Raw genomic sequence first — 144,179 nt, 5'->3', positions numbered from 1 at the left:
ACGAATCGCTCGATTTCAGATCATGAATCCAAAATTGGAACGAGAAATTGACGCATACCTATGGAAACAATTAACGATCAATATTTTTGGTTCGACGAGCGTCGAAAAAGAACGAGAACGGCAATCTTCGAAAGTGACGGATCTAATACTACTACAAGACGGCTCTTGGAAATGCATTTTCCAAACATTGAAAAAAAGACGACTCGATGCGATCGCGAGAATACGATCTGCAATGCTTTCAAAAAAATTAACGAAAGTGATTCCGATTGCTGTTGTCGCATCGCAAAATGACGAAAGAGGGAAGAAACATAAAAAGAAGAGTAAAAAGGTCTGCGAAAAAAAAACCGACAAAAAACGAAAAGTTGTTTCGAAAAAAAAGGAAAGTAAAAAACCTAAACCGAAATATGATTTGACATCTTTGAGATCGAAATTGAGCAAAAAATGGAGAGGTAGACTAAACTAATATGATCGGTGAGTTGCCGATACAGAATGAAAAAAAAAATATTGTTCACGATGAATAAATATATTGATTCATAAACAAATGTATTGTGTTTATCATTTTTTTTAAAAAAAATACTTTTTAAACCAATATTGGATAAGGATATCTGTTTAAAACTTGTGAAAAATGAAAGTTAAATGTCTCTAAATGATGATTAATCGGTAAATAATATGTGAAGTTTTGTTGAAAAAATCTGAGTAGTTTTTAAAATACAGTGGATTTTGTATTTTTAAAGCGTAAATATTAGAACAACAAAAAACGCTCCTTGCGGACCAATTTTATTTTTAACTCAAATTTTTCTTTTTTTCTAGATGCATATTTCATATTTAAAGAAAACTTGGGGAGCAAAATTTCATTAACCACATTATTTTATTTAAAATGTGTCAAAAACTGAGTTTTTGTTAAAATTTTGAATTTTTTTGAAAAAATGTTGATAAAATTAGGATTTAAGCTTGATTTAAAAAAAAAAGAAATGAACATTTTGAACATTTTCTAACCAGTTTTCTTTTTTTTGTATCTCATGATCAGTCTGAAAAAAACTCGAAGTAATTAAACAAATTCTATTGCGCAAGGAGCGTTTGAAAGACACACATGAATTGAAATTTTACAATTTTGAGATATTTGCATTTAAAGGAAACATTTGTTTACAATACATAAACTATTACAAAAAGTGGTACAAAGAAATTAAAAAGGTAAAAGTAAAAGTGTTTAGCAACTTTGTTAGGTGTGACTAAGAATATTTAGCACTATGATAATTTAAAAACAATTGATTAAGTATGAGTAAGATAACGAGTACCAGAGCTGACTTAGACTCGAAAAATACCAAGTGCAAATCAATAAATTCATCAAGCTATTATAATCACTGAAATGATTTTTTTTTTTGATAAATGCATTATTCTAATTAAATCTACAAATATAAATATAGATATTTCATTATATTTCGCAATTTTGTTATAAAAATCCATGGAATATATAAACAAATATGTCATCGCTGGTTCAAAAAAGTACTCTTACTATGAAAAGTAACAAAAAATATAGGGTCTGGTGGGGTAAAGTGGTCATAAAATCGTAGGTTTTCAACTTAGGTGGATAATAAATACAATAAATTCTTTAAATACTTCAACTTTTTTTGTTATTATTTTACATTGCATTATTAAAGAACATGTACATTGAATTTCAGAAAAAAAAATATTGATTTAAGTAGTTTTATAACACTTTCATTTCCCTTTGTATTTACGACCACTTTACCCCATGGGGTGGGGGAAAGTGGTCATAGCATGGGGTAAAGTGGTCATAGTTAAAAACAGCTGCAAAACTGTTACAAATAACCCTATTATTTGTATATTTCGGTTATTTTTATAGTTACAAGTATATGTATGAGTATATGCGGGTATGCACGAGTATATACGTGTCGTGTAAACAAGAGTAAACATGTTCATATATGAATAAATACATTTATACATCAGATACATGCATGCATGTGCCTACTCAAGTATATTCGTGTATACACGAGCATATAAGCATGTATACGTGATTGCCCACAGGAGTGTATACGTGTCTTCACGAGTATATACGAGTTACGTGTATATGCGAATACGCGCAAAACGAACATCATTTGCGTGTTTGCACATGCATCTCGAGTATATGCGTGCATACCTGAGTTTCTGAGTATATACGTGTATAGTCGACGTATATACGCATATATAAGTGTACATAGATACACTACTGGCCATTAAAATTGATACAACAAGAAGAAATTGCCAGAATGAAGCTAAATTTTACACACGTGATAATAAGATTGACATTAGAAAGTGATTACAAAATTCAAGCAAATTGATCATTTATGGTTGGAAAAATCTCGAATAAATGGAGGTTTAAGTACGCTGTTAAGCCACCTCTAGCGTAAATGTACGATGTACTTGAAGCGAAACAATCGGGCATTGAGATATGACAGTCTCCTACGATATCCTGCGTCATCTCGTACCACAGTTGCTGTAAACGTGCCACTCATTCGATCAAACTCATACGTGTTAGCACTCACGACGGGGCTCCCAGGAACCATTTTTTAACATGACAATGCTCGATTCAACACAGCAAAGGTTTAAAAGGATTTCCTCTTCCACATTATCACTTTCTCTGGTCTGCGTGATGCTCTGTTCTGCGATTTGTGACTTGTCACAAATTGAGCATATCTGGGATCACTTGAGACGGTAAATAGGACAACCTGTAAGTTTGATCAAATTAGTGGCGCGTTTATAGCAACTGTGGTACGAGAAGACGTAAGACATCGTACGAAACTGCTGTACCTCAATGCTCGACCGTTTCGGTTCTTAAATTCCAACTAGAGGTGGCGCAACAGGGTACTTAAACCTCCATTCATGTGAGATTTTTCCAGTAATAAATGATCATTTTGCTTTCATTTTGTAATCGTTTTCTAGTGTCAATGTTGCCATCACGTGCTCATTCGATCAAACTCATACGTGTTAGCACTCACGACGGGGCTCCCAGGAACCATTTTTTAACATGACAATGCTCGATTCAACACAGCAAAGGTTTAAAAGGATTTCCTCTTCCACATTATCACTTTCTCTGGTCTGCGTGATGCTCTGTTCTGCGATTTGTGACTTGTCACAAATTGAGCATATCTGGGATCACTTGAGACGGTAAATAGGACAACCTGTAAGTTTGATCAAATTAGTGGCGCGTTTATAGCAACTGTGGTACGAGAAGACGTAAGACATCGTACGAAACTGCTGTACCTCAATGCTCGACCGTTTCGGTTCTTAAATTCCAACTAGAGGTGGCGCAACAGGGTACTTAAACCTCCATTCATGTGAGATTTTTCCAGTAATAAATGATCATTTTGCTTTCATTTTGTAATCGTTTTCTAGTGTCAATGTTGCCATCACGTGCTCATTCGATCAAACTCATACGTGTTAGCACTCACGACGGGGCTCCCAGGAACCATTTTTTAACATGACAATGCTCGATTCAACACAGCAAAGGTTTAAAAGGATTTCCTCTTCCACATTATCACTTTCTCTGGTCTGCGTGATGCTCTGTTCTGCGATTTGTGACTTGTCACAAATTGAGCATATCTGGGATCACTTGAGACGGTAAATAGGACAACCTGTAAGTTTGATCAAATTAGTGGCGCGTTTATAGCAACTGTGGTACGAGAAGACGTAAGACATCGTACGAAACTGCTGTACCTCAATGCTCGACCGTTTCGGTTCTTAAATTCCAACTAGAGGTGGCGCAACAGGGTACTTAAACCTCTATTCATGTGAGATTTTTCCAGTAATAAATGATCATTTTGCTTTCATTTTGTAATCGTTTTCTAGTGTCAATGTTGCCATCACGTGCTCATTCGATCAAACTCATACGTGTTAGCACTCACGACGGGGCTCCCAGGAACCATTTTTTAACATGACAATGCTCGATTCAACACAGCAAAGGTTTAAAAGGATTTCCTCTTCCACATTATCACTTTCTCTGGTCTGCGTGATGCTCTGTTCTGCGATTTGTGACTTGTCACAAATTGAGCATATCTGGGATCACTTGAGACGGTAAATAGGACAACAAAACAATACATATTAAGTGAAATTAATATTTAATTTATATCTGCCTTATACTTAAAGATTAAGTGATTTTAAAGGAACAATATTCGTTAAGCCTAATATTATGACCACTTTACCCCATCTTACTAAAATTGTTCTAAAAAATTATTCAAAATAGATTCAGCTAACTGATAATGAGTATGAGTTCTTGAGACATGTAGGAAACTTCCTGCGCAGTCAATCTGTTCATAATTCTAACAAACAAAATTTCCCAAGGAAGTTAAAAAAGGTGTTCATATTTTAAAAAAATTCATAATCACACAAAATATTTTTTTTTACCAAATAAAATTTTGCCAGTTGTAAAATTTTGTATTCAAAATGTAGTTTCTAAGTGCACTACTCTAAAATAAAATTTTCACATTCATTCGAACATTTATTTCTAAGGTATAGCCATTTATTTGAATTATGACCACTTTACCCCATTGACCACTTTCCCCCACCAGACCCTACTATTTTTTTAATTCTAGAAATTAACATGGAGATATGAACACAATTAATTAAAAATTGACATGTTCTACAAATGATTTATTAACACATACTGCAATTCTCGAGAATTCTCATTAACCTTACTACATGCACATACTTGCTGTTATAAATGTAGTTGAACATTTTGTTCCATATGCAATTAGTACTAACACATAAAAATATTAGGAATATTTAGGAATAATACATTAAAATAATCAAGCATGAAACATTATAGAAAACAGAAAAAATATTTCACACTAACTATATTTAGGCAGTAAATCAGGGTTTCAAAATATAAATCCACTTAAAATAAACTCAAAAAGCTCCTGCAGCATAAGTTACGCCTTCTTTATTTTTCTGGGATTTATTTGTTGCCTGTTTTTTGAATTTTTTGAATTTCGTTTTTGCTTGAACGCGTCAGATGAAATTTTTCTTTGCTGAAGGCATCTCCAATCATCTCGCTTTACAGCTATCTTGTTTGCCATCCTAGTGTTTGATTCGCCTTACTTATGTTCAATCGCAAGCGTGTTCACATAACCAAGATTGTATTCTTTGATTGCTGAAGTGGCCGCAATTTCCAGCCTCTTTTTGGATACAAACACTTCTTTAGGGCATTTCCTCCAAATAAGGCTGTGCAGGCTTTCATTTGCATTTTGTGTTGCTACAGATAGACATCTTTGCAACAAATCATCAGAAGCAAGTCGTTGATAAACTGGTAAGATTTTTTCTACAACTTGCTCTGATAATTGTGTTTTCATTGAATTATGGCTCTTGGGTTTTCTTTTATTCGCAATAGCTCTTTGGTAAAAACACCATGATTTTGGGCCTGTGGGACACTTACTGTGCTGCGGTTTCTTATCAGTAGATTTGCAATGATATAAAGTGGCATATATGGCCTTTTTCATAGCGGACATATCAGGTGCATTATCTTTTATTGCTTTTCTATAGAAATTTTGTAGCTTAACAATTTTTTCCTGTGTTAAGCTCCCCGGCCTTTGACCGCCAAGAGTGAGCTTTTTCGTTTTCCACTCGCTTACTTTGTTTCGCAGTGCAGTTCCTAACCGTTTAGCGACGTGGTTCACACACTCTTCTTTGGAAATTTCAACCGAGTCATATATTTTCTGTTCATTCAAATACGAATGGGTTTTTGAATCTCCATCGCATAAAATTGATGTGTAGCGCATCTTGTTGTGAGACACAGATCGTGTCCACATTCGATATGCATGCAGCATATCCATGCTGCCAGAGGTTCCTGTGAAGTTTTTTTGGCATTCGCTTTTGTGACCTTCTCGCCACACATCATATTCGGCAGAGTCCTCTCCTAGATCACGAGCTGCAATTGTGCATGTGTGGCAATATTTTTTGAGAGCACCTCGAAATCAATTACTATGCCAGTCAATATATCGATCACAGCAAAAACACCCAAGTTTGACGTGTGGCCTCTCTTTTGCCAGGTGCCGTCATATGAGACGCCAATATCAATCAACTCGGCATTCACATTTTGTGGGACAGCATCGCTGTGTACCATCCAAACAGCTTCATGCGAAATGCGCAGCATCTCGGCTTTGATGGATTTGTTTTCGTGGTAAGCATTATCCAGGCATTTTGAAAATGTTTTTTGAATCCATTGCTGGCATGTTCATCAACATAGAAAATGTTTCCATAGCACCAAACCCATGGAGCTAGTATCGAGGGGAGATGGCATCGTACGGCGGGAGGACCTGCCAACCGGCAACCCTACAGAGGCTTGTTTGTGCTTATGAGGCCGATGTGACAAGCTGACAAGCGCTTCTGCTGACTGTTTGATACGAGCTCTTTCGCATATCTTCTGGAAAATTAAATTAATTCATCATTTAATATGGCAATTTGCTGCGTTGTAGGTTGTCACAAAAGATCGGATGTTGCTGGATCAAAGATAGTTTTCATGCATTATTAATGCAGAAATCTACATTCTGAATGTTTTTGCCATCAAATCATGAATGTAATTTTGAATAATAGACTTAAAAGATTAAAGGCTCTCTGCAGGTGATAATTGCTGAAAAATTAGCTTAACAAACCTAATTTATTCTTTAAATTTTTGTTATGCTTTTGACCAGTATAGTTTTTATCATTCACTATTGATGTATGTACATATTATAGTCCATTGTCCAAATGTATAAATATATTTGATTGGTTATTATTTCTTGAAATGTATTTATTTATGAATAAAAAATTTTTTTAGTGCGTTTCTTTATTGCAAAACAGAAAAAAAAATGTATGTATTGAAACATTTTTTTAAATTTTATATCCACGCAGGCCGGTCATTTCAAAGTTTTCTGGCGCTTGGGCCAAAACACAGCAAATCCCCCTCTTACATTGAATGCTGTAATATTCGAAAAGTTGCCCCCCCCCCCCCCCTAATTGACGGGCCTATATTCACAAGATTCTTTTATTTGAAAGGAACAATGTTATACTGATCATAATTTTCATACACCCCCACACATAAAAATTTCAATGAAATTTAGTAAAATAATAATTTTGATGCTGACACATTTTTTATTTTAGCTATAAAGTAAGCTACAGTGGTTCTCAAAAGTGTTCGTACACTTTGAAATTTTTTAGTAAAACCAAAATAACTCGAAACTGAATTCGAATATGAAGTATAATATTTTTTCACATGATTCCTATATCATTCTAAATACAACCCATTGGTTTTTTCAAAATATTGACGGATTTTTTTTCGAAATGGGTCAGAAAACGAAGAGACAGAGAAATAACACGCCACAAAAGTCATCGTACACTCAAATATTTTCGAATAAATTCATGATTAAAATTATCATATGTCGTTTTATTAATATTTTTGCATTGTGTTGACCCTTATAAGTCATTAGGCTTTAATTTTTTGTTTATTTATTCCTTAATATTGTGCTTATTACTGTAAAAAGACTGGTATTCGTAAAAAAGAGCAAACACCATTCAAAGTTTGAATTTTTTTCCCACAGTAGTGGTAAATTGGTTTGAAATGTCTCTAAATTAGTTAATTTATTTGGTTGTATAGTAAAGTGCTCGATAAAATGCATTAAAGAAAGGAATCGGACCGAAAACAAGGTAAGAAAAGGTCAACCGGCAAAGTTGACAAAACGTGGTCGGAGATTTAAAGTTAAAAAAATTATGAAAAAATACACATTTGAGTGTTGTAAAAGTTTCTGCAGAGTTAAATGAAACATTTTACATTTAATTTTCACCTAAAATTGATCGCCAAGTTCTCTGATTAGCTGGAATAAATGGGACCTCTTCCCGCAGAAATTTTCTTTGTCGTGCGTAAAACAGAAAGCTTACGCTTTTCGTCGCAAAATCAATGATAAATAAGCTAAAATCATTTTAGATTCATGTCTTACTTACAGATAAACATTAATTTAACATTTTTGGTTAAATTGTTGTATAATTGTAAGTAGAAGAAAAAAATTAGGAACTTAATCTTAAGAACTTATTTGGATCAGTTTATCAGGACGGTGGAGGTGTTCTAGCGTGAGGGTGCATATCAGCATCAGGACTTGGTAGTTTGTAATTTTTTGATGAAATAATGAATCATGCTGTTCCTTTAAATATTTTAAAAACCAATTTTGAACTCTTAGCCAAAAATTTGGTTATTGGAAACAACTTCGTTTTTTATCAAGATAACGATAAGAAGCACACGGTTTTCAACGTTTGCGTCTAGTGCCTCGAAAATTGTCCTTAAGTTTAGAAAATACTCTCTTATTCTCCAGATTTTAACTTAATGTAACGTATTTAGAGATATCTGGAGGCTAGATTACGAAAATAGGGCTTTAAGACAAAAATAGAGTTAGAAACAGTGAGACTCGAAGTGTGGTTGAACACTTACTCAGAAATTACGCAAAAAAAAAGAAAGAAAAAGAATGAAATCTGTTCCCAGACGTTTAAAAGGTGTTATGAATACTGTATGATATTCTACTAATTAATAACTTAATCAAAAGTTAGATTATTCAATAGTATATAGACATTTTATAAAGTGTACGAAGACTTTTGTGAGATAAAATTTCCGGCACTTTTTGGTTTTTGATTTTTAAAAAATTAAGTTTTAATATTTTTTAAAAACTTTTCATGTAGTTTTGTTAAAAATTGATCATAGATTTTATAATTAAATACCTATTCCGAAATATTAATTCTAACCAATGGATTGGGGCCTATTTCGTTGAAAGTCGTAGGTGTACGAAGACTTTTGGGAGCCACTGTATATACATAGTACTATATGAATTGTTGTTGAAAGATTTAAAAAGTAAAAAAAAACTTGTAAAAAGTCAGAAAATCATTGATCGGGAGCTCTCAGATCAAATAAGTATGCTCTGTGAAAATACTCAATTTTAATAATTAAATAGCCTCCAATGTTGGTCATTTTTAAATGAGGCCATTTGGATATTATGGTAAAATGATTTTTCCCATCAGTTGGAAAATTAAAATAAATTTAGAAAAGATACAAGCTAGGAAAGTTTGACAAATTCTCGTAGAAAAGCATTGAGCACCCGATTTGCCTGTGCCGATGAGAAAGAGCGAGGCATGGCAGGAAAAGGCAACCCGGATTCATTTGATCTTCGCCGCCGCGCCATCTCCCCTCGATATTAGCTCCATGCACCAAACCCTTTGTCAATGTCCAGAAATGCACGAACAAGGCGATTGTTGATACAGAATGTGCTGCTTGTCAATTCACGGGGGTTTGAAAACACAGAACCAAAACTTTTGTTGCAACTTTTGCAAATAAGTTCAATTTTCTGAGCGTATCCATAGGATTGATGCTGAAGGACATCCAAAGAATTTTCACCACAGTCATTGCAAGGTATATTTTGCAACAGAGTAGCAAACATACTGCTGCACATAAAAAAGTAATCACAGTTGAATGATTGTTCTGCGTTCATGTCTTCAGGAACATGAGTTGAAACAAGAGGTTCTGATTCAACAGAAATATCCAGTCCTTCATTGATGGTATTTTGTTCCTTTTTAGAAAACTTCTTTTTTTGCAGATTAGCAATAGATGCAGCTCGTCGTTTAGATGGTCGACATTTGGGTTTTCTGTAGCGAGAACTCAATAGATCCATATCTTATTGTAAAAAAACTAATTAATAACAAATAAAGTGAAGCAAAACTTCCTTACTTAAATAAATAAATGATAAATTAGCTCTGAAAAGAGCTGCTTTTGTGTTCAAAAGAAACGTAAACGCTAAATTTGAAAATGGATGTGATGTAGCAAGAAACGCTAAGATTCGAATCAAAACAAAGATTAAAACTCTGAACACAGTTACAGTTAACTTAATAATGACAGAAGAAGTAGAAAGTAAATTATCAATGGCTTCACCACTAGCATTGAACAAAAAAAAATCTGATAATTAGTACTGAGAAGCGATTCACGTAGCTGGCAAGTGGCCAACTGTCAAAATCAGCTGTTTAAATCGGTAAACAAAAGCGCAGAGTTAAAAGTGACCCTGACAGAACAGCTTATAACTTCAGTAAAAAATAGTCCGAATTGAAAAAATTTTTTTGCTATGAATAACACACAGTTTAGAGATTAATATTAAGAGAAAAATGAAAAATCAAAATTTTGGTCAATTTTTCGCTTTTTAAGACTCCATTGTAGCCTTAACTCCTTAAGACCGAAGCCGGCCCTATACGGCTTTGTAACTTAGATCCGAGTCCGCCCGTACCCGGCCGAGTTCTGCGAATTCAGGGGTGGTGGGTAGAAGAAGACACCCTACTGCGAGACCTCCCCGAAGAAGACCCTTTCTTCTAGCCGATAGCTATTTAGCAAGTGATAGCGACAACTGCATGAATGGGGAGCTGCTAATGACTTGATGTCGCTTGGCTTCCTCAAAAAATGAGAAAAGATGAATGCGTTGTACGATTTCGTTTCAATTTCCTCCACTTCTAATCCTCACTTTTTTGTACCACTTTTTTAAAAATAAATTATATTCTAGGATTTATAAATTAATGTTTTGTATAATTTTTATGATAATTCGTACAACATTAAAGCACAAACTTTGCAAATAACTGCATATACATGCTTCAGGTTTACAAGGAACCTCGAAACACGGGTGTGCAATTACTACTTGCAATATTTCGCCATCTATTAACCTTTTCTATTTTCATTATTTTTATTTTCAACCCAAATGTAATTATTTCTTTCCAGTTTTAGAAACTTAAAAGTATTACTCAGCAAATCAGAGCTTGGAAGGCATCTAAACAAAACAAATCTGCCCAGAGCTTTAACTTGCTCGTGAAAATATACTGCACCCCACCACACAACTGTTACCCAAACAGTAGCGCCCCACAAAAAGTGAGATAGGAGGTCATAATTCCATAAGGACTTAAAACACACATAACATGTAAAAATGTATGCATGGGTCAACCAACTCCAGTATTCAGGTCGCACGGGTGACTAAAGAAGATGCCTTAGATACTAGTTCTCTCAGAATGGTCAAAAGAAAAGAATTTTGTTACGATATTATACAATTTACAAACTTCCGTATTATCCACTTTACCTTTAGAGTTCAAAATTTTGAGTAAAGTGATACTTGCTAGCAATATAATATATATTTGCACTTATAAAAATTTAATCACAAAATAGCAGTTTCTAGTTTTCTTCTGAACAACATGTTATTCATTAATTTGGGAAATTCAGTCAGTTTGTCAACATGTAAATTCAGAACCATGATTTACAAAAAAAAAAAAAAAAAAAGTGAAAAATGACAATCTGCTTAAATCTTCAAAAACAGTTGTCTCTGAAGTGAGATAAACAGAAATTTCTAATGGCGCTAAGTCACATTGTAATATTCCTTTAACGATTGTAGTGAAACAAACACCAAAAAATCGGATTTAATTCTTTCCTAAATTCATTTAATCAATTTAAAAAGACATTATCTCTTGCTTTCAGTAGCACATCCCACAACTTTGTTTCCTTGAAAATTTAAATTAATTGTTAAATTCTTCAAACAAATTAAAGTACATATTTACTTCTGTATAAATGGCATTATTCAGGAAAACATCATCAGAATAAATTTTAGGGAATATTTTTTTAAATCATGTCATACAGCATTTTACTTACTGAAAAATATAAAGAAAATCTAAATCTGTGCTTCTACATCTGTTGCATTTACTTTTTTAGCACTAATTTAGAATTAATTGATTTTTTAAGAGAAAACAAATGTCACCTCCTTCCCCCAATATGAAATTGTTGTCAATAATAATTAAGCGATTTCAGAGTTGCATCAAAACAAGAAAACTTTCGTTCAGTACAGATTTATCTGTCTTGCATTTCTATGTTAAAAAGTTGTATGCTCTCATCTTTATCATATTCGATTAGCTAGTTATATACGATAACCATGGCAACTTGTGTGTTTGTGGGTTGGAGGGGCGGGGGGCAATTTTACCTTACTTTCAAAAGTAAAGGGGCCTTGCCCTCTCACTTTTCAGAGTTAAAAATTAACAATCGACTGAAAAATTATTTCTACTCGGATTGATTTTACGTATTAATTTATTTTGCGGGAATAAAACCAAAAAACTCCAAAAAAAAAAACTGAATTTTTCTTATGTTATTTCATTGGAATGAAGATTATAATTGGAAGAGTTCATGGCCGGATTTGGAAGTGTGGAGGCCCCGGGGCAAACGAAGGAGTGGAGGCCCCTAATCAGGGTTCGAAAAGATTATCATATTTTCGAAAATATCCGATACTTTGATATACAGTAGAAGACCATTATAACGCCGACCTATATAACGCAATTTTCTATAAACCGTACAACCTTCCAGAAGTAAACAATAGGTTTTGAAGTTAAAAAAATACCTCTTTTTTGTTATGCAAACATAAAAATTGTTATTTTGAAACAGTTTTTCATCTTTCCATCTTAATCCAAAGCTTTTAAATGGAAATTAGTACCCCCCTTACAGTAAACAGAAAATACCAGATGGCTCTTGCAAATGCAGCTGTTATGCAAACCAAGAAGCTAGCAGAAGTGCAGGATAATGCACTTTCGTTTGATTGTGAAACATATTTATTTGTGAATAACTAATTGTAATGTTGGTGCTTTAATACTCATTGCAGATAAAACTCATTCTGAAGTGCTAATATAAAGACATATTCTGAACTTTAGTTTCAAAATTTGTGAAATGACCTATATAACGCAAAAGCTCTGGTCCCAAGGAGTCCGTTATAATGGTCTTCTACTGTATATCCGAATATTTTGATATATATGCACATATCCGATATTTTCGACCCGTGAAAGCTAGGATATTTTGTAAAAATTTTATAGTGGAGGCCCCGGGGCAGTGGCCCCGCCTGCCCTCCACTAAATCCGGCTCTGGAAGAGTTAGTCTACGGTGGCTATTCATCCCATATTTTGACGCCAAACTCCATTTTTATCTGTCATTTAATAAGTAATGTCAAAATCCAATTACATAGACTAGTTTTATTTTAAAAAAGAAAAAAAGGGGGGAAATAAATAAGATTTCGTGGCTTCCCCACTAAGCATTCTCTTAACCCCCGTTTTTTGAGGAAACGATTTTTTTTTTTTTTCATTATTACTCTTGAAAAATTATCTTTCTATTATTTTCTTTTAAATTTCCTTTTTTTTTTCTCCTGACTGGGATAGCTTTTATTACTTGTCCGTAGTATACTCAGAAATGGAAAAGAGATAGGGGTGCAATTTCTTCCAAATGTTTGAAAATAGTTTCAGAAACATTCTTTCAGTAATTATTCTCATCAGTTTGTGCAAATGGAATTGATTGAAATTGGAAAATTTAAATTATTGCATAATAAATCTTAAGCTTGTGCTTGAACTGTAATGTTCTTATTTATGATTAATATCATCTACGCGTTGAAGGCGGCTAATATATGTGTATAAGATATATTAAGATTTACAATCAATATGCGAAAGTTAAGGGATTTGGGAATCAACCCGGCAAACCTTCTCTCGCCATGCCCCTGTTACATATATTTTTTTCTGATTTTCTGTAACTCTAAAATATGTCTCTTAAAAATCTAAAAAATATTTATATTTCTGAAAAAAGAATGTTTTATAATTTTATTATAGCCTCTTTCAATAACTTTATAAAAAAGGAAAACATGTATTAAAAAGAACTATATGTTTTATAATTTATGATTCTGCAGAAGAATAAAAGTTATTGGCTGTGCTCAAACTTTTTTAATCAATCGAAATCGGAAGAAATGTTTCCAAAAACTAAAAAACCGAACTTATTAGCAATATGGTTAGGAACTGATGGAAAGTCACGCTGTGAGACCACCTCAAAGATCCTTTCTTCCGACCGAAGTATTTTCAACTGATGGGACAAGTGACAGTGATGTACAATTCCCAATGGCAATACAACTACAAGGATTGATAGCTAATAACTTGTGAAGATGCCCGCATTTCGGGAGGAAGGGGGAAATGAAGAAACTTTTATATTCATTCTTTTTCATTCACGCGACTTGTTCTATTTTTTCCCTTTGAAATTCTTCATTCCGAAGTTGCTTTTGATTTTTGAATATTTTTTTTGCAATTCAGATGTTTTATTCCTAATTTTAAAACATCCCATGTGTCTATAGATCGCAGACAGCTGAACCAACATACGCGATAAACACTAGCCTAGGGAAATAGCGAAAAAGGCTGCACGCCTGAAGCGCGACAGCGATTAAGGTGACAGTTTACCACGCCTACTGCAATTAGTGCACACAAGAACTGACGAGATGCTGCCGATGGGGGGTCTCAGAGTGGACGATTCCATTTCCAAAATAGCTTGGTAGAAAAAGTCAGGACCTAACTATAGTAAAAAATTCCCCCCTTCCCGGTCTTAAAGAGTTAAACCAATATTGGATAAGGATATCTGTTTAAAACTTGTGGAAAATGAAAGTTAAATGTCTCTAAATGATGATTAATCGGTAAATAATAGCTGATATTTGTTTTATAAACTGTTTACATGTTTTTACACATGTCAAACCTTGAGGTAATGGATTATTATCTTGAGAACTTGAGGAAAATGAAAGTTAAATATATCTAAATGATAATTAATCGGTAAATAATAGCTGTTTCCGCTACGAGTTGTATGTTTTACACATGCCAAACCTTGAAGTAATGGATTATTATCTTGGGAACTTGGAGGAAAATGAAAGTGAAATATATCTAAATGATGATTAATTGGAAAATAATAGCCGTCATTTATTTTTTGTATAATAACAAGATTACATGTTTCGCGCGAGTCAATTATTATTATTGGTATTCTGTTTGAACGTTGCTATTTATCTCAATTAGAAAAAAAAGTAGCCGTTTCTGCTACGGGTTTTACACATGTCAAAGCTCTAACAAGATTATCTTTAAAAAAAAAAAGTTAGAAACCTTGAGGTAATGGATTATTATCTTGGGAACTTGAGGAAAATGAAAGTTAAATAGATCTAAATGATGATTAATTGGAAAATAATAGCTGTCATTTTGGTTTTTTTCGCTACGGGTTACATGTTTCGCGCAAATCCATTATTGTAATTGGTATTCTGTTGAAAGCTGCTATCAAGTTGAGGTAATGGATGATCTTGGGAACTTGTGAAAAATGAAAGTGAAATAGATCTAAATGATGATTAATTGGAAAATAATAGCTGTTTTTTTCGCTACGGGTTACATGTTTCGCGCAAATCAATTATTATAATTGGTATTCTGTTGAAAAAGCTGCTATCAAGTTGAGGTAATGGAAGATCTTGGGAACTTGTGTTGAAAATGAAAGTTCAATATATATCTAAATGATGATTAATTGGAAAATAATAGCTGTTTTTTTCGCTACGGGATTTGGAAATGGAAACTTTGAACAGAGGAAAGAGATTTAAAGGTTGCAGACCTTGACGAATGTATCAATTTTTTTTATAGACCTCGACAAATGTATCATTTCGCGACCTCGAGAAAATGTTAAAAAATATCGATAAACACTCGTGGACGGGAGATTCGCACTATGCATTACAAATCTTAGCTGGTCGCATTTCCAATATTGCCTTTGAAATTATCACTAAATTAATTGTAATTTGAAAATTATATTTATAAAAATAAATACTCAAATTTTTATCTTTGAATTCGATCCGATATGAAGTTTCAATTCAATGCTGTGAAATCACATTTCAAAAAAAAAAAAAAAAAAAAAAAAAAAAAAAAAAAAAAAAATATATATATATATATATATATATATATATATATTTTTTTTTTTTTTTTTTTTTTTTTTTAATGTAGTTGCACGTTTCTGAAGGCTAAGAACGACACAAAGTATAAAGATCGTTAGTTTTTGAAAAAATACGGTCATATTATTCAACAGATTGATTCTATCGGGCAATATGGCCGATCAATGTGTGAAAAACAATTGCAAAACGATTCCGAAAATAAAACCGATTATCATGCCCCAATCGCAGTGTTCATCTTGCTGCGAAAACTTGGGAAATTACTATCATGTATTAGATTGCGAACACGAGTTTCATTACAAATGTTTGTCTAGAAAAAAACAATGTCCTACATGCAAACGTAAGATAAGAGACAGAGATCAAAATTTAATTCGAAGCAAAAATTGCAAATACTAATTTAGAAAAAAAAAAAAAAAAAAAAAAAAAATATATATATATATATATATATATATATATATATATATATATATATATATATATATATATATATTTTTTTTTTTTTTTTTTTTTTTTTTGAAGGTTGTATGTCTCGTTCCGTTTTTCATTTTGCTGACCCTGGTTATATCTCGGGTATATATAAAAACTTTCGTTTCGTGTTTTTATATATATTTCAAATCGTTCTCTTATCGGTTTTTGTTGCATGCTCGCAATCTATTTGTTTCTATTATAAAACATTTAAAAAATAAAAAGAATCAATCGTCATGTCATTATTATCTCCTCCTCGACAACAAGACGAACAAAAAAAAGAGACTGTTACGTGTAATTTTTTGAAATCTATCCTGCTCGGCAAAGACGATGATGATAATAATTATCGAACGACGATGGATCCTTTCGTGAATCAAAATCAACCGATGGAAAGTGATGCTTCGCTAGAACAACAATACGAGAGGTTCGGCGGACTCTTTTCACCGGTTCAACAGAACAACAACAACAACAAAGATAACGTTGCAAATGCAACGGTTTTACTAGAAAAAAAAGATGTTTTAAAAAATGACAACGACAATGATTTAAAATACCATCGTTATTCGCGATACGAATCTTTTAAAAAAAGACGCAATACGATCGTCTTGGATTGTGAGAGGTGCTGCGAAAAAATACCAGTCAGAAATTTCGAAAATCATTACAAGAGACGACACGGAGATGACGCGAATCCTCTACTCTGTTGCGTTTGGTGCGACGGACGATACTCTTGGAATCGAAATATGAAAATGAAACACGCGCTTCATCTCTTGAACTGTTTCAAACGAAAAGTATCGGATCATTCTTCATCATCTCTATCACCATCATCATCAGAACACGATTGTCGTTATCGGAATTTGTTGATGCGATACGTGGAAAAGAGAACGGCGGAATATGTCAACGATATCAATTCGTTGACGACTTTAGCAGAATACATCGATTCGATGAAAATGAAAAAAATTGAAACGATGCACGGAATGATTACGAACAACAATATCGAATCGAAAGATGAATAACGATTTTTTTTACAATCCAATATAAGATGGAGATGTAAAAGTTGTACCACTTTACAATTTTGCGTAAAACACATTGAAAAAAAAAAAAAAAAAAAAAAAAAAAAAAAATATATATATATATATATATATATATATATATATATATATATATATATATATATATATATATATATATATATATATATATATATATATATATATATATATATATATATATTTTTTTTTTTTTTTTTTTTTTTAAGCATAAATCTTAATATTTTATTGCGATCTATCGATTTTCCAATGAAACATTTTAACAACATACTGTTGTTTTCTTTACATCCTGTTTGACAAAAGTTATCTCGTCATCTTTCAAATAAACGCAGTTACACCTCACGTTTGACCTCGATTATTCATTCTCGCACTCCTATCTCGTCATATTTCAAATGAACGCAGTAACGCTTCATGTTCGACCTCGATTATTCATTCCTACATTCTTATCACGTCATCTCTCAAAAAAAAAAACGCATTTGCTTCGTGTTTGACCTCGACATTTCCTTAGCACGTGTACTCGCCGTGATCGATTGCAATCTTATCACGTCATCTCTCAAATTACGCATTTGCTTCGCGTTTGACCTCGACATTTCCTTAGCACGTGATCTCTTTCTTAGGTCATGTGATCGTTATCGGTACGGTATATATACACGCAGGAGATACAAGAGTTTCATTCAGTCGAATATCTTTCGTTGCACCAAATGTCTTTGTCACGGTATATGCCCCTCACCATGTTGGTCAGAAGAAATGTCGATTTTCACCGAGAGAAAGCCGTGCATTTTTTTCAGTCTCTCAAGAATCGTGATGTTTCGAAAATGTGTCGAGCTACACGCGGATTGTATACGTCGACGTATTTGTTGAATCATCTCGACATATGCGTGTTTGACAGTGATGAATTCCGAGATTTTGACCATAAAATGAAAGAGTGGCGTGAAGAAGTGATATTTGTGCCTACGAAAGAAGACGGCGTAAAAGATTGCTGCATTTGTATCGACTCGCTGGACGACGACGACGGAGGAAAGGAATTCGTTCGTCTGATGTGCAAGCACGAATATCACGAGAAGTGTTTGTACAAATTGTGCTCGAAGGGGAACCGAACCTGCCCGCAGTGTCAAAGTCTTATCGAACCAACTTTTTTGATTTACGAGAACACTTCTACATGGTATAGAGAACTTTGTATACTTCGCAATGTGATGACGACTCTTAAAGAAAAGTTTTTATATTTTATTGAAAAAGAAGGATGTATTCAGATGAGCGGTGAAGCTGACGACGAAATCGAGTGGATAGTAAAGGAAACCCTGACAACATTGATGTGAAGTTTTTTGTATGTATGTATGTATGTATATATATATAAATATATATGAAAATAATAAAAATAATTGAAAACAAATTATTTAGAGTTTATATTTCGTTATATTATAGAGATGAAAAAAGTACGCTTTGATAATTGTATTGTCATATTTCATATTACACGTGAAAATCCTATAAACGAAAGAGAACTTGATAAAATTCGATTTAAGATGAGAATTTTAAACTTTGAAAAATATGGGTTGTAAAAAAACAGTAACTTTTTATTCAATTACGTTTATATAATACAAAAATTTTGCGTAAGACACATTTTTTTTTTTTTTTTTTTTTTTTTTTTTTTTCGCAAATTTCTGTATTATATATAGACGTGTCTTTTGAAATTCGTAAAAATTTAAAAATTGTTTTCTTAACCATGGAAACAATTCACGATACAACGGTTAAATGTGACGAAATGACCGAAGAATGCAAAAATACAACGGTTAAAGGTGACGATACGAGTGAAGAACGTAAAGATATGAGCGAAGAACGTAAAGATATGAGCGAAGAACGTAAAGATATGAGCGAAGAACGTAAAGATATGAGCAAAGAAACGGAAATTATTTTTTTGGACAATACAATTGATGCATTGACAGAGCTAATTGAATCGGATAAAGAAAAACAAATACGAAAATGTACGACGAAACAAAAACGACGATTTACGATTTGAAAAAAATATGCTGAAAAAAATATGTTGAAAATATATCTACAACATTGAAAAAAAAAAAAAAAAAAAAAAAAAAAAAAATATATATATATATATATATATATATATATATATATATATATATATATATATATCTATATATATATTTTTTTTTTTTTTTTTTTTTCAATGTTGTGATCCTTGATATTTATAATGAAACGTATCGTTACGTTAAAAAAATATTGTTACCCACAAAAAGGTTTGAAGGAGAGAGGATTAAAAAAAAACCAATATCATGATTACTTCGGGGATATGTTATTTTTTGCAAATATTTCTCGCAATTTTATTAATTTTTAATCGTCCTCTCATTTACGATTTAATCGACGATTTTAATACCATTCATCTTTTTATGAGAGGAATCACTAAAATAGCTGTCATTTCGTGTTTCGTCCTTTTATGTATCATGATAAATCGTCCCGAAAAATTTCAGTTGCAAATTTATTTGTCTTCCAATATTCCGTATTTCGAAGAAGGAAAAAACTGATTGATTAGGACGTTGTGTAATGTAATTTATCGAAAAAATATATTACAGAATCTTTGTTGGATTTGGACGTTGGAGCCTATGTATTCGTATTGAAATTTTTACTATTACTTAAATAACAAAAAAAAAAAAAAAAAAATATATATATATATATATATATATATATATATATATATATATATTTTTTTTTTTTTTTTTTTTTTTTTTTTTTTTTTTTTTTACTCTGATCAAAACCCGAAGAAGAGAGTGTGTATGTATTTTGTTATATTATTAAAGTCGGAAATATATATATGTACGATATGGAAAATAATGATATTTTCAATTCACGTTCATCTTATCGACAACCTTTGCAATTTTTAGATAGCGTTCCAGGAATCGTAGCTATGAATGCCGACGGACCCAGAGGATATACCATGACTAATGGATCTGCGTACATTTCTAGAGATATTTTTATAGATCAGGCTCTTTTTTTCAAAGATTTATCGCGATTGAAAATCAAAAATGTTTACGCAGTCGATTCGTACACGTACGAATTTTTTTTTTTAAATCCTGTATCCGAGAAACGTACCTGTTACCGTTAAATTTAATAAAAAATGTCAGTTGTCCGTTGTGTATGCGATCCGATTGTCATCGATTCATGGCGGTTCGAGGATTACAGACGCTCGTGTCTTATCGCGTGTCGAATATCCCCCATTTCAGTACGGTAGTTTTACGAAATAATATGAAAGAAACGCGGGACGTGGAGAATCTCTTGGAACGAATGAATATCGGTTAAATATCCAATATTGGCTCCAAAAATGTTTTTTTTTTAAAACGAAAAATATACATATATAATTGATACGATACATATAAATGATACAATACAATTTTTTGTTTTTTTTTTTTGTTAAATTAACGAAGGCATCAGTTCATGACAGTCTAAAAAAATTCCATACTTTCCAAAATCTTGGAATAAATCGTCCACGTCAAAATCATATTTTTCGATTTCTAACGCTTTGATACATTTTTGGATATCGTTCGTGGTCGTCATCAGAGTATTAGTAGTGGACCAATTTTTCCCGAGTTTAGTCCACATCCAAAAATGCATCGCCGTTATATTTTCCATAGAGCAAACAAAAGGTTCTTTTTCTTCTTCGCGCTGATGAAATTCACATTGCGGTAATCCATACAGTTCAGAGTGATTCAAAAGAGAAAGTTCACCATACCTTCTGTTTATTTCACCGATGGAATCTGGATATTCGTAGTCTTTTAAATCTATGAAAGGAATGTTTAACCGTTTTAAAATGTTTTGGATTCCGGATGAAGAACGGCACGCAATCACACTGTTGGATGTCGATAAATCATTTTCCATCGGGAACCATTTTTTGATGACACGATCGACATCTTCCGGTCCGATGGGTTTCTCTCCTTTCGAAGGTAATATCGACAATCCTTCGATATTTAACGTGGACAACAACAACTCCGAGCAGCCGCCGAGAAGAAGAAGAGGTTCGACGATCGATTTCAAGTCGACGAGATGATGACAAGATGCGAAATAGCCTTTACATTTCATCAATGAAAGTTCTCGAGGAACGAAATTGTTCTCGGAATCAAAAACTCCATTCGCATCGATAATTCCAACCACATTATGAAAATTTTGGAACATGTCGACGTTGGTATACATGGTGCTGTGAGAGAGAGAAAAAGAATCTATTCCATGATATACGCAAACATTTATATCAATCAACCGATCGTGGGAACGAGATGGCCATCATCACGAAATGCCGCAAGGGCTAGCGCGTGATCGAGTGAAATGCGTGTCGGGAAAAAAAACGAATCACGAGATCAGCGCGTGATGAAATCAACCGATCGTGGGAACGAGAAGGTCATCATCACGAGACGACCACGAAATGCCGCAAGGGCTAGCGCGTGATGAAACAATGGCAGGGATAGCGCGTGATCGAGTGAAGTGCGTGTCGGGAGAAAAAAAAAACGGATCACGAGATCAGCGCGTGATGAAATCAACCGATCGTGGGAACGAGAAGGCAGGCCACGAGATAGACCACGAGGATACCACGAGGTCAACGCGTGATCGACGCGATATAAAAGAGCAGCTTGAATTGGAAAGGAACACACATCTCTTCTTCTTTGACTGTTGCTGTTGCTGTTGCGTGTACTACTGCAAAAAAAAAACGATATGTCTGATTACGGCGTATTTGCTTTCATTGATGCTAAAGGATTCTATTGTGCTGGAAAATACCGATTTCGCGAAATAGCTATGATTTCGATTGACGGAGAAGTCGTTGAACATTTCACCATCGATCTGGAGAAAGAAATGAGGTTCGAATGGCTGACGCACGGTGATTTCCGTACGGTGTACCATCAGCTGGACCCTGAAGACGAGATGACGTTCTATGCCGACCGGAAGAAGGAAGGAGATATCCTGGTGCCTTACGCGGACATCAGGTACATCATCTCCCTCTTTTTCATAAGGAACTCGTCTGAAGGGAAGATACATTGGGCCTGCGGGAATAACGAGTTGAAAGTACTCTTGGAGGACATGAACCAGCGGTTTGTCGACGTAAAAGTTCTGCAGATGCCGACCATAGAAGTGATACTGCAATTGTTTTCGAGGCATCTCGTTATAGACAGTCAGTATCAAAAAATTGACGTACAAAAGTGCATAATACATAAAAAAAATACCGGTATTTACTCTCGGTGTGCTCTAGAGCATGTGCTGGCCTATAACTTTTTTTATAAAGCAGTATTAAAGAACATTGGACCGTGTAACGGTGACAGGAGAATGTAATAATAATTGTATGTATATATTTTATGTTATTCATTTATATATTTTTTGAAATTTTATGTATATATTCATCTATTCATCTCTATTTTTTTTTGGAAATTTATGTATATATTCATCTATATCTCTATTTTTTTTTGAAATTTATGTTATTCATTTATATTTGATATTATTCATTTATATTGTATGTTATGTATCTATATATTGTATATTATTCATTTATAATGTATGTTATTCATTTATATTTTATATTATTCATTTATATTGTATGTTATGCATATATATATTGTTTTTTTTAAAAAAAAAACTATAACCATTATTGGACTTGTATGTGATGATAACAACCTACTGTGATCTTTCGAGTTTGAAATGTAACATTTTAACAACTTAGTGTGATCTATCGATTTTTTAAACATAACTTATATATATATATATATAAAAAAACATACTGCAATATATTGAGTTTGAAATGTAACATTTTAACAACTTAGTGTGATCTATCGATTTTTAAACATAACTTTTATATATAAACATACTGGAATATATTGAGTTTGAAATGTAACATTTTAACAACTTAGTATGATCTATCGATAATAATACTTTTATAAAAGTATGATATAAATAAAAAAATTGACATGATATGATGTTTAATCTAACATTAACCTTATAATGTATGTATAAATATTAGGTTTAGGTGGTCTAAAAAAAAAATTCATTTCATTTTGTGCAGCTGCAATTTTTGTTTTGTTTTGTTTTGTGTAAATTTGACCTTCACGCTTACGCTCTTATCTCGTCACACACGTAACATCTTCCTTGCACGTGCACTAGTCGTGATCGATTAGATTAAATGCGTTTTGTTTCCTCCTTTTGCGAGTATAAAAGAAGCTCATCTCGTCTCGACTAATTCACTTTTCGTTCCGAGATTGAACAACTGTGACTCCAGAGCCTATAGAGAAAGAGAGAGAAAATGTCTTACAAGAGCTATAGAAATTTTATTAGCAGGCATTCTTGTAGAAAAACTGTGTGTACGCTATGCGAAAGCGTTGTTTCTTTCGGAGATTTTGAAAATCATCATAAATACAAGCATCGTTTGAATCCCTTGCAGAGATGTATGTATTGCAGGAGCTTTTGTTGGAATATCGGAAAAAAAATGCTTCAAGGGGAGCATTTGTTAAAATGCAGTCAACGCTACTTTAGACTGTACGAAAATGATTGGCGAGTCTTGCAGTTGATGGCTATAGACTATCCTTCTTCTTCTTCTTCTTCTTCTTCTACTGCTGCTGCTGCTATTACTGATACTACTACTACTACTACTACTACTTGTGATGCAGTCGTCGTTAAACCTGCTGCTCCCGTCATGGTATCTGCCGAACATCGTAAAAAAACGTTTCCGAATGAAATCCAAGTCTTGGAACGATCTCCGCCGTACGATGAGGAGGAATTTCAACACAGATTGATCATAGATAGCGATGTATTCTCGGCATCTTCTTCTCCTTCTCCTTCTTTCAAAGAGCGTGGTGTCGTCCCCGGAGTGATTGAATTTCCACCGACGCCATGCTGCAGTGTACAACCGGCAAAAAGTGACATCGAAGTCAACATTGAGCAGATCGAAATACGCGGTGACGAGAAAGAAGAAAGTTTACTAGAAACTTTACCTTCGACTCTTGTGCCACCAGCATCATCATCGGATCCGATGGATATTTCGACGCCGGGTGACGTGTTCAATAGCTACACGATGAAAATCAATTCGTCCAATCCGCTGAAAGCGACATTCTTTAAAGAATGTACGGACGGAACTTTGATGAAAGGACTGAAATTAAAACTGTCTAATGGTTTGAAATTTCATTTTAGTGTAGCTGATGACTATTTATATGTGTATTACTAATTGTTTTATATGTGTTTTACGAATTGTTTTATATGTGTTTTACGAATTGTTTTATATGTGTTTTACGAATTGTTTTATATGTGTTTTACGAATTGTTTTATATGTGTATTTTTTTAAAGAAAAAATGAAATGATTGTATGAATAAAATGAATGAATAAAAATATTTTTTTTTTAAAAATAAAGTGTCCAATATTGGTTCTTTAAATGAATATGTTCCAAAATATCTAGTATAGTTTCAGATTGATAGATGAATTACAGTGAATATGTTCCAAAATATCTAGTATAGTTTCAGATTGATAGATGAATTACAGTGAATATGTTCCAAAATATCTAGTATAGTTTCAGATAGATGAATTACAGTGAATATGTTCCAAAATATCTAGTATAGTTTCAGATTAATAGATGAATTACAGTGAATATATTCCAAACTATTTAGTTTAAATTAGATAATACAATTACCATGATCGAGACACTTCGGTTTTTGTTTACAATTACTTTTTTTAAACGGATATTTACAATAACCATAAATGTCTTTTTTTTTTTTAAAAAAAAACTGATCGTAAAAAAATATTCCATTCCTGCACAAGTCCGGTACTTTTTCATCGCAATATTTACATCCGAAATACGTTGGATCGCTACAGTAGCAAAGCGTTTTCGGAAATTCTTCAATGTTGGTTAAAATTTGTATCCCTCCGTGCTCTATATGCTGCACTGTTTCTTCTCTTTCGGTTCCATGATGCACTTTCCGCTGATACATATACATGTCCAATAATGGTTAGAGGTTATTTTTTTAGGGTCCCCTTTAAATTGCAATATCTCGAAATGGTATTTTTTAAACTAAATGTTTCCTTTTTTCTCAGAAACTAAATGTTCCTTTTTTCTCAGAAACTAAATGTTCCTTTTTTCTCAGAAACTAAATTGTGTTAGGCTTTGAAATTTTTACCACCTATTCCATACATCTAACTAATTTGAAACAATCGTATAATAAAGGATACGACGGTTCCATTTTAATTTAGACGATTTGCAATCCAAAATCATCAATGTTAAGCATCATTTAATTTGAAACAATCGTATAATAAAGGATACGACGGTTCCATTTTAATTTAGACGATTTGCAATCCGAAATCATCAATGCTAAGCATCATTTAATTTGAAACAATCGTATAATAAAGGATACGACGGTTCCATTTTAATTTAGACGATTTGAAATCCGAAATCATCAATGCTAAGCATCATTTAATTTGAAACAATCGTATAATAAAGGATATGACGCTTCCATTTTAATTTAGACGGTTTGCAATTCAAAATCATCGATGCTAAGTATCATTTAATTTGAAACGGTTCCATTTTAGTGTAAACAATTTTTACTATTGCTGAGAATCATCTCATTTAATCTGAAACAATCGTATAATAAAGGATACGACGGTTCCATTTTAATTTAAACGATTTGCAATCCAAAATTATCATTTAATTTCAAACACTCGTATAATAAAGGATACGACAGTTCCATTTTACTGTATCCAAGATCAATGCTGAGAATCATCTCATTTAATCTGAAACGATCGTATAATAAAGGATACGAGGGTTCTCTTTTTAATTTAACGATTTGCTATCCAAAGTAAATGTTAAAAAGGAATAATAACACTTGAAGAAATAAAACATATTATAATAAAGGATACTCCCCATTCGAATTCAATGTGATTTGATTTATTTCAATATTCATGTTTAAAAATACGACCATGTAATCCAATAATAAAAGGATGTAATGTAAAATGATGAAAAAAATACCATCTAATTTAATAATAAAGCATGTGATAAATTCTAAGTTAAAAATGTAATGCAAAATACCATCTAATTTAATAATAAAGGATGTGATAAATTCCAACTAAATTTCTCAAATTTTAGTCGAAAATCGACTAGTTTTAAAGTCTAAAATTATAAGAATATAATGAAAATTACGGTAATTCCTTAAAGCAAAAAAAAAAAAAAAAAAAAAAAAAAAAAAAAAAAATATATATATATATATATATATATATATATATATATATATATATATATATATATATAAATATCATCTAATTTAATAATAAAGCATGTGATAAATTCTAAGTTAAAAATGTAATGCAAAATACCATCTAATTTAATAATAAAGGATGTGATAAATTCCAACTAAATTTCTCAAATTTTAGTCGAAAATCGACTAGTTTTAAAGTCTAAAATTATAAAAATATAATGAAAATTACGGTAATTCCTTAAAGCAAAAAAAAAAAAAAAAAAAAAAAAAAAAAAAAAATATATATATATATATATATATATATATATATATTTTTTTTTTTTTTTTTTTTTTTTTTTTTTAAATGTAATTTTGTAATGTTTGCGTTTTAAAACTGAGAATCTTTGGATTGAAATCATCTTTTCAATTTTGTGTGCAAAAAAAAAAACAGTTAAATGTTCATCATGGATCAGTTTAACGCAAATTTTTTCCAAGTGCTTCGTTTAGTGGATAATTATTTCATTTTGTACGACTTATTCAACGCTTCATATGAGGGTGGAATCTCACATCGAATCATACATTTTTGTACGGTAGAAGTTATAAAAGTACTCGTCATATCGTTTCTCATTACAATTTTATTTTCCATACTTCCTTGGGGACTTCAAGCGAAAATCGGTTTCGAACCTGCTACCGAATAACTAGTCAAAATTTGAACCGAAATCAAGACTCGAGAGAAATTAATTATATTATATGGTAATGGCAGGATCTTTGCGTTTTTTAGATACCGTACCCGGGATAGTCGCGATCGGTGAAGGATATACCATCACCAACGGTTCCGCGTACATTTCGAGGGATCATTTCATCGATTGGATTGTTTTTGCTGAAGATTTATCGAGATTGAGAATCAAAATTATTTACGCAGTCGATTCGTACACTTACGATACCCTCTGTTCCAATTCGTTTATTATTATCTCCGTCCGAGAAATGATTCGATGGTTTTTATCTGCCGATGATTTTCTCAACATCCCTTGCGAATTGTGTCGGAAATCCAACTGTCATCGGTTTTTGGCGATTACGGGATTACGCGCGCTCGTACGATATAACGTCAGTCCCATTCCTCATTTCAGTACCCCCGTTTTGCGAAAAAGTAAAAATGAAACATGCGACGTGACGAATCTCATGGAACGAATGAATATCGAATAAATTCTTTTTTTTTCTCCAATATTGGCTCTCGAAAACATTTAAAAAAAAATTTTTTTATTGTAATAATAAAAAAGTTTACATGATGATACAAATTTGATTATAGATGACAAAAACAAAAACACATTTCAAAATTCTGGAAACAAATCGTCAAAATCAAAGTCATATTTTTTTCCAATTCAAAATCAGTCATTAAAAAAATATGATTCGTCGGTGGGTTCCCATCGTGACGACGATAACCAAAAAATGCATGGCCGCGATATATTCATTGGAACAGAAATGGATGGAGAATTCTTCGCCTTCTTCGTGAAAATCACAAGACGATGGAATGTTATTTATTTCCGCATGACGACGGACGGGTGATCGTCGAACGATATCGAGAATCGAACTCGGGAAAACCATAAATATTCCAAATTGATCAACGGAATGTTTAAACGTTTTTAAAATCACTTCGATGCCCGACGAAGCCCGACACGCGCCACCATTTTTCCCGGCGGGTGGTGATAGGAACGGAAAAGCGTCGAAAAATCTGCCACCATTTGGAGATGATATCTTCCACGTCTTCAAAGAGAACTGTTTTTTTGTTTTCTTGTTTGGAAGGTAATAGTGAGAGTCCTTCTATAGTGAAATTAGTCAAGTCTCCTGTATACTGTGTAAAAAACAGATGTCAAGTCCACCAAATAATGTATGAAATCAAACAATAATCCATCACATCTCATAATGGGGAAAACTCACGGGGATAGAAATTGAGTTTTGAATCGTATACTCCATGAGCGTCGATAATTCCTACAACGTTAGTCAAAGCGTGCATCGTGTGACGGTAGAGCTGCAAGATACAGAGAGAGAATGACGCTCGCGAAAGCTTGACCAAGTCGCGAGTCAAGGAAGAAGGAAGAAAAAAAAAACAGGACGTGAAATAACGATAGTGAAACATGTGATTGCGAGCGCGCGAGCGCGTGACAGGATGAATGGAGGAAACAGGAAGTGAGATAATGATAGTGAAACATGTGATTGCACGTGCGCGTGACAGGACGAATGAGGTGAGGTTGATTAGATAGGGGGAAAAAAAACGAGGTCGAATCGGAGTATAAATAGGGGAGCACGAAACATGATTTTTCATTCCAATCTCTCTCTCGCTCTCAAGTCTAGTTGTTGGTGCTCTCTCTCTCTCTGGTTGAGAAATGGAAGATTCGAGGATATTTGCATTGATCGATGGTAAAGGATTCCGTATTGGTGGAAAACTTTACTTTAGAGAGATAGCAATGACCACCATTGACGATATCGAGTACGACTATGACCATTTCACATTGGATTTGACAACGGCGTTGAAGACCACTCGACTGCTGAGAAAGGACTGCGCCTCCATTTTTTATTTACAAAATTACAGGGATGGCTTGTCACTCTACCCGCCAAAAAGAAAACCTGAAGAAAATGACCTCATGTTGCCAGAGTGGATTAATTACCGCTTAGCGTGCTTTCAGAGGAACGCCAAAGGAGTCAAGACTGTGTGGGGGTACAAAGGCCATAACAACGCCGTAAAAGACCTGTTGGATGCGATGGGATTTGAAAGTGTGAATATCGAAACGGTGGGGATGCCTCGAATCGACACTATCCACCAAATTTTTACAAAAAAATTAAGTGTGGAAAACGAACGAAAAAAATTGTGCATCAAAAAATGTGAGCTGCACAAGACTGTGTGTGGGTCGTACCGCTGTGCACTGGAGGATGTTTTAGCGTACCGCTTTTTTTTAAAATCTGTCATTTTGAAAAAAGGTAACTGTAATGGAGAGAGTACATATTATTATTTTTAAATGTACTTTTTTGACCATCATCTATCTGCAAAAACTCTACTACCCCGGAAAGGATTATCACTCTATTCCGGGAACAAAAAAAAACTGACCTCATACCGTTGTGGATCAAACTACTGCCTATCCTGCTTTCGGAGGAAAAAAGACTATGTGTGCGGTATAAAGGACAGAACTTTGCCGTCAAAACAAAGACCTGTTGGATGTGCAAAATGGGATTTGATAAAAAGTGTGAATATCGCACATCAAAGACTTGTAAGCTGCACAAGATTGTTTGTGTGGTTCATACCGTTGTGGATCAAACTACTGCCTATCCCGCTTTCGGAGAAGAAAAGACTATGTGTACTTTTGACCATCATCTATCTGCAAAAACTCTACTACCCCGGAAAGGATTATCACTCTATTCCGGGAACAAAAAAAAAAACTGACCTCATACCGTTGTGGATCAAACTACTGCCTATCCCGCTTTCGGAGAAGAAAAGACTATGTGTGCGGTATAAAGGACAGAACTTTGCCGTCAAAACAAAGACCTGTTGGATGTGCAAGATTGTTTGTGTGTGTGGATCAAACTACTGCCTATCCCGCTTTCGGAGAAGAAAAGACTATGTGTGCGGTATAAAGGACAGAACTTTGCCGTCAAAACAAAGAGCTGTTGGATGTGCAAAATGGGATTTGATAAAAAAGTGTGAATATCGAACAATGTGCGTCAAAGACTTGTAAGCTGCGCAAGATTGTTTGTGTGGTTCATACCGTTGTGGATCAAACTACTGCCTATCCCGCTTTCGGAGAAGAAAAGACTATGTGTGCGGTATAAAGGACAGAACTTTGCCGTCAAAACAAAGACCTGTTGGATGTGCAAGATTGTTTGTGTGAATATCGCACATCAAAGACTTGTAAGTTGCACAATATTGTTTGTGTGTTTCATACCGTTGTGGATCAAACTACTGCCTATCCCGCTTTCGGAGAAGAAAAGACTATGTGTGGGGGTACAAAGGCCATAACAACGCCGTAAAAGACCTGTTGGATGCGATGGGATTTGAAAGTGTGAATATCGAAATGGTGGGGATGCCTCGAATCGACACTATCCATCAAATTTTTACAAAAAAATTAAGTGTGGAAAACGAACGAAAAAAATTGTGCATCAAAAAATGTGAGCTGCACAAGACTGTGTGTGGGTCGCACCGCTGTGCACTGGAGGATGTTTTAGCGTACCGCTTTTTTTTAAAAAAATCTGTCATTTTGAAAAAAGGTAACTGTAATGGAGAGAGTACATATTATTATTTTTAAATGTACTTTTGACCATCATCTATCTGCAAAAAACTCTACTACCTCGGAAAGGATTATCACTCTATTCCGGGAACAAAAAAAAACTGACCTCATACCGTTGCCAGAGTGGATCAAACTACTACCTATCCTGCTTTCGGAGGAAAAAAGACTATGTGTGCGGTATAAAGGACAGAACTTTGCCGTCAAAACAAAGACCTGTTGGATGTGCAAAATGGGATTTGATAAAAAGTGTGAATATCGAACAATGTGCGTCAAAGACTTGTAAGCTGCACGAGATTGTTTGTGTGTGTGGATCAAACTACTGCCTATCCCGCTTTCGGAGAAGAAAAGACTATGTGTGGGGGTACAAAGGCCATAACAACGCCGTAAAAGACCTGTTGATTGCGATGGGATTTGATAAAAAGTGTGAATATCGAACAATGTGCGTCAAAGACTTGTAAGCTGCACAAGATTGTTTGTGTGGTTCATACCGTTGTGCACCTAGAACGTATTAACGTATCCGCTTTTTTTTTTTAAACTCTGTATTTTTAGATAATTGAATTGTATTCATGATTGTGTAATCATAATATGTAAATATTTCATATACATATGTATATATATTTTTTGTTTGCAAATATGTATTGTTAAAAAATAAATGCCAAAAAAAAACGAAACGAGGAGATTGAGAGATTGTTTCTCTCAATCTCCTCGTTTTGTAAAAAAAAAAACCTAGCCATTATTGGACGTAGTAAAATGTATAATTGCGCAAAGATTTAATTTTTAATCAAAAATTTTCAATGATTTGTTTTTTTTTATTCAATTTGTTGTAATAAGCAAATACATTGATGAACCACCACAAATTCATTTTGATTTTGTTGACGCCATAAAGGTAACGTGATATGTCATAAAGGTAACGTGATATGTCATAAAGGTCACGTGATACATCACTTGGGATTTGGATCGATGCATCCGGATACCGGTAATGGATCGGTACGATTTTGATGTAGACGATATACTCTATTCTATTGTTTAACTTTTCGTATTTACATGATTTATATTCTGTTTGAGTTTCTTGTTGTTGTTGCTGTTTTAGCATACTTGTCATAGTGTTAAATGTTATTGAAACTTGAATGTAACTGTTTGTGTATCGTTATTAGTGTCATTAAAAAAAAAAAAAAAAAAAAAAAAAAAAATATATATATATATATATATATATATATATATATATATATATATATATATATATTTTTTTTTTTTTTTTTTTTTTTTTTTTAATGACACTAATAACGATACACAACCTCTTTATCAAAAATAAATTTCAAATCCTTTATTTTTTTGTGTATCGGTAACCATGTCTACATTGATTGCTGAAAAACATCTTGCAACAACAAAAGTAACGGAACATGTTTCAAACTTTCCGAAAAACATTAAAAAATGTCCTCATTTTATCGAAATGGCTCGCGAATGGAAAGCCATTTACGATATCGTCAATATTCAGTTTAATTTTGCCGTCATGAAATTGGAACGTTTTCTGGAAAGCTGGAATGACTCTGCGATCGACGATGATCTACGTAAAAAACAAATTTTTTCGATTCTCGAAGCTTATTTGGATCCGGTTTTTGAAACTGCCGAAAAATATCTGAATATTCTCGTGACTTTTAACCCCATGATTAAAAATGGATATTTTTTTCTCAAAGAAGCTCAAAATTTACACAAATTCGTCTATTGCTGTGATCCGCAATGTATCGTCACCACGGAAAAGGAAAAAATTAAAGACGACAACGACGTTTGCATTCGCTATAAATCGAGCAAAGATGAATTGAAAGCTCAAAAATACGAATGGCAATTATTAATGGAAAGAATGAAAGCGTTCCGAAAACGAGCGCACGAATGTACCGATATTTCTAACGGCATTTCTATAAACGATTTAAAGGAATGTGCATTTGGATATGGTTTTATGAATACGATTGGCGATTGATTAACACCCTTTTCGGGGGAAAAAAAAAATCATGTAAAACAAGCGACACAGATACGAAACACTCACACACATGAAAAAAAAAAAAAAAAAAAAAAAAAAAAAAAAAATATATATATATATATATTTTTTTTTTTTTTTTTTTTTTTTTTTTTTTTTTTTTTTCATGTGTGTATGTGTTTCGTATCTCTTTGTCGGAGTTGTATAAATTGAAAAACATTTTTTTACACTTTGAATAATCTATTTTTCTAACAAAGACAACGAATTGTAACGAAGAATAATAATATGGTAGATACCGTCCGCCCCATGTCATCATCGTCGAGGGTCGATATAAATTTGAAATATGTTCTGGAACGTTTATTATTACAAGAATATCGTCATCGACATGATGATGACGATAATAATACTAATAATAATGAAAATAGAGTCGGAAAAAACGAATATGTTTCTCTCCATACGATTCATTTACGAATTTTGGAAAAAATTGCCCATATTTTAAACGGACCTCATTTTTGGAACGGATTGACAGAGTTTTTTATTTTACAACAACAAAATAACGGTCAAAGTTTCATCAAAGTTCATCGGGAATGTCAATTGCGATTGTACGAGATTTATAAATTGAACGCGATACTTTTCACAAATGAGGAAAAGAGTATCATCGAATCGGTGCTGAGTAAAGATTACGTGCCGAAAATCGAATTGACGAAATGTGCGGGTATCATGAATAAAAAATATAAATTCGTCAATCGTTCGGCATTAGAAATTCTTTTCGCTTCGGATCGCCAACAACAAAAACCGGCGAAACGAAAATATCGTCGTGGTCAGAATCAATTCGAAACCAAAAACGATGAAGAAGAAGCAACAACAACAACAACAGAAGAGCAAAAAGACGACAAAATAGAAGAAGGAAAAAAAACGGTCGTCGACTTTAGAAAATATATTGAAAATTTACGTTATCCTCTGACACCCGACGAATCGTGTGTACACGATCCCATGGCGTGTCAAGTATTTTACGTCAGATATTTACACGAGCAAATACGGGATCCGAATCGCGTTTATAAAATTATCGATCGAGCATTGACGGTAACGAACGAAAGCGATGACAATCGACGAAAAGTCTTGCGTCAAGAAGATCAAGATTGGTCTGAATATTATTTATTTAATATCAGTGCACATCTGGAGTTTATTAAAAAGAAATGGAACGAGAATAACGAACAACCACAACAAAAACAACGCAAGAGACAACACAAAGAAACACAAAAAAAACCCAAAGATGGAAAAAAAATGAAACTCGACGAAGAAAAAAATGAACGAAAAGATGTCGTCGTCGAACCAGAAGAAGAAGAAGAAGAAGAAGAAAATGGCGATGAAAATGTTGATCTTGTTTCGGAACAACAACAACAACAACAACAACAACAAGAAAATGAAGAGGAAGAGATGAATGATAACGATTCTGATTATGAATCTGACACCTAAAAAATTTTCAACGTGGCAAAAAGTTTGACAACTCACAAAAAAAAAAAAAAAAAAAAAAAAAAAAACTTAGGCGATGGGCGATGGGCCCTTCGGGCCCTTTTCATTTGAATGCTGGCAAGGTGGCATTCAAAAGAGTTTTTTCGCAATTTGAATTGCCTTTTTTTTTTTTTTTTTTTTTTTTTTTTTTTTTTTTTTTTTTTTTTTTTTTTAAATGAACATGCAATGGCAGGTAGGCAAACCATTTTTATTCTAAAAGTTAGCGTACAATGGCACATGATCACTGTAAGAGCTGTCGTACACACCACATCTCATCTCAATGTCGGGACTTGAGAAGATTGCGTCGATCGTGGTGTTTTTTCTCGTCGTCGCTTCTTTTGGATTTGTGCGTAACTGCAACTTGCAGCGTCTTTCCATGAGCTCACGAAAGTATTTTCCGCGTTCTCTCCCTCGCACGGGATCCATTTCGATGTTGAAGTCTCCTAGAAGAACGATCTTTTTGTCATCATACGTCGCCACGAAACTCTTGAGGGCTTTGAGGACGTTCTTGGCTTTGGCTTTCGGTTTTGCGTAAATCGCGGCGATACACCAATCGTTGCTCAACGTGATTCCGGCAACATGTATGCCGAGTTGGTAGTCTGCGATGACGAATGGAGCTCGCACTTGTGATCGTAAGCGTTGATTCACGTACACGCAAATTCCCGTCGGTTTCCGAACTTCTAACTGGTTGGGCACATGCGCTGCCAGAAAGAAATTGGGAAACTCGTAATGATCGCTCACGATCGTTCGTGTTTCTACGAAAAGCAGCAGATCACTGCTCATGAAGCAGTAATCGGAACGGATGACGTCCTGATACTTGGGAAGGGATCTTACGTTGTGATACATGACTTGGTACTGATACGCGTCTCCCCTTTCGTGTAAGAATTGGAACTTTGGCTCCAGGATTTGGCTCTGCAAACGTTTCAGTTCCAGAAACACATGGTCGTTTTTCGAGGGCGGGATCGGCGGGTTGTACTTGCCGACAATGTAGAGTCCAGACGCTTTCGTGACGCGAGAAAGGGCTACGTATTGCAATGCTCTCGGCATGGTTTCTTTCATTCCGACGCAAACTTCTGAGAAAGTGGCACCCTGAGATTTATGGATCGTCATGGCTTCAGAGACAATGACCGGCAATTGGTTTCTCGTGACCGATAACGGCCCTTTCCTATGAATGGATTTGGTCACGCGCTCGATCGGAGTCCACTTCGGGTTGATTCTTCGTTCGATCATGTGTTTCATGTAGTACTCTCTTCGAAACTTTCCGATTTTCTCATTCTCCTCGAATTCCAGCCAAATTCGTTTTACTGCCCTTTCGTCCGATTCTCCGTTCGGTCCGTACTTTTTGGCGCGACACGTTTCGATGAACCGCAAAACTCCGATAGCTCCGTTCACTAAACCGTCCGAGGTATCCAAGTTGTATGTCAGCATGTAATGAATGCCCACTTTCAACTGCAGCATCTTTTCTAGGTTGGACGTTTCGGTACGTTTCTTCCTCTTCGCTTTCTCCAAGGTCTTCAGTTTTGCTTCACGCGAACCGCATCCCGTCACGACATCCACGGCCGCACACTCCATGGAAAACTCGAAGGTGTTCTTTAATTTCTGAGCGTTGGCTGCATCCACGCTCTTGTTTGAGTGAAAGAGTAAGACTGCCGTTTGAGGGACTTCTTCGAACGGCGTTTCCCTCGACTTGAGAAATTTTATTTCGTCTTCCGACAAGTATCCGGACGCTAAATGATTCAGCAGCTCTGCGTAGACTTTGTCGTCTTTTTGTCTCATGATCTCATCCAAGACGTAGTATTTCGTTCTCATCCAGAGATTGTCCCCCAAGTGATCTATCACGTTCGATGTGCGTGGCATCAGATAAATGGCGCTTCCGTGTACAGGAGCTAATTGTCGTAGATCTCCGAATTTCAAGAGATGAATGCCACCGAAAGGAATATTTTGGTCCGCGATGACTCTCAACCGTTGGTCCACACAGTTGTACATGCCGTAACTAACCATGGAAATTTCATCGATGATCAGGCATTTCATGTTTCGGTACTTGGTTCGGTATTCGTTCCTTTTCGAGTCACTCAACTCTTCCAGTTTCCCTCCGAATGGTAGATTAAATGCCGAGTGTAACGTCACGCCACCGATGTTCGAAGCCGCTTTCCCCGTCGGAGCCGTTTTCAAGACCGTGGGTAACGACGGGTCTTCGTCAACGTCTTCGAATATTCGAATCATCGTCTCCGTCAACACGTTTATCAGGAATGATTTTCCCGTGCCAGCAGCTCCTTGGATGAACATATCCAACGGTTCCTTCTCGTATCGCAAATGGTGACTAATTTCTTTCAGTATATGGAACTGTTTCTTGTTGCACTGGCGGATCATGGTCTGGTACTCCTCTTCCGAACATTTCAGGTTGGATTTGAAGATGGCGTAATCTTTTCCACGCGCGGCCTCCATGTCACGCTCAATGTCTGGCTCATCCTCGTCGTCCATTAAACGGACTTCGGGGCAGAGTTCTTCATCCTTTTCCTTGGAACCGTTTTCCGAATCGTCTTCGCATGATTTGTAAACTTCCATCAATTCATCTTCCAAGCCCTCTTTGAAGACGTACTTCTGGCGATTGTTTTTAATGAATTCCTCACGGTTTTCGTAAACGGCCTTGTAGTTCTGATCCAAGATTTCTGACTGTTCGTCTCTCCAATTCGTAAAGAGCATGAGTTGCTCGCGGTAGTATTCCGTCTCGTCGACCGATTTGCTGTAATTCCTGTACCGAATGATTTTTGCTTTCCTGCGTCGTCTTACGTAACCACTTCCATCCAGGAACTTAAGGTCCGCTTTTCCCGTTCTCGCGTTTTCGTACCACGCTGCGAAATCCGCGAGGCATAGATCTTCCAAACACTGCGGTCGGTTCGCGTAGCGGTCTAAAATATTCTTCTCGAACACATCTTCCGACGACAAATCCATGGAACGAAGATGTTCCTGCGATTTAACGACACGCGATCGTTGAGTGGGGGGAAACGTCGCAATGAAAATGTCCGCTTCTGACATTTCGCTCATCGGGAGTTCGAGGAGAGACCATGCCGCTTCTTGTGCAGTGATTTCGACCGTGTTAATGAAAGTGTTTGTCACTGTCTTTAACTTGTTACGCAGGGAGGAATTGCCTTCCTTCGTCTGTTCGATGCATAATCTCAAGCTCTTCGACAAACCGCGATTGGCTTTGTTCACGTAATCTACCAAGTATGCTCCGACCGCGTACCCGTTTAGAATGAATTGAATGTCCATGTTGGACTGCATCAAGTCCATGATCTTGGGGTTGTAGTTATTGATCAAAATTTCGTCCACGTTTCTTTTCAGCATGATCGTCGGGCGATTGATCCCCGAACGCACCGCGAAAATGTAATCTTTGCGGGAGAGGTCCAATTTTTTCAGAAACTTTTGGAACGACATGGACGGCGTTTTATGGTAGAGTTTCTCCAAGTACGATCGAATCTTCGAATGGTTTTCTTTGCTGTAATTCGGGTCCTCTTTCTCCAAAGGTTCCAGCAATCGAGTTCGATCCATCGGGAAGAACGGAATATTGAACCTGCAGAAATCGTCCTCGTCGTTCTTGGCGCTCTTCTGGTTTTTCTTCTTGCACGTGTACGTATGATGATGCGTCTGATTCCTCGCGAACGCTGATTTTTTCGAACACGTCATGATCGTATCAACGAAACTTTCGATCTCCTCCACGTCGTCTTCTTTGTATTGAGGAGCGTTCCCCAGCCAAATCAAGACATGAAAATGAGGACTCCCACGCTGCTGAAATTCCGTTCGCTTGAAGAAATGCGTCACCTTCAGGGTTCCAAATGGGCCTTGCTTACACGAAAACGTCTTCCAGAGTTGTTTGACTTTGTAATCGAAGTACAACGCGCAAATCGCGGGATCCTTTTTGATCAAGTCGTTTTTGTCTTTCACGCGCATTTCATTGAATTCTTCCAACGTGAGATCGTGGTTGCAGTGAATTTTCTTTAAATGTTTGATCAAATCGTACCATCGGTTTTCCGCCGCAGAAAGTGTCAAGAAGATGGTCGGCAAGCCGTACTGACGCATCATCGCAAAGACTCGAGCGCGTTCGTTTTTCCAATGAGCTGGACTGGATTTTATGTTCTTCGTGAACGTGTAAGCCAGGTTTTTGTACATGAGCGAACGAACGAATTCGGGATCCTGCATGCTACTGGCTGTGATTGGTCCATCTTTCTGCAACGCATTCGTGCGCAAGCAAATGGAAATGGAACTCAGTAATTTTTCGTGAAGGAGTTTCTGATGATTGTAGAGAACTTTCTTTGGTGTGGCTCCACGCCGATCAAAACGACGGACTTCTGATCTCGAAATTTCAGCGAACGAAGGCTGCTTGGGTCGAGAAAATTTTCTCATCTCTCCGCAATAGATTCGCGGAAAAGACAACTCTTCTCCCACTTCGTCGAAGACCAAAGAAATGGGTCGTTGGTCTTGACCAGGAGCTATGGCCAAACCATCGAACTTATAAAATCCGCCATCGATGACTGTCTCGGCAGGGTCAGGATTCAAGCCATCCTCTTCATCTTCGAAATCAGTCTCCTCTTCGCTTTGAGGCTGATCTGCATCGGGTGGTTTCGCGTCATCTTCCGTATCGGTATCGCTGTCATCTTCTAAGTTATCCTCTTCAATCGCATCCACTGGATCTAGATGCTCGGCATCCTCTTCTGGATCAGGTTCAATTTCTTTGGTTTTGGAAAGATCTGCCGAAGGAAAGTCTGTTCCTTCAAGGGACTCGAGCCAACTCTCATTGAATGTGATGGATTCACTAGCGTACAGAGGTTTCTGTACCAAATATTTCGCGGCTCTGATGACACGATCCTTGTCGATGTTTGCTTCCAAGTAGGATGATTTGAGTTTCATGTGTTTTTTCACGCGGACGAAGCAAATGTTACTTTCAGTGGGAAGTCGAGGCAACTGAGTAATGGTTTTCTGCCATTTAATGGGAACATTCACGATGGATCCGACAACACCCAGCTGTCCGTCTCTACCCAGTACGCGAATCTGGTAGTACGGGATTCGTTTAGCCACGAGGGTTTCTTCTACGTCGTTCAGATACCTGAGACAATTGGGTAACTTGGGATAGTAAAATCCGTAGTTGGCAGACAACGCTGGCATCTTTCGAAGTTTAAAGGACGCAACGCACGTGTAACAAAAGTATCCGTCGTTTCCACGGTCAACATAGAAAATGAACTTCATCTGATCATTCGTAAATGATTTGAAGATCAAATCGGTTTTTGCCAACTTTCTCAATGAATCCATGAACCATAACCGATCACAACAGTAACAGCGATGAACGGGTCCATCCGATACAGATTCGAAAAATTTAGTCTGTTTTTTCATCCATTCAGTGTGGTTCTGGTAATCGTTTAAATCGAGGTCCGGTTGAGCGTTCGACGAAGAATCAAGGGGAGAATGATTTTCGTTCGAAGATTCATCAAAGTCCGAAATTTCCATCAACTCCAGCACATTCGAGCAATGCGGGATAAGTGAAAGGTCTTTACGAGGCTTTTTATTTTCCGAAGAAGATGTTGATGGCTGGTCCCCACCAACATCTTCTGATTTGCGCTTCCTTTCACGGCGATCACGACGCAATTGATTTTGGCGTTCACGAGATTTAGGGTCTGATCGCTTTTTACGCTGTCTTTCAGCATCTTTTTCACGATATTTATCAGATTTATTACGCAGCTTACACTTTTCCAAGTGTCGTTTTTTCGCAGCTAAACGCTCTTCCTCGGTCAGTTTTCGTCGCGGCATGACAAAACGGTTACTGTCTTTATTCTGAAAAATGATAGGACGCCAACAGCGGTTAAGTGAGGACAATAAGCAATTCAAATTGCTCAAAAAAAAAAAAAAAAAAAAAAAAAAATTATATATATATATATATTTTTTTTTTTTTTTTTTTTTTTTTTTTTTTTTTTTCCAAGATGTGTTTTTGACACGTTGAATTGTAAAAGCATAATACTAATATTTCAAACGACATACTGCGATCTATTGATTTCGAAATGAAACCTTTTTTCCAAACAGCATAAGCTTCTCCGAATTTCAAATCACAATCTTGAAATTCGGAGAGGCTTACGTTGATGCTGCTGTCTAACAAGAATCGGACGATTGTTGCAGCTCGGGAGGTGAGAAGTTTAACGAACTAAATATAGATTTTGTTAGATCTGATACACTATCCGATATTGAATCTTTTAATAAATCACTCGTATCAGATCTAACAAAACCTATAACGTATGCCTCTCCGAATTTCAAATCACAGTCTTGAAATTCGGAGAGGCATACGTTATAGGTTTTGTTAGATCTGATACACTATCCGATATTGAATCTTCTAATAAATCATTCGTGCTCGCTAATATGATTACAACATTGCTGTAACCGAAGAAGCATAAGCTTTTCCGAATTTCAAATCACAATCTTGAAATTCGGAGAGGCTTACGTTGACGCTTGCTGTCTCACAAGAATCGTACGATTGTTGTAGCTCGGGAGGTGAGAATTGTAACGAACTTGATATAGATTTTGTTAGATCTGATACACTATCCGATATTGAATCTTCTAATAAATTACTCGTATCCTTGTTCAGTAAGCTAATATGATTGCAACATTGCTGTAATCGAAGAAGCGTTACCTCTAGTTCCTTTGCTGGAGTTTTTTTTGAAACTGTTTGTTCACTTTTTCGTTCAATTTCTCATATACCCTTTTTTCTTCAGCGGTATTTATTATACTATAGAATCTCTCCTTGTTGAATTTGTCAAGAATGCATTAAATTGTCAAATTTATCCTAATGATTTATATTGGCATCGTACAACTGATGGAACATTCTTTCTCCACTGTGAGCATAAAAAAATTTAATACCCGTTAAAACACAAACTAATCTTTTTTAATCCATTCAGTCAATTTTTCGATATGTACAAATTCACCCGAGATAGTGGTATTTACTATATTATAGGATCTCTCCTTGTTGAATTATTCAAGAATGCATTAAATTGTCAAATTTATCCTAATGATTTATAATTCAAACTAATCTTTTTTAATCCATTTAGTCAATGTGCAAATTCACCCAGTATTTTCTATACTATAGAATATCCCCCCCCCCTTGTCAAAAATTTTTTAATCCATTTAGTCAAATTTTTTTCAGATATGGAAAAAAAAAAAAAAAAAAAAAAAAAAAAAAGTAACTGCGCATGCGTAAACAAATGTAACTGCGCATGCGTAAACAAGATTATCGCGCGAGATAGGTTGTTTTCTGATTATAAAAGCGCGGTATTTCGACGTTTTCATTCATTGTAACTCGTGTCTCTCGAGAGATTTGCAAAGAACAACAACAACAACACCAAAAAAATATATATATATAAAATGGATTTTATTGAACTCAACCCGACAGACGATGAACACGAACAATTTTTCGTGGAGCAACAAAATGATGAAAATGATGGACGACAATCTACCACCACCACCACCACCAACCCTACAGACGACCAATTTTTCGTGGAGCAACAAAATGATGGACGACAATCTACTAGCACCGGAAAAAGGCAATTTATTGACGGGAAAAAAAATTACAAGAAACGAAAAGTGGAAAAAAAAGTTTGTACACCGAGTCGATCGGTATGCGTTTCCGAAACGGCACAAGAATCTAGAAGAATTTTATTTGCCGACGAATTGAAATCGGAGAAAAAAAATAGACCCATTTCGTTTTTTTCACACGTTCCGGCTATCGTGGCAGCTCATCCTCAAAAAGGATACTCTGTGAGTAACGGAATAGCTTTCCTGAGTCGCGATGGACCGTTCGAAATGAAATATTTAGTGTTTGACTTGGGAAGATTGCATTGTTCCGAAATGTTATTTGCCGCGAATGGTCCGACTTATAATTTATTAAAGAAATACGCGATGGAAAATGGTATACCCATGACTCAAATGTATATGGAAGGTATGATTGAAAAGAGAAATGAATACTATCGCGATAATGTATGTCCCAGTTGCTTTGATCCGGATTGCCATCGTTTCGAAATGATGTTGGCATCACGACTCTTGGTGGATGTTTGGAGAATGCCGATTGTTCATTGATTTTTTTTTTTATTTGTCGTAGCCTCGATGCCACAATCGATAACAGAAAAACTTACATAACGTGTCGACGTCATCAATTGATGACGTTTATGGACGTCATCGCTGCTGCTGCTGTATATAAAAGCTCGTTCTCTGGAGCAAATAAAAGACTCATTCTATACCACCGTAAAAGGTTAGACATGGAAAAAAATTTGGATGTGTTTCCCGACGTATCTGTCGTGGACAATGTTTTGGACTTGAACGAATTGGATCTCGAGATGCTATGTAAAAAGACGCATCCATCTGAATTTATTCAACGGTTTCGCTCGCTATCGATTCCGTTCATTTTTTACATAGAAATGGATTCGCACAGAGTTCGATTTGCGAGGATAGACAAAAAGACTGCTCTGGTCGAAGAAAATTTCCAGCGGAGTTTATTCGAGGGATTGTCGTCCAACGAATTGCGTGCGTTGGAATGGTTCAAAGTACACAGAAAATTAAAAAGACCGATTCTTTTCGATGACTGCTGCGAACAACAACAACAACAACAAAAAAAGACTACTACAAAAATCAAAAAACAAAACACGGATCGGCGGTTGAGTTTTTTGTACAGAAACATTTTTCTGGTGAAATATGGTTTTACGTTTGGATACAGGAGCGTGGCGGCTGAAGAACATCACGTGATCCAAACGAAAAACGTGCCGATATTCTATTACGAATTAAAAAGAACCTATTCGGTGCGAGAACGAAATTTCTCGGACGTGGATTTTGGTCATTTTAGGGGTTACGTGTTGCGTCCGGACAGAATTTTTGCGATAGCTCCGGAAACGACGTATGTGATCGTGACCCCTCAAAAATGTTTGTTTTCCTTTTTTAGAATTAAATCGTCGAGTTTATCCGATTTGAAACTGAAATTTAAAATTGCAAGGTTCAACGATGAAAGAAAATGTTCCGTGAAAAGTCTTTATCATTGTGCCACATATTGTCCTCAGCAGCAGCAGCAGCAGCAACAACAACAACAACAACAACAACAAATGATATTCGTCGAATTTGTCGTACAACCACCACCAGAACAAGGAGAGCAAATCGAATCTTTGAGTGCTACCAATGACGTTCTTTCATCATCATCATCTTTCACCATGTATGATCAGATATCTCCTGTCACGAATGACGTTCCTTTAACATCAACATCGGTCACCATGTACGAACCGATATCTCCTGCTAACATCACGGAAGACGTTCCTTCAACATCATCTTCGATCTCCATGTACGAACCGATATCACCTGCTAATAATAATAATAATAATAATACTAATAATGCTACGGAATACGGATCAAGTCTAGAATTTCAACCCAAAACACCACTAATAGATTTGTCTATATTTTCGGAAGACTGGTTGAATGGTGATGACATCGATTTTAACAATCTTGATATTATTAATTTTTGAATGTACAAATTGAATGTTTTTATCTTTGTATTGTATGATATGTAAATAAATATGATTTGTTTTGTTTTTTAAAAAAAAAAATATATGTGTTGTGTATCTTTTGTGTTTATCATTTTTTTGTTGGAAATGGAAACCTTGAAAAAAAACATTATCTATAAAAAATAAAATTAGAAACATTGAGGTATAATCTTGGGAAGAAAATGAAAGTTAAATATATCTAAATGATGATTAATTGTAAAAAAATAATAGCTGTTTTATATTAACAAGATTATATGTTTTGCGAAAGTCAATTATTATAATTGGTATTCTGTTGAACGCAGTCCTAATTGGAAAATAATAGCTGTTTTCGCGCAATGGGTTACAAGTTTCGCGCAAGTCAATTAATATAATTGGTAGCTGTTTTATATCAACAAGATTACATGTTTTTTGCGAGAGTCAATTATTATAATTGTTATTCTGTTGAACGCTGTCTTAATTAGAAAATAATAGCTGTTTTCGCTATGGGTTACATGTTTTACACACGTCAATTATTATAATTGATAGCTGTTATTAGGTTGTTCTCACTAAATCGTACGTGACCCGTTTCTGAAAATAGTTTTTGATTTTTTTTTTTTTTTTTTTTTTTTTTTTTTTTTTTTTTTTGCCTTTTTTACAATCCAATATTGGCTCGAAATATAAGGAGAAAAAAAAATTATTTTTATATAAATTGAATGATCAAATAATTGCAAATCCAATATTTAATCATCAAATTTATATATATATAAAATAATTTTTTTCCTTATATTTCGAGCCAATATTGGCTTTTCAACTGCTTCATCATCGATACCCAAAAAAATCGATACCGTATAGTGTAAATCGATGAAAATTTAATTTTAACCATCATCCACACGAATCTATTATCGATTTTTTCTCTGGGGTCCCGTCGCTCTAAAAATTTTTTGAGCGACTGTACTTGTTCTATTCTCCAACTTTTAATGAAGATATAACCAGGCCCTGATCTATAAATTTTGGGCACACCTGCAACAAAATCTGTCAGGCACTTCCAACGGGCCAGGGGTGTATGCAAGGTTAATACATAAGTCTTTGTGCTAGTATTTTTTTCCATATGTTTTGAAAAAAATTTCTTCGGCCCTTTAAGGACGTGCACCTCTCCCGCACTGTACGCTGATTCTGGCCTGTGGAAAAAAAATGAATCCCGTGTTTAAATTGATTCAAGGTTTTTTTCCAATAAGAAAAGAAAGAAAATGAAATTTTATAATCTTGTTTACGATCTAGAATGAACAATAACCATTTTTCTGTATGAAAAAAAAAATTTGTTTTCGTAATTTTTTAAAATGATTCTTTATTGCGAGTTTATGTTATCTATCACTTTTATTATACACCATCATCAATAAAATTTTTACAAGTTTTTCATTTTTTCCTTCCTTGCGTTCTTTAAGGTCTCATATTTTGACATTTTTACCTTTACCTTTAAACAAACATCAAACATTACCTTTTTATTTAAAAAACTAGCTCTATTTTACTTCTTGTCAACCATACGAAAAATTCGTGAAGGAAATTCGGCATTTCCCGCACTTTTCGCCGCACAGTAGTTAAAGCTTTTAATTAGCGGGTATATAATATTTAATTGTATCAGACAGTGTCGGTATATATTTCTTTATTGTTTGTTCAAATAATTGGACAAACATCGGGGCGATAAAAGAAAAGCTAGATCGTAAACGCCGCATCGGCAGAAAGGCCGCACTTCCGAAAATTTAACTTTTAAACATACCGTGCCGCGGCGTTCCTTTCACACACATGCTGCACGGAATTCTGTGTTAGTGATCGAATCTAACTTTATTCTCTGTTTATATGGTATATACGTAGCAGAAACGTCATTAGAAAATGTCTACAACCCTTTTAGGTTACTTCTGCTTTCTACTGTTTTTTACTAGGTATTTTGCGAGATTATAAAATGAGGAATAACTTGGGGAACCCATCCTAATAAATGCGATCCATCTCCCCCCCCCCCCCCCTCTCCTGACGCAATTTACCGGGTACCCTCCTTATGCATTAATTTTTACATTACATTTTCTGTTAAAATTCTGTTTTCTTTCTTTTAACCAATGTAAATTTTGTTTATTGAGCACATATTCTTCTATAGCTTTCTTTTGAAAAAAAAATTGAAAAATAAAGCCTTTTGAGAAGAAATAAATATATTTTTTATCCTAAATAGAACTGAGAAATGTATCCTGTCTTTTGCTGCACAACGAACACTATTAAACGGTCTAGGAAGATTGGGTGCTGTAGATTTTGCGCCGGGTACATTGGGAGCCGGAAACATTGGGCGCTGGGATTGGACACAGTTTTTGGGCACCGAAAATGCTGAACAGTGCCCAAAACATGGCCGACATATGTTCCAGGTGTCCAATGTTCCCGGCGCCCAATCTTCCCATTTCGCTGTAAAGATTCATAATAAATGCAGGGCCGGATTTAGGGGAGGGCAGGTAGGGCTACTGCCCCGGGGCCTCTACAACAAAGGGGCCCCCACAATAAAATTTTTACAAAATATCCTAACTTTCACGGGTCGAAAATATCGGATTCATACATATACGTATATCAAAATATTCGAATATATATATCAAAGTATCGGATATTTTTGAAAATATGATAATCTTTTCGAACCCTGATTAGGGGGACCGCCTCCACTCCTTCGTTGCTCCGGTGCCTCCACACTTCCAAATCTGGCCCTGAATAAATGTCCTTTATTTCATTGAATTTTGATAAAATGGAGTGGGGGGGGGGGGAGCAATAGGCCCAATGTACTCGCGAAATGGGAATTTTGGGCTCTCTGGGGAAATTTTGGGGAAATGAGTTTTGAGGGGAATTCTTTGGGAAAACCTGGGGAAAGAAAAAACTTCGGGGAAAAAGGAATTCTTTTCGTATTTAGATTCATGACAAGAAGTAGTAGTTACATTGTTTGTATCAAACAGCGTTAGTTTAGCTTTGCTAAACTTTATGGAATTCGCATTTCGCATTATGTAGAATATTATGCTACGGAATTCGCATTAATGTTCTGCGTATGTGAAACAGGTAAAAATAAGTGTGATGAAGAATTTTCTTGGATAAATATATACAAAAATCGTAGTTTAAATATACATACAGAAGCAGAGTAGTAAATGCAAGTAGAAAAACAAACATTTGGCTATTTCTTATCTCTCGGTCAGGCGCTTGTATTTATGACTAGTGGCACCTGCACGGCTTTGCCCGCAGTAAAAAATTAAAAGGTGTTTTGGTTCCCCTTCCCCTGTATATTTACAAATAATGCATGATGAATTTACGTAAATTAAGATTCAGAAGAAACCCTACGAAAACGGAAATATTTCACAACCCAAAAAATAAGTAAATAGTGAAATTAAAACGAACTAAAACTTAAACAGCAATATTTCGCACCTGTTACCGTATTAAGCTGTTGATTAGTTGATTGAAGCACGTGATCATTAGATGTTACGTAATCGGTTGATCGGTAGCTACCGGTTAAGCTCGTCGAACGCAAGCATTGAGAGCGTTTCAAAATTCGCCGCCGGGAACATTCGGCGCCGAGCATTTTGGACGCCGGAAACATTGGGCGCCGAGCATTTTGGGCCCCGGGAATATTTGGCACAATATGCTCGGCGCCCAAAGTTGCCGGCGCCCAAAGTTCCCGGCGCCTAAAGTGCTCGGCGCCCAAAGTTCCTAGCGCCCAATATGCGGCGCCCAATTGAGTGCATCGTAACTTTTTTTTTAAAGTTGAATAAACAGCCTTATTATTATTTTTTTAGATACAGTTAAAATTCGGTTCTTTATGTAAGAAAAACGGTAATGTATAGCAAAAAAATGGTTCAAAAGAGTTTGAGGTGGTGTTTACAAGTGTCTAAAATAATTGGGTATGTTAATAAAAATTCATATACACACCCTTTTTTTTCACTACGTGAAATTTCGACAACGTGAACGTGAGGAGATCTTGGAACGCATACTCTTGCAATCATGACGCAAGTTTTAATTAAAATGAAAACTTTTGCATGCTTCATTAAAAACTAGTTCAAATTTTTTTAACACCCGTGATGCGGTAAGTTGTCCTCTTGCCCCTCTTCTGTCACGTGATACTTCTTGAAAACTAATTTCTAACGCTTTGGCAATCGTAAATAAGTGCTCTATTTTGTCTAATATCTATACTTGTTATGGTCTATGATGAAAAATTCACGTTCGGTTAGGGACCGAAAGATTCTGAAAGCGTCATCAGGGTGAAATAGTGCAATATCTTCGCTTCTCTGCTTGATTTTCTTATCGTTCATGCTGCCATCTAGCGAACAGATGTATGACTATTAATCAATATTAATTATAAAATAAGGTTGCAAAGCCCTCTTAATGAAGGTTGTCTGTTTCTTTTTTTTTCCGTATTCACTTATTCTTTATAATTAGCCAAAATATGAATATTTGAAGAATTAAAAAGGTTCATTTACCGTTTATGGTGGAAAAAAATGAAAAATAGACTTTTTCATTCACATACATAATTATTTACTTTAGTGCAATCTTATAAAGAAAAGAGAAGAAGAATGTATTATTTTTGGTTACACTTGGTGTAAATGGGTGAATAAATAAATTTTCAAATTTAGTAATATATAACCATGATAAAATTCAAATTGCCTATAATTGTTAGTAGTAATAAAATTATTCAAAGAGAAAGGAATAAAGTAGCATTATTAAACGTTTTTTTATTTGGGTTGTTCTGAATAAATACATTGCGCATTTGCACGAAATAGACGTAGGATGTGTAAGAGCTACGATTCATAAAAAGAGATTAAATTCAAAATTGGACGACAAACATTGGACGTTCTTGGGAATTGGCATTTTGTTGCATTTGGAGGATGTAAAATTAATCCTCTGAACAAAAAAATAATGTCACCTCAACTGATGAAAGTACTCAATAAACTTCGGTAAAAAATATTTTAGAAATGAATAAAAAAAAGTTTTGATGGAATTATTTTCTACCTTTTCATTTACTTTTTACAATTAGTATTCATTATTAATTAATGCCAGGGGAAAAAACCTATGTACAATAGAATAAAAGTTATTAAACTAGTTTGTTGATAATCATATCTTTAAAAAGTGAAAAAGGTGCTGAAAAAATGTCAGTTAATTAAAAGTGAGCAACAAAAATTATTAATTGGAAAAAAAATCAAATTCGTTTACAACAAATTTCATTTGATGAATAACATATCCGTTAAAAATATGAGTTTCAGTTTTACATCAAATACAAAAAAAAAAAAAAATCAATCAAACATTTTAGTCTGCAAGACGCTCATATGTGAAACACATTTTAAACGTTAAAATTCTATATGAAAATAGTTTTATTGTAATAATGCTAAAGGTTATTAGAAATGACTACGTGACATCATTTAACATTTTTTAATTTTCTTTTTGAACCAAAAAACTCGGATTTTTTCATTCAGATTTTTTTTAAACCTTGAAACATTCGTATATTTGGGTTGGTTGGGGGTAGTGGGTCACTACGGTAAGTGGATCAACCCCCTAAAACTGAAATAGGGATAAACAACTCTTCAAACTCTCTTCAACTCTTTCAAACTCTTTTGCACAGATCATGTTAAATTTCATCACAGTAATTGGTTTAACACATATTTGGGATTCATGAAATTTTTCTAAATCATAGAACTTAGTCAAAAAAAAAAAAAAATCTGATTTTTTTTTTTTTTTTTTTTTTTTTTTTTTTTGCGAGTTCAAGCAACATTTTTCAAAAAAGTGTTTCCAGGTTAGTTTTTATTATTTTTTATGATAATTAATTTTTTACCTATAGTATAACTTAAAGTTCATACAGCAACAAGAATTTTTGAATAAAATATTATTAATAAGTGTTTAAGAGGAGGGGTCCCACTTACTCCGTACATTTTTGCTATACGTGGTAAAAGTGGGTATTATACCCATCTATTAAGTAAGTGGGTATTATACCTACCCCCTCACAATGGGGTAATTGGGGGCCCCTATAATAATGGGGATTTCAAAATAAAGGGTAATTCTGATTAAGTATTTGTATTGGTGAAATACAAGACAACTATGACGAGTTAGTATAGGAATTGATAGTTGAGCTAAAAACTGCTAAAGCTGGTGATTATGTATTTGTGAAACGAACATGACAGAAAATCATTTTGATTTAAGTAGGTCTAATGTTGGAAGTTGATAATACAAATTAAAAAAAAGTGATGAATTTTCAAGAACGAATAGAAATAGTGACACTTTTTATTGGCATTGTGCAGATGATGTTGGGATAATTACTGAGGATGAAACGATGATGGTTCTTTTTTTCCTTAGCCCCAACTTTACAAAGACGCAGTCACTTAGTGTTTCCATTTTTTTTTTTTTTTAAACTTATAGTTTTGGCAATTTACTCAAATTGATCTTAATCAACTGTATTCCTTTCATAAACACACCTTTATTTGTAAAAGTAAAATGTATGTCCCGATAGACTTTCAATAGAATTCACAAATGAAATTGCTTTGTTTTTCGTTTTAAACTTTTCCGTGGTACAGATTTAAAAGACAGTAAATATCTTAAATAAATGGATGCATCAAAAAAAAAAAAAAAAGATTCACACTAAAAATGTACATACTTTATCATGTAAGACCGCATTTTTAGATATGCTTTATTTAAATTTAAATTAAAGGGGGTGACCCACTTACCCCTTACTCACGCCCGGCTCCGGGGGTAGGCGGCCGCCTAGGGTGGCAGATTTTAGGGGCGGCAAATTTCGAAATATGAAAATCTGTTTCAGTGCCATAAGATTCACTGCTTCAAGGCTAAAAGTACAAATAATTTAGAGTGTGTATCAGTGCTTGGACATGCAAAGCATAGTTCGGAATATAACTAAAAATTCAATTTAGTTTTAGGGGCGGCAAATTGCGTGGTTTAAAAGTCTTTTACAAATACAAATACAAAAGTGACGACCAGCAACAGGCTCTGGGCCCAGCTAGACTGGTTCCTGGTCAATTTACAATCCCCAGTGAAGATCAATGGCCCTCTTAAAAACTATCTACTCCCTTGCTCATTACCACCTCTTCCGGTAAGCTGTTCCAAGGTTCCACTACCCTGCTAAAATAATAATTTTTCCTAATATCCATGTTAGCCTGAGATTTAAATAGCTTAAAACAATGACCCCTTGTCCTGTTTTCAGTGCTAAACTTCAGCCCCGTAACATCTTTCATTTTAATAAATTTAAACAACTGAATCATGTCCCCTCGGTCTCTTCTTTGCTCAAGACTGTACATTTTTAGCCTTCTAAGCCTGGAATCATAATCTAAGTAGGAAAGTCCATTTATTAGCCTTGTCTCCCGCCCCCCCCCCCCCCCCCCCCCCCAAAAAAAAAGAAGGTCACTTTTTAAAAAGAAATAAGGCAAAAAAGGGAGCAAGCAGGCAAAAAAGGGAGCATTTTGAAAATATTAACATCAGTTTCAGTGATATAAGATGCACTACTTTATTAAAGACAACTTAAAGTGTGTACCACAGCTTGGATATGCAAAACCCATGTTATTATTTTATATTATGATTATTATTATTCAATGGGGGTGATTGGGGTGCGGCACCAGTCAATATCTCCTAGGGCGGAAGAACTACTAGAGCCGGCCCAGCCCTTACTATGGGGTAAGTGGGAGCCCCATCCGATATTTTAAAAAATATAATCGTTAAGAATATTTAAAGCATTATTTTAGAAAATAATGAAGAATTTTGGTTTATTAATAATATGTAAGATAAAATAAGACAATAAGTTTAAAATTTTTTGCTTCGAAACTTTATGCATAAGGTTTCAAAAACGAACTATTCTCAAAAGGGATCCCACTTACCCCAACCAACCATACTTTACATTTAAAAACATAATATTGTTACAAATTCTGTAAATAGTAATTGTTGTAGTAACGTAACCTGTAAATAGTTTCCCGTAATGAATATACAACCCCTTTTCATTCGGCTGAAGTATACGATCCCCTATTTCCTTTTCTTTTCATTGATAAAATTTGATAACGGTCTACGCATTTCGGGAAGCAGTAAGAATGTTGTGGAAACTTCTTCGATGTTTATAAAGGCGTCCCGCGTGATTAAAAGTTTAGTTTCGATTGAGATTTCGAACTGAGAGCGTATTTGCTCTGTTTATTGCGAGGCATTTCGCTGTGTTGTTTTCGTATTTGGAAGTAAATACGTGTGTAAACGTTGAGTTTACGGTGTTGTGTGATAATTGCTTAATTGCTGATGAATAATTTAGCAGTTGTTGACGATCTTTCCTGTACATAGTGCAAATAAATTTCCTGTGTTTTTATCAAGAACTGTGTCTTCATTTCAAGAAAGTGGAAGTCTCGCCGGATCCGTTACAATATATTTCCCACACAATAGGTGAAACAGCAACTTTTTAGCTATTTTCATTTCATGGCAGTAGCTGTGTTTGAATAATAGGCATAAGTAGACTAGTTTTAACACAAATAATGTATGATTCAAAATAAATTTAGCGTTTAAAATTTAAAAAAAGGTTCATAGAATTTTAATTTTGATCTTTTGGTGCAAGTCCAGAGGAATAGCCCACAATAAATTTTTATCATAAAATGTCTGTACATGTACATTGTGCATAGTAATCTATAATTTTTCCTCCAGTCTCTTCACCCCTTTTTTCAAGCAGTTTTCAAGAAAAATTTTCTCTTTTTTTTTTAAACTGAAAACTGTCACACATGATGATAGAAGTTTTACAGCGACAATTAGAAATCCTTCAGAACAAATTTTGATTCAACCATTACGTTTCAACTCTAGCTGCGCTGCCCCCCCCCCCTCCCTTCCCCCAGCTACTACCACCAATCCTACAACTATACTTCTAAGAAACAGTGGTATCACTATTTCCTATTATTATATATTTCATACCTTTTGGAAGAAAAAAATCTTAAAATTTGCCAGTTTTCTATGTTTATCAGCTTAGACAGAGCCGTGTCCAAGGGAAGGGTTTTAGGGGTTAAACCCCTCCCATTGAGGAAAAAATTATAAAAAACCAAATGAAGAAAAGTGAACATTTAGCTTAAAATTAACTTGAATGTTGAAGTTTGTGCACAGCAATTTTTTTTTTTTAAACATTCCCAGCAATTTAGAAATGCCCTCCCTCTCTTTATGAACTAAAATCATATTTTGGAAAAACTGATGGAGGAAACGTTTAATAGGCTGTCAATACAAAGCATTCACTGCATTTAATATTGCTTCTCAGAGGGAGGTTACGATGACTTGAGCGTTTCACAAAAAGAGACAAGTGTTGCCATTATGAAGATTCATAGTAGTTGTGTTAGGTAATGTAATTTGCATCAGCAGCAAACCCATTCCTATTTAGTTTGCCAAGCGTTTTCTTAGAATATAAAGTCAGAAAACTTGGTTAAATATTTTTAGTAATTGTTTGTTGCAATAACCTGCACACTAAGCATAATGTTTGAAATATAAACAAGCAGTAAAATGAATAAATACTGAGGTTATTAACACAATCAAAATTCACTTTCTGGGAGGGGAGGGGGGTCATAACGGTCCTTATATGTGCAATACAACCTTAGAGTAGCAATAGAACTGGTAATATTACTTAAAGTCAAATTTTCTGGAAATTCAAACCATCTCCCCCCCCCCCACTATGTTCCTCATTGTGACCATCTATCAGAAATGAATTATTTGATACACTGGCGTTTTCCTGTAATACAGAAAAAATGAGAAAACATTGAAACCAGAACCCCTCCCTTGATGAAATCCTGGACACGGGCCTGAGCTTAGAGTCGACAAAAGTTCTGAAAAATTGGGGTAAATAAGGCTATTGTTAAAACTTGATTATAAAACAGTCTGAACTGATGAACCTTTCACCTTACTCTTAAAATTAGCATTAGTTCACTAAATATTTAATAAATTCTGAAGATTCATAAAAACGTTATAACGTTTAGACAAGATGCGATTTTGTTTTACGCTTTGCTTAATAAGGGGTTAATCCTAAAGGGAAAGAGCACACCCCCCTAAATGTCACAAAGTCTCCCCCCCCTGATCAAGAGCTCCCCAAAATTGAGAAAAATACTCCTAAAAACAACCCCCCTAAAAATTTCAATGGATTAGTCTGCGGCATGACCCCTTCCCTTTCCTTGGTGGGCACCCCTGGCTAAATGATAAGGTTTCCATCATTTTGTACATTTTTAGTGTAAAATAATGTGTTAAACAATTACTTTACTTAATAAGTTTACTTAATTACTTTACTTAAAGCCATGGTGTAATAAGAAAAAATGCAATTTTTTATATACACTTTTTTCCGAAGTGTAATTTTGGAATAAAAGCAATATTGCAAGAGATGTAGTTTAGCAAGTTGAAGTTAATATTGTATAATGTAGTGCAATTACATTGAGAGCAATACATTCTAAAAATTAATTTAATTAATAAAAATAAAATCAACTGATTTTAATCAATGATTTTGTTTAAAAAAATTTCTTGATTCAAATCAACGGTTTTTTTTTCCCCCCTAAATTACTTAATTTAAATCCTGATTTTAATCATAACTTAAATCAAGCTGCTTTAAATCAATGAACACTGCTTAACATTAAGTAAGATCGTCAAGCAGTTAACAATAAGTATTAACAAAATTGAAAGCGTGTACGGTTCCAAATTATGAACACATTGAGTATTAAAAAATGATAACAATTATGATTTAAAAAAATGTTGCTCATATTTTAACATTTTGTTGTCAGTCACGAACTTTTTTTTTAAAACGTTTTCTTAAAATAGTCAAGTGCGTGCTGGACAAAGTGACATAGTTCATTTCGCTTACTTATTCAACCATTTTAAGTATTAATTTCCTAATTAATTAACAATTGCCTTATTCACCCCCAATTGATTTTATTTCAGAACTTTAGTCGACTCTGAACTGATAAACATAGAAAATTGCCAAATTTTAAGAATTTATCTTGAAAAAGTATAAAAGTTATAATTCTAGGAAATATAGTAGTACCAATGTTTCCTAGAAGTATAGTTGAATGATTGGTGGTAGTAGCTGGGGAAAAGGGGGGGGGGGACCAGCTAGACTTGAAGCCTAGTGGTGACGAAATTTGTACGCAAGGATTTCTAATTGTAATTGTAAAACTTCTATCATATGTATCATATGTATGAAAATCATGTGTGACAGTTTTCTTTTAATAAAAAGAGAAAATTCTGTTTGAAAACTGCGTGAAAAAAAGGGAGAGAAGGGACTGGGGGAAAAGTTCTAGATTGCTATGAACAAATATGTATAATATGATAAAAGTTTGCTATGAACTATACCTCTGAACTTGCACTGAAAGATCAATAATGGTAATTGATATCTACAAATGTTTCAAGACTAAAAAAAAAAAAATGAATAAAAAAAATTCGAATTTTTTGACTAAAAAAATTAAAAAATCACATTCCCTGATGTTAAGTAGTCATTTCTAACCTTTATCATTATTACAATAAAACTATTTTCATATAGAATCTTATCATAGGAAATGTGTTTAACATATGAGAGTCTTGTAGAGTAAAATATTTGAGGGTTTTTGTCTGTGTTGATGTAAAACTGAAACTCATATTTTTAACTGATATGATCATCATCAAATTTGTTGTAAACGAATTTGAATTTTTTTTTTTTTTTTTGAGCAATCACGACTGCTTATTGCTTTTATTTAACTGTTTTTTTGGTGTTCCTATGATTTTATTTTCCCACCAGCACCCTCTGCAGCACGACCACCGTCGACCGGAGGTCGCCTCACGATGCTGCTCCTCTAGCGAAAAACGTCTCCAGGTTGCTTCAATATCCTACACTTACACGCATGCATACACGCACATACACACACACAAACATATACACACAACACACACATACCTACACCTACACACACATACACACACTCAAACACATACACACACGCATATATACAGACACGTACACATACATTACAGATACCTACACATACACACATGCTTACACACACATACACATACCCCTACACACAAACACACATACCCCCCCCCACATACACATAAACACACACGCCTACATACACACACACACACGCATATATACAGACACGTACACATACATTACAGATACCTACACATACACACATGCTTACATACACATACACATACCCCCTACACACAACCACACATACCCCCCCCCACATACACATAAACACACACGCCTACATACACACACACTCGTGACTGCGAAAAACATAATTTGAATTCAAGAGGTCAAAATTCAAATTAATTTTATTTTTATTTATTTATTTTTTCCATTCAAAAATTTTCGTTGTTCACTTTTAATTAACAGACATTTTTCAGCACCATTTTTATTTTTTAAAAATATGATTATCAACAAACTAGTTTAATAACTTTTATTCTATTGTAAATAGTTATTTTCCACCTGGCATTAATTCATATGTATGCTAATTGTAAAAAGTAAATGAATGGAAAGTAAATAATTCTATTTTAATGCTTTTTTTTCCATTTCTAAAATTCTTTTTTGCGAAGTTGACTGAATACTTTCATCAGTTGAGGTTACATGAACTTTTTTGTTCAGAGGATTAATTTTACATCCTCCAAATGTAACAAATACCATAATTCCCAAGAACGTTCAATGTTTGTAATTTTTTTCGTCCAACTTTAAATTACTGTTTTCATGAATCGTAGCTGTTAAATATATTAAGTCTATTTCATGTGAATGCGCAATGTACTTATTCAGAATAACACAAATGAAAAAAACCTTTAATAATGCTATCTTGTCTATTTATTTGAATATTTTTACTATTACTAACAATTGCAGGCAATTTGAATTTTATCATGTTAAAATATTACTGAATTTGAAAATTTATTTATTCACCCATTTATACCAAGAGTAACCAAAAATAATGCATTCTTCTTCTCTTTCCTTTATAAGATTGCACTATCTTATTTAAATAATCTTGCACGTAAATGGAAAAGTATTTTTTCATTTTTTTTCCACCGTAAACAAAATTATTAGCCATTTTAATTATTCGAATATTTATATTTTTGCTAATTATAAAGAACAAATGAATACTAAAAAAAAGAAAGAAGGAGAACCTCCATTAATAGGGCTTTGCAACCTTATTTTTATAATAATTTTTTATCGATACTCGTACATTTATCCACTAGATGGCAGCATAAACGATAAGAAAATAAAATCGTGCAGAAAAGCGATGATATTGCACTATTTCACCCTGACGCTCTCAGAATCTTTCGGTCTCTAACCGAACGTAAAAATTCCGCTCGCGGGAAATGTAGTAAATTTTTGATGAGATAAAAGAAGAGTATTTTTTAATTTATGTTGTTTTATTATGATGGTTTTAGTTCTATTTTTAAGTGAAGAGCATTCAATTGTGTGATCGTCTTCTAAATTATTTTTGCATGTTGTAGTTTTTTAGTTAATATGCCTCTCCCGGAGTCATTTAACCATATTTACAGCCTGAATATAGAATTTAGAGAGTAATGTATGTGTTATTCAAAACAAAATTATTATATTTCTTTCTGTTTTTGAATTTTACCCATTTTTCCATGAATTGTTTTTCTTTTAGCAACTCATGAAATGTTTTTTCCCCCCAAATCAGTGAAACTAATGTTGTAGTTGTATTATACTAACCTCAACTTAGCCTTCAATTATTGTGATTGCTTTTCAAAGTTCATTTTTAACAAATTTGATCGTAATCCTTGAATTATTTATTGCTACCCCCAAATTTGAGCGATTTATTATTGTCGTGTTAATTGATTTGACATTTCATCACCTTGAATTTATGAGTTACTGTCACACCTACACCTTACAGAAATGTCTTAGTATTATTAAAAGAAAGAGTGATCTAAAAGAGGATCTTTAAGGAGTATTGTTAATTATTGTTGTCGCATTTGTTTTGATGTGTACACAACTGTCAAGTTGAGAGCTATGCAACCAAAGGGTTACACTGGGTCCTCAGCGCCCATGTACAATTGAAGATTTTACACTCTCCTATTTGGCAATGTGAAGAAAGATTTTTTAAAAATTGTATTTCTTCAATGATGTTTGTAGGGCGGTTTCAGGGGCGCTTCCCTGAACCTTTTCGGAATTAAAGTCCTAGAAGTGCAATTGTTCATCCTTTTTGACTGCATGTGGGGAACTCTCTGGGGAACGTTTGCAAAGATGAAGTCCTTAAAGGAAAACTATAGGAAAATAAACTATTTTAAAAAGAAAAAAAAAATAGCACAGTGAACCTGAACATGTTTGACAAATGATCAGAAAAATACAAAATTTTCTTGCTAGTGTGTGTAAGGGTTTCTTTTTGCAATTTTTAATTTTTAAATTGGTTCAATTTTACAATTAATTTTTCAAGTTAATTCTTGCTTTTAATATGAATTAATGTTAATAAAGTTTTTATTTTTCCTTTCTTGTTATTTTTTCTTTAAAAACCTTTGCAAAAAAATAGACAAAACAAGAATTTGCGGATTCTTACATATTTAAGACTTTCACATAATTTAGCTATTGAGGGACAGTACAATCTTCAACATCTCAATGATTTGAAATTTATATCTGGTGTAACCTTCTATGTGTTTACAAATAAAATGCTTGTAATCAACTGTAACAAGATTTAAAGTAATGATTTTCGATTTTTGCTTTTAGTTCTGCTTTGCAAATAGGAAAACTTTCTAGTAGTAATTATTTACAATTCTCGGGCTTTAATATGCCACCTTTCAGTGATTTAAGAAATTAGCCGAAGAGGAAAAACATTTCAATTTTGTACGGGCAGTTGGTCATACCCTCAATACATGAACTGGATAGGTTTTACTTCTTTCAACAGCCATTAGCCAGAGACTGCAGCTCCTCCTATAGTTTATTTGAATTATGACCCTCCCCCCCCCTGGATAATAGATGTAATTATGAATTTTTGTGTGTATTTTGTTTGTTTTTCTCCTAAACATTGTTACGAAAGGAGGTAAATTATTTTCCAAAAGTGTTGGAAACCTTAATTTGCATTAGTTTTTTCTCATTCATTCCTTCCTTCTTGCAACAAGATCGCGTCAGCAGAATGTGCAAATTGCCAGCAGCATTTAAGCTCCCGGCACTTTGCCTCATTCTCTTCCCTTTCAATTTCAACCCAAGTCAAACTTGGTTTTTTTTCTCGGCAGCTCAGTTGAGTCTGTCTGTTTTTGCCGATAGCTTTGGCTTACTGCTCTGGCCATGACTATCATAGCTCAATATATTTAACGTTTCATACTTTGACTTAGAATGTTGGCTCCAGAAGTCATTTAACAGGGGTCTGGCCAGAGGAAATATGGGTCCGTTAACGGACCCTTCACAAAAATCTGATCAACCAAAACGGACCTTTCACAAAATCCCGACCAACCAAAACGGACCCTTCACAAAATTCTGATAAACAAAAACGGATCTTTCACAAATTGTTTATTGGAAGAGCAAATCTCAAATCAAAATAACGTAGCATGTTTGGAACCTTTTTTAAAGTTATATTAGAGGCGTCAACTTATACAAAATCTGCTAATTTTGCAAAAGAAAAAAAAGGCGTTCTTGTGATGCTCCTGCAAGCGATAAATAACTACTAAGGCCTAATAATTGCTGATTGTTGGTTTCTATAAAAGAAATTAACAGCTGAAAGTCAGTTTAGTTTATAATTTTGCTTGTTTGTTTTATGCAGCGGTGTTGTTGCAAACTTCTCTGAAAAAGTCGGTCGTAAGCACTTTTCTCCCAGCTCATGATTTAATAAACAATAACATACAGCATGATTTAATAAACAATAACATACAGCAGCGAAATGAACTGAGGACTGCAAAGGATAGTAGGGATGGGGGGGAGGGGGATGAATGTGATCGCTTTAGATAGGGTTACCAACTTTAAACTTATCGCCTACTTAGCATCTGGCGGGTATGATGTTTAACTAGTGATGTAAAATACCTGGGTATTTATTTTTAGGGGTAAATACCCAGGGTATATACCTGGGTAAATACCCAAAATGGGTATTTACCCGGGTATTTATTTCAAAATTTTATATTCAACTAAAATACTTTTCTGTATGTATTCCACTATGTATATATAACCAACCATATACAAAACAACAAATTTTTTCCCAAAAATTGTATTTTGATATGCAATCTTTTTAAAGAACATATTTAAAGAATTATATTTTATATATTTTAGATATTTAAAGAATTATTGTGTGAAACAACTAAGCAATCTAATGTGATATTCACATTAAATGTGTTGGATATGCCTACTCAATGTTGATAGTCAAATTTCAGATATAAAAAGCTATTATATAAAAAAAGAAAAGCTTAACTTGTTACAAAAAAAATCAAACATCCCATTTAAGTTTTAGAATAGTTCATTCTAAATTCTGACAGTTTTTTTTTTTATAAGATTTCATTAAGCCTTTAATTAAAAAAATTATAATACATTAATTTTTATATTTTTAATCTTTCATTTTACGGTTTATGTTTTAAAAAGAAAATCATCATTTTTTGATACCTCCCAATTTTTTTTTGCAAAATGCGCAATTACTAGGGGATTTACCCTGCTTTCGGATGAATACCCCAAAAAATATTTACCTTCCCACCCTACGTCACTAATTGCGTGTATTAAAAATAGTTTGAATAAATCTTCATCGTGAAGTACTGGGGAGCAAATGAGCAAGGCAACAGAAAACAATATTTTGATTTTTTTTCTTATTAATGTGAAAACTTCCAATAAAATAATTTAATAACATCACAGTCTTAATAACTTCTCAGCTTATTCTTCCAAACATCCCTCATGCTTCTTTTTTTTTTTTTCATTTTCGATATGACTAACCTAGATTGTGATTTTGAAATTCTGAAGTTCATCATTGAATTGCTTATACTTCTCCAATTATGACATTGAAAAGAAAGATTCCTTGTTTCAGGATATGTTTCTTTCATAATTTCATCAAGTCTTTCAATAAAAAATATTATAAACTGTGTAATACATATGTTTGTATCAGTTTTACCAATTATTTCATATTTTGATTTTTTTAAAAAAAATCCCATTCACTTTTTGCATTTTTTTGTAAAATACCCAGTTTTTGAGTATTTACCCAGGCCTTGGGTAAATACCCGGGTAAATACCCAAAAAATATTTACCTACCCGCTGGGTATTTACCCAATCCACATCACTATGTTTAACTGTTATTTTGGGAGAAAGTTATATGGGTTTGATTTTTCGATGTTAAAAAGGATAATTAATTTTAAATAAGCTCTTTTATTTATTGTTTTTTTCTTTAGATGCCTACATTTTGAAAAGCGCAATCTTTTTACATTCGATATGAGAATCATACTTTATTCTTTTTTTCAAGCTAACTTCGCTTTATTAGGATGCAAATAAATGAAAAGCCTTTTTTATTTTTGTAACAAGGCTTATTTAAGTTTTAAAGAGAAATTCCATTTTCGTTTATGAGTCAAAAAATTAAATGCTGAATCGATGGTTTATTTTTTATTTAGTTATTTATTTTGATTCAACTGTGTCCAGACATTAATGAAACGTTTATCATAGAACTCTAAAGTGCAATTCTAAAATAATTTTACCAGAAATATTTATTTTACAAGCCGTTTTTATACTTTTGATGCTTTCACTTTGAGGATTGCGGTCTCTTTGCATCCGCTTTGGAATCTGATTTTTCGAATTTTCGATGTTTAGTACGCTTTATTAAGAGGTAAACAATTAAAATATTTTTTATTTTTGTAAAAATCTTGGAGTTTATAAGTTTTAAACGAAATTCTATGCTTTTTAACAATGTCTTGGTTCAAAAAGTTAAATGCTGAACCCCTGCCTGAATTTCTTTTTTACAATTATTTTAAATACTATACATATAACATTTCTAGGATAATTTAACATAATGTAGAATGGTAAATAAGTATTGATACTTGAGGGGTGCCCATCTCCCAGAGTGTATGCCGCCCTCCCCTACTCCAATACTCGAAACACACTCAAGAATGATATTCTCAGCAGAAAAGAGGGAAAACACTCAACATTAAATGTCAATGATGCAGTTTGCGCCACCTCAAGATTCAAAAATTTTGTTTTTACAAAAAAAAAAAAAAAAAAAAAATTGCAAAATTTGATTTTTCCCAAAATTAATTGATTTTTCACAAAAATAATTGATTATTCACAAAAAACGGACCCTGTGAAAAATCCTGGACAGACCCCTGTTTAAAGTATAATGAGCTACTTAATATTGTAAAGAGTGTATTCTCAATATTTCGTTTAACATGTCATTGTATATATCATAGCCATAATAAACAAGTTACTTTTAACTTTGGCTCTTCTTGATGTTGCACAAGATAAATATGTTTTTTCAAGAACTATCACACATCCTGGTTGAGCTTCCTCTAAAAGTTAATGAGCTGAGCACTTTTAAAAGCTCACAGTTTAACAAACATTTACTTTGAAGGCATTACCTTTTTACCCCAAATATTACATGACTGGCCTGCTTGATGGTCTGCTTATTAACTTTTTACATTGTGATCCTTCACAAGCTTTTGATATGTCATAACATAGAAATTCCTACATTGCCCAGCCGTAATATGTACCATCTATGAAATAGGGAAATATTTTTTTATAAGAATATAATTTCCGACCTTGTTTGTAGCTTAGGATTGGGTATTTTATTCTGTCTTTTCATTTCAAAGAAATAATAAAAATTATATATGGTATAAATATTTGTATTGCATATCTGCTTAAATTCTTGATGATTGTATACTTTTAAAAGTTATTTATTTTTAATATAGGCTCCTCTTTTTATTATTCAAACAGTAACAGTTGTGTCTAACAGAAAATTGAATATAATTTTTCCCCGTTAGAGTTCAACAAGGAAAAGGGAATAATGGCGGAGTTTCCTAGTACTGTTGCACCTGAACTTTTTAAAGGGTTGAAGTTTTGTGTCATTGATGATGGTGATTTTGTTGATAAGGTAAGTATTTTTCTTTTTTCCTTAGTTGTTTGTGTATATATAAGGTTTGTCCAAATGAAAAGTGGACACGTGCGATAACGTCAGAATGAATGATTTGATAGAAGCACCACTGCACAAGTATATAAAGGGTGGTGTGAGGTATGTATCGCAGATGCCGTTCAGCAAAGAAACCTGTTTGCAGTAGAAAAAATTGTACAAAAGGAAAGTCGTGCTATCCATGGATGCATCCAGATCGGAACAACGCTGGCAAATGACATCAGATCTGTCGAGACCAGGCCAAGCAAACATTGCGTTGACCAATGATTCCATTACCTTTGTTAATGAAATGATTCGAGCTAATCAAAAGATTAACACTAGAAAGACGGAAAACCCCCGTATACCTAGAACGACGGAAGGGGCCAGTGTGGCCCTTCCCAGAGTTTTGGAGTGTAGTGCACTTATACGTTTAAATTCAAGAAATCAGATAAAATATATTTGAGAGGTGTGTTCTAGATTTAATTTAGTAACATTTAGCAGAATTTTTAGTATATTTACAATTAAAATCTTAGACGAAAATGTACATGTAAAAATTTTCAATCGTATTCTTTTTTTCCTTTTTTAGATACTCATGTTTATACGCTTAATAATAGTAATAAACAGTAATAACAAACTTAATTTACTTTCAAAAATTAATAAAACTGAAAATACTCATGTACTAACCTTATTTATTTTCATTTTGTACAATTAATGCAAAGCACTTTTCTCGAAGCACATTTCCCACAGACTGCCTTCATGCATTCTGGACATGTGTTCCATGTATGATTTCCATTGCAGGATGTTTTAACCAGGGCTGCGGAGTCGGAAGGAAAATGGCCGACTCCGACCCCGACTCCGACTCCTGGATTTTGAAACCTCCGACTCCAACTCCGACTCCGACTCCGGATTTTTTTTAAATTTTTTTAATTGTATTTTTTAAACTCCCTCTCTCCATTCAAGGGAAGGGGGAAAACCTCTTAACAGAGATTGAAATATTAATTCCTTTTTATGAAAATTTAGCATTTTGTTTTTTATTGTAAACCCAAGACGTCATACAACGTTAGAAATTCAATTTAAAAATCAAACTTTCCAATAGTTACGAGTTAAAAAGTGAGATGACTTAAAAATCGCTTTTAAAAATTTTGAAAATGATTATCTGTAATTTGCCCCCCTTTAATGTTTAACAAATATATATATATTGAACAAATCGTGTGCTTTCAATTTTTGAAAGCTGTAACTTGAGAGAAAAAAAACTTTTTTTCTAAATCCAAGTTTTTGAGAGGGAGTGGTTTGCCCCTGGTGACATCCATCTAGTAGATGACACCCAAAGTTAATTTCAGAGTTTATAAAAAATATAAATACTTTAATTCTGAAAATTTTCACGAATATATTTTAAATTATGGGTCATTCCATGTCAGTTCAACCACACCCCAACACCCACCATCTCAGATTTCAATGAAACTTTGTATACTTCTACTTTTCATAGTCCTAAGTAATCTCCTAAAATATTTCTTCTCTATTAAAAATAGTTTTTATTTTTTGACCCTTCAAAGTTTTGCGATTTTGCGTTAGTTGTCATTTATAGTTCTCTGAGAATGAACAGCAGCTGTTTGCAAAAAAAATTATTTCTCAATAACTAAAGATAAAAAATTTTTGAAAATTTTAATATTATATATTAAGATTTCAAATATTTCAGAAAAAAATATGTCAAAATTCTAAATTTATATTCAGCAACTAAAAAAAATTAATGAACTGAAAAATTTTAAATTTTTTCAATAAAAAAATGATAATCAAAATTTAAAAAATTTGGCAAGAGGGTCTAAATTAAAATACTTTATATATTTTTTTTAATGATCATTAACATGTGTGCTGACATATAAAATGAAAATCTTTAGGGGACTTTGAGGGATTTCCTCCCCCCCCGGGTGCCCCCTGTTTTGATAAATGAAAAAATGTTGATTGCAATATTACAAACTAAGTTAATAATTGCATTAAAGAAAATTTAAATATTGAAATACATTGGTGTTTGAACTTAAATTTAAACATTAAAATACTCAAGGTTTCTTTAAATTGAAAATAATTAATTAATAATAAATAATAGAAATAAGATATCGCGAAATTCGAAATTTTCCTACAGCAGTTTATGCATACTAAAAATTATTGTTGAACTTAGGGCAACATAGAAATTAAAACTTTTCATCTAATTCTGATTTATAATTAGGCAATTTATGCAAAGTATTAAAAATCCTATAAATACCAGCTCAGAGCTTTTAACTTGTTTCATTAATCTAATGCAATATCAAACTGAAACTTGAATTTGTTTATCTCTATCTAATGGTCCCAGAAAAGTTTTGGTTTAACATAGCAATTTATTGGGTATGAATTTAAAATGGTTACCATTGGCCAAAATATTTACAATTAAGGCTTTGCAACAATCTCATTTGACCCTAAATGGATTCTAATAACCTGGCATTTGTACAAATAACAGGTATTTTTATTTTACACTTCACTAGTAATTTTTTTAGATGTTTTGTTTTCTTTTTAATGTATTTGCCTGCACCTCCCCAACTTTATGGTTGCTTTACTAGCTCCCTTAAAGGGACAGCTGGTATTAGATGACAGCTGATCAGCAAGCTGTATGGTTCACATTAAGTTAGTTGCTTATATTATGACTGTGAGATTGTTAATTACTTTCTGATTGTAAGACCCTTTCTTTTTCTTGATTCTTCTTTCAACTGCTGCATTAGTTTTATCAAGGGCAGTATGTTCTTTTAAATTACTTTTTATTTTGAACAAATGATTTATAAACCTTACATATATTCCAGTTTAAATACAGTGAAACTTCAGTAACTGGACACACTGATAATCCAGGTGACTCAACATATATTTTTCTTAGGGATGGCCTAATACTAACTTCAATGGCAGAAAACCTTTCTAACTTGAAACACATTTTGCTAGAACACCTATAAGTCAACATTCAATTGCTATTCTAGTTCAATTCATTCTTTCATATTCACCTTTTCTCAAAATTTTTGAAAAGCACTTTTAGAGAATTCTATCTTTTATCCAGAAGAGTCAGCAACCACTCTGTGTTGTTAGTGCAATTCTGATAGGGTAGGATAAAATGTACCCTATGGGAGGCATGTAGCGAAAGAAGGCACCATTACTTATTTTCTGAACAAGTGTGAGCAGAACTTGTTATCTTTTCAGACCTGACTAACAAGAAGCTTTTATCTCTTTTCAACAATTATATATTTATTCTCACAAGATGTTCAAAACTATTATTGATTTTATTATGTTTTTTCAAAGAAAGAAAACAAAAAGAATAGAAAATTCATTTACTGGAATTAATTTTCATAATGTGAATCTTAAGCATTAATAAGTATAAGTGATACAGAGAGAAAATTTTTAGGAATTGAAATTTTAGAACACCAGTGAGTTGAGGAAAAGTTTCGAGTTATGTCATTAAGCTGGGGGGGGGGGGGGGAGAATCTGGACAAAAAAAAAAAAAAAATTCCATGCAAATAATAATGTTTTCCAATTCTCATTTAAAAAATACCTAAATCCATTGAATACAAGAGGTGCATATATGAGGGGAGGGGGAAAAGTAATTTACTTTATTTAGAACATTTTATTACTAAACAATCAAACCATTGATTTTTAAGAGGTGTTAAATGTAATTTTAAGAAGTTAAAAGGATGAAGTTGTTGTTGTATAGCAGTAAAACTATAATGGAAAAGCAGTTCCAAGATAGCAATTTTTCTCAAACATAGGGGGGGGGGGCGGATCCTGAAAGTACTAGAAAATGCATGATCATGAATTGGTGTTAAGACTTTACTTTTGTTTTAAGTTGTATGGACTAAAATGCGGCAATCCGTATGCAGATATTGTTGTCTGCAACTTTTGAATTTCATATTTTATTTTCAGAATGTCTATAATTTAAACAATTTTTAACTATTTCAAATCAAAAAAAAAAAAAAAAAAAAAAGCTTGAATATTAAATTAATACTTTATATTTACATTTTTTAAATAATTGCTGAAAACTCTTGTTTCAAATACATGTAAGAACTTTTCTCTATGATGCTTCGTTGTTTCTAGGGGGAGGGGACAGAATCCCTAAAAGACCCATATCTTTTTTCATAGGAAAAGTTAGGGCACATACTCATGATCATTTTTTCTTTAAATCATGATTTTTAAAACTGACCCTGATGTTTAAAATTTCAACAATGGTTTTTTTGACCAAAAAAAAATCAAAATGTTTAATTTTCTAATTTAAAAAAAAAATTTAGTATAAATTAAGATTATTATAATATTTTTTATAAAAATATTCAAAGTCCTAACATTTTTTATGAAAATTTTCAAAAAGGTAATATTATTAGTTGCTGAGAAACATTTTTCCCATTAACAACAGCTCAGTTAGTGTCTTTGAAAATGACAAAAAAAATGCAAAATCGAAAAATTTCAGAAGTTTATAAAATCAAAATACATTTAGATTGAAACAAAAGAAACTAAGTGGTTGCTTTTAACCACAAAATAAAGAAGTATACCAAGTTTCATCAAAATCCGAGATGGTAGGTGTTAAAATCCCATTTTTGTGGTTGATTTGATATTTTGAACTATTTCAAATAAAATAGAAGCTTTAATATTAATTTTTTACATTTGAGTTCCATATTCAACACACTGTATATTTGAATTTTTGTCATAACTGTTTACAATTCTGTTTTTAAGAATATGGAAGAGATTGTATGATGTTTTACGCTTTTTTTCCAGAATGTGGAAAGGGGGGGGGGGGCATAATCCCTTAAAGTTCCCTAATATTTTTCATTGGATAAGTTAGAGTACATATTCATGAACATTTTTTAAAAAAATCATAATTTTTAAAGCTGACCCTCTTGTTAAAATTCAGGTTTTTGCCAACACCTTTTTTTTTAAAAAGAAATTTCAAAATTTTCAATTTTCTAATTTTTTAAAAAATTTTAATGCAAACTAAGATTTTTAAGATATTTTTTATCAACATGTTCAAAGTCTTTCTATTTTGTGTAAAAATTTTCAAAAAGATTATAGCATTAGTTACCAAGAAATAATTTTTTTCATAAACAACAACATCTTGGTTTGAGTGTCTCGAAAATGATAAAAAATGTAAAATCGGCAAATTTCAAAAGACTGTAAAATCAAAACGCATTGATACTAAAAAAAAAAATTAGAGGGTTGCTTGTAACCATAAAGGGATGAAGTATACCAAGTTTGATCAGATTCTGAGATGGTGGGTGTTAAAATCCCATTTTTGTGGTTGATTTCACGTGGAATGACCCTTATATTTCATCAATAAAATTTCAACGAAAATAGGGCACATATGCGTCAGGAGCTAATTTTACACAAAACGCGGCGGTATACAAATTTGTACGAATAGCTTTTACTATACCTATATTTCTTCTTCGCTAAATTTTTAATTTAAATTTTATTGGCTGCTTTAGAATTAACCTAAATATGAAGATTTTAAGATTAACTGCAATTCTTGAGTGTTGTAATCAAGAAATTTTTTACGCTTATTTTGTTACATACTTTTTAGTGAGAACCAAGCTTACAGAAATAGTCTTAATAAAGAAAAAAACATTAGATTATTTCATCGAATCTTTTGGATTCGTGCTTTCGAGCCAGAACGTCTTTGAATTTGCCGATCACACTTAAACGTTTCAACCTTAGCTACAGGCGTCGACTTACTAATTTGTTACGTTTCTTTTACTATTTTAAACTGAGATAGAACAAAACACTATATTTCTATTTTTATTTGAAAGTGATTACTTGAAAATGTTATTCAACAAAACCGTTTGCTGACAGTTGCTATTAGTTAAGTTAAAAAGCAAACAAACTAGGGGACGGCTACAGAAAGTTCGGTAAGCATTCAAGCTAGCTGATTGCCATAATGGCAGTTATTTTCTCATTAGTATCTTTTTATACATGTAATCGAACCAATTGGTAATCAATTTTTAAAAAATGCAAGGAGAGTCAGTGAAAAGGAAAGAAAAAAAGAAGCCCGGAGTCGGAGTCGGCATGTTTTCCAACGACTCCGACTCCGACTCCTTTATTCCAAAATAAGTCCGACTCCGACTCTTCGACTCCGACTCCGACTCCACAGCCCTGGTTTTAACCCTACATTTGACTCTTGTTTCTAAACCTTTGTCTATTCGATCATTACATTTATCAATCGGTTTTTTCAAATCAGTAGTTTGTGGAACTTTTGATTCTACGTATGGAGCACGAAGCTCTTCACATAGCTGCCAAATCAAATTTCTACGACTAAGTTTTTTTCTGGTCATCTCTTTATAAAGAATCCAAGCATTTATCGCAGATATATCCAAAACATTGTATGCAGTTAACGTTATGTCCTTATCCATTTTGAATAACATAGTGGAATGAAGATTTTGCTTCCCTAATTTTGCTATTGGTGGCACCTCTCTACGATCTCTTCTAAGTGTTCCAACCAGACTTGTTGAATGAGACTTCAATTTTTCGCCTAGTTTTAGGCTTGTAAAATAATTGTCGGTAGTTATGTTTCTACCTTTCCCCAAGTATGGTTTAGACAGTTCTAAAATAACATGCTCGTGAACAGCTTGGTCTTTTGATCTCTCACTATCTGCTCCAGTAAAAGGAAATCCATTTAGAACATATTTGGAATCCACGCAAACAAGAAGCCAAAACTTTATTCCAAATTTATCCGGTTTATTCGGAATATATTGGGTAAAAGGACATCTAGCTTTAGATGGAAGAAGTTGCTCATCTACAGTAATGTTCTCTCCTGGTTTGTAGCATGATGCGCTGTTTTCAATTAAAGGGTACCATAAATCAGAAACCAGAGCAAATTTATCAGACTTCAAACGCTCTGATCTTTCAGTTTCATGATCAAACGATGGAAACATATGATTTCCTTGAAACGATCCCTGGTCATAGTTTGTGAAAAATAGGGGGGACCCCAGACGCTGGACCATAATGTGCTCAAAGGAGAGATTTTCGCTCCGTACACTCCTCGTGCGTACATAATTGCAAAAACAGCTTCGAGTTCGCTGACAGAAACAGTCCAAATGTTTTTGCTGAGACGACGGCGAGCTTCTTCTTCAGTACATTCTTTTATGTGTCGAATCATTTGATTACTAAAAATCAATCTCCAAGCACTAAGCACACTTTCTTCAGAAATATTTCTCTTAGCATATGATGTAGGACCTCTTGCTTCTTTTACAACATTTTGAGCTGCACTTCGACCTATGATACCAGAAGGTGGAATTATTTTCCATACAGTTCCATCCGTAGAAATGTCTTCCATTCCAACTGAGGGTAAAATATTTCTAGCAGGACTTTTTTGGCGACGTTTTCTACTAATACCGCTAGACTCACCCCTGGTACGCCCACGTCCACGTTTTTGCACAGAATTCGTAAACTCTTGGAAATTAGCTTCTGGAAATTCATTATCTGAAGTTTCAATGCATTCATTATCATACTGTACACTACTTTCAGAATCGCTCGATTCAACATCAGAGTTTTTCCTTTTGGTGGGGGCCAGTTCATCGTCACTTTCTAAATCACTATTTTTACTATCGCCGGAATCAAGCTCATCTAAACGCTGCAATTCTCTCAAAATTTCCTCCTGTGTGAGTCCACGTGTGCGACGCATTTTCTCTAATAGCTAAATAAAAACGGAACGAAAGCTAGTATACCACGACATTATCTTTGCAAGGTAAATTGTAAAGTGTATTTCTTTTCTCTATAGAAGAGCAACCCCAATTGTTAGTCGTCCAGTTGTTCCCAGTAGGGGGTGAGGGGTGGGAGAATTCCAACCACCTCTGAATAAAGGAAGAAGTAACTAGAATCTTACCATAGGGGCCACTGTGGCCCCTTTCGTCGTTCTAGGTATACGGTTCAATATCTACTCTCCTATGAGGCTGATACTTAAATGCTTACATATACACAAAGAAACGCTCAAATTATGAAAAGTCTGAAAGGTACAGTATGTTAAGTTAATTATTATTCGAGTTATTGAGAAACAAAAAGCGAGCGGGGCCACATAGGCCCCTCCGTCGTTCTAGTGTTAAGACCCGTGAAATCAGTGATGAACTCAACGTGAGTAAAGGAGCGGTTCACGCTATCATCCATAAACCCGCCCACATGTCTCTCAGGTCATCCGGACGACCCTAAAAGTATTCCGTTGGGTTTCCGAACTTGGCACCCTGCGATTTCCCCATCTTTGGGCCACTTAAGAGAGCATTACAGGGGAAACGTTTCCATTCAGACGATGAAGTGGAGGAAGCTGTGCAGGACTTCCTCAGGAATCAGCCCTATCTTTCTGTAGCAAAGGCATCGACCTGCTGCCACAATGCTGGGACCTGTGTTTCAAAGCCCATGGTGATTTGTTTTGATTTACATTAAAAATACTGTAGACCCTCGTTTTACGTGGTTTCGATTATACGCAGTTTAAAATTTGACACCTTTATTTTATTTTACACCAGGGACCACGTTAAGCATTTGCCAATGCACCAAATGTGATAAAATCGTACATTCAGAGAAAAAAATTCTAATTTGGCTAACAGAAAATTCTCCGAAATTTCCATAAAAAAAAATATCTTCCTTCAGGCATCAATCTAGACAAAAATTAGGTCCATTTACAAAATTCAGCCACCTGAAGACGAACCCTTCACAAAATTATGACAATACTCCCAGACTCTAGTAGTCACTGAAAGTTATTTTATCCTCCTACCATCTACCCACTCCGAGCAGAATGAGGTGTGCGCACGCGCGTTAACATCGGATCAGAGGAAGAATGACATTTGCCTCTTGACTTGCGCCTCTCGCTGATTGGAGGGATATTGAGTACGCAGCGTGGCTACACCAAATAGAAACATAGATTCATTGTGTTCGATGTCTTAAACATCGGACCACGATAGGCATCTTCGAGCAATAGTCTTTACTATATTAAAAGCTTTTATTTCTAGTCTCAAATTTATTGAAGAATGATAAATCACTTTTAGTTGTTTTAGCCATTTTTTTCCTTTTTACTCTATTAGTCTAAATAATCATGTTTCTTGGCCATTTTATAACTTTCGAACAGAAATCGCATGCAGATGTGTTGCTCGATTAAATCCTTTCTTCTTACCTAACTAGTTTAAAGTATCATTATTATTTTTCTAAAGGGAAAAAAGTTTAGTTTTTTTTGAAAAATTACGTATGATTTGTCAAAAAACTACTTATTCCATTTTTTTTCACAAATTTCTGAAAACGGAAAAAATTTCCTGGATTGATCTCTGCCCTTACCCTCAAAAAATCGTCAAAAATTAAGCGATACTTCACTCTCTGATTAAATATTTCTACAGACAAAAATCAGTAAAAGTCAGTCTTTGGCTAAGACTTTTGAAATTTGGCTAACACTTTTAAAATTTCGCTAATTTACTGGCTAGCAATTCGAAACCCTTAGCCAACGAGGATATTGACGTCAGTGACGCACAACCAAAAACGTTCACAATGAAAATTTTGAGCCATTCCTAGACAATAGAAATGATCTTTCTGATTTATTAGGGAAGTAAGACTCTATCATGGAAATGACGCAGGTGATCATATATGCGTTAATGCTCTGCAAAGAATTACAGAGAAAAATTCTTAATGGCTGCCAAAACGATTATCATAGCCAGCTCCTCTTTATTGAGAGAACTCGAAATTAATTTGTTTTCTTTATGAATGTTATGCATAAAAGTCAATGTAAATCTACATTGAACTTATTATACAATTAGTCATCACTAGAATGAAGTATTTTGTTACCTATGGAGCCACACCCCTGTTTTAGCACTGGTATTAGGTCTCAATTTATGCTGCATTTCCGTAGAACGTAGCCCCCGCTTAAAATGAGAGTCTACTGTATTATTTTTATTCAACTTGTCCACTTTTGAATTGGGCAACTCTTAAGTGGCCCTCAAAAATGTTCGTATACACTTTAAAATTTTTAGTAAAGTCAAAGTCCCATGAAACTGAAATCGAATATGAGGTTCATTATTTTTTCACGTCATCTTTGTGTCATTCTAAAAATAACGAAGAATTAAAAAAAAATATATATTGACTAATTTTCTTTTTGAAATGAATCAAAAAGCAAAAGAGACAGAGAAATAACATACCGCAAAAGTCATTGTGCGCTTAAATATTACTACAATTTAGTTGAAAAGTTTTTAGCACATTTGCATCCAAGGCAATGAGGATAAAATTAAGTTATAAACATAAAATTTTTCTTTTCTCAAGAAAATTATTTAAAGCACCCCCCCCAACCCCCCTCTGCAAAACTTTTTCTGATGTTTTCATCATTTTGCAATGAAATAAAACATCCAGTTCTGCTTTGTCTTTGGAAACTTAGGCTAAGCACCTTAAGCAGTCTTGTCTACTTCTATCTTGTGGATGACCAAATATGGCGACTATGTTTTACACATGTACCTGAAATGCTTTCCGATCAAAAAACAGTCTATTCCATCCGACCTTTCCTCTCAATGTTTATGCTCAGGCTTGTGCGTCCTATAAATTGTGTTCTTCCTGTTGGTGCATTATTCCTGTTCACTTCACTAGGAATTTTTTCTTGGGAACAATAGGGGTTGGAGAGGGGGGGGGGGACTGAGTAAGGGTTTTTTGGGTTGCCACCTTTTCAAACAAGGTCGTGAATTTTAACCTTCACTATGAGCTTTGTTCTCTACACAAGAGGATACAAAATATGCTTCGCAATACATTAGAGACGTACCAAGTACTCGGTACTTGACCAAATTTTGATCAGATACTCGGCCTATACCGAGTAGTTGTAAGAAATTGAATATTGTTCAAGACAGATTTTTAGTAAAATCTGTCTCGAACATCTGTCTCGAACTATCAATAAAAAAGTGCAGGCATATAATATACTGCAATCATTTACAATTCAAATTTGAATAATGAAGTATGTTATGCTTCAATAGAGTCAATAGAGAATTTATTTTAATGTCTTCAAAGTTAATAAGACTTATTCATTAAAAATGCGGCAAAATAAGTATAGAAAATATAAAATTTTTATGTTATTAAATGGAGTTTTGCTACAAACAAATATTAGTTATTAGAAATATAAAAATACTTTTACTTAAAAAATAAAACAACATTAAAAGCACAAATTTGCAGGAACACTGCAGATACTTGTTTTTTTGGAATGCCTTTTTCCATGCACAAAATGTGAGCTTATGGATTTAGAGAGATCCGACAAGAGTTGTTTTTTTTTTTGTCCGGTGTTACATGCATTAGCTCACATTTTATGCACTGAAAAAGACGTTCCTTTCAATGCCGAAAAGCGTGTCTGTAGTGTTCCTGCATATTTGTGCTTTTAATGTTGTTTTATTTGCTTTTAAAAGTTATTTATGTTTAGCAAACTAGATCTATAATAGATTGATATAATTTGTTTTAATTCTTTCATGCCTTTTCTATACTTGTTTATTTTTAATTTTAAAAGTAACTTTTTTCTAAAATTTTTAACACGAACAAAATCTTTTAAATTATGCGTAGTGAAATTTCTCCTGGAATTTTTTAAAAAAAAAACTATTATATGGACATGAAGGTCTGTACTACTATTCTAATGAGTTCAAAATTCGTCACATTTGTGTCGGTGGTTCTTCTTAAAACACAATTGGTACTCGGTACATGGCTGAGTAGTGAAAGGCCAAATTCTCGGTACTCAGCTACTTGGCCAAAGTGCCACTCTACGAATACATGGTAAGCTTTTTAAACTGACACTTGCTAAAAGAGAAGGTTATAGCATTCAAAGAGGAAAATTTTCTGAGAAGAGGTCAGAAGTTTTGTTTGCCTTAACCAAAACTTCCGTATTAATCTAGATGTAATATGCATGACATTTTTAATTAAATTGAATAGTAAACCAATGTTTATTAACAAACTGTTCGTTTTAGCTGTGATTTCGTATTAACCATGGTGTTATTAAGAGAGCAACTTTATGTCCTCTTAAGTTCTTTTTTTTTTTGTTCTACTGTAAACAACAAGAAAAACCCACATTTTAAACTTTCTTTATTTCAACTGTTTTTAGATCAAAGCATTACTTTTGGAAGGTGGTGGAAGTCACAATAGTTATCTCTCTGATATGGTGACGCATGTTATATGTGATAATCCAGATGACCCAGCTGTTAGTGAAGCATTAGAATTGTTTGAAAAACCAGTTGTTACAGTGAGTATTGATATGCCTATTAAAGTATTTTTCTTAATTTTTCCTGAAGATGAAATTTAAAGCTTACTGTTGAAAGTATCAAGTTATACTTTTATTGTATTTTTGAATTTTTAAAGTTGTATTTCTAAAAAGATCTCATTTGTTTATTACATTTATAATTTCACTTGCAAGCTGTCAAGTATGTTTTGTAAAACTAGGTTTTAAAGACTTGAAGATTTTGAAAAACTTCTAAAGTATATTCTTAGTCTCCTCCCTCTCCCCCCCCCCCCAAGGAAAGATAACTTATAATTGTATTTTTAGAGTGCAACAAGGAAAAACTTCCGTAGAGAGCCCTTTGAACCTTTCCCATCCCTCATCAGCTTCATCTGCAGTGGATCCCACCTCGATCTCGAGGGAAATCAGATAGCGAACACTTTGGCTAAGGCTTATGCTTGTAAGCCCTCTGTTCCGTCAACACCCTTCACCTCTTTGAAGAGTTTTTCAAAAATAAAGCAAGAATAACAACACTTGGATTGTTCCCTCCAGATCACCATTGGTATTAATGTTCTCATCCTGGAGGATTCCTGACTAGGGATTTGAATAGACAGGATCGAAGTATTCTTGCCCGCCTTTGAAGTGGTCACCTTAAATCAATGAAATTTTTCAAGGGATCCAAGAACTTCGAAATTTGTTCCAACTGTTCGTCTGAGCAGGCTTCATCAGAACACATTCTCGCGTGTTTGGGGGCGCTTGAAACAAGATTTAATTGACGATCCTTCAACCGTGTAGGACATAGGCGGCGATTGGAACTGAAAAGGGGAGGGGGAGGAGATAACTAAAAGCCATAGGGTTTTTAGCAGCAGCAAAAAAATTAAAGAAAAAAAAGGTGAAAAATACAAAATTTTGCAAAGGCTGGTTTTGAGAGCATATGAGTAGTAATTGACTTAAAGCTAACAGCTTAACTCACGTTTTTCTTAAGATTTTGATGAATTATGTGCACAATAACTTTCCCAGAGAAACACTTAGGCATGAATTATACTTACATTATTTACCCCAAAATATTTTGAGATGTCACAAATGCTTGGTAATAATGTCATTGAGCAAGAATGTCTTGTTTAAGTGAAACAATCTATTTACTAATATCTAAACAATGAATACATACAAAGGCATAACTTGCCCCCTGAAGTGAGGGGGCAAACTTTTTCTTAAAGGGAAATTTATTTGATTCATATTCTGCCATCCAATTAAAATAATGCAAGAGACTGTCTTTTTTCAGTGGTGCACCAGAAAAAAGTTTTAAGGGGGTGGGGGTGGGGGGCATATCGAATATTGTAAGAAAATTTTTGATGTGATAGGAAAGGGGGGTTTGGGTTCTCCCCCGGAAAATTTTTGAAACTTGTAGCTTTAAAAACGCAATTTTAGACTTTGCTTGCTGATGTTAGGGGAACAAAATATACAGCGGTCTCAGCCATGGGTGCAAGACCTTCCGTCTCAGGGCAAATTTCCGTCTTGTACAAAATTTCTGAGATTTGTTTGCAACGTGCTTTTAGAGGAGTGCCTTTTAGATAAAGGTCAAGATTCAGGGTCGGCACTCACAACGTGGTGACCTAGTTTAAAAAAATCGAGACCTAAAAAAAATGTCCTCAATCGTCATTTCCCCCCTGTTGTACCTAGAAAAAAAATCTTGGGATGAACAGGAATTATGCACAAATTCAAGATCGTTTTTTTGACCAGAATGGCAATACAGTTACGTGTGAAACATAGATGCCATATTTGGTCACTCACAAGATGGAAGTAGGCAAAGAACTTAAGTGCTTAAGTTTGCAAAAACAAAGCAGAATTTGATGTTTATTCAAATGCAAACTAATAAAAATAACACAATGTGCTGTAAAGCATTTTATTTACCTATTTATTTATTTATTTTTTATATTTAAAAGTTTTCTTAAGAAATGAAAAATTTTGTATTTGAAATTTCATCTTATCTTTATTGCATTGGACGCTAATGTGCTAAAAGCTATAACAGTTCAATTAAATTGATGTTTAATGAGGATTTTACATTTTATAATTATTTTTATGCTACAAATTCAAAAACCTAAATCTTAGGTCACCATATTTGGTCACTTCCAAGATGGAAGTAGACAAGATTCTTTAAGTGCCTAAATTTCCAAAAATAGAATTGGATGTCTATTGCAATACAATGCAAATTATTGAACATTTTGCAAGATGTGCCATATTTTCCCCCTTGGATAATTAATTACCTTAATATATAAAAATCTTCTGTGCGGACGTTTGTCACCATAAGGCTTTTAAACGGCTGGACCGATTTTAATAAAATTTTTTGTGTGTAATTAAGTTGTGGCGAGCATGGTTTCGAAGCGTGATGGATCGAATCGGAATTGTTTTTGTTAATTAATTGATTAAAGCATTGGATGGTTATATTTCCCTAATGATTAATATTTATTTTAACCTATTGCTGAGCGAGAACTGAAATAAATATTTAACCCATTGCCAAAGAACAATAGGAAAGCCAACTCTGCCCTCTGTAATGAAATTTCCTACTGAGAATTGAGAACAGATAAAACATAGAGAGTGAAGCCTTCATTTTTGAAAGAAGCGATTTTAGATTCCATGATAAGTTTTAAAGTAAAGTCCTGGAAGAAATCAGATTTCTATCTCTAGGTTCATGCAAAACGTATCTTCTGTCATTGTAGTTGAACCATGTGACCCGGGTCAGTGCTTTAGGTTTGCCTAAGCAAATGATCAGAAAGTACCGTACCTAGCAATATTTGTTTCTCGGCTCAAATCCGTCTGAGTTTGGACGCTAATGGCAAGAATATTTTAAGGATTTTCAAACTAATCAGTAGGTTATTAAAGGAAATGAAGGTGGAATTTAAAGAAGAAGCAAATTTTATTTTCGTACAGATAAATTACCAGAGGGTAGTTCTGTCCACAAAAGACCGGTCGGAGTTAGCGTCGCTCACTGTTTGGCTGGATTACAGTAGTGTGGTGACTTGGCCACTTGGCTATAAACAATAGAGTTGCATGATCATATGTTTACATTTTAAAGCTACTGTTGATGTAATTTATTGTATTTTTTGTTTATTTGGCGAAATATTTCAAATTGCAAAAGAATTGTTTTTTGTTTTTAAAGAGTGTTTAGTCATTTTAGTTGATGAATGTGCTTATTTTGCATCCAGAGGGAGAGAAGGATGAGTGATTTTCGCTTATTCAGAGAACAGATTTTACCTTTATCATTTTTTAAAACGATATCCTTTCGATTGTTTTATTCTTTCTCGTATGGGGGATGTTGCAGCAGAATTTTCCGTTTGTTCTAGATGGGTAACATTTTCTTTCTACTTATCAATTCCACTCATCTTTTTCAACAAAACAATTCAAACGTTTGATAGTTTATTGAATTTTTTTTATTTTTTCAATTTACAAAGTTTGAACAGAACAAGGTCTGTCAGGTCCTCTAGTTTTCTTTAAAAATACAAATTTGTTTTCTCCAAATTTTATTTTCAGAGTATTATTTTATCCTTATTGCTTCGAGGTTAATATGCTAAAAACTGACTCTTTCATCTAAATTATTGTTTTTTGAGGGTTTTTAATTAAAATTTCTTACATAGCTTAAATTTTTTTGCGTAGTCACCTTGTTTAGTAATTCACAAGATGGAAGTAGACAAAACTAGTTAATTGCCTAAGTTTCCAAACACAAAATTGGATGCCTATCTCAGTGCAAACTACTGAAAATAACATAAAAGGGCCAGAAATTATGTTCTTTTTTTAAATTATTTATTTTCTGGAAAAATGAAATTTTATCAACAAAATTGTATTATTTGTAAATTTTATCTGAAATGCAGTTTTTTGCCGACTTTTCATTGATTTATTCAGGGCCGGATCTACAGTCGAACCTCGTTATCACGACACCCTTGGGACTGTCAACAAAGTGTCGTCATGGCCGGAGCGATGTTATAACCGGAATAGTTTTAAAAATTCATAATTAAACATTAGTAAACCATAAAATTATATTTAATGAAGAAGTTAATAGGTTTTTTTTAAAAATTAGATTTAACTAATGTAAATTTGAATTATTGGTGAATGAAACAAAAATTATTCAAAAAAAAAAAAAAAAAAACCTTCACTTTTTGCTATTATTGTTTTTTTTTTTCTTTTTTCAATTCTACAATACTTTCCAATAAAATGTTTAATGAATTTTTGAATAACATTTGTCACACTCCTTCTTCCACAAAATTATCAGCATGAAAGAAACCAGTTCAAAACCCTTTCACTTTTGTCCGCAATTTGATTAGATTTTGACGGCTAAGCCTCACCTTTCCCTTTTTAATCCTTTTATCCACTTCAAGAGTTGTGTGTCCCTTTTCAATCTAATGAGGAGCCCCTTATCTCTTTTTCTCTCACGGGAGAAGCTTGTTGTGACCACCTACAGCTTAACGTAGCTATGGTCTTTCTCTTCTCTTGCTGCTTTCCTCGTCCAGTATTGCAGTCCACCTGCTTTGAATTCCTTTCTATTGTCCCTGTTGTCAAAGTCTGAAACCTGTACCTTTCAGAACTTATCTACTCGCCCCCACCATTCTCAAGGTGTCGAACCTGGTCAAATCTCTAGTCAGAGTTCCGAAGTTCCTACCACAAACATTTCTAGATGTCTTCATTATTTTACTGAACATTTTTCAGTTGCAAAGAAATATTTGATCCAGTCTGTGCAGCTTGAAGCGTTGTGGTAACCGGAGTTGCACGAAAAAACTGTCGTAAAATCCGGAGCCATTTAACATTGAAATTATATTGCATAGGTTCGGAACTTTGAAAAAGTGATGTGACATCCGGAATGTCGTGAAATCCGGGTGTCGCAATAACGAGTTTTTACTGTATAAACTTTGGTCCCCCTTACAACAAAATCTGTAGGGCCCCTCCCCAGAGGCCAGTAATGTATATTTGTGACATTAATAAGTCTTAGTTCTAGTTTGTTTCTGTTTCTCTTCAATTTCTTGAGCCGTTGGGGCCCCTTAAGGATGTGGGCCCTCTCGCATTTCGGGGTATGCGGATATGCAGATCCAAGTCTGGATTTATCTTTATTTTGGGAAAACCCTCCCCCCCCCCCAAAAAAAATGCATGTTTATAGCTTTTAAAATGTAATTCTGTAAAGTTCTATTTATTTGTTTTTTCATGAAAGTAGTAAAAACTCATCTCCCATTTTGTAGCTCAAAACTTGGCGATAGTGGTTGCCACCAGATTTTTTGGGTCTAGTGGCCACTGGCCACTTAGAAATTTTCTGAATCTTGACCTTTACTTTTAGACTCGCGCCATTTCAAACAAAAGCCCGAATTTCTGCTGAACTTGAAGCACAAAATGATTTGTTGTTGTATCATCTGAAAGCTAGTAAAATGGGCCAGTTTTTGGTAGATTTGACCCATTGTAGCTCATACGATTGTTTTCGAAAATGTCGCTTGAAATCTTTGCGCCATTTCAATTCTGAGTGTGTCCAACATTTCAAAGCTTGTAGCTCACTGTAAAATGCTACTGTCTTAATGGGAAAGGTGTCATTTTTTAAGATTTAATCTGCTCTTTCCAAATATGTTCTTATTTCCTTGTAGGTTCTACAGGAACCTCAGAAATCGGTCGTTTTCTCAGAATTTTGTTTTTTACTCATTTTTCTTATATCTACTACAAACTTGGTTACAGTTAAGGATTCGACACGATAATGGGTGGTTTTATACTCCGCTTGGGCTCTTCTGTCACCCCCCTTTCTTATGGCAGATTCGATCGTACTCCCCCTGTATATGTGTTCGTACGTGTAAGGACGGTAGCGTTCATAGACTTCAGTGCCCCTCCCCCCCCCCCCCCCCCGCAAGATTTAAGTATGCGCCCTATATGAATTTTGAAATTTGTTTTTAACATAGTGGAATTTTTTCAGGGGATGCACTCTCATACCTCTATCGCCACCCCACTCCATGGGAATTACGGGGGTGCTATGTACACCACTGACATATACATCCTTATTGTCCGTATGTACGATCATATATACAGGGCCTTGCAAAGGTGGGGGGGGGGGGACACCTGTTGGTCTGAGACTGAAAGGGGCCTCATATTTTTCTAAATAGGGATGAAATATAGGGGAAAAACATTATGGTGTGGGCCCGGAAAAGTCATTTGTGACGGGCCCCAAAATTTATGTGCACTCCTCTGTGTATATATATATATACTTAAACAAACGCACAGTGTGTGTAATTATGTATATGTCAGCTGATGTATGAATAATTAACCTTTAAAGAAGCTGTTGCTTTTACATTTTTGCAACTTAGCATGACAGCTACCGGCATATATGAAACTTTATATTCAACTAAGTAGTACATTAAAAAATGTTTTGTTTCAAACCTTTTTATTTATTTTCAGAGCCGTTGGGTGATCCTTTCAGCTAAATGTAATAAACTGCTGCCGTATCCTTTTACTGTTAAGCATAAATTTTAATTCAACGTGCATTTTTCAATAAAACGTGATTTGAATGACATTGAATTGCAATTTGTTTCTTGTAATTAGTTGAAATTGTTCTATGTATCTGCAAACTGTTCAAGTTTAGCAAATCTCATGTTGTTACTAGAAATAGAAGGAATGAAAGAAAAAAAGTTTTTTGTGTATGTATGTATTTTTTGCTTTTTAATCTAGCAATTGCTTTAAATATTTTTAAGACTGAGGCAGGAGTTTAGTTCGTTATGAACCAGCGTTGGCAAGTTCTCTGCCGAGGCGGTTAAAACCACTGGTAGAAACCGGTTAAAACCGGCATGGCAAAAAGCACTTTCCGCTGCTTTGCGGCAAAAAACTGGCAAAAACTCACAAAATGAAAAATTAATTCTTGTTATAGAACAGAAAATGCATGGAAAAAAAAATTAATTGTTAACCAAAGTATTGTAATTTTTATTACAAAATTATCACAATTCAAAATCAAATGTTACATTGTTTGGACCTTGCAATTGTCTCTTAGAAAAGGAGGTTTCAAAAATCTAAACAGGTTCTCAATTTACTTCACACAAATGAGAAGTTTTAGGATATTCTCAAAACAGGAGAGCTAGCAGACAATGCATCAAGGAGCAAGCAATGTTCGTGAAACTTTCATTTATTGTATAACTGGTCCACCATGTAGTAACTGGGGTTGTGGTAAAAATTTGACTGGAAAAATAGGTTTTGAGAACTGGGGCCAATTTGTTTTGCAAAGCTGTGACATTAGGTACAAAATTTAGGCAAGTAAATTTCTGGCACTTTCTTCTTGAAGCACATGACATGATAATTTCAATCAGTAATGCCTGTTTAATATTGTATGTCACTCCTCTTTTCTAAGCACCCTGTATGATTTTTTATCCTTTGTTAAATTAATCCAAATACTACGAGCCTCTGCAATTGGAAAGTTCCCTTTCTGAACTAAATCAAGGGCACTAACATGGGATTTTATTTTTTTAAATGATGAAATGATGTTAAATTTTTCAGTTTACTTAAACAAATATCATTTACTAATTACTTGAGTTATTAAAGACATTTTTAAGTTTTTGCCAGTTTCTGCCACTGGCACGGCAAAAACTAGTTTCTGCCGGCAGAAAGACAAACCTGTTATGAACCCTTAGCTTCTTAACTTTACGAGTTTTTACAACTACAGTAGAACCTCGATTATACGAGCTAATTGGGACCGCTAGTGCCTCGGATGTCGGAAATCTCGGTTAATAGAAACTTTGCATAACGCTTACCAGGATCGCAAATTTTTTAAATGAATAAATTAAAAATACAATAGAATTTTTTCAAAATATGAAAATGAACACAAGAATTAATGCTTTACAGTTAAAACACTAAAATAAGAAAATAACTTGTATTAATTTAAAAAATTATAATTGACATTTCTTACAATGCCAAGTTAAATATTGAAAGATGCATTCAAAAAAAAAAAAAAAAAAACAAATTCCCATAAAATATTTTTTATTTTTAAATTAAAAATTCATTATTTGGTAAAATTTACGTCATTTTTTATAAAAGAAACTTTACTAACGGCTCGATTAACAGAAACCTCGGTTAATCGAAGCCTTGCTATGTGATAGTGACTTTTATATCTCTTTTTTAGAGTTTATTGTTCATGCACATGTTTCAGAGTTGCAAGGAATTCTTTTTAGCCTACTTTCCCAGTAAAAGTCAGAAAAAGAAGAAAAAGCATGAAAGAAGGCTTAATGCATCTTAAAAATATCGTGAAAAACAAAAAAAAGTCAAAAATAAATAAAATAATTAAATAAATATTGAAAAATTAAAAATTGGAAAGTAGGGTATTGAGATGGGGAAAAATGTCTGTCGGTCTGTCTGTCTGTCGGTTGGTCTGTCTGTCTGTCGGTCTGTCTGTCTGTCCCCCCTAATAACTTTTGAATGAATAGTCCGATTCGAACAAACTTTTTTTTGTTCGAAAGATCTCGGCGAGGACACCTCATTCCCATATTTCACTTTTTGATTTGAACTATTTTTTGTTCAATTTTGAACAGTTCAAAAAAACTTAACATTAGCGCCTACGGGGAAATTCAAAGCAATTCCGAACTGTGAGGCGAATTTGCTTCAAACAAGCTTTGTAGGAAAAAGTTTTTGATGAAAAACTTGTATATAAAATATCTTTTTGATTTGAACAATTTTCCGTTTAATTTTGAACAGTTCAAATCCCTTAACAATAGTGCCTACGGGGAAACTGAAAGTCAATGAAGATTCCGTACTTGAAGGCGGATTTACTTCAAGCAAATTTTGTTGGAAATAACTCTTGACGTCAAACTCCAGACTTCGACTCCGATAATTTAGGGGCACTTGACTCCGACTCCGACTCCTGTGCCCGACAATTAATCGGACTCCGACTCCCCGACTTTGACTCTGACTTCGTAGTTTTGGCAAAAATTTACACACGGTGGACAAATGACTGACTCCGATTCTTAAATATTCAACTCCGACTCCTTTATCTCAAAATGAGATTGACTCCGACTCCGCAGCTATGGTTTTAACTGTGAAATAATTATTGTTGATATGACTTGTTTTTATTTTTACGCTAAAGTTTCAATTTAGGTACTTAGTTTTTGGCGAATAAACTCGAAGTCATTTATATTTCTACATAAAGATATGCGCAGACGATTTTTTTTTTTTTTTTTGACAAAGAAAATTATTTCTTTAAGTTGACATTTTTATTGGTTTTTTTTTTTGTTTTGTTTTGTTTTGGTAAGTGCATTAATTAATTTAAAAAAATGTTTTTTGGCAACAGGGGAAAAGAAACGATTTTTTTTTTTTGATATGATGTATTTATTTTAATGAGCTGATTAATTTTAATTATTATTTTCTCGTTTTGAAAGCTGTTAAAGATTTTTTTTAATGGAAAAAAGTGTATTAGCTGCTTTGTTTAAAAGTTGCTTCTTTTTTTTTTTTTACGCATAAAATTTTTTTTAGATGAGTGGGGATTATTTTATTCCTAGAAATCAGCTTAAAGTATTTTTAAAATATGTTTGAAAAAATTTGCGATTTTAGCTATTTTTGAGAATATTGATCAGGTACTAGAAAGTAGTATGGGTATACGGGAAAGTAGGCTCATCTAGTTCTAGACAGAACTTCTTGTTTTAGCCTACTTTCCCAAAAAAAATCAGAGAAATGCTCATGAAAGAAGCCTTAATGCATCTTAAAAATATTGTAAAAAATAAAAAAATAAAGTCAAAAATAAATAAAATAACTAAAAATTGTAAATAATGGTATTGATACTTATTGGTATAAATACCCCCCTCCCTAATAACTTATTGGTATAAATGTTTTTTCGTTTGAAAGAACTCAGCGAAGGCATCTCATTCCCATATTTCATTTTTTGATTTGAACAAGTGCACCCATGATCTTGCCAACTTAAAATATATTTGTTCATCAACCAAAATTGTTCTGCAAGTACTTTAGGCATTGTATGCACAAGCAACCAACGTGACCTTTTCCACAAATTGGGAGCCCTAAATCAAAATCGTTTCATACAGGAGTTTTTTTTCCCCTCATTTTTTAAAACCTGACTGTTGCTATGCGTTTCTGTAAAACCTAAAATGATTGATATTCTCCAAAAATATTTTATATGATTTCTAAAATGCATAGAAAGAGCAAAGATACAAAATTTTATAAAAATCCGAACCTAGGTATTATACTACGATAATTTTACATGCCATGAAGGCGCAATGAAAAGAATGTTAATAAACAAATAAATTAATAAAATAATAAATAAAATGAGTCGAGTTAAGGTACCATATAAAAACACTTCAAAACTTTCTAAATAATTGAAATTTTCAGGATGCAAAACGATTGAAATCTCAATCAAGACACGCAATTTTCGACGATGGACGTGCTTTAATGTTGGCATGTTTCCCAAACATACGTTTATGGAGGAAATTGCAGTTGATGAAGATCAATTGGGAAAGATAATTAAAAGGGAAACTAAAAACGCAAGAAAAATCAGAATCTTTTCAGATTTTGAAAATGAAATTTCTGCAGAAACTGCCAATTTTCTACAAATATCTCCCAACTTAAGATAGAATTTTGCACAAATTTTGCAGATTTTTATAAGTTCAAAGTAAATCTAATATTCCTGTAGATGACTTATTGAATTCAACATTTTTCTCAAGCTTTCCGCCGAATTATCGTATTTCCGAGAATTTTAGATTTTTTTCTAATTTATAGAAATCTGCAGAATTTGCGCAAAACTCTATCTTGAGTTGGGAGATATTTGCAGAAAATCTGCAGTTTCTGTAGATTTCTTACAGAAATTTCACAGAAATCTGTAGAATTTCTGCAGAATTAGAAGTATTCTGCTTTGGGGATAGATTGTATAGAAGAACTGCAATTTGACAGTATTTAGTTTAAAATATTGTAAAACAAATTGATGTTACTATTAATTGCCAACTTACTGCTCATGTTTAATTAATATCTTATTTTGTATATTTCCCTTAACATTAGCTAGACTTGCTGGTTTTTCACCAGTGAAAAGTCAACTTTTCTTTGGTCTTGTGTTTTGTTCAACACAGGTAACATTTTAGTTTTTTTTTGTATTGCATTTAGTTTCATTAAATTAATCTGTAGCAAATTTTAGTGTGAAAGCAGGTTGTCTGCTCTCCTAGAGAGTCAGACAAAGTCATGGAAAGTTGAGGATTTTGCCCACGATTGAAAATGGCCATGGAAAGTCATAATTTTCAGCAAAAAATTGCTCAAAAGTCATGGAAACTGAAAATGGTCATGGATTTTGGGCATTTGAGTATACATAGTGACCGAATTTTACAGATTAGATGTATAATTTACGTATCGTAGCTGTTTTTTACACTTTTATGCGTCAGTCCTGATTTTCCATGCATTACAAACTTTCATTGTTTCTGCTCCTTTAAAGCTCGCTCGTTTTTCTTTTCTATGTAATTCTACTGTTTGGTTAATCGTAATTTTGTGTTTAGTCTTATCTTTATCCTTTTTTTATTTGTCTTATTGTGTAGTTGAGGACTTGTAAAGTCCTTTTTAAAGTCTAACTTAACAGCACGCATTCGAAAACTTTAATTTATTTGCATCTGAGTTGATTCAAGAGACTCAAAAAAAAAAATTTTCATTAATTTTTATCAATGTCTTACATTAAGGAACATTTTAGAAAGTAAAATTAGTCTTAAGAATTAATTAAGGACGTTTAGGACGATTATACAATATGGAAAACAGGACATTTTCATTGGCAACGTCCAAAAATGTTGTAAATTTAACAACTTCAGGAATTTTTCAGCAGTTGTATTTTATTGTAAAACTTTGACTTAATACTTAATTTTTCATTATGATTATTTATTTACTTCATTTATTCATTTTGAACTTAATTTTAGTATTTAATAAATTATTAGTAGTGTCACAACAGCTAGCTTTTAAAAGTATTAAGTGATTCTTTATTTGTTTTTAAAATAAAATATTTATTTAAAAAAAATCAAAAGTAAGAAAAATATATATGTATGTTCAAACCGACTTAATGGTTTGCTATTCTCTGGTAGTTGTACATTATTATTGTTACAGGCTTGAAGATTATTTCATTTAGGAAAATTTAATATTAAAGCTCTGGTTTCTTTGTTTGTATATTCTTCGGTTTCGCCCTTCTTTCTAACTTCTAAATGTTGTTCTCCCTGTAAACTCTGAGTTGTGTGAGTTAAAAAAGCTCTGGAAAGAAAGTCTAAAAAGAGCTCTCAACTGCTGTCAAGGAGAGGATCTGAGAAATCTCCTTCCTCCCCATTATACCCTGAGCCCCCCCCCCCACAACCCCCCATATTTTTTCATGTTGTTGTTGTTGTAAGAAGTTTAATAGTTATTTCCCGTATAATGTTAAAATAATTGTTTTTATTTTTTAGATAAGTGTTCCTGACAAAAAAAAGTTATGGGCCATGGCAACGTTTTATGGAGGATCATTTCACTTAAATTATACCAAAGAATGCACACATTTAGTTGTAGGAAAACCAGAAGGAGTAAGTTTGTTACATGGCCTATTGTGCAGCTTGAAATGTATTTTTATTTTTCTGCTTCCTCACTTTCTTTTATGTAGCTAGTAGAAGTTATTGCTGTTGCAGCTTAATTAATCTTTTGAATTTCTAGGTAACACAGTTGGGAATAATGTTCTGCTGAAATCATAAAGCTTTGATATGAATCTTCATTCCTATTGAAAGTGCTTCTACTCTCTAAATTTTAACATGCATTGCTTACATTTTATGTATGGATTCTCCATTATAAAAAGAAAAGATAAATTTGTAGTGTATTACACTATGCAGAAATAATACTGCACAGTAAAAAACATGCCTCTTTTAAATGCTTCTTCCACCATTCTTGCTGATTCTTATGTAAAATGACCCTCTGATTCTAAATATGACTACATTTTTCTCCTACCAATCACCTCTTTTTAGAAATAGCAGCCTCATTTTTTTTTTTTTTTTAGTTTTTGATGGTTTGATTGCCATTGTTTTTATTTGGAAGAAAAAGAAGATTATACTAAGCACTAACAAACACTCTTCTGAGGAGCTAGGGAGGTGAAGGTCCTAGAGCATAATCATTCATAGAAGGAGGGAGATTCAGTGGTATCCCTCCCCTGAACTATTAAAAAAATCATTAAAAACTATCTTTAGTAACTACTACTTAATTGTTTTTCTTAAAATTGAACATTTGAGAGCTTAAAATATTGCATGTGACTTTGAGTGTTGCAGGACTTTTTAAATTTCATCTTGTTGATATGTCCTTATTCAAAGCTGTGCATGTGGGCGAGGGGAGGGGGGCTAGATTTGTTTCATGCCCATAGTTAAAACAGAACTATAAAATTGAAAGAATTAAAAGCACAATTTTTTAAACAAATGATGAAAGAAACTGCGTTATTAGGGAATTGAGATAGAGGTTAAAAAAAGTGTAAATAATTTAAAATATGTAAATAAATTAATTAATTAAAAAAAAGTCTTCCTGAACTTAAGTCACCTACTTTCCTAGGCACCAGAATGCATTTTGTGACATTAATTTTTTCAAATTTTTAGTTCCACATATTTTTAGTATACATTGTTTGTATTTCAATTTTAAAGAAAATATATTTCATGTACAGTAGAAATTTAAAACCTCTACTTTCAGGAAAAGTACATGAAAGCTCTTCAAACTGAGACAGTGAAAGTAGTAACTCCAGATTGGATTTCTGACTCAGTTCGAAATAAAAATATTTGTGATGAAGATTTGTATCATCCGCGTCTATTGATCATACCTCAGCCTGAAATTCCTGAACCTGAAATACCATCCCCACCATCTCCAACACTTTCATCTACTCTTATGTCATTAGATAAAATTAATCTTGACAACAGCATACCTATTACTGGACAACAGTCTGATCAATTGGTTTTAGAAAATTTCTCGAGGCAGATGAAAAGTTATGGTAATAAAACTTCGGATAATGCACTTGGGAATTTACCTGATTTGAATAATATCAAAATTGAACCAAATTCTTCCCAATTTACAACAGATCAACAAGCTTTACTTGCAGCCCGAGCATCTGGTATTCAACCTTCCCCTTTACAGATAAATATTGGTAGTAGATTGCAAACACCCCCTTCTCCACAAAATTCATATCAACAAACATTACAACATCAACAGATGCTGCAACAGGGAGAGCAAAAATTGAATCAAGCCTTGCAGCAAATACAAGCTCAGCAGCAGCAGCAACAACAACAACAACAACCCCAAATACAGCACCGACTTCAATTACAAGGGCCTCAATCTCAAGTACTTCAACAAAAAGTGCAATGGCAGCAGCAGAGAATGACTTTAGCTCAACAGCAGCAACTGCAGCAACATTTATTGCAGGTTCAGAGACTTCGACTTTTGCAACAACAGCAACTTATTAATCGGCAAGGTCTTCAACCTCAGCAATTGATTCAGCTTCAACAAAATGTTCAATCACAAATCCAGCAACCAACAAATTCACAAGTACAACAGCAATCACAGTCTGTCCAGGCTCCTGTTCAGAAGCAGACATTGCAATCACCTATACATGCCCAACAAATATCACTTCAACAAGGATTGACTCCACAAAATCAACAAACACTAATGCAAACTCAACATTTGCAACAATCTAATAAATCCATTAATTTTCAGTTACAAACACAAATGCGGCAACAACAACAACAACAGCAACAGAATTTGACACCGTTACAGCAACAAGCTTTACAAAAACATCAGCTCCAACAACAGCTTCAGCAACAATTATTAAAACAACAACATCTTCAGCACTTACAACAGCAACAACAACAGCAGCAAGCTCAAATCAATCAACAGAGAGCTCTAACTCAGTCTCCTAATATGCCACCATCCCCACTTCATTTGTCTCAACAAAGTATTTTGCAACCGTCACCAAGACAGTCTCCTCTACAGCATTCACCATTACAACAGTCTCCATTACAGCACTCTCCACGGCAGCACTCTCCGCAACAAGCTCAGGCTCAACAACCTGTACAGTTGCAGCATCAGCCATCTCCATTACCTGGTCAGCGACCTCAAACACCTTTACAGCAAGCATCACCACAACAAACTCTTCATCAGCAAATTACTGTTCCTCTCTCTCCTTTGCAACAAGCTCAGCAAGTTGCACTAGAAAAGGCTCAACATTCTGCTGCTGAGAAACAATTACAACAAACTGAATTAATTAAAGCCCAGTTGCAACAAGCTGCTTTAGAAAGGGCACAGTTTCAAAAAGCAATTTTTGAAAAAGCGAGGCTGCAACAATCGTTAGAAAAAGTGCAGTTGCATCAAGCTGCATTGGAGAAAACTCAGTTGCAATCTGGATTTGATAATTCAAGCCTTCAGCAAACTTTAGTTTCACATTCTCAATTGCAGAGAAATTCCAGTCAAATACATTTGCCTCAAGCTTCTGCACAGCAACTGCAACAACAAATTCATCAAATGCAATTGCAGAAAGCTTCATTGCAGCAATCTCAATCCGTTTCACAACCTCATCAGTTACAATCACTTAATAAAGCTGAATTACCATCAAATTTACAACAGCATCACCCTTCTCAGTTTTCTATTCAGCAAGTGCAACTACAAACTGCTGCCAAATCAAATCAACATCAAGGGCAATTGCAACAATTGCAGCAACAGGGATCTGTTCAGAGGTTACAACTACAGCAGCAACTCCAACAAGGCAATTCAACTGTTCAGCAACTTCAACAAAGTTCACCTGTGCAAAGATTACAATTGCCACAAGGGTCAGCGGTTCAAAGATTGCAATTGCATAGTTCACAACTACAACAGCTTCAACTTCAACAACAAAATTCATCTCTTCAGTCTTTGCCTGCTTCAACTGTACAGCAGTTGCAACTTCATCAACCAAATTCATCTCAACCTTTGCAGACAACTACTACATCTCAACATTTGCAGCTTCAGCAAGGATCAGCACAACAAATTCAGAATTCCCAGCAATTACGTATGCAGCAGGGATCTCCTGCCCAACAGATACAACTGCAGCAAGGATCACCTGCACAAATGCCTCAAGGTTCTCCTGCCCATTTGCAACAGGGTTCTCCGGCTCAGCAATCATTACAGTTACAAGGTTCTCCTAGTCAGCTGCAACAAGGATCTCCAGCACAGCATTTACAGTTATCTCAAGGCTCACCTGCTCAGCATGCACAGCTGCATCAAAACATTAATCAAATCCAGCAAGTGTCTTCACAGTTACAGTCAGTGCCTTCACAAACTGTTCAACTCCAACAAGTGCCTTCTCTTCAAATAACTCAAGGTCAAACTCAACACTCACAACTACAAGCACAGTCTCTTACACAATTACAATTATCTCAACAGCAGCAAGTACAACTTCAGCAATCAAATAATCAACAAATCAAACAAGCATTAGTGTCTCAGACTCAACAGGTGTCATCTCAGTCTCAAGAAGTACAATTGCAGTCAGTTTCATTACAACAGGCACAAGTGCAGATGTCACCTCAGCAAAATCAGTTATCTCAGTTAGCTCAACAAACATCTCCGCTAAATAATCAGATTAGCCAAAATCAGTTGCAACAAATACCTCAACAATCACAACTGTCTTCTCAGCAGTCGGAATTGCAACAAAGTAGGCAGAATCATTTACAGTTATCTACACAATCACCTTCACAAATTCATCCAGTTCCTTCACCTCATGATATTAGCCATTCTAATGCATCTGGTACTCACCGACAGCCATCTCCTGCTCAGTTGCAATTGCATTCTCCTGCTGTGCAAGCTCAACTTCAGAAAGTTCAGCTACAAAGAGCTCAACAAGTTGCTGCACAACAACAAGCACAGCAACATCTTCAGCATTCAGCAGCCCAGCAAGTATTGTTAAAGCAAGTATCATCCCAAAGTCAAAATTCTCAAAATTCTTCATCTATTCAACAGACCTCTCAAAATATTAATCCACAAATTTCATTACAACAAACTTCTGTCCAACAAGTTCAACTTCAGCATGTGTTACAACAAGCTCGTCTTCAGCAGTTACGGCAGCAACAAGCACAGTTACAGCAGTCAATAACCCAAAGTAATAACTCCCAAAATGTGGGAAACAGTCCTCAGGTTGGTTTACAGCAGTCTACATCATTGCAATCCTCTCCATCTCAAATTCAAATTTCAAACCAACAGTCTAAACAGTCATTACACTCTCCTCAAGGAAATCAAATTCCTCAAACAGCTCAACAGCCTCGACTTGCATCTCCCCTTCAACAAGCACAGTTGCAACAACTTACTCTTCAGCAAGCTCAAGTGCAGAAAGCTTCGTTATCACAGACAATTTTACAACAAAATCAACTTCAATCGCAATTGCAACAAGTGCAACTTCGGCAGGCTGCTTTGCAACAAGTAAGATTGCAACAACAAGCTAGTACTTCAACTCAGTTAAACCAACAAGGATTACCTAGAACTCCGCAGCAATCATCTATTCAAACTCAAATAATCACAAAGCAGATTCATTTACAACAGTCTCCTCCCCAAGCTTTACAACAAACACAAACAAATCAACCTGCATCTCAAGTTCAACAACCAAGGTATACTAGCCAATTGACTTCCTCAGTGCGACCTGTACAGAAACAATTTACTTCTGGTATTACTGGTAACTCTAATGCTACATCTATGCATGGTCAACCTCCTGTTCAAGGATTGCAGCAGCAACAGCAACAATTATTGCAACAAAGACAGCAATTACAGCAACAATTAGCTTTGCAGCAACTGCGTCAGAGACAATTACAGCAGCAACAGCAGCAACTACAAAATTCTCAGACATCGCCTCAGCAAGCTGTTCAGCAAATTTTGGCTGGTCAACCTCAAGTCATGATGAAACCTCCTCCCCAGTATCCATATGATCGTCAGCAACTACAAGGTCAACCACGATTGCAGTATCCAACGCATCCAAGGCAACTATCTCCACAGCAGCAACAACAACAACATCCTCGTGCACCATGGCAACAAGTTGCAGGTCAACAGTCCCAGTTCTTAAGGCGTTCTCCTGGTGCAAATCCTCCTCCATCTCCTCAGTGGCAAGTTCCACAATCATCACCAAAAGATGAATTAGCTCCTAGCTCTCAAGCTGCAACATCTCCTCAACAAACTACCTGGTCTCAAAGACAACCAGTTCCAACAGTTGAAGCTCGAGAAATTGCCACACCTGTGTCACAAGCATCATCCCAACAAGTAGTTTGGCAACAAAACCAACCTCAGCAGCGTGACCTTAATCAACCCCCACTTCAGCCATCTCAATTAATACAGTGGCAGCAACTAAAACAGCTTGAATTGAGACGACAGCAACAATTATTACAACAGCAAAATGTTGTGCAAAGACCAGCTTCACAATCTCAGTTTGCTCAGCAATCTGATCAGTCAAATCAAGCAGGTCAGCGAATGGCTGTTCCTTCACAAACGCATCAAACTTTGGCTGTTCCTGCCCAGTTCCAACCTCAAAACACACCCGCTGTTTTGTCTCAAACATCTCCTGGTTCAGTCGCTCACAATACACAACCTCCAACTCAAGTTACTCCTAAAACAAAGACTGCTCTTGCAAACTTGCTCAATACTAGATTACAAACTACTGGCCGTGCTACAGATAATGAGTGCCCCCAACCTGTAATAAGAACAACACAAATGATGACAGTAAGTAATTTGGGAATTATTATGTAATTTTGATTCTTTTCATATCAATTGAGGCAGTGAGAAGCACAGGGATGCAAGTGGACATTTTGAAGTTATGAGTAAAACCCGTTTCAAGTTCGGATCCTAGGTAGACTTTCATTGAAATTTTTTTCTCAATCAAGCTGTATACCGGAACCTACCAGTACTACTAGTACTATAACAGGGTGGCGACAGATCAGGGAGATCAGGGAAAAGTCAGGGAACTTTATTAATCAGGGAAAAGTCAGGGAAATATGAGGGAATTTTGAAAAAATAACAAAAAATCAGGGAAAATTGATTTTATGAAGAATTTTTTATTTATTTTTTGCTTTACAGAATTAAATACTCTAATTCCCTATGCGTTTTCCACCAATTATCTGTTCAAAAAAAAAAAAGTAAAATTAATGAGTTGCGATTATATACACTGCCGCATATTTGTGCATCTTTTTTCCTCAACGTCAAAGTATTGAATCTTACTTATTAACTGCACAGGATGAACTTCCTAAGATTGTTTCTGTGTCTGTTAGGTTGTTTATTGTACCTAGCTTGAAATTTCCTTTTACGCTTTCAATGCTACGTAAAATAAACAACCATACAGGCAAAGAGGAAACCTTCATTAATGCCTTGGCTCCTTTGCCTTTATTCCATTGTCTCGAAATAATTAGCGTACCGTAATCACGATTTCAAGAATAAATCTTTGGTTTTTTAATTAATACTATAAAAGCTTAAAAGTTATTACTTCTTTACGTTTTTAATTTAATTGCTAAAATTGAACTTTCAATAAAAAAAACGCCTTTATACTATTAGTTGTCATCGCAGATTGAAAAGGTTTTCTTTTCTTCAGACTTAAGTGATTCTTTAATTTTATAACCAAGTTGTATTCTTCTTTTATATATTTTGAAATTAACTAATTCTTTTTTTTTCCTTGCATTTCAAAGTTGTTTGTTACAAAAGCAATCTAAGATTTATTTCGTTACATACTGAAATCATTTGAAATAGAGTTAACTTGTGTACTTAAGTAAATATCTTTATTTTTTTTATTGTTGAAATGCTGTCTCCATTCATTAAAACCTATGTTCTTGATTAGAGAAAAGCTCCCTATGAATGGATGTCAAATGGTTTCATCTGTTTTGCATAAGTATATCAATTAGTTATATAAGAATAACTACATTATTTCTATTACTTGTTATTCTTGCAACAATTATTAGTTTGAAAACTTATTTCAAAATAATTTCAATTACTTTTTAGTTCTATCATAAATACACTATGTTTTTAAGAGTAATTTTAATAGTTTCTTAAAATTCTTATGCTAAGTGGTTTCTGGAAGTGATTTTTTTTTTTAATTTTCTATAATCTTTCCATACATAAAAATTTAATATACTGTTTTGTAGCCCCCCCTCCCAAAAAAAAAATTGTCTTTTTTTTAACCATTTTATTAAAAAAGTAGCATCTTTTTAAAATATAACTTTAGTTCAACAACTTTACACAATTTAAAACGTTTAAAATACTGCATTTTATACAAACATACAATGGATTTCAAGTAGAGCAAGGAACGAAAACCATTATCATTGGTAACGTAAATCAGGGAAATTTGGTGAAGTTAATCAGGGAAAAGTCAGGGAACTTTTTTTCGCAGTTCCTGTCGCCACTCTGTATAATCTTGCCCCAAGGTAGAGGAGGTGTTACCTACCATTTGTACTGGTTATCTCCAAATTTTTAATTTTGCCACTTGCATCCCTTTGCTTCTCACTGCATCAATTGACTTATCCTTTTTGGTAATTGAATAATACTGATATTTTAAAGAAGTTATGTAGATCAGATGTAGGAATGCACTAATAAAGCAAATTGGCTGATTATCAATTAATTGGAAAAATATAATTAGCTGGTTAATGCATGATGATTTATTTTTCTCCATTTTTTAAATGTACTATACAGTTTCGAAAATCTAGGTCCAGAGCAATTTGCGCTTTTGCCACTTCGGATTGTGTTATCCAGAAAATTTCTCCGGAATAAAATTTTTCACCATTCGGAGTAGGACATAAGGACAAACACCTTTTACTTAGTACAAAAAAAAAAAAAAAAAAATTAATTATTGTCTTCACAAAATATTTCACTAAAATTTAAGTATAAATTTCCCTTTTAATCATCCCTAAAGTAATTTAAAAATACATTTGTATGTAAATTTGTAGACAAACAAACAGAAAAAAAATCATGTTGACCTTTCTAAATTCAGTTTGACGAGTTTTGTCTTGACGTCTGTTACTATGTTTGTGTGTGTGTATGGATTAAGGTGATCAAAACTAATCAATTTTAGAATTTTTATCAGGGCACCCCCTAAAGTGTGCCTAGGCTAGAAAATGTGATTTCAAAGTTTTAACTCAGTCAGAGAATATTAACCTGAGTTTCAAAGAATATAGTCATTTTATTCTCTTACAGTTTCATTTGTCAATTTTTCTGCTGAAATTGGCAGTGATATTTGTCATTTCTCTCAGGTCAGGTTGTTGTGGAATCTGAACATATTTTGATGGTCTCGGCAAATACATATGTATTTTCCAGTCTCCCTCTATAATGAACACCCTCATAATCTGAACACTTTTGTACAGTCCCATGAGTGTTCTCAGAATAGAAAGGATCTACTGTAGACACTGGTAGACAATATTATAGACTCGAAGATTCGTTTGATTTTGTTTTAATCATAACTCAGTTTAGCTTATTTTCTTAAAAATAAGGATGAATAGTTGAAAAAATAGTAGTAAATGCAGTGTAACTCATCTTATGAATTAAAATAATAATAAAAAAAGAGTAAATTTAATATTTTATCGTTATGAGAAGCCTGGACAAAAATATAAACTCATTTATAAAATATCAAATACCTTCTCCCATTCTCCCTAATGAAATAAATATTTCCAAAATTTTCATCAAAACAATGAAATTGCCCAAAAAAGGGATTTGTGGTGGTTAGAATTTCGGGATAGATCCATAAAGTAAAATGCTCACAATCATAAAAATGAAACCTTTTCAAACACAAGTATAAAGTGGTCATTTTTGATACTTGTTTACATCATTTACTTTTGTTTTAAATGTGCATTTCCCAAAACTGGAAAAACATTCTCGATTTTTCTCTTTGTTAAATCTTTACTTGCTGCAAGAAAACAAACTTTTGCATCTTTTAAAATAATTTTTAAACCTCTTTTTTTTTTCAGAAAAGTCATAATATTTTAATTATTAATATTGATTATCACATTTTTATCAAATTGATCAAATTATGATATTGTTTTAACTTTAAAAAATGCTTTTATTTACCCATGCCCTTGCTGAGTTGATCATGAATAGCTTCAAGTTGATCGTAAGTGTAGTATTTTCAAAAGGGTGTTTATTTTTTATCATCATTAGTAAAAATTCATTATTTTAGCTTAAAACCAACTATTTTGGATTGATTTTGAAACTTTCATGATATTTATTAGTTATATTGTATTCTCTAAAACTGATCTATAGTGAATATAAAACAATTAGGTTAATCTTTTAATTTTTGTTCCAGCAGCCAACTCAGTCAGTATCTCGAAGACCAAGTTCTGAGAACATGACTGTTATTCATACTTCAAATCAGGTACCTGCGGAAAGAACTCAAGTTCCTCCAATCCAGCCAGTCATTTTCTATGGACATGATCCTAAAATAAATGGTATGTTTGATTTTTAACATTTTGTTATGGATAGGTTGTGATAAGTTGTATTGTTTTAGCCTCAATGGACGTAATTTGTGAGAGCCTTTAACCTTTTGCAGACCTAATGTGGTCCCCTGATTGGAGATTAAGTCTTTCATATGCCAACATTAAGGCAGGGATGTCAAAGGCACATAATTTTGATGCTCAGTTTTCTGCTAGATTGCAGGCACTCTAATGATGCAAAATTGTACTTGGTAATTAATTCGGCTGAGAGTGGATAAGCTAAATAGGCATTAAAGGAATCTTTAACATGACGTATAATAAATTGTACAACATGGTGCCGACAATTTTTTTCATATCAAAAATCCTTTGAGTACTTTGGCTGCAGGCTCAAAATGTGTCTCCAAAGGCATACCCAATTGGCCAATGCTAACCACTGCCACCTAGGCGGCAGCTGAAAATTTAGAGGTATATATTTTTTCATTTTTGAAAAAAAAGCAGTACTGATAGTAACTGTCAAGAGGAAAAGTTTAGAACTGCACCAAAAATAGCAATAAACTGTTGAAAAAGCCTAGAACGCGTAGAAATACGGTTCACAAGTGCAAATCTTTTTGCTGGAATTCCACCTGGAAAGGCAGCCTTTTTCTAGAATATTTAGCAGTAATATCAGTTGGCTACAAGGAATACAAGTGGGTGTTACTCTTTCATACAGTTTTTTTAAGGGTGCAAGGAAACCCTTTGAGCATAACCTTCAAGTTTTTTTGTTTGAATTGAGCAATTTATGATTTGTTTAGCCTACTTTCTCTTATAAGTAATGCAAAAAGAAAACAAAAAAGATAAAGGAAAGCTTAATGCATTATGCTGTTAAAAATGTCTAGAATGTGAAATGATTGAATATAATTGAAAACTAAAAAATTTGAAAGCATTACTTTGAGATGGGAAAATGTCTCTCAGCGTGGTCGGTTTGTTTGTTTGTCCATCTTCCTTTAACAACTTTTGAGGGGATAAGACTTTTTTAAGACTCTTTTGTTTTTACATTACTTTTAAGTAAATTGGAAAAAAAGAGAAAAATGTTGTGCACCGGAACAGTAGAAAGGATGTTATAAATGTAATTGGCTTTTAACATTAGCAAAAACATGTAATATGTATTATTTTTTACCCTCAAAAATATAACTATAAACACTGAAATTTAAATCCATTTTTCTTTTCAATTCTTAATGTAGCTTTTAATAGGGTTTGTAAACACTCATGCAATAAATTTCAGCATATTTGAAAAAGTAACACAATCCCCCTCCAATTGCAGATATCTTTCATATTTGTATCCATTATTTTTTTACCATTTTAATAGTAAAAGATTTTATTTCTCTTGAATTTAACAAAAAGCTCTTAAGGAAAAAAATCGATATTGTTACAAATCCTGTAAATAGTAATTATTGTAGTAACGTAACCTGTAAATAGTTTCCCGTAATGAATATACAACCCCTTAACATATGGCTAAAGTATACAACCCCCTATTCTTTTTTTTCTTATTTCATTCACTGATTTTATCAATGGAAGTGTAGTTGTAGAACGTTGTAGCATTTTCTGGAATATTTGAGAGATTTCTTTTCGGTGTATTTAAGCCGTTAGCGATGGATAAACAGTTAGTTTCGATTGAGGATTTTGAACTGAGAGTGTGTATTTGCTCTGTTTATAGCGAGGCATTTCGCTGTGTTGTTTTCGTATTTGGAAGTAAATACGTGTGTAAACGTTGAGTTTACGGTGTTGTGTGATAATTGCTTAATTGCTGATGAATAATTTAGCAGTTGTTGACGCTCTTTCCTGTACATAGTGTAAATAAATTTCCTGTGTTTTTATCAAGAACTGTGTTTTCATTTCAAGAAAGTGGAAGTCGCACCGAATCCGTTACAATTTGGCGCCCAACGTGGGGCTTCTTCTGGACTTTCTTGGAGTAAGTGTGACTTTGGACATTTTTTCATAAAGACTGTTTGAATTTATAGACTTTGTTTTTATGGTGATTACTCGCGCAATGGATGACCAATTAAAACAACTTCTGGAAGCAATTAATGCTGCGAAAAGCGACTTGGCTGAAAGTTTGGCCGCTAATCAAGAACAATTAAAAAATGATATGGCGGCTAATCAAGAACAATTAAAAAATGATATGGCGGCTAATCAAGAACAATTAAAAAGTGATTTGACTGCAAGTTTTACTGCAAATCAAGAACAATTAAAAAATGACATTGCGGCTAATCAAGAACAATTGAAAAGTGATTTAATGGTACTGAAAAATGATTTAGCTTCTAACCAAGAGGAAATTAAAAACGACCTTACTTCGGTAAAGACTGTAATGGAAAATAAATTTAATGAAATAGAGCATTGAGTTGATGCTTTTGATGAAAAATTTGAAACAGTAGAAAACCGTATCGCAACAGTTGAAAATCATGTGGATGAGAAAATTAAAAACTTGGAAAGGAGATTGGCGATCGCGGAAAGCAGCTCTGTACAGTTTGGCGCTCCCACATCGGTTGCTCGACCGTCCATTAAACTTGCCACATTTGATGGGAAAACTTCGTGGCAGGTTTACAAAACTCAATTCATGATAGTGGCGGAAGCGAACGGATGGGACTCTGCTACCAAGGCCTGCCATCTTGCAGCATCCCTGAGGGGTGACGCAGCGGACATTCTTCAGACCCTTCCGGACAGCCAGGGCCTGGATTTCGTCACCCTCACATCTGCGTTGGAGCTTCGCTTCGGTGAGAAGTGCCAGAAAGATTTCAGCCGACTCCAGTTGAAGTCCCGTTTCCAGAAAACCGGGGAAACCCTGCAAGAGCTAGCGGCGGACATCGAGAGACTGTCTCATCTTGCTTTTTGCGACTGCCCTGCGGATGTTCGAGACAACCTGGCACTCAACTACTACATCGACGGGGTTCGAGATCCGGAAATCCAGAAAGCTCTACGGATGGCGGATGTCAAAGACCTGAATTCTGCTGTTGTGTATGCGATGAGATACGAGGCCGCCCAAGAAGCAACCCGTGTGGATCGCCATCTAATCCGGACTCAGGAAGCTGTTGAGTCTGATTCCAGGTCGTCCCACCTCGCTGAACTTGAGAGACAACTCAGTGACTTGACAAGACATCTGAGCAGCATAACAGCCCAAAAGAAACAAGAGCAGAAGTGCTGGAAATGCGGTAGTGAAGGATACCTGCGAAGGAGTTGTCCGGCTCGCCAAGCTACGCGAGGGAAGGAAATCACCACCACTAGAGCTCTGCAGATTTCCTCTTCTAGTAGTGGCAGTGATGGACTTTTCATTTACGCACATGTAAATGGGAACCCCTGCAGACTGATTGTCGACACTGGAGCCAATGTGACAATCATTAGGACAGATGTGGCTCGTGAATTTGGATTGAAACTGCTGTGGACATCGCCACGCGTAAGTCTCCAGACTGTGACAGGTGACAAGATCGAGATTGACGGTAAAGTGGACTTGGAAATAGTGTTTGGGAATGCCACCTACCATCATACGGCATTCGTCGCTAATATCACGGACCCCTTCATTCTCGGATTGGACTTTTTGAAGAAATATGACTTCACTCTCGACTTCAAGACTAATGAGCTGCACTCGATGAGAGAAGACATAGCCGTTTTCCCAGCAGAAAGTGATGTAAAATCCGCTCATCAAATAATAGCCCAAACAGATTTATCGATTCCCTCAAGGTCAGAATCATTAATACCTGGCTCCCTTGAAGAAAGCAATAGTTTTCGATTTGGACTCATTGAATACCCTAACCTAAGCAATAGCCTAAAAGGAGTGCTGGTAGCATCTACGCTTGTGGACCTTTCTAAGGATGTAATTCCTGTGAGAGTCGCCAACGTGAGTGAAAGGCCAAGGAATATCCGAAAAGGTGAAGTGTTGGCAACTTGTACTCCAGTAAACTGCATCATTAGAAGAATCAATTCCCCCGAGACTGTGTCTTCCGAGTCCTTGACATCGAAGTTAATTGGGAGTGCGCCGTTATCGAAAGATCAAAGAACTGCTGTGGAACAATTGGTGGATGACTTCAAGCATCTGTTTTCATCTACATCGGAGGATGTTGGCCGTACGAATTTAACGCAGCATAGGATTTACACTGGAGAACACCCCCCTATTAAACAGCATCCAAGACGACTACCGTTCGCCAAGAAGGAAGAGGTTGAGACCCTCCTGAAAGAGATGAAGGAGAATGATGTAATCGAACCTTCTTCCAGTCCTTGGGCCTCTCCCATCGTCTTAGTCTGAAAGAAAGATGGCTCCACCAGATTTTGTGTCGATTACCGACGGCTGAATGAAATCACCAAGAAAGACAGTTACCCTCTTCCACGGATAGACGACACCTTGGACACTCTTTCCGGACACAAGTGGTTTTCGACCCTGGACTTGAAGAGCGGCTACTGGCAGGTTGAGATACACCCTGATGACCGAGAGAAGACAGCGTTTACAACTGGACAAGGCTTATGGCAGTTTAAAGTGATGCCCTTCGGCCTCTGCAATGCACCAGCTACGTTCGAGCGTCTTATGGAGACAGTGTTAAGAGGACTTTCCTACGAATCCTGTCTGGTCTACTTAGACGATATCATCATCGTGGGACGCAGTTTCGAAGAACATCTGGCAAATCTTAGGAAGGTGCTGCAAAAGCTTAAGGAAGCCAATCTGAAGTTAAGCCCGTCCAAATGTAATTTGTTCCGCCGGGAAGTGAACTACCTTGGTCACATCATCTCTTCTGAAGGTGTACAAACCGATCCAGATAAGGTATCTGCAGTCAAGAGGACCGAAGAAGAGAAGCAGAGGGAAGCTACATCTGTACAACGTTGGAGCTCCTTTCGAACGAATTGGGATCGACATCCTGGGTCCTTTACCAAGAACTGCTGATGGGAACAAATACATTCTTGTTTCCATCGACTACTTCACCAAATGGCCGTCCCGAAGACATCCATCAGCTGCGAAGTTTCCTGGGGCTCTGCACGTACTACAGGAAGTTTGTAAAGGGTTTTTCCAACATTGCACGACCTTTGCATAAGCTGACGGAGAGCAAGCAAAAGTTTGAATGGTCAAAAGAATGCGAAGATGCATTTCTACGACTGAAGGAGGCTTTAACATCAACGCCTATCCTCGCCTATCCTCAGCCTGAAAAATCCTTCATCCTGGACACTGATGCGAGCAACGAGGGCATCGGAGCTGTTTTATCCCAAGAAATTGACGGAAATGAACATGTCATCGCTTACTGGAGCAAATTCCTTTGTTCCTGCTGGCCTACCGCAGTGCTGTCCACGAGACTACCGGATATGCCCCATCTCAGATGCTCTTCGGACGAGAGCTTCGGCTACCTTGTGATCTCGTCTTCGGTCGTCCTCCGGATGCGCCTGCATCGCCTGAGGAGTACATCCAGGATCTCCAGGCCCGGTTGGAAGACGTTCATAACTTCGCACGAGAGCGAATCAACATCGCGGCGGAGAAGATGAAGACCCGATACGACACAAGGTCTACTGGACATGAATTCAACGAAGGCGACAAGGTTTGGTTATGGAATCCCATCCGACGGAAAGGTCTGTCACCCAAATTGCAGTCGCATTGGGATGGACCCTACAAAGTCCTTAACCGACTGAATGACGTCGTAGTGAGGATCCAAAAATCACCTAATGCAAAACCTAGGGTTGTACATTATGATCGGTTAGCCCCATACTATGGCCATAGTTCATGAGTTTTACGTAAACAACCATGGTTGATAACATAAAAGTTGTAGATAATTTTTGCATTTAATGTTTAGTAATATTTCTTGTTATTATTGTGTTTTCTGTATCTGTTAGTTATTAATTAATGTGTGTAATTGTGAACATGTGATAGAAGTTTGGCACCCTTTCTGGGGATTGTACTGCCCGGGACGTGCAGTCCTTAGGAAGGGGGCAATGTTACAAATCCTGTAAATAGTAATTATTGTAGTAACGTAACCTGTAAATAGTTTCCCGTAATGAATATACAACCCCTTAACATATGGCTAAAGTATACAACCCCCTATTCTTTTTTTTCTTATTTCATTCACTGATTTTATCAATGGAAGTGTAGTTGTAGAACGTTGTAGCATTTTCTGGAATATTTGAGAGATTTCTTTTCGGTGTATTTAAGCCGTTAGCGATGGATAAACAGTTAGTTTCGATTGAGGATTTCGAACTGAGAGTGTGTATTTGCTCTGTTTATAGCGAGGCATTTCGCTGTGTTGTTTTCGTATTTGGAAGTAAATACGTGTGTAAACGTTGAGTTTACGGTGTTGTGTGATAATTGCTTAATTGCTGATGAATAATTTAGCAGTTGTTGACGCTCTTTCCTGTACATAGTGTAAATAAATTTCCTGTGTTTTTATCAAGAACTGTGTTTTCATTTCAAGAAAGTGGAAGTCGCACCGAATCCGTTACAATATTATTATATCTTATTTTATGTGAAATATTTGATGTTGTATGGTATTCTGTTTCAATTTTTTAGTTGGATAATATTTAAAAATTTGTAAAAAGGATCAAATATCTAAATTTTTCATTACCTATATATATAAATGCAATCTATTGTATTTTAGTGGAGTTCCTTTTTTGGGCATTTGCCCTTAAAAATAAATTTATAAATATTTTACATTACTAATTAAGATTTGTGCTTTTCTTTTTATTTTTCCAGTTCCACCTGATTTGTGTTTATTAGGATGTATATTCAACATTGAGGAATATGATAAGTCATTGGAAGCTGATAAATTGGACATGTGGAAAAAAGTGAGTGGATATTTGCTTATCCTATTTTATTCCAGTTTTTTTCCCCTAGGAGAAAATAAATACTGCTTCAATAAAAGTACAGCTGGCTCTCTGTTTAACGACGCTCTATTTAACGATTTTCAGTATTTAAAGACAGCTTTTCACTGTCCTGGATGCTCCTCAGTAGTTTTAAAAGCATTCCGTTTCAGAATGCATACTACTTAAGGATGATCTTTTGTGGTCCGTTGAAAGTCGTCAAACCGAGAGTCAACTGTTTATTCCAAATATTTTTGTGTTTGATCCTGGGAAACAATCAATTCCAATTATTTTATAATGTGCCATAATAAAAGCTCTTTTATTTTGTTTAATAAATTACTTGTTTAAACATTTTCACATTTATATTGTTCTTAACTACAACATTTTAATTATTATTGATATTATTTGAAAATTTAATTTCTTGGTTTGAATTCTTAACTATATTTTTTGTTTACCAATAATTGTTAAGCCACAATTAATTATTAGAATCCTCCCCAAAAAAGGAAGTCAATTTTGATGATGGCATAAGGATTATATGGAGTATCTAAGAAACATTTTCTCTGAAACTAATGGTAGTGCGTTAATTATGAGTTGAATCCTCCCGGGAATATTGTAATAAATAGATTAGTAAAATAAATAGGGGAGGGTGGTCCAAAGCGGGTAAGTTTTCAGAGAACGCTCGAAAATTATAGTTTTTGGTTTTTTATCTCAACAATTTCAGTTTTATTTCCTAGCAGGGTTCTTGAACTTCAAAAATAAAGTGGTTTTTGTATTATTTCAAGCCTAATATTTATTTATTATCAATTTTTTTACAAACATTTGAAAAACCCGCTTTGCCCTACCAGGGAGCCCAAAGCGGGTAAGCTTAACTAATTGTGGTTTGGTACATTTGCCAATCAAATATGAAGTTATAAATGATTAAAATATTGACTAGCTACCTGCAATTATATATTAAAAAAATAGCAGTTGTACTTATCCAATTTAAAGCCAATTTAATTGTCATCCTAAAAAATAACTTTATAAGGTTATACTTAGCCTATTGAAATAGAAAATCTAAGTTAGCAAACGAGTCAAGAAATCATAAGTAAATATATAATTTAATCCTATATGCACTTTGCCCAAAGGCAGGTTTTTAATTTAAATAATTATAACCCTACATTTAAAAAGGAAATGACTACCATATTTTGTAGGTATATGGTGCCAGAATAACGTAATATTATTGACAAGCAAAAAAATAAAAAAATAAACTGGTCTTCGACTAATCACAAGTTACAAAACTTCATTTTTTTCTTTTAGAAATGTATCATTTTTTTTTAAATTTTAAGCCTGGTTGTGCCATGCTGGGACTGATAAAAAAACTCGGGGGTTTGTTCATGTAAATACGACATACGTATGCATCACCACTCACGCATCATGGGGGGGGGGGATACAAAGGCCCACCCACTTTGGGCCACTCTCCCCTATATTGTTTTATGTTTAAAAACCAATAAAGGGGGCATGAAACATATTTTTGTTCTGAAGCACCACATTTTGCTAATAAAATATTAAACGTTTTCAATTTCCATTAGAGCTTTGCATGAGGATATCTGATATTTTTTTATTTGGCAAACAATATGGTCAGTGCTGTAGTTAGAAATTTTTTTTTTTCGAACTTGCCTTTTTATAGGTGGATGCCACGGTTGACAAATTTTTCTTAGACCAAGAAATGTCAGTTTAAATTACTTAGCCAGTTTTAATTTAAAAAGCAGGCATTTATTTTAAAAAAATAGTGATTCTAAGCCAATTTACTTGAAATTTGGATAAATTTTACAATTACAAAACAAACAGTTCAGGAAACAGCATTCCTCTGCATCCCGCAACAACTACAGTACTGAATATAATTGGTGGTCATTTAGAAATACTTTTGATTCAACTCTTATTCATATTTAGATTACAGGTCCCTAAACAACACTTTTTTTTTGGTTTTGGTTCCTAAGTCCCTTTTGTCTAACCATTAAGTGCAAAAAGCCCTGTTAATGCTATTTTGAAACTTTGTTTTAAAAATTATTTTCAAACAGGACAGCACTTGTCCCTTGATTCAGTTTGAATTGGAGCATTTGGACTCAGTTGGTTTTGAGTGTTTTTCTAATAATAAAAAAATGAGGCTAGAAAACCTAAAATACTGCCGACTGTGTTTTTAAATTTTTTGAGGTGGTTCTGTTCGGGTGGAATTTTGCAACTCATTTTTTACCCACTTCCTATGGTCAGATTCTTTTGAAATTCGGTATGTGACCTCAGACCCAATGAAATTGCAATACTCTAAAATCAAATTATTAATTAACTGTTAATTATTAGCTTGTTCCAATTTTAATCAATATTTTTGCAAAAATTCTCTAATATAAGGACGAGAAAATGCTCATACAAATTGAAATTAAATATCCATAGAAACCCCTGATTTACTGGAGTAAATACCTGAGGCATGTTTTAACGTCAAAGTTTTTCTGAACTTTAATTAAGTTGAAATACTTCTGTTACAGTTCTAACAAAAAAGGAGCAATATGTGTTAAAAATATTGTATAAAATTTTCCTTTCAGGTGATAGAACATCATGGTGGAGAACTTGAAACTTCATATACCAGTAGATGTACACATGTCATTTGTGAAAGTCAGAGAAACTCTGTGGTTCAACAGGTATCTCCCCATCCCCTACTTTTTAAAAATATAACTTTTTACTCTATTTTAATGCCTTATGTATCAATTATAAATGTTTTTAAAATTACTAATGACTTTAAAATTTTTTAAATTTCACAAAATCCCCTTTACATGAGGATTAATAAAATATTATTGCTGCAGTTATTCTTAAATGTAAGCTTACCATTGTTGCCATCACACATGTGTCCCATTGATAAGCAGGTTTTTTTTGTTGTTGTTTAAGTCTGGAATAATGATTGAATTGTCTGGGTGACAAAACAACCAGAAAATGAGGAAATTTTAAAGCTAAATTTTAGCTGGAAGTTTTGCTTAAATACATAAATAAATAATACAAGATTAAAAAAAAAAATCTGACCTTTAAAATCATTTTCCAAACAGGTATCTTTTTTTTAAATTATTCAGTGGTTATTATAAAAAATTTTTGCTGTTGAGGAAGTAATCTTGTTTTGTGTTGTGGTTGTGTGCCTCCTACGCTGCCAATTTAAGATGTACTGCTTCACTTATCAAACTGTATCGTAGTTTGGTGTGAAATCCAACCCCCACAGTACACACATGCAGTAACAGGGGCAAATCCAGGATTTTTTTCTCACTACCTATTTGGTGAAAGAATTGTATCAATATTCTATTTTTGTGAAAGTTTTTTTTATCAGCATTGATTTTATGAGCTTTTAATGGCACATTCTAATTTTTGTTGAAGAAAATTAGAGCAATTTAAACGTTAGTTTGAAAAGTGCAAATGTCATTTACTATTATTTCTTACTTTTTTTTTGGGGGGGGGGGGGGGAGCCTAAGAGGTAGGGAAAATACCATTGTATCTCAGTTCAATAGGCTTTGTACTGTGTATAATTCAGGAAATTATCATCCCCCAAAACTATGCTAAAAAATTGCGTAAATGCAATTTGACGAAAACTACTAAAAATGAGTTTAATACTATGAAAAAGTTGTTACCTAAGCGATTGTTCATATAAATTATCTTATTTTATTTGGTAAGTAAACTGTTTTAAACAGAAAAACAAGTTTTCTATTTTAAAATACGGGTTTTTGTAAAACTTTCGATTTTTTAATATTGTTTATAGAATGTGCTGATTTTCAAAAATAATTTTGTGAAGATGCTGATTTTACAACTTGATTTTTGTGAAAGTACGTATTTTAATATAAGATTTTTGTGAAGGTACCGAAAATGGTAGTAAAATCAGCCTGTATTGGGCCCTGAATAAGGACCCATTTATTGGGTAGGCAACCATTCATAGCACAACATTACTTCCACACAAAGGAAGGAAAAGGGCAGGAGAGAAAAAGTACATCCATGCTCGAGCCGGGATTCAAACCCAGGACCTCCTTATTGCAATATTCTATAATCAAATTAATTAACAATTAACTGTTGGTTTATTCTAATTTTAATAAATATTTTGGTTTAATTTCCAACAATGTGAAAGAAAAAAAAACATTAAAAATGTCGCAAAAACTATTTATAATTTTATCAATAAAAACCTTTGATTTTTCTGCATCAGACAAAATTTGTTCCTTTGTTCCAAGGTAATTAGAACATGAGTTATTGTTTTTAACTAATTTCATACCATAATTTAGGTGAGCCTTCAATTGGCAATTCATTGCTGATCAGGCCATTATTGAACAATACTTTTATTTAAATCAATCCCAAATTTTCAAAGTAATATAAATATGCTTTCCGCACACATACATTGATGACTGAGATGGATTAGCTGGATTAGACAATTACTCAACAAGCAATATATCAGTGCAGTTGAATGTTTTTAGAGCTTGGCTATTACACTTTAAGCTTTAAGGGGTATAGTTATTCTTTTTGGAGTTCGAAAGACAGCGTTTCGAATGCTGCGCGAGACATTTAGTCGCTTTTTTTGGGGGGGGGGGGGGGGGGATTTCATGAATATAAAAAATTTTGAATTATGTTGAAATGAATATTTTTTTGTAAAACAAGTTAAACTAAAAACAAGAAAATAAAGTAATAGTTTAAAAACTAAAAAAAAACAAGCTTTTGTGGGATTAGAAAAAAGCGTTGGGGACTTCTTATCAGCTGTCTTGAATTTCTTCCTGTTGTCCATGCCAAAAAGTTAAATAGACAGCACCCCTCGATTTTTTTTTTTCATTGCATTAGAATTAAGTGTTTGGTCAATTACTATCATCCAAAGATTATTTTTTACTTTTTAGTTCATTTTGCTACAAAAGCGTAATTTTTAGTTTTTTTAAACTATTATTTTATTTTAATCTGTATTGGAAAAATCTGAGTAGGGTAAATGACTTAGGGGCATGGTTAAAGATTTTTTAAGTTTGTGTGAAAAGCTTGTAATTCTTGTTCATGGGAAAAATGAGTTTTAATGGTGTTATAACTTAGAAATTGTACTTTTATAGCAGTGGTATTTTCATTAATTCAAAATATGTCGATATCTTTAATTAAAGAAAAAAAAAGTATGCATTACAGAAATTTTCTGAAAATCTGCAGGTATAATAAATGGCTTTTCAATTTCTACCACAAGCAAAGCTGTGCATACAACATAAAATGCTGTAGGCACTTTTTTTAAAGGTTTTTTTTTCCGTTTAAATCAGATAAAAATGATTCAATCTCAGAAATATTTACTATGTTGTATAGCTACATTCTTTGGTTATGTAATAACATTTGAGCACAAATTAAATATCATTGTAGGATAGTCCTGTAGCAAGCACAAAAGTGGTGCAAAGGGATGGGATAGCGTTGAAGTCTCAAGTACGTCATGCAATTTTTTTGGTCCATTTGTTCATTGTTGGCATACTTACCAAAGAAAGAAAAGAAAAAAAAAAGTTTTTACTTATACGTTTTAAGAGAACTCGTTTAAACTACTAGATTTGGCAGCATTGTGAAGGCTTTGCAGATCCTATTCACATCATTATCATGCCAAGTTAGGTTTGTCCCGACTATAGAGGTCTTTAAATGCTCATTAATATTAAGCCAAGTTTTGAAAAAAATCAAGTTTTTGTGAATTAAAAAATACTATCAATATGAAATTGTGTTGTTTTCATCAAAGTGTGTTTCATTTATTGAAATTTTATTTCCAATACACCCTTAGTTCAACTCCTTATTTATTTTATCACTGGAGGTTTAAAAAGTAATCAAGACTTAGGAAATTTTAAATTGCTTACCCCCCCCCCCTTTTTTTCAATTTACTAGTTTTACTGCTCTTTTTAAGGTTAATTAAGAAACATCTCATGAGATAGGAATTTTGAAAGATGTTGAGATCTTCTAGGAGGGGAGGAAATTTTTTTTCAAACTTTTAATTGTACTTAAACACAAGCGCATTTACGCTATAAAATTGTATCTTTGTCCAGAACTGTGAAATAAACAGCCAATAAGGAGCGTGAGATTGTTATTGGTGCTGGATCTCCATAATTTAGGTTATAATTTTTCAACAAATATACATCCATCTCAAAAAGTCTCAAAACTTTTGAAAAACAAGCAGAGCTTTGAAAAAACCCTAAAACTCTCAGATCTATGTTTGCTATATAGTATGGTAGTCCATGTATTATTGTATCTTAACAATTGTTTCGTTTTGATTTTTTTTTTTTTAATTCAATATTGCAGCGTCTTGTTTTCATGTATTTAGGCAATGAGGGAAGGTAAACGATGTGTGACAGCATTTTGGTTAAATGATGTTCTCTCAAAAAAGAAATTGAAGCAACCATGGCTTGCCCATCATCTTCCTACCCCATTTTTAGATGATAAACCATGCAAAAACGAAGTAATGTATTATTTTTTTCATTTTCTTTTTCTTTTTTCTCTTTCGTGGACATTATTTATTTGAAGTTATAAGCAATTGCTAAAATGTTTATTGAAAATTAGTTGTTTAAAAAAGTACCTTTCTTTTGCTCCTCACCTTTTTCTTTTTTTTGCTTAGTAAAAGAGTGTCATATTATTTTAACGTATTGGATTGTTCATGCTGCATACATAAAAAGAAGTGGTGTTTACGTTAATGCAAATCAAAATGCCTGCTTTTTTCTGTGTAAATTTTTATTTTAAATGTCATTTTTCCCCCTTCCAGATCATCACAATTTCTAATTTTGAGCCAGAAGAGAGAATTGCTTTGAAACATATTATCAACATTTTGGGGGCTAAGTATACTGGATATATGTCTTCACATAACACAGTTCTCGTTTGTAAAAGGTAAGTGCCTGCTTTCTGTACCAATGGCTTAGGACATGAGTTTTGTAAATGTGAATTTTGCCTGTGAATTATAATTTTATCCTGATTTTACCGTATATTAGTTAATTAAAAGAAATAAAAATTTTGAAAAAAAAATTTTTAGACTAAATTTTTTTTTGTAAAAAATATGCGATAAATTACTTTGAAATATTTAATTTTTTCACAGATTCTTAAAATACTGCAATGTGTTGCATTTCTTATTTGGTATGTATGCCATAGTATGGATTAAAATAATAATAATAATAATAATAAAAAACAGCTATACTTTTACTAATTACTTGAAATCTTTTCGGACTTTCTTCTTTTATTTGGAAGCTCTAATATTTGTTTTAGAAAAGTTTTATAGCCTCATTAAAGCATGGTCTTTGTTGACCAAACTATAAATAGATTGAAATTTTTATGAACGTCTACCACCTTTGCTAACTGGCAATTTCCCAAGGCACCAATCTTTCCCACGAGCTAATCTATGTTTAAATTTCTCTTAGTGAGAACCTGTAACCCTCTGATGTTAGCGACCAGGTATTCATAAAGCAGGGTTCGTTATTTTTTTTATTTAAAAAAAATCAAACAAGTCGAATTTTTTTTATTTAAATCGTTTTTTTTTAAAGATTTTTTAAAAATGTTCAAAAATTTGCAGATATTAATTACTTTACATTTATAAAAATAATATCTTTACTAATATTATAAAGAGAGAGGGTGGATTTTTGTGTGTTTATATGTTCGAGGTAATCTCCGCAACCACTGCACTTATTTGAAAAATTCTTTCACTATATTATAGGTGCTTTTCTACTGAGTAACATAGGCTATAATTCGGGAAAAATTCGATAAATAGTTCTTTTTTTTAATTCAAATTTATACTCAAATTTCACGTTAATTGCCTATTATTGGCTATTGAAAAGGTGAAAAATTACTTGCACATATTAATATTATATATCGTTAAAAAGGGCAGAATTTTCTGCGTTCTAAACAATTTATTTCAATGCTCTGACTTAATTACGGCGGGAGTAATTTGTGTTTTTAGCTCAAACTGTTTTAGGCTTAGCTGAAATTTAAGCAGTATTTTCTTCATTAAATCTATCAATAAAAAGTGAAGGAATTGTCCCACAGTTTTCTTTTTGACAGCATTGGAAAAAGCCAGATTTTTTACTCCAGATCTCTCTCGACCTTTGGTCAAAAAATTTAGCTTCTATCTTCAAAGGAAAAAAAGTTACAAGCGTTTTTAAATCAATTTCGAAATATGTCATTTTGATTCAGGTTGTCAACCTGCCATGTTGTTTATTTTCGCGTTTCCATGGTTATGCTTTTAAAATCCATCTTTCACATTTTAATTTCTTAAAAGTATTTTAATATCTGTCATCATTGCTGGAAGGGTAATTTTGCATGGTGTTTTTTTCTTTTATTTAATTTATTCTTTAAGCTATTAAGTTATTCTTTTAATTAATTGTTGAATATATGTCACTTGACACAATTTTTGTTATTAAGGAGACCGGGCAAAGCCGGGCAACGCAGCTCTTAATATATAAACATTTGAAAGCCACTGTTAATGTGATTTTACACCTTTTTGTTTGTTTGGCGAAACATTTATTATTGCCAAAGAAAAAACATCCGCGTCACTCGCAAAAGGGCTGGGTTCCTGTAGCGTGGTCACATGGCACGTTAGGCGCTGAGCAGTTCAGTCTAGGATTATTGTTTTAAGGCAACCGTTAATGTAATTCATTGTTTTGGCGATTTGTTTTGAAAGAAAGGAAACTTTTGATTTGTTTTTATCCGAGTGAAATGTACGTTTTTCTTCTTTTTTTCTGACGATAATTTTTGAATGTTCCACGGGATGTTTTTTTTTCCCCCCGTTAGACGGATGGATTATAATAGCGTGGTTGTTTGGCGAGTTTGGCGATAAACAATAGAGCTTCGGAATTATTTTTACATTTGAAAGATATTATTTGATGCCTTTTTTTTTTTGGCGAAATATTTTAAATTGCAATAAAATCCACTTCACTCGCTAAATACAGTTTTAAAGCAACTGTAAATCTAATTTAATAATTTGGCGAAAAGTTTTAAATTCCAAAGAAACTTGAATAGTTTTTTTTTTTTTTGAAAAGGTATGTATGCATTTTATACAAATAAAAACGATCATTTCACATCAGAGGGGGAGGGTGCGTCAATTTTTTTTATTCAACGGACTTCCATTAATTTTTTAGCATGGGCATCGCTGTGCGGGTACTGCTAGTATTTTATACAATAGATGAATCCATTCAACTTACTTTTAAAATTAAGATAAGTTCTCTAAGTATTCAATAATATTTTAAGATTTATAAATATGATATAATGCTTAGATAAGGTAAGATTTTGTTTTACGCTTGTTTTGCTTAAAGATAAGGTTTCCATTATGTATGTTCATAGTGTAAAATAGTATGTTGAACAATTACTTTTCTGAACTATGTTAGTCATGGTGTATAAGAAAAACTCCAAATTTTTATTTTGTTCTAAACTGTAATTTTGGAGTAAAAGCAATATAGAGTGAAAATCAGTTACACACAAAGAATAAGGGATCTATGTAGTTTTGCCTGTTGTTAAGATAATAGTTGTGAAAAAATTAAGATAGTATAATGCAATGTAGTTAAATTTAGAGCAATGCATTCTAAAAATGCAAAATTAATTTATAAAAAGTGAAATCCACTGATTTTAATTAATAATTTTGTTAAACAAATCACTTATTTCAAATCAATTGATTTAAATCAATGATTTAAAAAAAAAATCACTTGATTTAAATCATGATTTTTATCACGATTTGAATCAAGCTGATTTAAATCAACGAACCCTGCCAAAAAGTCCCCCCCCCCCTCCGTTTTGCATGTTCACGAATCTAGTTCTTCCTTTTTTTTTCCTAATAAAGGGCTTAAATAATTGTAGGAGTTTCATTCATTGATGCAGAATCATAATGAGAATGTCCTTTAATGAAGTTCTGCCTATGGACTCTTTGATGATAGTTAAAAAAATTTGATGACTTTTAAGTTGTGTTTAAGCACATAGAAATTCGAGAGTCTTACCAAACAAAAATAATATGTTTCCTAAAACTCCCACGTTGAAATGAATAGTTTTTTCCTCAATTTAATATTATCATTTTTAAAATCTTCAGCATTTTGAAAAGATTTGAATGAGTTATAAAATTTTCACAGGAAAGAAGGAAAGAAAGTTCATCATGCGCAGGATTGGAGGATCCCTGTAGTTAATGTTCAGTGGCTTCATGATTTGCTATTTGGGCACTTTGATGCTTTAAGATTACCAATGGCCCATAAATATCAACAGTTTGAAGCTGAAAATCCTTTCAATATTGATTATGCATTAGTGCCTCATCTTATGGGTAAGAAAGAAACTATTCTTTATGTTATAACTGTTGCTTATATGGTATTTTAAATAATTTCCACATTTTAGTTGGTCTTAGTTATGTATTTATAAAAACGTATAAATGTAGCATCTATCATAGACACGTTACCTATCAACCAAAATTGGTATAAGGAACTATTGATCTAGTTCTTTTTATGTAGTAGCCATACAAAATTTCACGTAGAAAAGCACATATGTATCATGTTAGTCTAAGACACTTATTTAATAAGAGCATGAGATGGTACACTAGACACATATTTCCCATTCCTGCATGACAAAGCTTACATTGTTATGTTAGTGTTTCAAATCTTAGATGGCTTAGCTACCAGAATCTCACAGCATCCTCCATCTCTTCAAAATCGAACATCCTCATCCCTGATGAACAGGGATCTACGAATCGCTGTCTACGAATCGCTGCAAAAACATAGCAAACAATATTCACACTAAAATTAATAAAGTTCTATAAAACATATAATTTTGACAAACTGTAAGTTATGCATTAAAATGCCAATTAGTTTAGATTAGAGTTCCATAAACTAAGTTTTTAAATTACTTCCTTTTTTTAGATTCTAACAAATTTAGCTATTAAGCTAAAATTAACTTTACTAATTGCTGTGTTCCAAACAATGTTATAGATACGAATTCAGTAGTGGACTATTCATCCAATTTCTTTTTAGTAGTCATACAAAATTGCCTCATACATAAATGTGAAAATATGTTATTGTTTTATATACTCATTTCTTTGAAAATAGTGTACAAGACATACACAAAACAAGCACATTGCTCTCCTGCATGTACTGGTCTAAATTGTTTCATTAATTTAAATAGTGGAATGTGGGGCAAAGTGAAATGGTTAAGTTGACTGATCTTTTTCGAAATGAACAAATCGGAAATTGGTTTTGAAAATCACAGCACATGAAGAAAAAACATTCTATTTTATACTAAGACTTGCATCAAAGCAGTATTTTTTATTTTTGGCAGTAAATTTGAGTTTTAAAAAAAATGTGGAAAATTTTCACTTTTCTTTTTATGGGGCAAAGTGAAAATAAAATATTTGTCTAATGAACATTTTTTTATGTGATTATAGAACATATTTTTGATCAAAAGAAATAGTAAATTAAAAGATTGAAGGAATAAATAAATAATAAAATGAAAAAATCAATTAATCTATGAAGAAAAATGAGTGAGTAAAAGAATGAATGAATAAGAAAATAAGTGAATGAATGAATAAATAAGTGAATTACTAAATGAAAGAATGTAAATGAATTAATTAGTAAATGAAAAGGTAAGTGATTTATATTAAATGATTGAGTGAGTAAATGAAACAAACTATCTCACTTTGCCCCATCCACTTTGCCCCGTATGTACTTGACTAAGTGTACGATTTATTAAAAATACAAATAAGCTTAACATTAATTAAATTAATACTGCATTGAATATTAGGAAGTCTATATTAATACTTAAAATGTTAATAATACTAACTTTATCGTTTTATGTTAACAAAAATAATTTGACTTACAGCAAAATATTACAATATGAGTATCATTTTTAAAAATGGCCTGTATCACCAAATGTTTTAATCCTGTGGTTTTTTTTTTCCCGACTGGAATAAATTACATGTTCTACTACATGGTTAAAATAATACCAGATAGGTGGAGCTAAAAGCAGAGAAAATATTTCACCTTTTCACTTTGCCCCATGTTCCCCTACATGCTCTTCAAAAACACATATTGTTAAATCTTCTTCTTTTCAGCTGCCTGGAAAGTTCCCGTGAAGATAAGTGAAGAATTATTGAAGGTATGTATGAATTCATTTAGATTAGAGATTTTGGGACAAAATTTTCTTTTGAACATAGATTGTAAAAGCCACCCACTCATGCTCACCCGAACTGCTTCATATCAAAGTTGTGAAATAACCAGCTCTTAACATTTCAATCCCGGACTTTTTAAACTTTAAGTTTATATTTTTCTCATGGAACCTAAATTTATTACCTGACTGCCTTCCAGTTTTGTGAAATTAGAAATAAGCTTAAGTTTAATTCTGTCTTTTTTTTTTCATTCCGGACCCCTTATTCCCAAATGCTTAATTGCTGTGTACCCCCTAGACTGCTGCATGTGAGGACCATGACTTTAGTCCAGGTTTTCCTTAATAATAAAATGTGTAACTTGCAAGTTTTTAAATTACAGTGATTGTTTTATACATCTAAATAATTATACTAAACTTGAGACTATTTTAAAATTATTCAGTTATATACAGAAGGTGCCGCTTAATGTAATCACTTTGGGGCAAGTATAATTTGATAACAATAACCGACTGATAACAATAACCGAAAAGAATCCAGGAAACACAAAATAATGATTTTTTCCAATTAAGGTGCATTTATTTTGGCAACCTCAAATTAAAATCACAATGACTCAACTGAACGCAGTTTTAAATTATAAATTATTAAATTAACAGAATGGAAATACCTGAATTATAAAAAATTAAAGCTAAATTATGCAATTTTTTATCACATAGTAATAGGTGAAGTAAAATATGACCGTTTTCCCTTACATTCGTAAACCAGTTTCAAAGCACACTCTGCTTTTCTATCTTTTCCTGTATGGTTTTGCTTGTTGTTTAAACTTTAGTTTAACTTCGCTTTGTTTTCAATTTCGACACAATTCTTTAATAGTTCACAAAGTAATGGCAACAATGGAGGTCCTACACCAATGCCTGCAACATGTCTAGTGACTGAATTTTTTTCGGTGCAAAAGAAAGTTTTCTTAGGGGGAGTCTGTGGTCACTGGGGGCGAACTTTCTGTAGCTGCATTCCTAGAAAAATTTTGAACTGCTATTGAAAATTACAAAATGCTACACAGAAAATTAGTCTCATTAGGGTTTGCCTATGTATTTCTGTTAATTGAGGAACAAAAACGGGGAAAAAATTTAAAGTTTATGAAAAAGTGATAACAATAAACAAAGACGCTGATTACAATATCCGACTTTTTTAACGTGTGTTAACATACAAGTGTTCCGGGACTTCGTGATTCTGATAACATTAAGCGAATGATAACATTAACCGTGATCACATTAAGCGGCGCCTACTGTATTAATACAAAAATATTAACCGAGTTAAGTTAGGATTAAAATAAAAACAAGTTTTGTTTTATGACTTTGTCTAACACTGTACAATACGTTCATATTTTACTATGCAGCTATACTTGTTCTATCTTCTTTCATTGAATAAATCATTTTTCCCATTATGGGACTATGTTAGAATGATGCCCTCCAGTATATTGCTACTGAAAATTATCCACTTAATCAGAATGAACTTTATATTGTAAATTGCTGTTATCACTTACTAAGCATGTTAAATTGCATTCAATGTTTTCATTTGAAATAAATAAATTTTATTAGCAAGCTAACTAGTAAAGTTAAACCTGTTTAATTTTCTTAAATAATGCATAAAAGCAGCTTGATCGACAGTAAAAATATATTGTTTAATGCCACAGCTTATGTATTTTCTGATAGTTATTTCTTTTCTCTTTAATTATTGAAAATCTTTGCTACAGAAGTTTTAATTTGATTTTTTTAAAACTTTAATATTTAATTTGATTTTTTTTTTTTTCAAAACTTTTCTTTCAAAAAAATTTTTTTTTTCAAAATTTTTCTTTCAAATATTTATCATCATTGACTCGACAACCTATTGTAGCTCCTGGCATCTTCCGTAAGTTTCTTCCAGTTGGTTCAATTTTTTGCTTAGCATCTCCAATTTGAGTATTTGATAGTTTTGAAGTCTTCTTCGAAACAATTCAGCAACTAATTTTTGGTTTTCTTCTCGGAATTTGCTGGGGACATGCAGATACCATGTCCTGCTCATTTCTTTCTTTGCAATTCAATGTATTTTACTGCATCCTAAGTATTTATAAAGATAATAATAAAATTTAGATGTGATTTTCTTTTGAATGAAGGTACATTTTCCTATTCTTAAAAGGGTAAGGAATAAAATTGCCTTACATGAATTTTCTTAACATCTCTAAGTTTTTTTTATTTGTTTCAATGGTACTAAACTTTTATGTCCTTATCAATTGCTTTGGGTCTTTGATCATGCTAGGGTTTCTGACACTCATTTCATAAAAATTTTACCCAAAAAACAAAGAAAAAGTTATTTTTGAAAAGATCATTATTTCAGAATTATTCTCATTCAATAAAAGAAATATTTAAAAAACAGAGAGAAAGACCATTTGCTAATATTTAAGGCAGAATGGCTAATATTCAAGACGAAATGTTACAGATCCCCTCCTTGCAAATTGCTTTGGCAGGAGTATATAAAGCTTAGAATGAGGACTCCAAAAGTTAAAATTAAAACTTTACGTTTCAGCTCCTGAAGAAGCTAAATGAATCTTAAATTAGTATTAAATTAACATAGTAAAATTGACTAATCTGGACTAACTCCAACAAGACAAATTTTATCTCTAATTTTGTTCAGAAAATTCATTTTTTTTTTGTTTAGTGATGTTTACTAAAGTAATAAATTAAATAAAGACATTTATTGTCTCTGATGTGTCAATTGTTATTTAATACAATCAAAATTTATTAACATGAAATTCAAGGGACAATGATAATTATTTCATGCTTACCAAATTTTATCTCATTCAATAAATTCATTAAGTGATTGTTAACTCACAAGACCAAACTAGTATTTATGTAAAGGTAATGTTATTCAGGTTAAGTGATTTTGCTTTGACAAGGTTTCATTGTAAAAAAAAAAAAAAGCTTATACTACTATTGAGTTGGAATCATTAATTAAGCTGTCTTAATTTTATAGAAACATGTGCTCCTTGAAAATAAAGAAAATAATGCAAATGATTCCACTGAATCTACTGAAAAAAAGGTATGTTTACAAAAGTTATTTATTTATTTTTATTAAGAGGAGATAGTTGTTTTCCTTATTATTTATCAAGAGTTAAATATTTAAAGGTTAAATAAATTTGCAAGTACAATTTTGAAAAAGAAAGGTAAAAGTTTGTTTTTAAAACATTTTACTAGATTTTTTTTTTTAATGTATTGCCAAAGGTATTTCATGACAAGATCTAAACTTTTTGTGAAAAAAAAAAAAAAAAAAAGCATTGCATGCCTTTTGTTTATGGGTGTTAAATTATTATTGATTATCAACTGTAGTAATGACATTTTACTGCAAGATGCCAGGACTGCAGAAGAAGGTATATCATATATCAACTATTCTCAAAAAAATAAGCAAACTCTTAAATTTTGAGCCAGTCTCCCAAATCATTAAATTTCCATAAAAGGCCACCAAAATTTTTATTGCTTTTTTTTTTTTTGTGATAGTTTTCTTTATGAGTACACAAGTAGAGAAATCTTAAAACTAATATGGCTTTTATCAAGTTAGATATTGATGCTACCCAGAAAGCTGAATTGTTAGCTAGCCTCTGGTACCCTTTAGATTTCTGGGGTATCCATGTGACCTTTGATCTTGACAACATATGGATTGACAAAGGTAATACGGACGACTCAAATTTGTGCTATGGCATATGTAGCTATTAATTTATTTAATTTTTCCGGTGGTCAGGGAAAAAGTGGTATATGAAGAAAAACCAAAACTTTATAATTGGTGCAGTTGAAAAATTTTCCATTATTATTATTATTTTTTTGGGAGGGGGGGGGCAGTGGAAAACAATATTATATAATTTTTAGTTACATGAGCTTTACAATTATTTTAGCTCTAGACAAATAAAATCTTGCTTAGAATCAATCTTTCTCCTTCAGGAAATCCTTTTTATTAAATATGCATTTTTGTTCTATCTCCTATTTTAGTATGTCAGTATTTCAAGCAAAGTATTTTATCTCTGAATTGTAATTTTTTTTTTTATTTTTTGTATACACATATTTTTAATATTTTGCTTTATTTTTAGGATATTTCTGGCAAAAGAGAAAATGAAGATCAGTTAGAATCAGATGCAAAGAGAATGCGGTAATTACTTAAAAAAAAAATAGAGCCTCAATAAGAGCCTTTTTTGCAATGTCTGTAAAAGTTTGTTTTCATTTACGTTTAAAACATGCATTCCCCTCATAAGAACAGATACGCAATTTTTTCCCTGTTGCCTATTTGTAACTTTTGATGCATTTGTAGCATTCTCACTTCTTTACTTCTTTCTAAATATTAATGAATTGCATTTAATAATAGGCAACATAAATGAGTGTAATAGTGTTTATTGTCACACGGCTGGATGGGAAGGGGGTTGGAGGATAACAGGCAGTCTGCGAGGCAATCTCCTTGCTCACTGCACATTTCAAGCTATCCTTGGCTCTGTGAGACCCCCTTTCCCGTTTCAGATGACCCACAGCATATTTTAATTAATATCTGGTACTTAAAGCTCTAAAGGGATGAGACTTGGCAAAATGTGAACTCTGTATTTTTTATATATTTTTTTTCTGTAAGTTACCACCCTATAGCCAGGGCTAAGGCAGAAATACTCTGGCTGTTCTACATATGATGGCACTAGTCTCAACAAGAACAATAGCAGAAAATATTTTATTTTTATTGCACAGTTTTCATGAGTCTTTTAAATAACATTATATCAGATTAAAATGTTTCTAAAATCTTATTAAACCTTGGTTCCCTTTTCAACCTACTGAATGTACACATTCAACTTAGAAGGTTAACTGCTAATCTTTCTAATCCTCCTTATATTAAAAAAAAAAAAAAGAAATTGCTGTCAAACCACTAATGTGTGAAATTAGTGCTTAGTAAATAGCCGGTTAGGGATATTTGTTTTTCATGGACTTGATTTTGAGGCATATTTTTAAGTTTTGATCTTTATATTTTAGTGTGGAATCGCCACCACTTGAAGAGAACATCCCACTGACTACGCAGAATCCTCCTGATAGTGAGAATAAACCTCGAGTTTTGTTTTCTGGTTTAAATGTAATCAAAGACTATGCAAAGGTAATATCTTTTGAACCTTAGTGTAATAAAATATGCACTCTTTTCACAAAATTTTAATTTAAAAACACAAATATGTAGTTACTAATATATTTCACTGTTTGTATGACAAGTTTTCTAATCATAGCAACCATTTACAAATTTTGTAATCAATTAATTAATGATGATATCATAGCTGCCAAGTGCTCCGTTTTTCCCGGAGTTTCTCCGATTTTTATTGCGGATTCCGAAAATCCGATTTTTTTCCAAAAAAAACTCCGTTTTTTTTTTGACTTTGCTTGTACATTTTTCGATTTTTGAGGAAAAAGAAGAAATTTCCTTATCCTCGAAGGCAGGAATTGTGCACAAACTCAACAAAAGAGAAGACAATTTGATGCTTTGGAAGCTTAGTGTCAGGATAAACACTGAGGGGGAGCGTCGATTGGAGATTGTCGTTTATTCATCGAGCATTTCAGCTACGTGTAAAACGTAGCCGCCATGTTTGGTCATTCACAAGATGGAAGTTAGCAGACGATGCTTAAGCGCGTTCGTTTTCAAAGACAAAGCAAAATTGGGTGTTTCTTTTAACTACAAACTAATGAAAATAAGCAAAATGTGCTGCAAAATGTTTTTTTTTTTTGGTTATTTTAAATAATTTTATTGAGAAATATGAAAACAGTTCTACCATTTAAAATTTCATTTTATCCTTATTGCTTTGGACACGAATGTGCTAAAAATTCGCAATTAAATTGTAGTTTCATGGGGATTTTTTATTTTTAAATTATTTTCATGCTATAAATTCAAAATTTTCTATCTGAATTTTTGACTTGGTCGCCATATTTGGTCATTTGCGAGATTTTAGTACACAAGACTCTTAAGTGACCAAGTTTTCAAAATCGGAATTAGATGTTTTCTGCAATGCAAACTGTTGAAAATTATGCAAAATAGGCTGTTTTTTTTCCGGAAAATTCTAAATTTTTTTCTTGAAAAATGCAAAATTTTTTCTTCAGAATATTATTTTATCCTCATTGGTTTAGACTAATGTGCTAAAAACTCGCTATTTCGTCTAAATTTTAGTTTTTTAAGGGTCATTAATTATTTATATATAATTGCTTTTCATGCAAGAAATTCAAAATTTTATATCTGAATTTTTGACTTAGTCGCCATATTTGGTCATTTGCGAGATTTTAGTACACAACTCTTAAGTGGCCAAGTTTTCAAAATTGAAATTAGTTGTTTATTGCAATGCAAACTATTGAAAATAATGTAAAATAGACTTTTTTTTTCGGAAAATTCTAAATTTTTTTCTTGAAAAATGCAAAATTTTTTCTTCAGAATATTATTTTATCCTCATTGGTTTAGACTCTAATGTGATAAAAACTTGCTATTTCGTCTAAATTTTAGATTTTTAAGGCTCATTAATTATTTATAATTACTTTTAATGCAACAAACTCAAAAATCTATTGTCTTGACTTTTTTGCGTTGTTGCCATGTTTTGTCATTTGCAACATGAAGTAGACAAGACTATTAATAGCCTAAGTTCCCGAAAACAGAATTAGTTGTTTGTCTCAATGCAAAGTATTAAAAATAACAAAAGACAAAAAGTTATGTTTTTTTTTTTTAAATAATTTTCTTGAAGGGAAAAATTTATATGTATTTGATCCTTATTGCCTTGTAGGCTTTGCTATAAACTGAAACTATTTCATCTAAATTGAAGGTTCCTGCCGACTTCTCATTCATTTATTTAAAAAAAATGAAAAAAAAAAAAAATTATTTTTTAAAATAAATCAAAAACCTATTTTAACTTAAATTTCCCATGTGCAAAAAAAGTATTGAATATCTCTCTTTAAATCCTATTTATCTATTTTTTTTTTTTTTACGGAAGTTGTAAAAACTGCCTCCCCACTTCAGTTTGTATTTCAAAACTTGGTGACATTGGTTGCCACTAAGTTTTTAGAGTCTAGTGGCCACTGGCCACTTTCAAAATTTCAGAGTCTTGACCTTTACTATGAAGTTGCTTTACTTCCAAGTATAAGAAATAATTGTGTTTTTTAATCTTCAATATGTTCTTATGCATGTAGGATATGTATAAAAGCATATTTTTAAAAAAGATTGCAGTTTTATTAAATCAAACAGTAATCATGTTTTTTTTTAAAAACTTTTCAATATGTATCTATATAATGTTGCTTTTTTAATGTAAAATAATTTTTTTTTAAACTTGGTTGTAGTTTTGTTGAAAATCTAACATGAAAATTCAGAAAAGCATTTTATAAGTGCTTAGAATTTATGGAAACTTATGGTACAGAAGGAAGGTTTAGCGCAAGCCACAATTTCATGCTCCTATTTTAACCCTCAGTGCTCCTATTGTTTCCCTTAAGTGCTCCTATTTTTTGTATCTTGAGGTTGGCAGCTATGTGATATACTAATTCAAGGTTTCACAATCTTTTTTGAACTGGTAAAAATTTATGGAAATGTTTTGTGAATTGTTCATTTTTTAAGAAAAAAATCTTGACTAGGTGTGAAAGAACTGCTACATAAATTAGCTATAGTAACAATTTTATTATCATTTACCAACAATTACTTTTTAATGTAAAGCTAAATAATTATTGTAATTACAGAAATAAATAAACACAACACAATAGAAATAAATGACTGCAATAAATCACAATAATATAAAAACGCATTACAAAATCCAGTCCAGTAAAAAAAAAAGAGGTAATAGAAGTCACAAATAGAATTGCATGTGATTATTACCAAGAAAAAATAAAAGAAAGTGGCACAAATTGTCAACTTTTGATTCTATTCATATAAGATTCACAGTATGTTCAGCTTGCAAAGTCATCAATATCCTCCTTTTGCTAAGATCACAGCTTGCGAAAATATGTGCTTTTACAATACATTTTCTGCAAATGAACCAATAAAGGTAAATAAAACCAGCCATTATAGTGATCAAATTGCTTGATTTAAATCAAATAAAGACAAAAATTTTAGAAAAATGGCAGCTTTAAAATCCGATTCTTTTGAATTGCTTATTTGTGATTCTCATTAAATATTATTTGTTTCCTAGATTGTTTGTCAACTTGGAGGATGCCTGGCAAAGTCTGCTTCAGAATCAACGCACCTTGTTGCCAATCAGTATGTTAGGACTGTAAAGTTCCTATGTGCAGTTCACGTTGTCAAATATATTGTGTCAACTGATTGGCTTACAGAATGTGAGAAACAAAATAAATTTGTTGGTAAGGAAGTTATTAAGCTAACATTTGTTGAGAATGAGAATACTTCTGTGAAATTAAAAGGCATAAGTAAAACAGACTAGAAAAAAGTTTCCAAGTGATGTTTTTTTTTGGTGACATTTACTCTCAATATTAATGATAACAAAAAGAATGCGAAATTGGTTACCAGATAAAGTCTCTTTATTGCAATTAACAAAACAATGCACACACATGTATATCAGGTTTCCTAGTCAAGAATAGTCACTTTTGAATATCAAAAATAGCCCAGGAATTCTGTCGAGCCAGAAAATTCACCAATATTACCATAAAAATTAAGCATTGTTCTACTCTTCAAAGTCAATTTTAGCATGTAAATTGCTTTTTAATGGCAAATTCTGCCCTGCTTTATTGGCATTCCCATTTTTTTTCAATGCTTCGATTTTACAGTTATAATTACAATATAATTATAAACAGAAACAGCTTTTGTCCTTCAACATTAGTTTTTAATGCTGAATTTTTTTTTAAAGAAGTTTTCTATGTAGCCAAAAATTTCTTTTGATGTTTTAATAATTATTCCTGTGGAAGAATCTGTGTACAAATCAAACAAATATCTGTTTTTGCTCAACAAACAAACTGCTTCCAGATTCTATGAATTTGTTGGTTTCAAGGTTGCAGATTTTAAACAATTCTCTGCCTCTTGCATTGCTCAAACTGAAGCATATTTAACAGTACTTTGTTTTTATTCCTGAACACATCGCATACAACATAAGCGCCCAACATAAAAAATTGTTACCAGGTTCTATGAATGTGTAAGTTTTATGGTTGTAAAGCATTGTAGAGCACCACACTTAGCTTTGTAACCAAAATTTTGTTTATTCACTTCCAGCTCTCAGCAATGGCTGACGTAGTGGATAAATGTGGGCAGGGGTGTGTAAGGGGGGGGGGGGGAGAAGGGATGCCTGTTGATCTGGGATCTAGCCTGTCGGAGGCCAGTAGATTTTTTAAATGAGGGTTGAAATATATGTAGTTACGTATAGGTAGGGGTATACAATATGGAAGGGGGCCCGTAAAAGTCATTTGGGATCAGACCCAAAATTTCTGTGTATAAGACTTAAAGTGGTAGTGCCTGTGGTTCAAAGCTCAATACCGCCGAAAGAACTAATTGAGTATGTGCTTTTTCAATCTGTGGGTTCATAAGTACTGTGTCAGTCTTTTATCCTTCATTATGTGACATGCACCACATTCTGCTGGGAGGTAGGGTACTGTTGAGATAAGTAGTTTCCGGACTTTCTAATTGCTTTCAATGCTATATGTGACCACCTTTAACATTTTTTGTCACTATCTGACTCAACCACTTGATAAAATATTTGCTCGATTTTTAAATTCATGTATACAGTCGAATCCCTCCACAACCTGATTTGACCTATGCAAAATGGCTATGTTGCGAGTTTTTTACGTGTAACAAATTATAGAGCTACGTGAATTCCTCGCCGACAGCACGAAAATTTCAGAAGGAATCATGGTGCCAAGTGTACTACTCCACATTTTCAGTTATTTTTTTTTAATTCTAAATGCAAAAAGTAATGACATATTGTGGCACCTAAGCATTGCTCTCTCTCATCTAAAGTTTGTGAAAATGGAAAGAAATAGAGAAAGTTTATGACAACTTAATAAAGATTAAGATTCTTGATTCGTTTGAACAACTACAAAGTGCTTGAAATACACCTCCGGCTCAGTCATTTCCAACCGAGGACTGCAGTTTCGTGTGCTAATTAGCACTCATCAGCCCGGCATAGGAAAGTAACTGAGCTGAAGATGGAAAACCTCTTAAGGAAGCCAAGAGTGCCAAACAAACTGGTTGCTAATATAGAATTAGCACAGACCAGAAGAGTGATCGAAGCAATGGTTTGGTTCAACTCGAAGATTGAAGGCAAGGCATGGTATATTCAGTAAATTACCAAGGGCTAAAGCAGAAATACATGAAATACACCCCCAGCTCAGTCATTTCCCTGAATTTTTCCTTTAATTTCTCTGCAGTCCTCGGCTGGAAATGACTGAGCTGGTGGTGTATTTCATCTATTTCTGCTTTAACCCTGGCTAATGGATGGTAATTTACTGAACTACAAAGTGGATTGAAGGTAGCGCGACAATTTTTTATGGAGTGAATCCTCCCTACGTACAATTTCAAGTCATAAAAAAGCAATCTGCAACAGTTAAGAGTTCAGTTTTAAGATGAAGCTCGCGGAGTAGTGTCTGTGCAAAATGCAATAACGATCTGATTGAGCAGCATGAATTATCATCTTCGATTTTTTAGTTATAGATATAACTATTGTATCTACTGTACAGTATTATTATAGTGCAGCACTTTATTTTTACTACATACTGTACGTACTGTACTGTTCTATTTTGTGTCTCTCTCTATCATTGATTTTGTGTATCTAACTATTTTATATTGAATAATGCAGCCTTTTTAACTATGCAGAAAAAAAATTCAGTTCTTTATTTCAGAAATGGTAATGTATAATGAATAAATGGTCTAAACAGTGGTAGGCAACCCGTCGATCGCGATCCAAATCCGCAATCTCGAATCCATTTTGAATCGATCGTGGCAATATTTTAAACCTTATTTTCTGTCTGAGTAAAATTAAAAATCATTAACTTCTGGAACAAAACTAGGTCTGTGTCAAAATCAGAAGTTATTTGAAAAATTTCTAAGCTTTTTATCAATTTTAAAACAAGCAATATACTTATGTCTGAAAATATTTTGATGCGGATTAACATAGCATTGTTTTAACAATTTAAGACAACAACTAAATAAATAAGTCTTTTTTAATAAGAATCAAAGTAAAATTTGAAGTCTGCTTAGTCTCAACCGTGCATGCAACTCATACATTTAAGTCTAAAGTGTATGAATCATGCCCCAGTCGATCTTGTGTTCACATCAAACATAGAAAGTAGATCTTCAGTTAATATAGGTTGCCTACCGCTGGTCTAAAGCGTTTGAGGGGTGTTTAAAAATGTCTCAAATAATTGGGTTGTAATTTCGACTTACACAAGGAGTCCTGGAACGCATCCCTCCCGTAAGTCGAAACTCGACTGTATTAACTTTATTCAAATTTGGTATTTTCATTGAGTATCATTTTTTATTGCTAAAAAATATCTATGTATTACATAATTTATTTTACTTGTGATAAATTTGCATTAAACCAATTAACCATTAGTTTTTCCTTCCATTTATCATTTAAAATTTCCTTTTAGATGAAGAGCCATATATTCTTCACGATCCTGAAAATGAAAAAATTTTTGGCTTCAACTTTAATATAACACTAAAAAGGAATGACAGGACACCTATATTTAAAGTAACACTTTTCATTTGTTTATTTATTTATTTTTAATGTTTCGATTATTATAGAGCTATAGAATTTTTATTTTATTTCAAAGTAATAAGCGTTTTAAAAAAGTATTAAGCTCTTTCTGCTTTTGGAATAAGTTTGGTTCAATACAGTTTAAAAATATATTAAGAGATAACCAAGTAAGGAATTGTAAAAAAAAAGAACCAAATTGTAAGGATAATAATTGAAAAAATAATAAACTGAGCTGATCAGGTAAATGTGAAAATAGTTTAGTATCCATCAAATGCCGCTTTTTAATCAAAAATTAAATTTAATCTTAAACCTTTAACCCATTCATGCCGGTTGGTACAAAAATATACCAACCGGGAAAAAAATTATAATATATAGACATAAAATAAATAAATACTAATAAAATTATCACAGTTTATTGTTTTTTTCGAAACCGGCATTAATGGGTTAATGAAACCAACTTTTTTTTTTTTTTTGGCAAAAAAAAAAAAAAGAAAAGAATGAAAGTATGAACTCTCTGAGTATGAGTACTGAATTAGACCAATATCTTCTTTTAGCTTACCTTCTGATTAAAAAAAATAAAATACAATGCATGGAAGTTAGTTCAGTCTTGCGTAAAATATATCTACAAATAAAAAGCTAAAAATAATTTAAACTATATATATATACACTAGCTTTTACCCGCAGCTTCTCTCACGTTGATGTAGTTTTTTTCAATCTATTCAAGTTAATGGTCAACACAGGGAGAGGTCAAATAGTTAACAAAAAATGGTTTCTCCCCACTTTCGACGAAAGTTCCGAATTTCGCGTCTTCTGGATTTTGGGATTTAAAAATTAAATTCTCGTACTGAATTAGCAATAGTAATATCAAAAATCATCAAGTTACATTCTTATTCCTGCGTATATTTAGAATAATGTTTTACTGGGGAAAAGTTGGTCTCATTAATTTTCTATTGCTCTTAAATATTGCATAGAGGGGTTTGCGCAGAGGGGGAGAAGAGACACCTGTTAGCTCGGGCCCGAACGTGAAGGAGGCCCTTGATTTTTAAAATGAGGGGTGAAATATATATAGGGACATAGATGAAAACAACTTAGAGGGGGCCCGTACAAGTCATCTGTGACGGGCCCCAAAATTTCTGTGCACGCCCCTGACTGTATACACCTTTTTTGTGACAATCTGTATGTATTGATTTTAAATAATAATGTGATACACAATTTTAAAATTTTCTAAATAGGATTTCATATTCTTTATCACGCCTGGTGTATATCCTAAGCCTGATGTTTTGAAACTAATCATTGAAACTGGTGGTGGAGTACCTGTGTACAAAAAAGCCCCTACCTTAAAGCAAGTTGCAGCTTTGGAGCAGGTAATTTTTAAAATATTATACATGCTAGTTTTACCTCAGGTAAAAATTGAAACTAAATAGAAAAAGTAATTGTGCTACAAATAAAGCTTACCATATAGTTCAAAGGGTTGGAAATAATTGTGTTTTAGCTAAAAAAAATCTGTGTAGAATTATTATGTTAAAAGAGTTTTCCTGTTCCAAGTTGCTGAATACAAAGAAGGAACTCTTAAATGATGCTTACTATTTTCTGTTTCAAAACATTGTTTCTCTATTCCCCAAGATTTTATATCCTACAGTGGAACCTTTTCGAAATTTAGTATCACAAAAGCAAATTTTTCGCTAAGTTAATAGTGTTTACTAGCATAAAATCAAGATTATTTTCTTCTGTCACTTTCTAAATAGTTAACTCTATACGTGACTAATAATTTTGCTCTATTTCATGTTAGAAAATAATTAAAAAAATCATCTATACTTCTTTTTTGGGGTGTAAAAAGTTAATTTTAGAATATTGGTTGCGTCCCACAAAAATAAAAGTTTACGAAAGTCTGACCAAAAGGAAGCAGCCTTAGCATGTTTTATTATTATGTGAATGAAAATTGCACGAAAAGTAAAACAATTTTAAGTGGGTTGAATGAATACCTTTGTGCTTGACAGTGTTGTCAGATTGGGGGAAATTTCCCCATTTTGGGGAAATCTGGTGCTCTCTGGGGAAATTTTGGGGAAATGGTTTTTGAGGGGAATTCTTTGGGGAATTTTTTTTTTCTTGGGAAAAACCTGGAAAAAAAAATTTTGGGAAAAAAAATTGTAATTAAATTTGCTTCTTGACATCTGGTAGTTACATTATTTGTATCAAACAGCGTTGGTTTAGCTTTGCTTAACTTTATGGAATTTGCATTTCGTATTATGTGGAATATTATACTACGGAATTCGCATTAATAGTTCTGCGTGAGTTATTAGTTGATACGTGAAACAGGCAAAAAGAAGTGTGATGAAGAATGTTCTTGGATAAATATATACAAAAATCATGGTTTAAATATACATAGAGAAGCAGAGTAGTAAATGCTAGTAGAAAAAAAATTTTGGGCTACTTCTTATCTCTTGGTCAGGCACTTGTATTTATGACTAGTGGCACCCGCACGGCTTTTCCCGTAGTAGAAAATTAAAAGGTATTTTGGTTCCCCTGTATATTTACGAATAATGTATGATGAATTTCTCGCCAATTCTCTTGCCCACGTTACGGTTCCACATTATGATAACTTGGTAATTTAGTCGTCCATCTTTAGATAATTTTGCTTGGGAAAATGTTCCTAACATTGAATTAGAAAAAGAACAAAATTAAATATTCGAAAAATCGCTTACAGGTGCACACCCCCATGCTACAAACTGATTATTTGCTAAATTTCATGAAAATCAGTCGAGGTGCTATGCGAGTCACAGAGATCCTGACAGAGAGAGAGATCCGGAGCGAGAGAATTTCAGCTTTATTATTAGTTAGTAAAGATAAAAATAGATAAAGACAAAAAAAAAAAACGCAGAAATGGGAAGAAAAAAAAAGGTGGGGAATTTTATAAGAAAATTAGGCTATTTGGGGAAAAAAAATTTATTCAAGAGACAAAAATATCAGAGAAAGTAGATTCATTTTATGAAAATATTAGTGGAAAAATAATTTTTGAATTTGGGGAATTTTGATAGAAAACATCGCTTTTTGGGAAAAAGTTGAAAGGGAATTGGGGAAATCTGGATTTGACCATCTGGTAACACTGGTGCTTGAACAGTAAAATAAGAAGTAGCGTTTAATTGCACAAAATTGTCAACTACTGCAGACATGTGTTTCAGCATTACTAGGAACACTTTTTTCAATGCAAATGAGCTTATGGGTGAAAAGACTTATGGCTTTTGTGGGATTTCTTTTCATCAATAAGCTCAATTCTTATGCACCAAAAAAGGTGTTTGTGCTATTAAAGGTTATTTTTTTATTTTGCAATTAGTGTGATTTTGCTTGACAAGTTATTGCTCAGAAGTATCAGTTACAATTCAAATATAAAGCATGCTTTATATTTTATGGAAACTCTTAATTTTTAAAATGTAGAATGAAAAAATATTGAAGTCTTGAAAGTGATCTCTTGCAGAGAAATTCATGCAATGCAAGTCATGCATAATATTTAAATTTTAAAATCCAAATCCTTTTCTAGTGAAAAATATAATTGTTAAGCCTGTTTATCCAGCAAAACATTTTCAACTATCTGACTGAACACAGCAAAAGATTTTTCTGTTTTGGACAAAAATATTGTCTGTTGATTATTTAGCAAATGTATTAATTTCTTCTTTTTTTTCTGTTTAGGGAGGCAAGAAATTTGCAATTATAACTTGTGATAATGATTTGCATTTGTGCAAAATGTATCTCAATAAAAAAATAAGTAAGTTTTTAATTTATCTGTGTCAAATTGCATATTATGTCCCTATTTTCAAGTATGCATGGATTTCATTTGTTCCAAAAGTACCAAATACAGGGTGTCCACTCATTTGGAAAGTCATGGATTTGGCCCTGCCACAGAGCATTGGATGAAACATAGCATACGTTGCTTAACCAACGCATTTCGAGTGTTGTTTAGTGTTCTCGTTGTTAATAATCTATTTTTATAAATTAAAAAATACAATTTTGTTGTGAAAATGCCTAAAATGTCTAGACCGGGACTAAGATCCGGGTTCTTAGTGATTTGAAGTTTATCTCTCTGTCAATTGAGCCACTGTGATAGTCATAGTGTAAGTATGAAAAACGCATGGAGCTAACTGGTGTCCAAACTTTAGACTTGTGGTTTGATTAATAAACTGTTTCAGTTAATAAAAGAAGAAGATTTCATTTGTTCACATTCAAAACAAGTTGGTTTAGAAAAGTGTATTCTTAATGAGAAATATTTCCTGAGGAGCTCTTACTTAATTTTAGAAATTTGCTACCTTGCTAGATTTGCTGACAGTGTGTTTACAAAACTTCTCATCAGTTATTTTTCAACAGAGCAACTAGCAAATATACAGGATGTCCATGCACCTGGAAAGTCAGGGAAAGTCATGAACAGCCATGGATTTCGACTATGATCGAAAATGGTCATATAAAGTCATGATTTTCAGCAAAAAATGCTGAAAAGTTAAAGAAACTGACATCTGGTCATGGATTTTCGGTTCAAGAACATGCATATTTATCGAATTCTACAAATTAGGTGCAAAATTTGCGCATGTTAGCCGTTTCTTGTGCTTTTACTCGTCAGTCCTGATTTTTCACACATTTTGCTCTCATTCAACTCAAAAATTTTAAGACATTTGCTGTCTGAAAGATAGAAACAATATGAGCAAAATTGAAAAAAAGAAATGCTATCAAGTACATAGGATGTATTTTCCAAGTCAGCAAGGTTGAGTTACGCAGATTTTGTGGTCAGATCAAAGGTTTAACTTATATTTCATTTAATATTATGCACTTAAGTAACATGTATTTTCCATTATTTTTTTAATTAATAGCATCAATTATGAAGTTTTTCACTTCATCATTAATTATAGAACCTTTATTTTATTATCAATTGACTTATTGCTTTTTATTACATTACTCATTTTTTTAGGTGTACAAAATGTTGAATTTATACTGACCGGGAGTGTCCGCCAAGAACTGGACTTCACATCTTTTGCCTACACGTCATGAAACTTTCCAGACATTCACTGATTTACAATTTTGCATAAAAGTATTGTATACTTATTTGTCACCAGAAAGACATTGTATCATGTTGTATAGATGAAATCACAAATCTGCCTTTATGTGCAATAATTTATCATTTTGTAAATATTGTATAAAATACAATCAATAAATTTTATTTTCTCCTAACAGCACATCTTTTGTATACATTTAAAATTATTCCATTATTATTGATATTGCCCGCGAAAAAGACTTAGCAGTGTTCCTCAAGAAATATTTAAGTAGAGGTACTTTTTCCACCACTTTTGTTTGTTTTTTCCATGTTTTTCTATGTATCTCTTTTTTCCGCTACTCTTTACATAAAATATTTTTTATCTTCCTGCTAATTCTTGGAGATAGCAGTAGGATAACTTGAGAGACACTAGGTCCCTAATCTAATGCTTGAAGCTTACTTTCCCAGTAAAAGAAGAAAAAAGCACGAAAGGAGGCTTAATGCATCTTAAAAACGTAGCAAATATAGCTTAAATAAAAAAAAATCAAAAATAAATAAGATAGTTAAATGAATATTAGAAAATTGGAAATTATAGGGTACTGAGATGCGGAAAAAACATTGTTCGGTTTATAAAGGTCTCGGCAAGGACACCTCATTCCCATTTTTCACTTTTTGATTTGAACAATTTTTCATTCAATTTTGAGCAGTTCAAAAAACTTAACATTAGCCCCTACAGGGAAATTTAAGGCAAATATAATTTCCACATTGAGAAGCTAATTTGCTTCAAATAAACTTTGTTGGTGCCTGATGAAAATATCGTTTTGTTTTGCACATTTTTCCATTCAATTTTGAACAGTTCAAACCTAAACATTAGTGCTTATCGGAAAAACTAAAAGTCAATATAGATCCCGAACTTAAAGGTAGATTTGCTTCAAACAAAATTTGTTGGAAATAGCTCTTGACATCAACTTCCGACTCCTAGAATTGTTGGGCCATTGACTCCGACTCCTGTATCCCAAAATTAGTCGGACTCTGACTTCTTAGCTTTGGCAAAAATTTAGACACAGAGGGAAAAGGACCGACTGCGACTTTTGGGATTTTAAAGCCTTTGACTCCGACTCCTTTATCCCAAAAGAAGTCCGACTCCGCAAACATTGGCAGAGTTATGGACTTGGAGGGAAAAAAAAACAACTCCGAGTCTTTGACTTTAAAACCTTCGACTCCCAACTCTGACTCTTATACAGTCTAGTCCCGACTTATGCGAGGAATGCATTCCAAGACTCCTGGCGTAAGTCGAAATTTCGCGCTGTGGAAAAATATATGCATGCAATTTTTTTTAGAAACATCCCAAATTCTTTTAGGCACTTATAAACACCCCCTCAACTGTACATTACAGTTTCTTACATAAAGAACTAAACTTTTATTGTAGGTATTTGAAAAATAAAGAAAGTTTGTTTTATTCAGCATGAAGTACTTTAAGGTGTGCAAAATGAATGATCAATGGGAGGGAAAGACCTAAATAAAACAACACGGTATGCACACTATGTAGTAATAATAACATGCTGCACTATTACAATACTGTACAGTAGGTACAGTATTTAAGAGTTCAAAATGAAGATGATGATTTATGATTCATTATCAGATTATTATCTAATACATTTTTAAATACGCTTGCTCTGCCTTTTCTTTTATAACATTTTCAATTATGGCAACAGCCCCTTTTCCTTATCTCTTCAATCCACAATACAAGAGCAGCATCCATTTTCATAATATTTACTTTCTTTTCTTTTGTAAGAAACTTTCTTTTCGCCCCATCTTCACAAACTTTAGACGAAACAGCGCACTAAGATGTCATATTTCATCAACTTTTATATTTAGAAAGAAAAAACATAAATGAAAGATACTAAGTGGTTATTTGATGCACTAACAGCCCAATGTATAAACCAACTAAGTGTGAGAACTTTCCCAGTCAGTGATGCTAAAGGGATGTAATAATATTCCCGAAATCAGTATTTAGTAACCAATAACTAAGCCGATACTTCCTTCAAAAACAATTCGTGTCATGGACTTCGAATTCACATTAGCTATAAATTCTAGGGTTTCCAATTCTGTGCCGAATTCAGTCCCGCGGGATTGACTTAATTCTTCAAAAAATTAATTTTTTATGACAAAGAGAAAAAGTTGTGCTTTTTAGGATGAACTACACTGGTGTCCAAAAGTTAAGCATAATTCATAAAATGCGAGAAAAATCTGTAAATTTTCGTAAAATTATGTAAAGTTACTTATGGAGATTAATTGGTTGATGGTGTCATGCGCGAATTTAGGTGCGCGTTTCGGAATGTGGATAAAACAGCTCGCACGCTTTAGAGAGTTCAGGCGCGTTTCATGCAATTGCTGTACCAAGAAATATTGGATCTGGTGAAACAGAACTAATAATGGCACAAAGATGCCAATTGAACATGTTTGCGAAAGGAAGAATCGTTGGAATGCTAGAATCTGGACGATCACAAACTGAAGTGTCTCATATTCTTAATGTGCCTCAATGTGCAATCTCGAGACTGTGGCAGAGGTTTTCAAATACGGGAGATGTTACCCGCCAACCAGTACCAGGTCGACCAAGAGTCACAACCGCAAGCCAAGATCGTTTTCTGGCAATTTCTGCACGACGTCATAGGGACAGCTGTGCCAGAGAACTGGGTTCGGCGCTCAGTGCCGTCACAGGAATAACAATTTCGAGGCAAACTGTTTACAGGAGACTCAATCATATCGGTCTGTATGCCAGAAGACCAGCAGTTTGCATTCCTCTCACATCAGCGCATAAATGCGCTCGTTTAAACTGGAGCTTGCAAAATCGGCATTGGAATCTGGGACAGTGGGCTAATGTGATGTTCATTGATGTGTCCCACTTTACTCTACAGAGTGATTCTCGTCAGATAACAATCTGGAGAGAAAAGGGGACTCGTTTCCAACTGCAAAACATAAGAGAAAGACATCATTTTGCGTCAGCAGGAGTAATGGTGTGGGCTGGCATTATGTTGGATGGCCACACCGACCTTCATATTTTCGAGTCGGGCTCAGTCACTGGTCAAAGATACAGACGATATTCTTGAGCCTTATGTACGCTTGTTTCGAGGTGCTGTTGGTCCCGAGTTCATATTCATGGACAATAGCACGCCATGTCACCGAACAGCTGTGGTCGATGACTTCCTCCAATCAGAAAATATCCAGCGAATGGGGTGGCCTGCGAACTCCCCTGATCTGAACCCTATCGAGCATGTCTGGGATATGCTTGGGAGACAACCTGCAGCCCGTTCGCCCCCACCAAGCTCCGCTCCGGAACTAAAAAGAGCTCTCCAGCATGCTTGGAAAGGTTTAAGCCCACAACTCATCCACTACTTCATAGAAAGTATGAGTAATCGTTGTGCAGTATGCCTGGCAGTCAGAGGTGGCCATACATACTATTGAACTTCAGCATCATCTTTTAAAGAAAAATTTTTGTGCAAAGAGTAAACTCCTCATATGCCTAATTTTCATTTAAACTATTTTTTGGGATGATAAAAGTAAATATTACGGGTTTTATGAGTAGTTTCCTTATTTTGTAACCGTGTTGCACTCGCATATCAGGTTTCCCCCTATTTCAATGTATATTTCTCACATTACTCACATAACTAACAATTATGCTTAACTTTTGGACACTAGTGTACTTTATTGCTTGTATTAGTAGTCTTCTTGAATTCCGTACAACAATTACAAAGCACTAAAAAGTTAGTCCCTAATTAGCAGTTATCGTTTGGTAAGCAGAAGTGTGCCGCTCATATGGGATGGTAAAGGATTTTTACTCTAAAAATAAGTAAAGCGCTTGATGAAAACACATCCTGTGGCTCCACTGCAATTGTTTTTACTAAAATTAAGAAATTGTGGACAGTTAGAAAAAGATCCACATCGACTTCATCACCTTCTGAAATAGATTTTTCTTACGCTAAGATTTTTGCTCAAGAACAGCAAATTTCGGACAAAAACTATATCTGTTGGATATATGTTTTGCTGTATCTAATTTAACTTGCATTGAGTTGGATACCTTTGTTGCTTCATTAACTTTGTTCACTGTATCAGTGAATTTGATTCATTATAGCAAGGGGTGAATACTGCTTGATTTCACCAAGTTGCAGTCTCAGTAAAAGTGTTTGGATGACTTCGCTAATTTTACCTTTCATTTTGTACCACAGAATCAGATTGACTGCAGCACTGTTCTTTACTGTGAAATGATCATTGTTGATATGATTTGTTATTATTTTCACTGAAAAGATTTATGTATTCTGTTTTTAGCAGCGGCTAATGAGGCAAAATTTGGAGTCCTTTATGTAATAACATAAAAAGCTGCCTAGATGATTATTTTCTTCTTTTTGATGATAAAAGTTATTTCTTTAAATTTTCCAATTTTTGTTTTTTTTTTTATTTCATTTTTAAAGTATATTTATTTATTTTTAAATTAATTTTTGGCATCAGGGAAAAAAAACTTTTATTTGAAATTTTGATATAATGCATTGATTTTAATGGAGCTTTTAATTTAACTCTTTTTGAAAACAATTAAGGATTTTTTAATGGAAAGAATATATTAGTTGTTATGTTTAAAAGGTGAAGCCCAGTGGCTCAGTGGTAGCACTAAGCGCTTTCACGCCATAGGTCCATGTTCTTTCCCTAGGTTGGGCATGGTCTAATCAGTGGATCCTGCCAGTGGGTCAATAAAATGAGAACCAAGTGAGCTTGGGAACTAAACCCTAGGGTTTCTGCGTTCGGCTGACCACCCAACCAGAACATTTGCCAAGCACCCCAGAGCCCTTGGTCAAGAAGACGGAGATGGGCAAAGTAGGCCTCGGGACCCCATGGGCTGTTGCGTCAACTGGCTTTGATTATGTTTAAAAGGTGTTACTACTTTTTTTTGTTTGTATATCTATTTTTTTTATATATATATCAATTTCTTTAGATGAACGAGGCATATTGTTTCTAGGAATCAGCATAAAACATTAAAAAGGCATGTTTGACATAATTTGCAGTCTCGGCTAATTTAGAGAATAGTGATTAGATACTAGGAAGTACATGTTTGTATATGGGAAAGTAGGCTCTTTTAGTTCTGGATGGTACTTGTTTTGTTTTTTCTTGTCAAGTGATGAGTTAAGAGGGTGTACCTTTCCCTCTTCGTTTTAAAATTAGGCTAGCCCTTTCATTATTATAAAAAAAAAAATTGAAAAGTAAAGTAGTAAATTTTATAGAAAAAATGATTAATTGGAGACATTGTCTAATTATGAATATCATTCTTCGACTGAATCTGGTGGTTACTAGACATTAAGTAGAACATTTTTATCATTGATGTTGTTATTTAGAAGTCTACAAAGTGAAGAGCTTTTTTTTCTTTGTAGCAGAAAGTGAAATTCTGGTGGGTGTATTTGGTTTTGGAGTTGGAATCCTGTAATTTTATAAAAACTCAAAGGGAACTTTCATTCAGTTTGTTAAAAAAAAAAAAAAAAAAAAAAAAAAAAATCTGCCAAAAATTGTGTTTAAGCAAATTGTTTAAGGTAGTAGTTCTCAACTTGCGGTCTATGAGCAAGTTCCATGAGGTCAGCAAATATTTGAGTTAATATTAAACTACATCATTTTTATAGTTGTAATTAAATTTATTAAAGAAAATTTTTGAATTTATCTCATTTCACCAAATAAATATAATAGTTGTGAAAATATTATTGGTCCACTTAGGACTCATAAGGGTACCAAGTAAAAAGGTTGAGAACCCCTGGTTTAAGGTAGAAAATGATACAACTATTGATTGTGATAATATTAAATTGGTATTATATCTGCAGATTATTAATATTCAAAAGTAAATACAAAAAAAAAAAAAACCCTAAACCAGTCAACCAAACCATTTATCATGGATCTCATTATAAAATACAATGAAAATTGCTTCATTAATTTTCATTGAACAAATTGGGGGCACTTCAAAATCAACAACCAGCATTTGTCACCTGCCGAATTAGTTTGATTAAAAAAAATGTGTTTGATAATATCAAAACTGTCTGCAAACTTTGTTCAAATATTAGTCTATATTATCTGGGTCTGCTGGTAGAATACTAAGTAAAAGTAATTGGAATTTGATTTTATTGTTAAAATCTCTTACTCTTGTAATTGCTAGGATAAGCACATTCCACAGAGTCAAGAATGCCACATGTTATCAAATATGATATGTATCCCAATTGTTTGCAAAAAATTTATTCAACTGCTGTGACACTTTATAAAACATCTCAAAAAAAAGACCTCTATCCCTTTTAAAATCTTTTTATTTTGATGCAGTCGGCTACAACACAATGGGTGTTACAGCCAAAATTAAAAGCTTTATGCTAATCTTTTAAAAAATAAGTACAGTTAGCTCTTTGTTTAAACGACTTTCTTTATTTAACGATGACTTTTCATACCCGGAGCCCTCCACTGTACTTGAAGAAAAATTATGTTAACGACGCATTCTTCTTTTGAACAATTTTTTGCGGTCCCTTAAAAGACCTTAAATAGAGAACCAACTGTAATTATCTTATTTTTATTTAATTAAAAATATAAACCATTTAAACAACAACTAGATCCAGTTAAAATGTTTTATATCTCTGGTTAAATGAACTAGCAATACTAGTAGTTTGCTTAGTTTAACTTTTATATATCCTCAAATTTTCAATTTAATAATATCTTTTTCTCACACCTTTATCCAATTTTAAAAAAAACGCACTTTTATTCCCCTAATTTGGTCAAATATAGCAAAATTTAACAAACTTTTTAAAACCAACAATTTATAAATTATATTTTACATACAATTGCATAGAAAGAGAAAGATAGGTGTTTAATGTTTTTGGTGATTTGTTTCCATATACGTAATCAAGCAATTGAATGAAGGCAAAGTGAAGCATTGAAGCAGTGTTGTAGCTAAGTCCTCAATAATTTAGAAAAAAAAAAAAAAAAAAAAAAATTAAAACAAAAAAAGCACTACAAAAAAGCTATACAACAAAATAAGAACCCAAATGTAAGCACTTGGTTCAAAAAGCGTATTTAGAACAAAAGTTAAATGGTTTGTCCCCAGGTGGGAAGTAATATTTATTTTTATAATGCTTATCTTGCGTTGTAGTCTGAGCATTAGCTACATAGTTCTTCCAATACAAAGACTCAGTTTACTTTTATTTGTGTTTCTGTTCAGTGAAGTTGGATTATTTCTTGCACATATAATTTTTAAATTTAGTCACTAACTTTTTGTTTTAAAAATGTGAATAACAGTTTGTTTTATTTAAATGCCATGGGAAACGAAATTCTCTTCCCTGTGGTTGAAAAGGCAGAGAGAAATAGATGCAAAATTAGCACACGGTGCCATGCAGACAGGGATGAATTTAAGGCATTTTATTTTCACAGGTATTGTCTCATGCTGATGCGGCGAGACATAAGAGGTTGGCAAGTAGTTTGAAAAATCAAGCCGTATTTTAAATTCCATGTTCTTTGTCTTTTACTGAAAACATATTGGTTATAATGAAGCAATCCAAAGCTTTTGTTTCAATTTCACTCCAAGATAAAATTTCGTAAGCGGAGGTTTTCTTATAGTTTTAGTTGCCATAAAAAACAATTATTCATTTGCGTCTTTAAATGATTTATCTGGAATTTACAGGGGTATTTTTGATGATTTTGAGGTACCAAAAAGTATCAGATTATCTGATAAAAAGAAAAATGCAATAAGTTTTGGACTTGCACCTTACACTCTGCTTTTAAACCCTCCTTATTAAGGACATTTTTTCAACAACAACAAAGCAAGTAAAGAGGCAATAGGACATATGTACATTTATTTTTGTTTCATACTGGTCACTGTGTTAAAGAATAAATGATTGAATGCATTGTATTGTAATTTTCAAGATTGAATTTGAAACGTTTTATCATCCACTGCGAAAATCAAGCTTATACATTACGTTTAAGTTTTAAAAAAAAACTTGATATCTGTTGTCTTAAAATTTTATCAAAATTGTTTCCTAAAATTTTTGAAATCACCACTCCGACCCCTGTAAATGCCAGAAAGCGGGGCTCGGAGGATATCTCCCCCGGTACTGACTAAATTACGTACAAATATAGGAGGCAAAATTTTTCACTGCAATTTTTTTTCCGGTCAGAAATGTCGTTTTTTCCTTTTTAAATAAGAATGTAACTGTCCCCCCCCCCCCAAAGCTTGTTCGTTTATTCAAAAAATAAAAAAAGTTATGATTTCCAGCATTGTTAATATTAGTAAGACTATCGTTTTTGTTGTGAGGGCCTCAGGATCAGGCTGCACCTGGGGCCTCACAATCACATGATCCGCCACTGAATATAATACTGTTGAAAATATTGAGACCGGTCCAAAGAGCCTTATCTCTTTCTACATAATCAACAGAAACATTATCATACACCTAACCATCAAAATTGGAGAAGTGCCCCTTTAATTCTACCTTGATATGTTATTTGAGTAACAGTTAAAAAAATTAAAGTAACATTTAAAAGAGAATATGGGGAAAACATGTTTTAGACAATTAAGCAGTTCCTGTAACTTTGTTAATATTTAAAGATATTGCTATTCTGACGACCATTTCCAGAACCTATCATTTCTCACAAAATTTGGCGATTTTTTCTCACATGTATCTGGAGATGAAAAATGCCTAATTTACAGGGTTCATACTCTGTTTGGATGAAAAAATTCCATGACTTTTTCAAGACTTTTTCATGACTTCAATGAAAATTTTCATGACCTCGTTACACAAAGAGAATAGTACTATTTAATCTCAAACTTGCTAAATTTTTGGAATTGAGCATTTGCAAAACGTCTACATGAATGCCACAGCCTCATTGAAGCACTTATTCATAATGGAAAAATATAAGTGTACACTTAAAAAACTAAACTATTATTTTTTGTCTTCATCATATAAATTTAAGTTAAGTAAAAATGCAGTGAAACGATTAGTTTAAATGTCTGATATTTTTTTTTATAAACAGGCAGAATGGTATTGAATGGGACAAAGGTTGAATGAGTCATCACTAAGTTTCAATAAATTCATTTCAAAAGATGCCTTTTAGTGTCAACAGTGCATTTAATCATCCATGCAACTTGACAGTATTTTGGTTCTTTAAAGTAAAGCCACATAGTTTAGTTTGTTTTCTTAAAAATCCATTAAAAAAAATCAGTAATGAATCAATCTCCTGATTCAAAAGTATACTTGTTTTGTTTACTTATTTGCACATTTTCAAAAGCATATAAATTAATAGGTTCAGAAATTCCAGAACATGCTTGATTCCTGACATTGAACGTAGCAGTGGGTGGCATGGATTAGTTTTGCGCAGGGCCGATCCTAGCAGGTGTGCAGAGTGTGCACCGCACAAGGGCGGCCAAAGCAAGGGGCGGCCGCAGGCCGCATCATATAATTCTTATAATCAAGCAAAATTCCTCAAGAATTTCTCACAAGATAACTTATAATAAGTAGAATAAATATTCTGATTTTTAAATGTTCAATTGTCAAAGGATGTGTCGATTTTCCGACAGCATAGCATAGTTTAAGAAAAATAGAATGTTAGGGAACATTGTGTTGGTTTATTGTCCATTAATGTCTACTCTTAACAACATGCTTCATTTGGTTGCAAAGTTTGTGACAGAACCGGTAATCAGGCATGGATACAGGGGAAGGGAAAGGCCCCCTTCTGAAGCATGAAATGGTGCCGTCTAAAAGGAGCTCCGAGGGCGGCCACTAATGTTTACCCCCCAAGCTTTTATAGACCTAAACAATGAAGACATATTTTATTTAAATTATTTTAAAAAAAAGCTATACTGATTAGATACTCTCGCAAGTATTTCAAACAACAAACTATGTAACAAACTCTGTGTTTAACAATCGAGGATGCGTGGAGAGAAAGGAAAATTGCGACTCCCTTGAGAGTAACATATATGAATGACGAACAAAAATGTTGTACTTTTCCCCCTTTACGACAATTTTTCTGATTAAAACCTTGAATGAACTGCCCGGTTTCAGATCAGGTAGGAGGACAGGGCCCTTGCCCTGGGAAGCAAATTTAAATGTAGCTCCAAAACGAAGATCCAAAAGGATGCCGTAACCTCCTTGACGAAACTAAAGAAGGCTTAAAATTGCGTTTCTAGGGCTTCACTTTCAGAAAATTTCGCTGGTTGAACCATCGATCTTAAAAACCCAATTAAATCCCTGATTCACCTCTTTCACCTTAACTTAAACATAGCCTAAAAATGTTGGCTCCAAAATCCAAAACGTGTTTTCAGACGGCAGCCCTTTCTATCATCAAAAGTCATATAAAATTGCTTTGGCATTTTTCGAAATTTTTGCGGTGGAGGACCCCGAAATCCATTCGCAAGCATTACTACCAAAGACAGTCTCAATTAGCGTCTTTAGAGAAGCTTCTAATTCCACCCCCCTCTCACTTAAAGTATTGAAAAACAAACGAAAATTGCGTCTTTCAAACATCAGTTTCAAGAACTTTTGGGGAAAGACCCCGGATCCCCCTTTTCTCCAACCCAATCACTATACCTGTAAATTTCGTTTTTAGACGGTTCTGTGGAACTACAGCTTTCTGCCTAAACTAGCCTGAAATTGACTTCAGTTTCAAAAACACAGTTCGTGAGGGCACATTGAACCCCCGCCCGCTCTTCGTCCCATCGTTATCAAACAATGCTTAAAATACGATTTTGGGACTTATTTTTCTAAAGAATTCAGGAGGAGAACTGTCAGGCTTATGTAACTTTTTACGGTGCTAGGGCATATCCATCAATCGTCGAGGTGAGGTGGACAAAAGTCTATAGTTATATTTTTCAGATATTAATGTTGAAAAACATCCGAACCGTAGAAACTTCCCTATTTTGTTAACGTCACCAAAGATAATATAAAAAGCTTAAGAGCTCCAAAACCCTTTCTTCCCAAAAATGACCTATAATGGATTTCAGCTCCGAAAAATATTTTGTTTCGGAATATTTTCACGTTACCCCTATTGTTTTCAAATCTAGCCAAAAACGGGTTTTTGAAAAAATAGTGCCGAGAAATTACCGGAGGATAGCCGCCAGATCCCCTACCGTCACCAAAGACGGCCTAAATTTGCGTTTTAAACTTATATTTCAAAATCTTTCAATGGGAGACTGTTGAATCTCCCTCCTTCTTGCAACGTCAACAAAGGTAACCCAAAATTACGGGTTTAA

At 33.6% G+C, this 144,179-nt stretch overlaps 2 protein-coding genes across 2 annotated transcripts; one reads left to right on the top strand and one right to left on the bottom strand.

Moving 5' to 3' along the window:
* Positions 1–34,443: 34,443 nt before the first annotated feature.
* On the bottom strand, positions 34,444–40,029 carry LOC129226785 (uncharacterized). Its single transcript, XM_054861414.1, has one exon. The coding sequence runs from the start codon at positions 40,027–40,029 to the stop codon at positions 34,444–34,446; it is 5,586 nt and encodes a 1,861-aa protein (XP_054717389.1).
* Positions 40,030–62,683: 22,654 nt separating this feature from the next.
* Positions 62,684–133,122, top strand: LOC129226784 (PAX-interacting protein 1-like). The gene is made up of 22 exons (XM_054861413.1): positions 62,684–62,770; positions 74,859–74,996; positions 81,384–81,427; positions 85,969–86,032; positions 87,371–87,484; positions 88,623–91,388; positions 91,776–93,650; positions 97,207–97,348; positions 104,025–104,116; positions 106,705–106,800; positions 110,436–110,570; positions 110,871–110,992; positions 114,208–114,392; positions 116,169–116,212; positions 119,226–119,291; positions 120,331–120,389; positions 121,247–121,364; positions 124,408–124,576; positions 127,811–127,911; positions 129,150–129,281; positions 131,602–131,677; positions 132,869–133,122. The coding sequence occupies exons 1-22, from the start codon at positions 62,684–62,686 to the stop codon at positions 132,946–132,948; spliced, it is 6,705 nt and encodes a 2,234-aa protein (XP_054717388.1). The 3' UTR covers positions 132,949–133,122.
* The last annotated feature ends 11,057 nt before the right edge of the window (positions 133,123–144,179 follow it).

The sequence above is a fragment of the Uloborus diversus genome, chromosome 7 (genome assembly GCF_026930045.1).
Source record: "Uloborus diversus isolate 005 chromosome 7, Udiv.v.3.1, whole genome shotgun sequence".
NCBI lineage: Eukaryota > Metazoa > Arthropoda > Arachnida > Araneae > Uloboridae > Uloborus > Uloborus diversus.
This window is presented reverse-complemented; position numbering and strand designations above follow the sequence as displayed.

Coding starts and splice junctions, on each gene's coding strand:
- LOC129226785 (XM_054861414.1), bottom strand. CDS start 40,029: ATGCCGCGACGAAAACTGACCGAGGAAGAGCGTTTAGCTGCGAAAAAA.
- LOC129226784 (XM_054861413.1), top strand. CDS start 62,684: ATGGCGGAGTTTCCTAGTACTGTTGCACCTGAACTTTTTAAAGGGTTG. Junction 91,389..91,775: donor AACAAATCAAACAAGCATTA/GTGTCTCAGACT, acceptor CAGAAAGTTCAG/CTACAAAGAGCTCAACAAGT. Junction 120,390..121,246: donor TCAGATGCAAAGAGAATGCG/GTAATTACTTAA, acceptor TTTATATTTTAG/TGTGGAATCGCCACCACTTG.